The 138,952-nt window shown below is 52.9% G+C and overlaps 13 non-coding genes and 3 pseudogenes across 13 annotated transcripts; 9 read left to right on the top strand and 7 right to left on the bottom strand.

Moving 5' to 3' along the window:
* The first annotated feature begins 4,309 nt into the window (after positions 1-4,309).
* Positions 4,310-4,381, top strand: TRNAQ-CUG (transfer RNA glutamine (anticodon CUG)). The gene has a single exon. It is a non-coding gene; the product is annotated as a tRNA-Gln (tRNA).
* A 9,282-nt stretch (positions 4,382-13,663) lies between these two features.
* Positions 13,664-13,735, top strand: TRNAG-CCC (transfer RNA glycine (anticodon CCC)). The gene has a single exon. It is a non-coding gene; the product is annotated as a tRNA-Gly (tRNA).
* Positions 13,736-19,370: 5,635 nt separating this feature from the next.
* Positions 19,371-19,444, top strand: TRNAT-AGU (transfer RNA threonine (anticodon AGU)). The gene has a single exon. It is a non-coding gene; the product is annotated as a tRNA-Thr (tRNA).
* A 14,363-nt stretch (positions 19,445-33,807) lies between these two features.
* LOC142016259 (small nucleolar RNA U3) lies at positions 33,808-33,994 on the top strand (annotated as a pseudogene).
* A 4,110-nt stretch (positions 33,995-38,104) lies between these two features.
* Positions 38,105-38,186, top strand: TRNAS-AGA (transfer RNA serine (anticodon AGA)). The gene has a single exon. It is a non-coding gene; the product is annotated as a tRNA-Ser (tRNA).
* Positions 38,187-47,976: 9,790 nt separating this feature from the next.
* On the top strand, positions 47,977-48,058 carry TRNAS-UGA (transfer RNA serine (anticodon UGA)). Its single transcript has one exon. It is a non-coding gene; the product is annotated as a tRNA-Ser (tRNA).
* Positions 48,059-60,225: 12,167 nt separating this feature from the next.
* TRNAS-UGA (transfer RNA serine (anticodon UGA)) lies at positions 60,226-60,307 on the top strand. Its single transcript has one exon. It is a non-coding gene; the product is annotated as a tRNA-Ser (tRNA).
* Positions 60,308-61,690: 1,383 nt separating this feature from the next.
* Positions 61,691-61,762, bottom strand: TRNAH-GUG (transfer RNA histidin (anticodon GUG)). The gene has a single exon. It is a non-coding gene; the product is annotated as a tRNA-His (tRNA).
* A 2,296-nt stretch (positions 61,763-64,058) lies between these two features.
* Positions 64,059-64,140, bottom strand: TRNAS-AGA (transfer RNA serine (anticodon AGA)). The gene has a single exon. It is a non-coding gene; the product is annotated as a tRNA-Ser (tRNA).
* A 4,114-nt stretch (positions 64,141-68,254) lies between these two features.
* LOC142016224 (small nucleolar RNA U3) lies at positions 68,255-68,454 on the bottom strand (annotated as a pseudogene).
* Positions 68,455-88,544: 20,090 nt separating this feature from the next.
* On the top strand, positions 88,545-88,744 carry LOC142016253 (small nucleolar RNA U3; annotated as a pseudogene).
* A 675-nt stretch (positions 88,745-89,419) lies between these two features.
* On the top strand, positions 89,420-89,491 carry TRNAY-GUA (transfer RNA tyrosine (anticodon GUA)). Its single transcript has one exon. It is a non-coding gene; the product is annotated as a tRNA-Tyr (tRNA).
* A 5,018-nt stretch (positions 89,492-94,509) lies between these two features.
* TRNAL-UAA (transfer RNA leucine (anticodon UAA)) lies at positions 94,510-94,591 on the bottom strand. Its single transcript has one exon. It is a non-coding gene; the product is annotated as a tRNA-Leu (tRNA).
* An 8,788-nt stretch (positions 94,592-103,379) lies between these two features.
* TRNAF-GAA (transfer RNA phenylalanine (anticodon GAA)) lies at positions 103,380-103,452 on the bottom strand. The gene has a single exon. It is a non-coding gene; the product is annotated as a tRNA-Phe (tRNA).
* Positions 103,453-112,508: 9,056 nt separating this feature from the next.
* TRNAK-CUU (transfer RNA lysine (anticodon CUU)) lies at positions 112,509-112,581 on the bottom strand. Its single transcript has one exon. It is a non-coding gene; the product is annotated as a tRNA-Lys (tRNA).
* A 16,759-nt stretch (positions 112,582-129,340) lies between these two features.
* TRNAI-UAU (transfer RNA isoleucine (anticodon UAU)) lies at positions 129,341-129,433 on the bottom strand. The gene is given in 2 exon segments: positions 129,341-129,376; positions 129,396-129,433. It is a non-coding gene; the product is annotated as a tRNA-Ile (tRNA).
* Positions 129,434-138,952: the final 9,519 nt, after the last annotated feature.

Raw genomic sequence — 138,952 nt, 5'->3', positions numbered from 1 at the left:
TCTCAGTGTCAGAGAGGGGACTGTGACATTCAACCCCACAGGCAAGTGTCTGCCCCTTTCCCAGATGTGCACAACCCAGCTCATCCCAGCTGCTGGGAGAGACCAGAGCCCCTGAGGCAGCCTTGGGGACAGGCCCTTCCCTCACAGGCAGCTGCCCATGTCAGTGGCTGCAGCAGAGCCAGGGCCGCCCCCACCTTATCCCTCTGTCTGGCTGGGGCACTGCACCCCAGCAGTGTTTAGGGCCCTGCTCAGCCCAGGAAGCAGCACTGCAGGGGACAGGAGTGAGCGTAGCCCTGTTGGGCCAAACCTGCCCCTCCTGTGTCCCTGGCCGACCAGCGAGGTGCAGAAAGGTTCCTGGCAGGGTTCACTTTGGGACTTATGAAAAGCTTTTGGTGAAAGCAGATGAGGTGGCCAAGTGGTGAAGACGATGGACTGCTAATCCCCTGTGCTCTGCGTGCATGGGTTCAAATCCCACCCTCATTGCATCTTTCTTGGTTGATTTCGAGCCCTATTGTGGGATGCTACTTCCACCACACCTCAGCCTGCTGCCTCTCAGCTCCTGTGTTGGGCAGACTAAAAGCACAGGACACCTCTGTGAGGCTGAGCTGAGCTCTGGCTGCCAGAGGGGGGATGGGATGATTTAATTTGCCCTCAAAGTGCCAAGACTGACTCCAGAGTCAGCTGCACTCACCTCTGCTGCCTGGGGCTGAGCAGGGCCCCAAACACAGCCAGGGGTGTAGTTCCCTGGCAAGGAAGTGGCAGCCCTGGCTCAGCTGAGGTCAGGCACAGGTGCAGCTGCCTCTGAGTGAAGGGCTGGTTCCCCAAGGCTTGATGCAGTGCTCTGGTCTCTCCTAGCTCCTTGGCTGGGCAGTGCACAGCTGGGGAAAAAAGCAGATCCTTGCCAAGGGGGAATGAATGTTTCTCTGCCCCTGACAGCAATAGATGCAGCCACAGGGCCTGGGGCAGGTCTCCATTCAACTGTGCCACCCTTAGCAAGTCCTGAGTTCTTCTGTGCTTCTCAGCAGCTGGAGAAAAGCCTCTTTGGGACTCATCTCCTGCCCCACAGCTGAAAGGAGGACACAGGAGCTGCTGGGTTCAGCTCCCAGGGGTGCCGGGCTGCTACCTTCTGCGGCACCTGGTGTTGGCCGTGACAGGACATGGGGCTGGAGGGACCTTTGTTCTGAGCCACTATGGATGTTCTGAAGGTTCACATGCTGGTGACAGGCCAGTGCTCCAGCCCTCCTGGACACTCCTGTCCTTGTGGGAAAGGGGCAGCTCTGGGCTCTCAGCTCAAACCGCACGTGGCGCCTGCCACACTGTGGGGTGGCTCTTGCAGTGCTGCGGAGCCCGGCTTTGTGTGCTGTGTCTGAGACTGGAACCCCCCAGCCCCTCTGGGACAACGACTGCAGCAGGACAGGTCAGTGTCCCGGCCCCAAAGCAGCCAGACCCACTGAAATGCCGGAGAGTCCAGGGAAACCCTGCACTGCCCTGGGCTGTTCTCCCCGGCTAAACCCCCTTCCAGCATTGACCTGAGTGAGACACTGACACGGCCACTTCCCAGCCCCAGCCCTGGGCACTCAGCCACGAGCACTAGCAAATGTTCTACCCCTGGAGCCAATGACCCTCGGAATAAGCCAACGTCCTGACCCACGAGTCTCATTCCAGAGACCACAAACTCCCTGCAGCTGCCCATGGCTCCTTTCCAGGGGGGCTGGTGAGCTGAACCGGTTATTGTGAGCCTCCTCATGCTCTGATGGTGGGTTCAAGTCCTGGGATGCCTTTTAGCTCATCTTTGCTACGTGTCCTGATTGCAATGGACAAATAGGCTCTACTATGCCCAGGGGGCTGTGCAGGGGTCAGCCTGGGAGGTGGGGTTTATGGGTGTCACTGGTGGCATCACCGTAAGAATTCCAAATGCCTCTGTCCAGGGGTGCTGGTGACTGGCAGGAACCTGCTGTTACCGTTCTTGGCGTCCTCTGTGTTTCTATGTCTGTCACCTGCCTGGTCACACAGATTTGCTGAGCGACGTGGGCTGGTGAGATACATGCAACAGGGCTGGTGGTGCCAACGGCACAAGTCTGCCACTTGGGAGCATTTTGATGGATGCTCCATTTTCGGAGAGCAGCCGCAGTGGAGACGTCGTTGTCTCTGGCAGTGGGAGTTTAAACTGTGGCTCTGGGGTAGATTTTTACACTTACTAAACTGTGCTCTGCAGGGGCTGTGCCCCAAGGGGTCTGATCTCTCTGGGTGCCCAGAGCTCACTTCATAAATGAGCCTTTGGGAGAAGGAGTCACTCCTGGGACCTCTCGCCCCTTCAGTCCCTGGGCGAATTACTGACCCGTGGCTGTGGGGCTGGCATCAGCCCGGCTCACTCATGTCTTGCTTAGGTAGCTCTGAGCCAATGTGTGAGACTCAGCAGTTATGTCTCTTTGGGTGCTTTTCTCTGCTGCATTGGTCCCTTCTGCAGCTCTCTCTCTGGTAGGGCTCTGCCTGGCCCTCTGCCCAGCTCTGCCCCCTGCCTGGTGACTATTTACTGCTCAGAGCACAGGCTTGTTCCTGGGCCTGGGTCAGGCCCTGCTGCTGCTGCTGCTGGCTGAGTGTGGCACGGCCTAGGTGTGTCAGCCTGCACCAAGGGAATTTCTGCATCAGACTCCTGACCCCCCCCGGCTGTGGGTCTGGTTCTCCTGCCCAATGCAGCCCATGGCAAGCAGAGCCCTGTGCATGTGCATCACACTGCACCTTTGTGTGATCGATGGGAACAGACACCTGAGCCTCGGAGGCTGGGAACTGAGGCAGCTGAGGGACGGGTTTGCTCCGTGTTCGGACATTTGCAGAGGAAAGTGTGAAGTGTTTAAATCCACTTCAAGCAGCCAGTGCAACCTCTCAACATACTGGAGCCAGAGATGAAAATGGATTTCCGTTCAGAAAACCATCCAAACAGGAGCACCTGGGATAGCTTCATCTGCAGTCACGTGTTCCACCACTGAGCCAGGCTCTCTATGGCTGGACAACAGGGAGAGTTTTGTTACTATGTAGAGGCCGCTCCACCTTTCCAAGCAGGAACATGCCTATGACAATATGACTGGAAAAGGGGTTGTTGGAAATTGTGCAGCCAGATAAGTTTAAAAGGTGTGTGACATTGTGAAAGTATTTAACCCCAAACTCTACATGGGTTAAATTTCACTGGTACGGGCACGTTCAATGCAGGCCAGCACCTTCCTGCTGAAAACAACACATCATATTGTCACGAGGGCTGACATTTTAGCAGTGTAGAAGCTCTGCTGTCCAGCACCTCAGGGAGCCAGGCCGCTGGATCACCACGTGTGCCAGAGAGAGGAGTTACTGCCACTGACGGCAAACCCAGCAATATCTGATCGATTGGTGGGTGTTCTTCCGTAGGTTGTTTCCTGCTTCTTTGTAACCACTGATGTTGCTCCAAGTGGCTGGGAGAGAACTGCCCCACATATGCCGGAAATCTGCCTCCCTGAGGGGCTGTAGCTCTGTGAGTGGGAGAAGCCAGGTCAGCGGGGCACAAGCTGTTGTATGCACAGGGAGAAATCAAGTTTAATCAAACCCTGTTTGTAAAGCCGCTGTGGGTTCAGGAAGGGAAAGGAGCTGGGGAAACGGCTTGTCCTGTCGGCAGCTCAAGTTCAGTGAATCAAAACTAAATTTGTGCAAGAGATGGTAGCTCAACGATTTAGCATTTGATGGTGGCTCCAGAGGCCCTTAATTCAAATCCAAACCCTTCTCTTGAAAGGTAGTTACTGATCTCCCTTCCTCAAACACACTCTAGATTTCTATTCTTTAAATGGAGCTGAGCCGTCAACATTTGCCTAGTGCCAATGCACATAAACCTCATAAACCCATCCCTAAACAGGCAGTAGATAGTGACATGAGCAATGCTGGGTCTCTTCTCTATTAAGAGGGGCTCTTCCCAAATCTATCAAATGTGTCACATTCAGCCCCATGTATCTGTTTGCTTGTAAAGGTGGGTGTAGAGAGCATGTCAGTTACTCTGTGAATTCCCAGCCAGGGCTATTGTGTCCTCCCTCAGCCACATACTCCTCTACAATCCTCTCCAGTCTCTGCTTCGCCCTTAGTTCTCTCCTGGCTGGTTATTTTCAAAGAAAAATGACCCTGTCTAATCACTCTGGAGCTGCAGCAGGAAGGGTGGAGGTGGACGTCTGGTGAGGAGAGCAGAAGTGGAGCAGGAAGCAGTGTCCTGAGAGGTGACAGAGCTGGAGGGTGGGGAGGAGTGCAGGGTCGCAGCCTGCCAAGTTACATGTGCTCAGAAAAGCCTGAAAGTGCAGGTCCCCTGGTGTAATGGTCAGCACTCAGGGCTCTGAATCCTGCGATCTGAGTTCAAATCTCAGTGGGACCTTTGTGTGGTTCATTGTGGATCTTTACCAGTCCTGTGCTTTGTTCTCAAGAGCTTCTTCTCCCCTGCAGCTTGATCTCTGCTTGGGTGCCCCACCAACATGGGTGTAATGTAGGGGGGGCCTTAGAATTGTCCTGTCTGGTTTGAAATGCAGGAGGACCTGTGGCTGGCGCTGCAGAGTTGACCTTCTGCTGGCAGGGGTGGGGAGTGGGATGTTTAGTCCTTCAGGGCAATTATCTGCCCCTTCCCCAGCCCTCCTCAGCAGCTGGGAGAGACCAGAGCCCCTGAGTCAGCCTTAGGGCCAGGCCCTTCCCTTACAAGCAATTGGCTGTGTCCCTGTCTGCAGCTGAGTCACAGCTGCCCTTTTCCCTGGGCCTGGATGAGGCACCACATCCCCCAGCCGTGTTTGAGTCCCTGCTCTGCTGAGGTGAGTGTGGCCCTGGGGGGCTGACGCAGGGGACAGGCTGGGCCCTGTCAGGGATAATAAAACCAGCCCACCCACTGTCACAGTTAGGACTGGCTCTGGGCTCTGGCCTGTACAGCTCTGCTGTCATTGTACAACCATTTACCGTCATATCATTAACTCCACTCGTACTTAAATCCTACTTCTGGGTGCACGCACACACCATGCGGCAGGCGCTGTGCCGGGGAAGCTTGCTACGCCTTGCCCTCATGCATTGGCCCAGAACCTCCTAAAGCAAGACATGAGTGAGCCAGGCTAACACCGGCGCCACCGCTATGGGTGAGAAGGGGGCCCTGAGAATGAAGGGACCAGACACCCATGGAGTGACACCTGCCCCAAATGGCTTGGGGCTCCCAGGGCTGGGATAGATGCCTGCCAGGCCCCCTGCTGCTCTGCTTGGCCACAAAAAAGAACCTAGATCAAGAACCAAACCCTGAGAGCAAGAAAACACACGCAGAGACTGGAACAAATCAGAGGCCTCAGAATGACCCAAACAAAGCGATAAACGTGTGAGGGCATCTGCCCAGCCCAGGCTTGCCTGAGGGCCAGGCCAAGTCACTGCCCAGGCTGCACCTGGAGGAAGAGGCAGGGAGCAGCTTTTGATTGCCAGCAGGAGCAGAAGGGGCTATAAGGCAGGGATGGAAGTTGGTAACACAGAGGCTCTGAGAAAGACAGGCACTTGTGTGGCTGAGGGTTCAAAGCCAGTAGAGCCAAATGAAGGGGCAGTTGTAGGTGGCAGTCCAGGGAAGGAGCAGTGGGAGCTGGGAGGGAAAAGCCCAGAAGTGCTGAGTGTCGGGTCCCTGCTGGGCTGGAACCTGAGAGAGATGAGCCTGGGTGCCCCCAGCAGCCACTGCTGGAGTAGCACAGATGGGGCCTGTGGCAGGGAACAAGACTGCCAGAGTCGCTGTGGGAGTGACAGAGAATTGAAGGGCCATTAGCCCAACAGAGGGGAAATATGAAGTTATCCAAAACACAGCTGAGTTGCAAGCTGGGCACTGTTGGCTTCTGGCAGGAAGAGGTGCAACCACAGTTAACAGGAGGGGTGTAGACACTGACAGGGACTGCTCATCCTGGCAGAGCTAATGCCTAGGGTGAGCCATCCAGTGGAAAGCAATTGCTCCGTCACACTGAGCAAATGAACAGAAGAAAAACACGCTCCAGAAGGCTCTCTGAGAAAGGCAGAAGAAGGGGTTGCCTGGGACTTAAACCCAGGACACCTTCCAACCTAAGCAAGTGTTATATCCCTAAACCAAGAAGCCCCTTTGAGAAGAAATGTCCTGGATATGCTCCAGGACCAGGTGTGAACAAAGAGCCAGTGCTCTGATCAGTATCACACCTAACTTCACCTTTCCAAGGTCATTTCCAAGATCTCTTCACAGATCTGAAGCAAGAAACCAACTTCACACTCTGAACAGGTCACAAACCACACTGTGTGGGAGAAAAACATCGAGAAACACGAAGTCAAGGACAGCAGCAAACACACTCTTCGGGAGTAGTATAAGGAAGTTCAACTCAAGACTTGTTGTGCCCCAAGTAACACTCGGCCTTGCAAAACAAACCCGGCTGTGGAGGAAAAACAAACATCTCTTCTCACAATACCTGCACCTGACCTCACCTCCCAAACCCTTCCCCACACTCCCTCCTTCCTAGAGTGAGATTCACACACCCTGAGCTGGGTGGACTGGTGGTGCTGGGCTTAGTCCTTCCCAGCCCCTTTACCTGCCTGGTCTGTGTGACTCTACCGAGCACAAACTGAGCTCGCCCTGGTACCCTACAGGATCCAAACACCAGCAAAGCTGGGCAGGCCCAGGTGTTGGGGCTGACAGGGAGTCAGGTGTGGGTTCTGTGTGTCCTCCATGCTGCTGGGCCTGTCACCTACCTGCTCTCACAGATTTACTGAGCTACATGGGCAGGTGCTGAACATGCAGCAGGGACGGTTCTCTGAACTGCAGAAGTCTGCAGCTTGCTCTTGTTTTCATGGATGATCATTCAGAGTCTATCAAATGTCTCACATTCAGCCGCATGGTATCTGCACACGTTGTACATGTGTGTGCAGAGAGGATGTCAGTTACTCTGTGAATTCACAGCCAGGGCCATTATCTCCTCCCTCGGCCGGATATTCCTCGACAATCACCACCGACCTTTCCAGTCTCTGCATCTCCGTTACTTGTCTCCAGCTGGTTATTGTAAAAGAAGAATGGCCCTTTCTCGTCACTCTGGGGCGTCAGAGAAATGTGGCCCTGCAGCCAGTTGGAGTCAGCAGCGAGAAGGGCTGGGGTTGATGTCTGGAAGAGGAGAATGGAAGAGAAGGAGCAGGAAGTGAAGCAGCTGGAGGGAGGCAAGGAGCACAGGGCACCAGCCTGCCAAGAGTCACAGATTTCCAAGAAAAGTCCAACTGCAGGTCCCCTGGTGTAATGAGCAGGGCTCTGAATTCTGCAATCTGAGGTCAAATCTCAGTGGGATCTCTGAGGGCTGTGATGGTTCACTGCAAATCTCTGGCTCTCCCAGGCCTGTGCTACTCCATCCAGATGCACATTTAGGAGCGGGGCTTAGGCCTTATGTTGGATGAACGAGACAGACGGCAGTTCAGCCTCTGAGAGGTTTGGGTCACTGACATAAATGCAGTGTGTGGGAATGCAGGGGGGACCTTGACTGCCGGAGGGCCTCCATAAAGAGCCTGTGTGGGGCAGACCCCGCTCACCTAGGCCATCTCCAAACCAGCATGTGGCCACCACACCCATCTAACACTGTTCCCCTTCAAACTCTGGAGCCTTCACTTTCCATGGCTGGTGCCTCAAACTGCTTGCATATGTGGGGGGTTAGCTGGTGAGCTGGAGTCGGTTCCATGTCCATACTCTCCCACTGTCGGTTTTCCTCTCTCCCAAGAGCCCACTATTGTCAGCCTGCAAATGTCTCTCTTTTCTCCAACGTTGGTCTCCCTCTTCCTTCAGCCAGCACCACAAAATTGACCTGAACTTATTCAACCTAATTTTGTAGCACAGACATACCCAGAGGCACTTCACCTGGGCTGAATGGGATCTCGAGGTGCCACAAGAGTCTCTGCTAAAGTGCGGCCGTGCACGTTTGGCTGAGGTCCCGGATTCCTGTTTCTATGACTTCCCCGCTTCCTACAGAGGGAGCCCTTGAGGCCAGAAGGCCGGGCAAGGAAATGAGGAGCAGAGAAAGCCAATGGAGCTGCTGTTGAGGGCCCTTGGGAGAGTTCTCCTGCTGCTCCTTCCTGTGTGAGGAGTGCCGCGCAGTGTGGGCTGAGGGTGACTGTCTCTCAGCTTTGGGAGGCTGGCTCCAGGGATCTCCGAGCCTCACCTGGCCCGGGTCCACTAAGAAGCCTCTACCTCAGGCTGAGGTCGTGACTATGAAGCCTTCATCCGCCATGTGTGCTGGAGAGCCTGTCTGTCATGGGGTGCACTTGGGCATCAGGAATTTGGGTGATGGGGTCAATGCAATGGGGTGCAGAGGAGAACCCTCTGATCAACACCCTCTCTGGCCATTGGGGAAGGACTGGCTAGGCTGCGTGGAGGGCCTGGTCCTTCTCAGTCCCAGGGTGAAGGAAGTAGCTGAGTGACGGGAAGGAAGGAGGTGGTCAAAGGCCGTTCCCAACGGCTGCCATCCACGCCCCTGTGCATGCTGGAGTCTCCTCCCATCAGGGCTCTAGTTTGCTCCCTGCCAGGCACTTGGCCTGTTTCCTTTCCCTCCTTGCCCCTCTGCCCATAGCAGCCAGGGAGGAGAGGACAGGCTACCTGCCCAAGGCTGCTGCCTGGTGTTTTTGTTTCCTTAACTCCAAACGTGTTCCCTTCCTCCTGGAAAGGCTCTCCAGGCTGTCTGCTGGTCAGCACTCAGAGGGGCAGGGAATGCTGGGGCACCGGCCAGCCAGAGAAGCAGCAACACCTGCCAGCATAGAAGGAGATATTGTGTTTCTTCCTGTTTTTAGCTGGGGAACATTTGCAGGCGAGACAGCTGGATAACCAGTGCACCCCAGAATGTCAGCTGGGTCCTTCTGTCCCTCCCCTGAAATGCAAAGCACCCGGGTGGCGCTCACCCTGGCACACATGGATGGGCCACCCAGCCCCCAGCACCCCCAGCTCACAGCCTGGCTCTGACCCCCAGACCAGCCCCTGCCCCACTGCTAGTCCCAGCCCCTCCTTGCCAGGTCTCGCCACTCTGCACCACGGGCTGCCAGGCTGCAGGCGCCCCCCACACCAGGCTGCTGGCCATGGCTCGGGGGCTCACGGGGCAGGAAGAGGCTGCTCTATGTGGGGTGTGCAGTGACATGCAGGGATCTGGTCCAGGCCAGGCATGGGCAGTACCAGGGCTGGATCTGGGCCGCACATACCTGCCTGGATTAGGGTAGGGATTGGGCCTGGGACTCCCCCCCAAGCTTCTGCCCCTCATGTCCCCCCACCTGGTCCCAGCCCAGGGGTGCTGACATCCCTTGGCTTTGGGGGCCATGGTGGAGAGATGGGCCTGGCCACCCCCACCGCCCCATAGACCCTCCCACCTGTCCCCTGTCACCCAGCCCCCCAGAACCCATCACCTGCCCCCCACCGCCCCACAGATCTCACACCTGTCCCTTGCTCCCCAGCACCCCATAAACTCCCCTACCTCTCCCCTGCCCCTCAACAGTCCCATATACAACCACCTGCTCCCTGACCCCATTCTTAGCCACTTCGGGCTAGATGTGCTTCCCTTGTCTCTCAGTTATAGGGGCAGTGCTCACCACGCACTCCAGGGCTGGAAGCGTTTCCCTCCGTGGCATTCCCAGGGACCAGCTCTGGTGCCCTCTGACATGACATGCCATGTGCCATGGGAGAAGGGGGCTGTACACTCCCCAGCTGCAGCACCAGGGAGGCAGAGCAGGGCAAGCCCCTCACCCAGCCTGGCTTCCTGGATGCAGCATTGGGCTGAGTAGAGGACCCCAACCCTGGTCCCCAGCTGCAGCTCTAGGTGGGCCGAGAATACCCACCCTGCTCTGGGCAGCAGCGCCCAGCAGATGTGCTGCTGCCAGTGCCCAGAAACTGTGTCCCTGCCCTTACGTGCAGGTTTTTCCCTCACTGATACCGCTGGGCAGGAATTGCAGCAGAGCAGAGCATGGCCATGGGTGGGCTGTGCAGCTCCCAGGGCCGGGCACCACAGCCGGGGAACAGGGAGCTTTGGTGCAGACCTTGCCCAGGTCCTTGTCTCAGGGTTTTCCATTCCACCGCACAGAGGCAACTGGTGAAGGGGGATCGGGGCAGCACTGGCCACATGCACCACAGCCCTGGGAAGGGCTGGAACAGCTGCTCCTCTGCCTCCAGCCCCGTCCCCTCCTGCCTTGCTCTGCCCCTTCCCTGCCCTGTCTCTGCCCCTCCTCCTCCTCCCGCGTTTGACGGTGGGTGCAGTGGGAGTGGGTGCTGGGGGGTACAAGTGACCAGTGACAGGTCCCCCAGAGCTAAAGGGGGGTGAGGCCCTGGGACCGGCCATGGGCAGGAGGTCAGAGCAGGGCACAGCAGGGGCTGCCTGGCCTGACAGTGTGTGGGTCTGACAGGCTGAGGGGAGTCCAGGGGACAATCACTAACCCCTGGGCTGCAGGCAGTGAGGGAGCTGGGAGGGACACCCCACACTGCAGACGAGTTGTTCCCCCCCGGGGAGGAAGGGCTCCGGTGTGCACAGACCCACCGCCAGGGGAAGGGGGATTGCTGGGCGTTCAGGCCATTACACCCCCAAAAGCTGCAGCTGCCGCTCTGGCCGAGTCCCTGGGAGCAGGAGGAGCGAGTGGGGCCGAGCTTTGGGCTCCAGGCCCTGTGTGTGTCTCTGCGCCCCAGGCACTTTCTCCCACCCCCGGGGTTTGTCTCCTCTCTCTGTGCCCAGCCCCAGGTGCTCCCCACTGGCGCTTTCTCAGGAGCTCCCCACACGGCATTTAAGGCGCCCATGGGCCATGTTCTGCCTGTGCTCTTGTGCCAGGGGGAAGCGCCCAGCTCCGAACCAGGCAGCAGGAGAAAAAGGAACGTTCAATGGCCATTCTCTGGGCACCACTGAGCAGGGGGCCCACAGGCTCCAGGGCGGGAGGGCCACAGGGAGATCTGCGGTGGGCCCTGTGGCTGGTGCTGCAGACTGATCTATTGCTGTGAGCGGCAGAGAGAGGGGAGTGTGACATTCCTACCCCCTGGGCAAGCGTCTGCTCCCTTCCTAGCTGTGCACAGCCCGGCCCAGCTGCTGGGAGAGACCAGGGCCCCTGAGCCAGCCTTGGGGACAGGCCCTGCTCACCCCAGGAAGCAGCACTGCAGGGGCAGGAGTGAGCACAGCCCTGTTGGGCCAAACCTGCCCATCCTGTGTCCCCAGCCAGCCAGCCAGCGAGTGGCAGAAAAGTTCCTGGCAGGGTTGACTGTGGGACATAGGAAAAGCTGGTAACCAGAGAAGATGAGGTGGTCGAGTGGTGAAGGTGATGGATTGTTAATCCCTTGTGCTCTACATACCTGGGTTCAAATCCCCTCCTCATCGACTCTTTATATTCTGCTTAGCTTTGTTGAGTTTCACCCCATTGTGCAATGTCACTTCCTGCACACCCCTCCCTGAGCCTGTTGCCTCCCAGCTCCTGTCCTGGGCAGGCTTCAAGCACAGGCCAACCCTGTGAGGCTGAGCTGAGCTCTGGCTGCCAGAGGTGGCAGTGGGATGATTTCATTTACCCTCACAGGGCCCAAGCAATCGTCCATGTCAGCCCAACAGTGCGACACTCACCTGTCTCCCCTGCAGTGCTGCTCCCTGGTGCTGAGCAGGGCCCCAAACACAGCCAGGGGTGTCGTACAATGGCAAGGAGGGGGCAGCCCTGGCTCAGCTGCCTCTGAGGGAAGGGCCTGGCACCAAGGCTGGCTCAGGGACACGGGTCTCTCCCAGATCCTTGGCTGGGCACTGCACATCTGGGAGAGGAGCAGATCCCTTGTGATGCTGGTGGCAGAACACACACTGGTTTTGGGGTGGCCTAAGTGATGGCTTTGTTGGTGAGAGCAGCCAGGCTGGGGGGTCTTCATAGAAGTCCACATGTGGTCATGGTCCTCCCCTCCTCATTCATTGTTCTCCGGTGCTCTGTGGCATTCGCACCATCCCACAGAAGTGTCAGTACCAGCAGCCCCACCTCCAGGTGCCCAGAGGAGGACAGGTGAGCTGGGCTCCAGCCTGGGACTCTTCCTCTCACCTGCTGGCCCCGGACTTTTTTAGCCTGTTCTTGATGCTCCTTCCTTTAAGTGCCATGTGTGCAGTAGGAACAGCCTGGAGCTCCAGGAACAGGCACTAATCGTGTGGGCATCAGGAGAAGCTGTGAGACACACAACCTCAGAACTCATGTGTCTCTACACAGATTGGTAACCCTGACCTATTGCAGCTGTGTTGATGAGCCAGCCCAACCAGAGACCTAGCTAGCTCCAGTGGGCCTCACTCATCAAGCAGGAGGAGAAAACACTTACTCAGGTGCACCTGTGGATAAAGAAGCCCAAGCACTGGAGAGACAGAGATTTACAGCAAACCACCACAACACCAGGAGGTCCCACTAAAATTTTCACTCCAATTACAGAATTCAGAGTCCTGAGTGCAGCCATTTACACTACGGGACCTGCAAGTTTTAGCTCTTCTGGGCACCTGTGACTCTTGGCTGGCTGGCACCCTACACTCCACGCCACCTCCAGCTGTTTCACCTCTCAGGACACTCCCTCCTGCCCCATCTCTACCACTCTTCTCCCTTAGACATTGAGCCCAGCCCTTCTTGCTGCTGACTCCACCTGGCTGAAAGGTGACATTTCTCTGAACCCTCCAGAGTAAAGATAAGAGCTCAATTTTCTTTTACTTTAACCAGCCTGCAGAGAATTAACAGAAAGAAGCTTGGCTGTGATTGTGAATGAATATCTAGCCAAGGGAGGACATAATGGCCCTGCCTGTGAATTCCCAGAGTAATTGACATCCTGTGTGTGCACACATTACAAAGTGTGTGGAGACCTTGCTGCTGAATGTGATGTATCTGATAGACTCTGAATGAGCACATTTTTTATAGAAATGAGGCCTAAAATTACTCATATCAGTATGAACTGTCAGTTTTTCTGTGTAGCCAGATTTCGACTGAGGGAAGGGTTTACGAGGTTTATCTGCATTGGCAGATGTTGAGGGTTCATCTCCATTTTAAGGATCCCCAGAGAACAGAAATTCAGAGTGTGTTGGGAAAGGGTTTTCCCAACCATTTTCATACAAGTGTCTGTCTTTTAAAGTGGGGGGCATGGATTTGAAAGAATATCACTAGGTCTAAAGTTTAATAATCTACCACTGACCTCCACCCACATTTCACTCTTGCTCGATTCACCGATCTTCAGGCCCCTGTGTAGGACAAACCCTCCTTCCTCAAGCTCCTTTTTCTGTCCCAACCCAGAGTGGTTTTACAAATGGGTGGAGATTTAACTTTCTCTCTGATTGCACACACAGCTTCCCTCACTGACCTGGCTTGTCCCACTCACAGAGCTCCTGTCACTCAGAGAGGCAGATTTCCTCTGTGTGGGGGACATTGCCCTGCCTTCAGCTGGGAGAATCATCAGTAATTGTAAAGAAGTAGGGGAAAATCTACTGAAGGACATCAGCCCATGAATCAGGTGTGGCTGGGTTTGCATTCAGGGAAGCTAAGCCCTCTCTCTGGCACATATGAATATTGACCACCCCAGTGCCCTGTAAGTGAAGGATAACAGAGCTTCCATGATATTAATATGTCATAGATAATGAAAAAAGAACCATGAGTGGCAGAACAAATGCTCGGAAATTCATATTTCTGGGTGTTGCCCATTTTGACCAGGAAGGTGCTGGTGGTGTAGTGGTTAGCATGGCTGCTTCCCATGCAGTTGGCCTGGGTTCAATTCCCAGCTAGCACAGCTTTGCTTCTTACTTCCTCTTCCCCCAGCAAGTCCTCTGTTGGAACTAGAGAGGGGATGATTTGCTCCTTGGTGAGATGGGGGCTGGTGGTTGTGGTAGGCATCCTTCAGTCTGCATAGACTATGGATCATGCCCTTTAAAGTTTCAATTGAGGACTTCATTTACAGTGTCTACTGTGACTATGAAGACCCACATGAGAGTGACAGTCCTTGCTGCATCTCTTACAGAGGTGGTGGGTGTCTGGTAAGTCATTATTGTGCTTTTTGTGCACTCGCTTCTCCTCTGCTAGCTCTCTGATCCTCATCTCGCCCTTCTGAAGGCCCTTGTGTAACCCCTGCCTCCATCTGCTGCGGTCATCTGCTAGTTCTTCCCAGTTGTCCAGCTCGATGTCTACCTCTCTGAGGTCTCTCTTGCAGACATCTTTGTAGTGCAACTGGGGGCATCCGGGAGGTCTTTTGCCAGAGGCTAGCTCACCATACAGGATGTCTTTTGGAATCCTTCCATCATTCATCCTGTGGACGTGGCCAAGCCAGCGGAGCCGACGCTGCCTGAGGAGGGTGTGCATGGCTGGGATTCCAGCTTGCTCGAGGATGGCGGTGTTGGTCACTCTGTCCTTCCATGATATTCCAAGGATGCGCCTGAGGCAGCGCAAGTGGAAGACGTTCAGCCTCTTTTCCTGGCGGGCGTACAGGGTCCAAGTCTCGCTGCCATAAAGGAGGGTGCTGAGGATGCAGGCTCTGTAGACTTGCATTTTGGTGTGAGTGTACAGCTTGTTGTTATTCCACACTCTCTTGCTGAGTCTGGACAGAGTTGTGGCCGCTTTTCCGATCCTCCTATTTAGCTCAGTGTCCAACGACAGGGTGTCAGTGATGGTAGACCCGAGGTAAACGAACTCGTGGATGACCTCTAACGTATAGTTGTCAATGCTGATTGATGGGGATTCAGCAACATCCTGACCGAGTACGTTTGTCTTCTTGAGGCTGATGGTGAGCCCAAAGTCCTTCAAAAACTGCTGGATCAGTTCTTCCCAAGCTAAAGGGCTTATATTATCCACATACCATTGGGCATCTGACAACTCCCTTCTTTTTTGTCTAAAATTACAGAGGCGATTTTGCGGGAGGGATTGAAGCACATGGAATTGCGGGAAAAGCTGAGCAGGATAACAGATACCCTACCAGAAAGCTGGTAACGTGCAAAAAGCTTTTGTCCCACACACCCAATGATGCCCTGTTAAAGCCGGGAATGGCTGGCTGCACCTATCTGACATGTAGGCATCTATAAAAGAGGAGTAATGTCCGTCAAAGGGCACAGGATAATCTTCCTTGTGGGGAGCAGCAACATTTGCATGGCATTGAAGGATTGTCCTGTTTTTCTCAGGGAGGCTGTAAGGGGAGCAAGAAATTGATTTTCCTGTTTGATCCCAGGTTGAGAAAAAAATCATATCCCCCTACCCGGTTCGCCATTCTCCAATCTTATTTGAATAGTGCCACACACCATGGGTCACAATCTATTGGAGACAGCTGCTTCCCCCTAAATTCAGCCCTGTCCCATTACAAACCCAGCCCCAGTGGCCCTTTCCCTCCACCACACTTAGCCATTTCGAAGCATTTGTTCTCACCATTCCCCAAGTGTCATTTCTTTTCCACGTCCTTTCAAGTGGATGAGGTCCTCTGGTTAGGTCTGAGGAACTAAGAGGAATTGCCATGAGGGGGACGCTAGCTCGTGAGTGAGCTGGGATGTGGCTGCAGACCCAACAATTAGAGACCTTGAGAGTCTGAGCTATCCACACTTGCTGCTGAATAAAAGAATTGTCATTGTCACTTCAGATTCCCCAGACCTTAAGACACCTGTAGCCGAGGATTAGGCTCCACCAGGGACACATTTTGGAGGCAAGACACTTTCTGGTTGTGACAACCTCTCTCGAGGGAACCGCAGTCATGATTTTATGTCCACCAGGCAGCTGGCGCTAGGCTCGCTACTGCTTCTTCTCAGGTCCTGCTAGCTGCTTACTGTCTGCTTCTGGCAACCCTTATGGGGGCGTAGGTTGTAAGGTATTGCAGGCTGTTCCTCTGCGTCTTCTTCTGGAGCCAAAATTGGCTCTGCGGGGTCCCGAGGTGGTGCTTGGTCCGCTGGTGACGGTGCTTTCTGACACTGTGAAGCGTGAATCCATGCTGCCATGCCGGATAGCTTTACAGCTGTCTGGGTAATGAGCAGTTCCTGGCCTGGACCCTTCCAGCGGGGTTCCAAGGTGTGCTTTCAAAAGTGGTGTCGCACGTACACCCAATCACCTGGCTCAAGGGTGTGACAGGTGTCAGAGGTGGGTTTCCTTGGCCAGGCTGCTCGTACCTGTGAATGGAGGTGACTCAGCTTGCATCAGCCCCTTGCAATACTGTAGGAGCGTGCTGTGAGTCAAGTTTAGGTCTGAGACTGGGGTAATGGTAGCCATTGTTCACATAGGGCGTCCCGTAACGATTTCAAAGGGACTTAATTTGTGCCTTTGAGATGGGGATGATCGAATTTCCAGAAGGGCCAGAGGTAAGGCTATCTCGACGATGTGGCTGTATTTTCTGATTCATGGGCAGAGCACCTAGAACATCTCCAAGCTGTTTTCCAATGCATAAAGGAGGCAGGGATAACAGTTAAGGCAAAAAAATGTCAAATTGGCTTGAACAGGGTGACCTACCTTGGGCACCAGGTGGGTCAAGGCACTATCAACCCTCTGCAGGCCAAGATAGAGGCTATAATAAACTGGCCTGTCCCAAAGTCAAAAAAGCAGGTTCAGTCCTTCTTAGGGTTGGCCGGGTATTACAGGCAATTGGTACCACATCACAGTGAGGTCGCCGCACCTCTAACAGATCTAACCAAGAAAAACCCACCCAACGGGGTCAAGTGGACTGACCAGTGCCAGGAAGCTTTTAACCAGCTCAAGACGGCTCTTATGACTGAGCCTATGCTGAGGACCCCAGACTACGACAAGCCTTTCCTCGTCACCACAGATGCTTCTGAGTGGGGCGTAGGAGCAGTTCCGATGCCGGAAGGACCAAATCAACAACTTCACCCTGTTGTATTTCTTGGCAAAAAAAATGTCTGAAAGAGAGAGCCACTGGTCTGTCTCAGAGAGAGAGTGCTATGTGATTGTATGTGCTCCGGAGAAGCTAAGACCATATGTGTGGGGGCGACGCTTCCACCTTCACCCTGACCACTCTGCTCTTCGATGGCTTCATTCAGTCAAAAGAACCAACAAGAAACGGCTTTGGTGGAGTTTGGCACTCCCAGACTTTGACTTTGATGTGCAGCACATTTCAGGAGCCTCTAACAAGGCAGCTGACGCCCCCTCCAAAAAGGAATTTCTGGACTCAAGTACATAGGACATTCCCTATATCTGTGTTGGTACTCGGAGCATTTTGTTATTTCTCATGGAGTTGCTAAGAATGTAATGTGTGCATGTATTTATTTTCTATGTCTTATCTCAGACCTCCAGGTAGAAATCACAGCCAGTGTGGCCAGAGGCTGTCCAGCAATGTCTGTGATTTGGGGGGCGCGTCATGATCATGAGGGTTCGCCAGCAGCCTGGGAGTAAAAGGGTTAACCTCCTCAGCCAGGTGGGGTTGGCCTGTAGGAATGGGGGGTAAGAATTGAATTTTGGCTCCTCCCTCTTCTGTTCTCTGGCTTTTCTTGTTTCTTCTTCCCAGCCATGAGGGAGAGACACAGAAAGGTCCCTCCAAGAACAGCCCCTCCCATCTTCTGTGAGTGGGGAAAGTTCAGACAGATCCGTTCAGCTTTATTGTTTGCTGGTGTGGGAAGTGGGATCTGATGTCTGGGCACTTGTTAGAAATGTTCTTTTCCTCTCCTTGTAACTCAGTTCCAGGCCCATGGTGGAGACTTCCCATGTGTTTTACTTTGTGACTCTTCCATCTAGTCATGAGGCTCGCAGCACGAATATTGTTGGAACAAAATAAAAGTTCTCTCTTTTTCTTCTTGTTACCCTGCTATTGGTTATGCTGCTGCTGCCTTTAGGTAGCTTGGACCAAAGCTCCAGGCAAGTGGGCCTGCCCAGGGCTGGCAGGGAGTCAGGTGTGGGTTCTTGGTATCCTCCGCTCTGCAGAGGCAATGGGCAGCATCTCAGCGTGGGGATTTCTCCAGCGGGATAAAGGCACAACAGAAAGTTCCTCACCAGATGGGAACTCTGATCTAAAGCCCAAGTGAATTGCAGGCAGACAAAATCTGCCGGCCCTGCCCAACACAGCGCTGGAGGCTGGAGTGGCGGCAGTCGGATGGGGAACAAGGGGAATAAACCGAGGGACAGGGATTTTGTGCAAGTAGCAAACCCAGGCAGCAGTCAAGCCCTGCTGGGTGTGCCCTGTACCTTGCTGCAGCGATAGGAGATGATTTGGACCATGTAACAGCCACAGACATTCTGGATGGAGCCAGCCATGCTGGACATGTTGACGATGGCCACCTTGCTGCAGCGCAGCCCTCTCTGGGGGCTTCCCTGGGCAGCCTGCTTCAGCAAGGGCAGGAAGGCCTGGGCAGAGGGGAGAGCAGAGCAGCCGTGGGGTCAGAAAAGGAACCAGAGTTCTGCTTGTGAGGCCGGCACCAGAATGGGGGGGGGTCTCTGCTCTTCCCACTGATGCCCAGCCCCCGGCCAGGACAGAAGCAGGAGCCTCACCCAGGAAGGTGTTTGGAGCCATGGATCCTACTCATACCCTGGAGAGGCCAACAATGATCCCCAGTTCAGCTCCCTGCATTCACAGTCTTCATCCAAGGCAGATGGGGGGGGGTCTGTAGCTCCCCACTGATGCCCACATGGGTCTTCCCATGGTCCACCTGCAGCTCTTCAGCAAGGAGGATTTGCCCAGGCAAGGGTACCCCCGACCGCGGCACTGGATGGTCAGGTACACACCCCACACGGCACAAACATCCGTGACATGGGGAGGGGCACCAGACACGAGCAGGAGCCCCATGACCCCAGCGGACCCTGACCTGCAACTGGCCAGTCACAGCCCCCGGCCCTGCTCAAAGGTTTCACACAGGGAAAGCTGTAAAGTCAGCCCCACCCCCAGGGCACAGGGATTTGCACTGGGCTGGTAACAGAGCAAAGGGGTTGTGTGGAGGGTCACAAGTGGGACTGAAGGGCAGAAGGAGACAGAAAGGCAAAATGTTCTTCTCGTTACGCTGCATCAAACACTCCCCCTGACGAGCTCCAGCTGGGGCAGCGCAGCCCATCCCCCCTCCGTGAGAGACAGGAGATAACTGTGCCCCACAGCTGGGCCCTCCTCGCCCCACCCCTGGGGTGTGAAGAGGGAGAAAGGAGGGAGTGGGGAGCACAGAGTGAAAGTGAGGGGGGGACTCAGGCTGGGGGAGCAGAGGACGGGCAGGACTCCAGGCTCTGCTGGTGGGATCCTGGCACTGGGGCAGGTGGGGAGAGAGGAGGCTTCCCTCAGGCACAATGTCTGTGCTGGGGAGTGGGAAGGGCTGGTTGTGGGCATTCATCACAGTGGTTCAGCCCCACAAAAGCTCAGCACTTGATAAATTGGGTTAATAACCTTTAAAGTGCTCCAGGGCTGCTTTCTGGTTGAAGACACAGACTAACACAGACACCTCTTTGTCAGGACCCACAGCTCAAACAAGGGGGGCACCAGGGCTCAGCTGGCTAAAGCACCTGTCTAGTAAACAGGAGATCCTGGGTTCAACTCCCAGTGGTGCCTTGGGGGAAGTCTTCAACAACATTTTCCTACCTGTGTGTGGGGAACAGAAGAGCCCTCCCTTGGCAATCCCAGTCATTGCTGGGGAAGGTAAAGGCTGATGGGAGAGGGGCATTGGAAACTATCCAGTCGCAGAGCAGAGCTCAGGCAAAGGGAGCTGGGACTGGTGTTGGGAAGGTGACTCCTCTGGCTGCAAGAGCAGAGTCTGATCCTCCCAGCCCTGGGCCTCTCTGGGGCTGTCTGTGCACACAGAAGGTGGCAGTGGGGCAGGGCAGGAGAGGGAGAGTTACTCTCCTCTCACATCCCTTTGTTTGTCACTGACAAAACCCAAACGAGTGAGGAGAAAAGTCCCAGAGAGGCTCTGTGGCTCCCCTGGCCATGAACCTCCCAGGTACATGGGGATGAGGAAAGCAGCACCCAGTGGTGCCTGACCAAATATTTCTGGCTCCCTCTCACCTGCTTTGCAGCACCCCTGGACTGTGCTGGGGAGTTCAGAGCTGCAGGAGGCGGCTGCCGTCCTTCTGGAGGAAGAAGTAACAGACACTGACAGGTGGACGGCTGAGGTGGTTGCAGAGGGGGCCTGGGGAGCATGGGAGGAACCCCAAAGCCCTTTGTCTGTTACTAAGGCAGGGAGGTGATGCCCTTGATTCTTGTTATTCACCACCAGGTCTGTGCAGCCCAGTGCTCAGCACTAAGTCCTGGGCCACTGAGCATGAGGGAATCCCGGTCACAGTGTGTGCTGCCTCCTGGCCCTCTCCAGACAGGTCAGTGCTAACCAGCTCCTGCAGCACATTTGTAACACACACACAGTTGCCTGAGCCGGCAGGAGCCACGTTCTGCCCTGTCTGCGGGAGCAGCTCCTGCCCCAGCCCTGCCACTGCAGAGACACCCCACGCTAGTGAGCGACATGGAGAGTCTCACTCCCAGGTGCACACACCCAGCTCTGCCCCCCCAGTGGTAATTCCCCCTCCCCCAGCTGCCCCCAGTGCTGAACTGATGCACCCGCACTGCCGGGGAGCAGCCTGGGACCCCTCCTGTGGCTTCCCTTTGCTTCCCCCTCAAAATGTCCTTGTCCTGCTGGGAGCAAAACCCCTGCAGGGACATGAATGGTGCAGGTGGGAGTGGGGCAGGATCCCCCCAGGCAGTGGCTGCACCCACAGGCTGTCTCTGTTCTCACCCAGCCCCTGGGCAGGCCCCAAGGTTTCAGTGTGTGACGGTGCAGGGCAGAGGGAGGGGGAGGGCGGCTGCCAGTGGGGAGGGGTGGCAGGTGTGGGGGGAACCCGGCTGGGCTTGTGGCTGAGGGAGGAGGGGAAAAGGGCAGTGGGGGGTTGGCAGGGTCTGAGGGTACAAGGGGATCAGGGCAGTGGGGAGGGGTGGGAGCGACAGGATCTGAGGGACACACTGCAGGGGCCCAGGACAGCTGGCGAGGGGCAGCCGGGGCTGAGGGGACCCCCCTAGCTGGGCTCAGAGCAGTGGGGGATGGGTGACAGAGGGAGAAAGGGGAGGCCAGGCTGGTGGGGGAGGGGAGAAAATCTCATTCAGGGGCCAGGGGCCCTGCAGCTGCCTGTTGCTCATTCCCAAAAAGGCACCTTGGGACACCCTTCTCTGCAGGCTGGAGAGCTCAGCTGGCCAGAGCCTGGTACTCAGAGCACCAAACTCATGAGTCCCAGCCCCATGCCGGCCACTGAAGGGTGTTTCCTGTTGTCCTTCCCCTGACCCCTCTGGGCAGGAGAGCAACAGAGATGAGGGAAACAGGCTGAGTGGCTGGCAGGGAGCAGGCCAGAGTCACCACCCCCGGCTAAGGGAGGGGCTGCAGCTGGGGTGTGGGACAGGAGAGGATTCCCCAGTTCTTCAACACGGCAACACCCACCTCACACAGGAAGAGACACCAGGAACCCAAGGCCAAGCGCACCAGCCGTCCCCACAGTGGCACAGGCTTTCTCTGCTCTGCATCACCTCCCCAGGCCTTCCAGCCTCACATCAGACTGTCAGGCAAAGCCTGAGAAAGGAAAGTGCTCCCTGCAGGACTCCTGTCGCTGCCTGCGATCGTACAGCGGTTAGTGCTCTGCATTGTGGCTATTGCGATCTTGGTTCCAATCGAATCCAAAGCAGTAATAGCCCAGTGTTTGGGTCGTGCTGCTTTTACTTCACCAGGAGGATGGTGAAATACTGCAGTGCTTTACCTAGATGGGTGGTGCCATCTTCATCCCTAGAGGTTTTCAAGTCCTGGCTTGAGCAAGCCCTGGCTGGGATGATTTAGTTGGGGTTGGTCCTGCTTTAGGCAGGGGTCTGGAGTGGATGACCTCCTGAGGTCCCTCCCAGCTCTAGGATTCAATGATTCAAATCTCGTCTCCACAGGATGGGCCTGGACAGCTCAGTGTCTGACTGGAGGAAGTGCCATGGGCCACATGCTAAGGAAGCCCAGGGCGGACAGAGGGGTCCTGGGAGAAAGAGCAGCTCCAGGGAAGCAATGAGGGCAGAGTGCTGCTGCCAGCTGAGGGTGAGAGGTGCCCAGTGTGCAATACCAGCCTGTTCAGAAGTGGAAGGGTCATCTCAAGAGGGGTGAAGACCACCACTCAGGGCTCTGCTTCCTGCAGTCAGAGGCACCTGCTAAGGCTGCCTTGGGAAGCTCTCCAAGCTGCTTCCCTATTTCCTGCCATGTGAGGGCAGGGGGTGACTCATGCATACCATATGCAGGACTTTGGTTGAGCTGTGCAGGTGGGTTGGGGCAATCCATTTTGGCTGTGGAATTTGGCAGTGTGTCCACAGGTGCCCATGTAAGTTATGAGAGGAAGGCAGAAGAAGGGATTGTTTGGGACTTGAACCAAGGACTTCTCTCAGCCAAAGGAAGAATGATACCCCTAGGTCTACAAGCCACCCTGAAAAGGGCCTCCTCCAGAAACAGGTTTGAACAAACAGCCAGTGCTCAGCTAAGTGCTGCTTCCAAATTCACCTTTCCAAGGTCTCTTCACAGTCCTGAAGCAAGAAACCAACTTCACACTCTGGACAGTTCACAAACAAGACCGTGTGGGAGAAACACATGGGGACCTATCCAGGAATTATACAGGAAGATACCCCCAAGAGACCCTGCTCCAGAAGGTTACACAACGGAAGTTACAGCTGTTTGGGTGGATCTGCAGAATGAACGATGAACCAGCAATCACGCCCCTGGTATTTGCAGTATCAGACTGTTTCTTTAGGAGAGGCAGAGTCCACAGAGATTGGGTAGATGACACAGTAGATGGGTGCAGAGGTCGTTACGCAAACTGAGCCACTCCGCACTGGACAGGGAAAGATGGAAGGAAATCGTGAGGGAGGCGTTGGGCAGCAACGGGCGCTGAGCTCATGGCTGTTGTTGATGATGACGGGCTCTATGAATTAGCTGGTTAAAGCAGGTGCCTTGTAAAGAGGAGACCCTACGTTCCACTCCCACGATTGCCTGGGTGTTGGGCTTTGCTGCACTTGGCTTTGGCCACTATAAGGCCACTTGCCTTTCTGATCCTTTTCTGTGACCCCTAAGGGCTGTTCTGATGGTTTACATCAGGCAGGAGCAAACTTTCGACATCAGGACCCACTTTTTCTCCCTACAATCAGCTGAGACCCTCACCCTGGAAGGGATGAGCTGCGCTCCCTTGTTGAGCACAGGGGGGCTGGCGGGGGAGGCGGAGGACACCGGCTGTGTGTGATTGCCTGGGTCAGTGTTTCCCAATTTTACTTGGCCACAGAAACCTTTTAAACTTGAAAGATTTTCACAGAATCCCAAATAACCCTTTAACCCCTCTCAGCCCCAAATCTGCCCCCCCATCCCCAGGCTTAGTCCCTCTCAGACCAAATCTGCCCCCCCAATCCCCAGGCTTAATCCCTCTCAGCCCCAAATCTGCCCCCCACATCCCCAGGCTTAACTCCTCTCAGACCAAATCTGCCCCCCCACCCCCAGGCTTAACCCCTCTCAGCCCCAAATCTGCCGCCCCATCCCCAGGCTTAACCTCTCTCAGCCCAAATCTGCCCCCTCATCCCCAGGTTTAACCCCTCTCAGCACAAATCTACCCCCCTCATCCCCAGGCTAAATCCCTCTCAGCCCAAATCTGACACCCTCACCCCCAGGCTTAACCTCTCTAAGCCCCAAACCCTCCCAAATACCTCACCCAATCTGAGGCTTGAATGTACCTCTGCTCCTCCAACTCTAGTCCGGAGGGCCCGACGTAGGACAACGCAGAACCTGCCTGACTCCCCTTCCAGCAGTGGCAGAGGAGTCAGCAGTGGCAGCACCCAGACCTGCAAATGATGCGTTAAGCCCCGAGCAGCTCTGGAGCCACAGGTTGCTGAACCCGACCGGGGAACCCTGACTGTCACTTTGGGGAACACCGATTGGGGAACACTGGCCGTGTGAGAGGTGACAAATAAAGACACGTCAGTGACAAGACTGGAGCTGAACTGAGATCTTTGGGAAGTGGGTGGAAGACGTCTCTGGTGAGCCCCAAAGTAGCCGTGCTGGGACTTGAAGCCTTTCATCGGAGCAGGTGTTTACTCCCTGGTGGGTGGGGGTTGCAAACTGGCACTTAGGGAACTGGCCTTGGGAGGGATAAAAGGGCTCAGTGTGCGGAAGTTGGTGTCACGCTGGAGAAGTGGTTCCATCTAAGGTTGGGCAGTTTGGACTCCCCAGAGACGGAGGAGAGGGAAACTGGGACAATGTCGAAAGGGAACTCCAGAGAGTGACCACATGGCCCTCTGGCAAACACCAGACACCAGTCTCTGGGGATAGGGGAGCTGCTCTCCTGTGTCAGGGCTTTTCCATGATAGGGGGCTGCTGCCTCATGATGAGGCCCCAGAAATGGATGTACCACAGCGAGATGAAGGGGAGCAGAGAATGGGGGATCCACAGCCCCCTAGTGGGCGTGTGTGCTGAGAATAGGGGCTGTGAAACATCCCAGGAGGGGGGCCAGAGAATGCAGCAGCCACCCCATGGCAGCGGTCCCTGGAAGTGGAGCTGTCATGTTGGGTAAAGGTGCAGCTGTCCCATGGAGGAGACTCCCCATAGCAGGAGCTGCCCCCTGAGTTGTGACATGCTGGTGAATGAGGCAGCTGCCCCATGGGGGGAGTTTCCTGGCAGCAGAATGACTGGCGGAAATAACAGCCTAAACAGGTGACAACTGTGGCAGCACCAGTGAGGGAGTGGACAGAGCTGAGGTCTCTGGAGAGTAGATCCCTGCTGTGTGGAGGACCTGCCCTTCCATCTTCCCCAGCCCTCCCAACAGGCCATGCGCATTACAGTGACTCTGGTGGCATTTCAACCCACAGCCTTTGAGTGACTGACCTTAACTCCACACAACCATGGCAACTTAGAAGTCCAACTTGTTTTCCATTGCACCACAGAGCCCTGTGTGCTATACAGCACATCATGTCCTCTGGCACTCAGATGCCAGGGGCACCCAGCATATGGGGTCTCCTCCCTGACAGTCCTGGCTAAAGAGCCATCAACGCACCTCTCCTCCAGGGACTTAGCTCATTCTTTCATGCACCCAGCTGGGGTTGTGCCCTTCACAGCACAGTGACACACCTCTGAGACCCCAGCATTTAGGAAAACTATTCAAAAATGAGATTGATCCATGCAGGGCATAAGATTTTCAAGAGACAGACAGACAGACAGATTACTTTTTATGTTCCTTTATTGTTCCAGAGTCTTAGGGTGGATGACTTCTTTGTTTTGGTCTTCACTGACAAGTCTGAGGAAGGATTGCCTAACACAGTGAGTGCTAGAGGGAAAGGAGTAGGGTTAGAAGTTGAAATATAAAAAGAACAAATTAAAAATCGATTCAAAAAGGAGATGTCTGCAAGTCACCAGGGCCTGATGAAATGCATCCCAGAATACTCAAGGAGCTGATAGAGGAGGTATCTGACCTTTAGCTGTCATCTTTGGAAAATCATGGGAGACAGGAGAGATTCCAGAAGACTGGGAAAGGGAAAATATAGTGCCCATCTATAAAAAGGGGAATAAGAATAACCCAGGAAACTACAGGCCAGTCAGCTTACCTTCGGTACCAGTAAAGATAATGGAGCAGGAAATTAAAGAAATCATCTGCAAGCACTTGGAAGGTGGTAATGTGGTAGGAAACAGTCAGCGTGGATTTGTAGAGAACAAATCACGTCAAACCAATCTGATAGCTTTCTTTGATAGGATAATGAGCTTTGTGGGTAGGGGAGAAGGGGTAGATGTGGTATACCTAGACTTTAGTAAAGCATTTGATACGGTCTCACATGATATTCTTTTAAAAAAACTGGGCAAATACAACTTCGATGAGGCTTCTATAAGGTGGGTGCATAACTGGCTGGATAATCGTACTCAGAGAGTAGTTCTTAATGGTTCTCAATCCTGCTGGAAAAGTATAAAAAGTGGGGTTCCGCAGGGGTCTGTCCTAGGACCGGTTCTGTTCAATATCTTCATCAATGATTTAGATATTGGCATAGAAAGTACGCTTATTATGTTTGCAGATGATACCAAGCTGGGAGGGGTTGCAGCTGCTTTGGAGGATAGGGTCATAATTCAAAATGATCTGGATAAACTGGAGAAATGGTCTGAGGTAAACAGGATGAAGTTTAATAAGGACAAATGCAAAGTGCTCCACTTGTGAAGGAACAATCAGTGTCACACACACAGAATGGGGAGAGACTGTCTGGGAACGACTACAGCAGAAAGGGATCTAGGGGTTCTAGTGGGCCACAAGCTAAATATGAGTCAACAGTGTGATGCTGTTGCAAAAAAAAAACAAACCACACATGATTCTGGGATGTGTGAACAGGTGTGTTGTGAACAAAACACGAGAAGTCATTCTCCCGCTCTTCTCTGTGCTGGTTAGGCCTCAGCTGGAGTATTGTGTCCAGTTCTGGGCACCACAGCTCAAGAAAGGTGTGGAGAAATAGGAAAGGGTCAAGAAAAGAGCAACAAGAATGACCAAAGGTCTTGAGAACATGACCTATGAAGAAAGGCTGAAAGAATTGGGCTTGTTTGGTTTGGAAAAAAGAAGATTAAGGGGAGACATGATAGTGGTTTTCAGGTATCTAAAAGGTTGTTATAAGGAGGAGGGACAAAACTTGTACTTGTTAACCTCTGAGGATAGAACAAGAGGCAAAGGGCTAAAACTGCAGCGAGGGAGGTCTTGGCTGGACATTAGGAAAAAGTTCCTAACTGTCAGGGTGGTCAAACACTGAAATAAATTGCCAAGGGAGGTTGCATAATCCCCATCTCTGGAGATATTTAAGAACAGGTTGGATAGATATATATCAGGGATGGTCTAGACAGTACTTGGTCCTGCCACGAGGGCAGGGGGCTGGACTCAATGACCTCTCAAGGTCCCTTCCTGTCCTAGCACTCTATGATTCTGTGATCAGTAGATGCCAGTAAATATCCATTTCACTCCAGAAACTGAAATTCCAGTTTGGAATTACTGAAGGGCACAGACAGGGCCCAGAGGAATGAGGCGACGGGAGCCCTTGGCAGAGTTGGATGTCAGGCTGTGGAGTTCTGAGGGTTCCAGATGTGCTCTTGACAGTTTTGGTTTTAACGGTTACAAAGTTTGGAGTTTGGAATGGGTGTCTGCTGCCGTTCAGTAATTACTGTCTGAGCACCGCATTGTTTCAACTCCTACCATGCAGAGCTTCCCACGGCTCTGCCCATTGAAATGGATAAAATCTTCGCAGCTGGGAGTGTGTCAGGAGATAAATGTAAAATACTATAAATATTAATTCTGTCAGAACTATGGATTAAATTCACTGAATTCTGCCTAGGGCTGAATATCACCCCTTAGACACACCCAGTTCTGGCAGCTTATCAGGAGTGGGGGATTCTGGTGTCCACATGCAGCCCCAGTGACCTGCCACAGCAGCACAAGTGGCAGATTGCAGGCTGGGCGCCCAAGTATGGTCGGCTTTTCCCCAAAGCCCCCAGGGCTGCAATGACACCAGCTGGCTCTGCCCACTTCAGCGAAGAGCCGAGTCAGTTCCGGGAAGGGGAATGCCCAGTATTTGCTGCAGGCCGGGCCTAGTCTGAACTGAGGAAGTTGAAACTAGCCCTTTTCCCCAGCCCAGAGGGAGCCAGGGATGCAGTGAGCCCTGTGAAAAGTCTCCAGGAGGAAGCGACGTGTCCCGTCTGTCTGGAGCATTTCAAGGACCCCGTGATTACAGAGTGTGGGTACAACTTCTGCCCAGCCTGCCTCAGCCAGTGCTGGGGGGGGGGGCCCGATCCAGCCCCCTCCTGCCCTCAGTGCAGAGAAACTGTGTGGCAGAGACACCTCCAGCCCAACAGGCACCCGCAAACGTAGTGGAACTGCTCAGAGGGCTGAGTTTGCTGGCAGTGAAGGGAGCCGGAGGGGACGGGGTGTGTGGGGAGCATCAGTAGGCTCTGAAACTGTTCTGTGTAAAGGATCAAAGCCCCATCTGTGTGGTCTGTGACGGACCCTGGGCTCACCGCGCTCACACGGTGCTGCCCACAGAGGAGGCTGCCCAGGAGCACAAGGGCGGGAAATTCAGTCTTACATTTAAATTGAATCACTGGCTAATTTGATTGGCACTTTCCTGACACACTCGTCATTCAGCCCGTGAAGCCTTCCTAGTGCAGGAGAGGCTGTAAGGAAATAACGGATCTCTCAGTGCGGGAACAGAGGCAAACTCTCCAGTGTCAAAGGAGAGCTGGTGTGGGGCACTTCCTGTGAGGTACTAAACCCTTCTGCAGGGCAGCCCCCGCTGGGGAACTGGGGTCACTTGGCACCGAGGGGAAGGGGTTAAGGGACAGTGAGGCTAAATCCTAAGGGCGGTTTACGCCAGAGAGCTGCCTTTGGGCTGGAGGAGAGGGAATTGGGAACTGGAGTTGCTATCAGTGACTTATATCATAGAATTTCCTGATATTACCTGTGTTTCCATCTCAGTAGTTGTGAGAGACCCTGAGGAGACCTGGACTTTGTGCAACACACTTATACACACCTACACTTATACACCCTTGACTCCATCTGCTGGGCAGCAGACTGTGAGGTAAATTGGGGTAGTGACTGCAACCTCTGGTACATGGTGAGAAGGCTTCCACCCTCCCCCAATGTCATGGTTCACATCACATCCCCTTCTAGGCAGTTTCTTTCTTGCATTGATATTGATTTTCTCAGCCAATACAGCAGGTCTCTCCCAGCTTGCACTGATGTCTTGGCCTTTGGTAGCACACGGCTGTTCTTGTTCTCCGATTTGGTGGAAGCAAAGACAGTACAAATGGATAATTTCATCCTCTTTGGCGTGTGGCAGAGGATTTTCTTCTCTTCATTTCTATCCTCACCTGCCCAAGGAGGAGAGAAGAAAACTTTTCCCCAGCTGACTGTCCCCCTTCAGTGCTCTGCAGCTTCAGGGCTTTCTGCATTCGCTCCAGCTGTGCACTGGGCATGTACATGAGCTATGACTGTCCAGGGGACGGTGAGAAATGTGGAGCTCGGTGCTCATCCGACTCACTTACACAAGGACAAGAGATGGAGAGTTCAAAAGTGTGATGGGAAAAGTGTCATTGAGAAGGGGAAGGTGATGGTTTGTGTTAAATAAACCTGGGCCTGCCGGAGGGGAGGTGGCAGCCTGGCTGGGGTGTCTGTGGCTGTCTGCAGGGCAGGCATGACGGTGACCCCCTGAACAGTATGGAACATACATGCTATTGGGAGAAAGCTTTTGCACATGCTGGGGACAGGAGCGGAGCAGTCACTGAAGCAGGCAGCTTGTGCGCCATTACCTGTGCACGGGCTTAGAGCTGGGTAGAGCAGTAAAGGTGGAACAAGCCTGCACTGCTGTGAGGAAGGGACACTGAGGAAGTCCTACTGAGGAGTTTAACTCAGATTGCAAGAGGCAGAGTCCTGAGCTCTGTGCGTTACACCAGAGGACCGGCTGCTTGTGTATAACTGACTCTTCTCTCCCCCAGCTTACACGCTGCACTCTGCCTTTAGGGCTTGTTTGCATCTGCTCCCTCTCCTGGGCCTGGCAGGGCTGTGAATGTGCTGCTGGACTTCCTGTGCACTGGGGCTGGAGCCTGGGAACACCATGTCTGCCTCTCCTAAGTGCTGTGGGTGCAACCAATGGCAAGAAGAGAATCCATTGAGGGTCTTGCATTTTGCTTTCCTGGTTTGTTGAAGGGGTCCCTGGGCGGTGGCAGGAAACATTGAGCAGATCTGAACATTGTTGGTTGGAAGGTTTGTCTCTGTTTCTCCTCCTTGTGAGAAAGGCGAATTGGAGAAGCTGTTGCACCACTGCTACTGATGAAGTTTTTAGAAGTTCTTCGTGCCCTTTGCTTGCCCGTTCTTCGAAGGGAAACTTGCTGATGCACTGGCTCCCGAGAACACTTCATAAAAGCACCAAAACACCAGTGTGTATTTTCTGCAGTGTCGTGGTTAGCACATTGGTTGAACTTGTAAATAATTGCTTGTTCTAAGCCAGGTAGAAACAGTCCTGCTACCTCTTCTGTGGGGCCAGCTCATTTCTGGAAGAATCCTTAAGAGCTCTGCGTTCTTCCTCATTGGTTATTTTTTTCCTTTCATGAAACTTTAATATCTAAGGATGGGGGAGAATATGAGCCAATAAGAGCTCCCATCACTTGGGTGCTTGGTTGCCACCTCCTAGCAAAGATGATGATAGAAGAATTCCAACCCTCAGGGTGGCAAACTGGCAGTTTCTCCTTCATCCATTTCTTTTCAGCTAAAGTCAAAGCACGTCCCAGAATTAGGTCAGGGTGACTGTGTATAAAAACCTGCTGTGCTGAAGAATGGCTGTTTGGTGTTGAAAGAGTTGTGCTACAGTTGTGTATGGAAACTGTCTGCCTGACTCATAAAATATTAAAGAAAATTAGTGGCTCAGGAGCATTCTTTCCAGCAGTGTCGAGATGGCTGCGTGGTCTAAGGTGCCAGATGTAAAATACTGTCTTTCCTTTCCCTGGATGTTCTGGCCTCCAGAAGGAAAGGTGGGTTCAAATCCATTTCCTGAGGCGAGTGGCTTTCTCCACATGCTGAACTGGCCTTGATTCAATGCCTCACCGAACAGCGCACCAGTGGTTGCTTTGGATTTCTGTTAGATCAGGGGCAAGAGTGAGGCAGAATTCAGATATGAACCTCTCGGGAGAGTGAAGGTGAACCTGCCACTCTGGCAGTGTGACCACACAGTCAAGGGGCCAACACCCACCATCTGCACCAGGCTTCTCTTCTCTGCTCTGAGAACTGCATGAATACCAGCTCTGTAATGCAGCACAGGAGCTGTGTCACCTGCCCCACCTGGTAGCTGAGCCTTGGGTTAGTTGGCTGGTCTCAGCCTGTGGCCAGAATGATGCCACGGGAAGGGGAGGGAGACACACACCTGTCTGTGGTGCCTGCAACGCCCTGGGGGTGTGGAAGGGAAGGGAGAAAAGAAAACAGGCTGAGTCCCTCTCTGCTCACACAGGGGATGGGAACTGCTGTGGAGATTTCAATAGCATCAAGGGGCTCAGAAAGAGCCAAAGGCATTAACTTGATCCCATCAAACTCCCTTTTACACTTCCCTGTTTCCATCCCTCCCCTATTGCTCTGCCTCTGGCTTTTAAAGCTGCTCACCCAGCTCAGGCCTTCCCCCTCCTTAGCCACACAGGGGCAGGCTGAGCCTCAGGCTGATCAAAGGCAACCAAGGGAACATGGGATCAAACCCTCCCAGACACACAATCCCACCTGACACCATCACAGAAATCAGGTGCAATCAGCATCAAACGGCAAACACCCAGCAAACTCACTTCACTCCCACCAAACCACAGTGCACCCACTGGCACCTCTCCAGCAGCGCCTTCTGCTGCTCCCCCTCTTACGCTCCCCTGTCTCAGGCCCCTGGCCAAGACTCCATGTTAAGTCACCAAAATTGTTCTGTCCCAAATCAGGCCTAGTTGGCAGACAAACGACTGGGGGGTCCCAGCCACCGTTCCCTTTTTGCTGCCTTACAAAAAGAGACATGGGGAGAAAAATCACCTACTTGAGCAAGTTCCATCTTTGTGCTGCAGCCGCCGTCGGTGTTCCCTGTGAGCTGTGGGCTCGTGTGAGTGCTCAGCAGAGTTTCCAATGCTCCCCAGCCCGTTAGCAGAGCATCCCCAGCTCGGTTTCTTGTTTCTACTGATGGTGCACATTTGCTCAGTCACGAGTGTGCATAAAATGCCTTCCACACCTGCATGGAAAAGGTCAGAGGGAACATTGACCCCCAACTCCTGGGACCCGACACCATTTTCATCCCAGCCCTGAAAAATGTCCTCATCAGATTGGGTTGGGCCAGAAAGAGACGGATCATCGCTTAATAAATAATATTTCCAGCCCAAGGCAAAGGGCACAGACCAGGCTTTCACCATTTGGGGCCGGAAGACCATGAGCATCAGGATGCCTGAGCTGGGTCCACAAGAGCCTAAAAGATGAGTTGCCTTGATTTTAGCCAAATACGACCACCACCACCAGCTTCGGCTGAATTGGAAACACCACCTGGGAAGTGAGACAAAGACCTTGTCTATATTACACCATTAGGTTAACATCAGCTGCCCTGCACTGACCTAGCTGTGGAAGTGACAACGATTCCTCAGCTCTCATCCCCTATTAGCCCTCCTCTACTTAAGATACATTGATGACATTATTATGATTTGGATTCATGGTATAGAGATTCTAGAAGAATTCCACAGAGACTTTTACAATCTCCACCCCACCATCAACTTATGCCTCGATTACTCCACGCAAGAGATACATTTCCTGGACACTGCAGTACTAATTAAGGATGGTCTGATCAGTACCACACTGTACCGGAAACCCACTGATCGCTATACTTACCTACACGCTTCTAGCTTCCATCCTGCACACATAACGAGATCCATTGTTTCCAGTCAAGCCCTTAGATATAATCGCATTTGCTCTGATCCAACTGACAGAGACCAAAAACTACAAGATCTCTACAAAATATTCATAAACTTGAATTTCCCACCAGGAGAAATAAAAAAAACAACTTGACAGGACCAGACGAATACCCAGAGACCAGCAACTCCAAGACAGGCCCAAAAAAGCCAAGAACAGAACACCACTGGTCATCACCTACAGCCCCCAACTCAAACCACTGCAATGCATTGTCAAAGACTTACAACCTCTCCTTAATCGGGATGCCACACTCCAGAAGGCCCTTGGTCACAGGCCTGTTCTCTTCTCCAGACAACTTCCCAACCTTATGAGGATTCTGACCAATATCTACAGTCTATCCCGCAGGAACACCAGTTCTGGGACTTTTCCTTGCAACAAAGCCCACTACCAGCTTTACCCACATATCTATTCTGGAGATACCATCACTGGACCTAACCAGAGTATTCACAGAATCACAGGCACATTCTCATGTTCCTCTGCTAACATCATTTATGCCATCATGTGCCAACAATGCCCGGGTGCTTTGTATATTGGACAGACTTCAAACTCTCTGCGACAAAGAGTTAATGGGAACAAAACAGACATCAAAACACTCCTGATCCACAAAACAGTTAGTCTACATTTTAATGGAGTGGGCCATTCTGTTAATGAGTGAAGAGTTTGCGTCTTATTGAAGAAGAATTTTCAGTCTGCTTTGGAAAGAGAAACTGCTGAACTCTCTTTCATATTCTAATTCCACACAGTAACACTTGGTTTCAACCAGGATGCGAATTTTCTGGGACATTATAGGGGCTCTTTGGCATACTTGGTTTAATCTAATTCTTGACCCTCACCCCGCCCTGCCACTCTGCTCTCTTATTTGCTCACATTGATAGTTTTTTTCTGATTTGTCAACCTTGATTTCTGTTTTTGGTTCTCTGTGTCTAAAATATTGAGTCTGTTCTGGGCTGGCTCTGGTCTGAAGAAGTGGGTCTGTCCCACCAAAGCTCACCTCATAAATTCTTTTGTTAGTCTTTAAAATGCTACTTGACTGCTTTTTTGTTTTCATTTCAATTGGTGCCTGTTGATTTCAGTGCCTCTCTACTTTCCTTTTACATCACCTGCACAGCTGGCAAGAAGGAACTAACCTGTCAGAGTCCTCTGTGCCTGATACCTGTCACATGAGAGCCTGTAAGAAAAGTGGCAGATTGGGGAAGTAAAAGTGAGAGGGTTTGATTGACTCCAAAGGGCGCTGTATGCTAATCAGGAGGGATGTGTCTGCAAACAGCCACATGCAACCACCTCTGATACACTGCGTCCCAAAGCGGGTGAATTGGGCTTCAGCAAAAGGGGTGGTTGATTTTAGACTTTTGTCCCTTAGTTGGAGGAGGGTGGAAGCAGCTGTTTGAAAACGTTCCCCCTGGGCAGGAAGCTTGTGCCTGTTCTGCTGGGTGTGCAGCTGAGGAGTATGTGTTTAAGACTGTACTTTTAGGGATCATTTCTGTAGTGTGTAGCTAGAGAAGTGCATGTGGGTGTTCTTGGTCTTACCAACCATGGTGATGAATTGAAGTGTTCTCTTTTGAGCCTGAGATAAACAGGTAGTGTTGCTGTTTGTTCTTGTTTTCTTTTAGAAGCAAGAAGAAGAGAACCTAGTCTGAGTGGTTGGTTTTTATTGTAAAGTTTAAAAGAAGTTTTTAGAGTGGGGAGAATTGCGTTAGCTGCTTTTGCATGAAATGTTCAGGAGCAGAGAGAGTGAAAATGGTGTTTAAAAGTTTCTGTTTCTTAGTTGTTAAAAGAATTTTATCCTTTTTTGATATACACACACATTTCCTTTGTTACACTATGCTGCAATTTTCATGTGGGGACCTGGTTCTGCTTTTCTACCCTTTTCTCCGTGGCTGGCTGAGTCTGAACCACAGAGTGATGTCAAAAGGCAAACTTTCCAAAGCCACCTTCTGACAGATCAGCTTTTGAAAGCGAGCGTCCGCACGCCCCAAGCGAAAGGAGATTGTGAGCCGCTCTTTGAAAAGACCAGGCCCTTGGTTTGCAAGGAAGCAGCCACATGTCACCGGGTGCTCTTTTGGGAGAAAAGGGGCAGAAAATGCCGTGGCTGCGCTAGCAAGGCAGATAAGCCCTTCTGGGGTCTGCAGCCTGGTGCTCCTTTAAAGGGCTCCTCCAAAACACACTCATTCTGCATATGCCAAGGGCTGGCTTGTACCCAGAGCACCAAGAACTCAACCACATGGAGAAGCCACTTGGTGGCACACAATGGCCCCCAGAGACTCCCTGATGCCCGACCCATCCAGGCCATGGTCAGCCTGTAGGCACTGCTCCGAGCTGCCACCCTCCAGCAGCGACTGATGGGACAGGCTGGTTCTGGGGGACTGGAATGACACCCGCTGGCCCCACAACTTCAGTATGACAAAGAGGCTATTTCTGGAGTTAAGTCATTGGCCGTCCCCTGCCCCCCAGCACCATGACACACAGGTGCAGCCCACACTCCCCTTGCACAAGGGGGTAGCCATTGCCATGTGGAGGCTCACTACCCTGGACAGCCACCAGTCATTTGGCCATCAATTGGGGGTGGGCAGGGCCACCATTGCGGCTGTTCTGCTGGAGGTAGGGCATGCTTGGGGCACCTCCCCACCATGGGGAGGAGGGCTACAAGGCAAGGGGGACCCTCAGAGACAGGGGAGAGGGACAGCGTGGGGTGGCTGGGGCCAGGTGGGGGGAGGGGAAGGGGATGCATGGAGCACCCCACCACGCACACATGGACATGTTCTCCCCACACACCATTCAGGTCTTCTGGGCAATCAAAAACAACCTACTTTACTGGGTTGTCCGTGTCTGCGATCTGCAAGTCACCCTAATGGGGGCTCAGAAGCTGGACTTCCCCAAGTGCTTCAGAGCTCTGGATGGGACCCACATTGCTATCCAGGCCCCAGAATGCAGCACAGGCATTTTCATCAATTGCAAGGGGTACCATTTTGGGGTGCTCCAGACCTGCGTGGACACCAAGGGACGATTTGTGGCATTCTGGGTGGGTTTGTCTGGGTGAGCCCACAATGCCCGTATCTTCCAACTCATGGCTCTGCTGCAGCATGCAGGAGAAGACATCCATCCCAACCTGGGAGCTACCAAATGGGGACACCACTAGCCCCCCGATATAATGCCCAATGCCATTTACCCCTTGGATGAGTGGCTGAGTTGGCCCTACAGGGGACACACTGAGCCCAGCCAGGACATTTTTATTTAGTTCCTATACTGGGCTTGCAATATTAGGTGGCTGAAGGGCACTTTCAGGGCCCCCTCAGGATACTGGAGGTCATCCCGTGCAATGTACCAGATGTGGTCGGTACATGCTGCTCCCTCCACAACACCGTGGAGGTAAAGCAACAGCCGTTCATGCAGGGGTGGGTTTTGGGTCTGGCCACGGCTCCAAGCAGCTGGCTGCTTTCCCATGCTGTCAGGCACAGAGGGTCAGGGTGTAGGTCAGGAAGTTCCTCTGGGAGGCCTTTGTGCGGGGGCCCATGTGACCCCCCAACATCCAGCCACCACCACAACTCCCTTCCCACGCACCCAACTCTCGCTATCAACCCCACCCCCCAACACTCCCATACCCTCCCGGCCTCCCAATAGACACCAGGGACAGGGAGTGTTGCTAAGGAAAGTATTTCATGAAACTCTGGCAATGGATTCCAAACTGCATAAACAGAAGTGTAAACGATTGACAAGAGGGATGGGGGACTATAGACAATTGGGGTCCTGGGGTGGGCAGTGGGCGCAATGGAACTTAGAGGAGGTCTTGGAGAGGGGGTGGGGGAACAGAACTCAGAAAGGGCTCTGGGGAGCGGGTGGGAGGCCACAGTCCATATTCTCACAAGGGCTGGGATGGAGCTTGGACCATCAGGAGGTAGGGACAAGGAAGGGGTCCAGTGGGCTCAGGCTTGGGCTCACTGTGGGCTACAGGAAGGGAGGGAGGGGATGGGGGAAGGTTGGGTGGGAGCAGGGCACCCATGTCAGGGACTGTGGGTGGATGGGTGGGGGGAACTGTGGGACACTGTGAGGGACATGTGCAGGGAGGAGCTACAGGGGCTGTGGGAGGGACTGGTGATGGGGTGGGAGGCTGAGCCATGCACGTGGTCACAGCCTGTGTGAGGGTGTCCAGGCTGCCTGCCACCCAATCCCAGGCCTCCTGCTCCATCACCAGCCTCTCCTGCATGACAGCAGTCACGTCCTGCAGGGGGGTGCTGTGAGCAGTGACAGCAGCAGCTTCCTCCTCCCCACAGTGGCACCAGCACATGCCCCAGCACTGGCCCCATGTGGGCGCTCTTAGGGGTGCAGTTCCAGGCCCCTCGCCCTCTGGTGTGGGCCTTTCTGGCTTGTGTACAGGCCTTGTCTGGCCCCTGGGTGGTGCAGCTCTGGAGACAGAAGGGGACCCAGGGAAAGGCCATCAGTACCATGACCTGGCCCTGGGGGCTGTGTGCCCCCCTCCACCTTGTCCCCCCATCTGGCCCGGGGTCCCTGAGGGATCTGTGTGGCTGGGGGGTCCCTGCGAGGGTGGGACATATGCAGTGTAGCTCAGCCTCCCTCCCTGGGCATGCAGCCTGTGGTGCTGTCCTCAGGGGCAGGTGCTGAGTGTTGCATGAGGCCCCCATTGAGGCTCAGGGAGCACAGCCATGTGGGGTGCATCCAGACTGGAGCTGGTGGCTGTGTGAGTGGGCCACTGCTGGCCTCCCCTCCCCTTGTGCCAGGCATCCAACATGCACGAAACCTACCTTGGTGTCCCTAGAGGAACTGAAGGGAGGCCCAGGTGGAGGGGGCCCAGATGGAGACCTCTCAGGACACAGAGATGATGAGGACCCCATTGCTGGAACCCCTGTCATGGCTCTGGGCTTCTGTTTCTGTGCCTGTTGGGTGGGAGCTGCTGCCTGATACTGGTCCTGACACCTCCTGCAGCCCCCTGGCAAGCGCCATCTGACCTGGTGGTTTGTAGGACGTGGGTGGTCAGTGCTGCCTCCTTGGGTCCCAGGCGGCCGTTGAGCTCCTGGAAGTGGGGCAGGTAGCGGCCACTGCCCCTCGAGTGGCTGGCCTCATCCTGGGCCTGGTAGTTGGCCTGCCACAGTTCCTTCACTTTTCTCCCCAGTAGTTCAGCTGTTCAGGTGGGGTGACCCTCGGAGCTCAGGCCAGAGAACAGGTGGCTGAAGGCTGCAGCATCCTGGCACCAGCCAGTCATGTGGAGCAGCAGCTCCTCATTCCCCAGTGTCAGAAGTCCTTAAACTCAGTCTCACTCCAGGAGGGGCCCTCGTCTGCGTCCCGTGGCTGGGCTCCTGACACACCTCAGATGGGTTGAAGGGGGCTCTGGGGGATACAGGGCTGTGGTCAATGGCCATGGATTGCCCCATGGAACTTTCACTGGGGCAGAATGATCCCCCTCCCCCACCATCTGCTGCCCGAGGGCCACAGTTCCCTCGAATGTTCCCTGGGGACGTAGAATACATTTTGCTCTGTGCACCAAGGCCTGGGCAGATGTGCACCTCCAAGAGAAACACCGGCTGCTGCCTGTGGGGCTCTGCTAATTAGCCAGGCAGCTCCTAAATCTCTCCTGAGCAGCGTCCCAAGCACACAGCTTCCAGGGACACTGCCGGGGCCGGGGCTGAGGAAAGGGGAGGGCAGCAAACCCCACCAGCTGTCTGGCAGTGTTCCTGACCAGCCTCGGCCCACCGAGCATTCACCAGGGCCTCTGGCCCGGTGGGGCAGAGACAGTTTCACAGCTGTGATGGCCGAGTGGTTAAGGCGTTGGACTAGAAATCCAATAGGGTTTCCCTGCGCAGGTTCAATTCCTGCTCACAGCGGGGGCTGTGTTTTAGCCACATCCTGGAACCAGGACAATACAGCAGCACAGGCCCTGAGACACTGCCCAGGGGCTGTCTGTGACCAGTGTGTGCAAGAGGTGAGGGGAGTCTGTGCCTGGGGGAAATGCTGACCCTGGGGCATGGTCACTGCTCTGGTTGCTGCTGGGCCCAGCCTGTCTCCTACGTCAGCCTGACAGTGTGACACTCACCTGTTTAATGCCCTGGCAAGGACTGGGCAGCCCTGGTTCATCTGCAGGCAGAGATAGGGCAGCTGCCTCTGAGGGAAGGGCCTGTTCCCAAGGATGGCTCAGGGGCTCTGGTCTCTCCCAGCTCCTGAGCTGTGCAGTACACAGCTGGGAAAGGGACAGACACTTGCCCAAGGGGAATGAAAGTCACAATCTCCTCTCTGCCCCAACAGCAATAGACTGATCTACACAACCAGACACAGGCCAGCATCCCTTCCTATGGTTCTCCCACAGGTTGTGGGGACCAGCTTAGTGCAGGGCCAAAAAGGGGGCACAGCATAAAAACTGTCATCACCCCTTTTCTGGGGCAGCCGCCACAGCTGGGAGACCCCGGCTCCTCTGCTCTCTGGGGCAGAGTCAGTGATGCTCCTTTGCATACCCACAATGCATTGTGCGGTGTGTCCAGAGTCCCTCATCCACGCGCTGCCTTTGCTCCTGGAGCCCCTGGTTCTGGTGCTGAAATTTGGCTGGACGCACCTCTGGGTAATGGACTGCACAAAGGGGAGGCTTTGCGAGTTGTCTGTGGGGGCACTGTGAAGTGAGAAGAACTTGCTTTCCCCCAGCTCCAGCTCCTTCAGTGGGTTTGGTGTATAATTTCTTCCTTGTTTTTTTTTTTTTTTTTCTTCTCTCTTTCTCGTCTGTTTGAAAAAATGTCTCTGCAAAGAGACGTGTGAGAATTTTTACCGGGTTTGTGTTTCATGTGTATTAACAATTTGAGTTTTATGTGTATGCTCTTGAAGGTTTCATGCCGTTTTTTCCAAATGTATTTGATGTGCTGTGTGGATGAATCTGTGATTTTATTGAATTTTTTGTGTGCTGCATAATTTTTGCCCTTTTAAGGTGTGGGTCGCTGTCTTCTGGAGGAGCAGGGTGGATAGGTTGTAGGCTGAGGGCTCTATAGCCGTGTCTACACATGCATGCTACTTCGAAGTAGCGGCACCAACTTCGAAGTAGCACCCGTCACAGCTACACGAGTCGGGCGCTATTTCGAAGTTATCTTGGATGTTAGGCGGCGAGACGTTGAAGTCGCTAACCTCATGAGGGGATCGGAATAGCGCCCTACTTCGACGTTCAACGTTGAAGTAGGGACCGTGTAGTCATTGCGCGTCCCGCAACTTCAAAATAGCGGGGTCTGCCGTGGCGGCCATCAGCTGAGGGGTTGAGAGACGCTCTCTCCAGCCCCTGCGGGGCTCTATGGTCACCGTGTGCAGCAGCCCTTAGACCAGGGCTTCTGGCTGCTGCTGCTGCAGCTGGGGATCCATGCTGCAGGCACAGGGTCTGCAACCAGTTGTCGGCTCTGTGGATCTTGTGTTGTTTAGTGCAACTGTGTATGGGAGGGGCCCTTTAAGGGAGCAGCTTGCTGTTGAGTCAGCCCTGTGACCCTGTCTGCAGCTGTGCCTGGCACCCTTATTTCAATGTGTGCTACTTTGGCGTGTAGATGTTCCCTCGCAACGCGTATTTCAATGTGGTGCTGCGCAACGTCGAAGTTGAACATGGACCTTGCCAGCCCTGGAGGACGTGTAGACGTTATTCATCGAAATAGCCTATTTCGATGTTGCTACATCGAAATAAGCTACTTCGATGTAGGCTTCACGTGTAGACGTAGCCTATCTGTGTCAAAAGAGACACATTGTAAAAGAAGCCAGAGGGTTCTCTCTTTTCAGGAGAATGAGGCACTTTCTTGCACAGAGAACAGCTGTTATGTAAAAGTACAACAAAAGACAGAACCATCTGCTTCCCACCTGAGGCAACTCCCCCAGCCTTTTCCAATGTGGTCTTCTTGAACATTTTACATTCCTCTAATGCTGCCCTGACTGCACTTGTATCGAGGGCCAAAAGGAAAAGCCCCTTTTACCAGCACAAGTGGGATGACCATCAGGCTCTTAATCTGGCAGTGCCGGGCTCAAGCCCTTCTCTGGGCAACTGGCTGTTAATTTGCTTTGTGCCCTGGAGCCCAAAGAGTCCTGCCTACAGCTGGAGCAGTGGTCCAGGCTCCAGACTGGGGGTGATGCCCTAGAAAGGAAAACTCACTGGAAATCTTCCATGGTCGTACCGTGCTTAGTACTCTGCACCGTAGCTGCAGAAACCTTGGTTCAAATCCAAGTCATGACAGTAATAGCACAGGGCTGGTACCGCTTTTATTTTCCCCTAAAGGGCAGTGAAGCACTGCAACGCGTTACCTGAAGAGGTGGTGAAATCTCCATCCCTGGAGGTTTTTAAGCCCTGGCTTGACAAAGCCCTGGCTGGGATGATTTAGTTGGGTTTGCTCCTGCTTTGGGGAGGAGGCTGAACTCAATGATCTCCTCAGGTCCCTTCCAGCCCCGGGTTTCTGTGGTTCTAAGCCCATAGCCACAGGAATGGGCCTGGAAAACACAGGGTCTGTCTAGTGGAAGCTTTGTGGGGCCAGGTGCTGAGAAAGCCCCGGGCAGAGAGAGGGAGTCCTGGAAGACACAGGATCTGCAGAGTAGCAATAAGGACACAGTCCATGCTGCCAGCTGAGGGTGAGAGGTGCCCAGAGGGCAATGCCAGCCAGCCCCAAAGGGTAAGGGGCCAGTGGGGAGGTCTGGAGCCATTGTTCAGGGCTCTGCTTCCTGCAGTCTGAGTTCAATGTCAGAAGCACCTCCTGGGGCTGCCTTACTGAGGCACAGCCCTAAAGCTCTCTGAGCTGCTTCCCTCTCCTGTCCTGCACGAGAGTGAGTGGGGTGACTGGCGCCTGGTGGAGCCAGGTCTTTCGCCCAGCCAGATGGAAGGGTTCAGGCGATCGGTTGGTGCGCTGGAACTTGGCAGTGTGCCCAGAGCTCCCTGGAGTCCTGATGGTGGTGTGATCTTGTGAGCCTGGGGCGGCCCTCCCTGGAAATGCCGTGTCTCTCCTGCTGAAGGCTCTGGTGCAGTGAGAAGTGATTTAAACTCCCCACTCGCATGTCCACAGCGCTCTTCTGACCCCAATAGGCTCCCTGCCGCCCATCCCTGCAGTGTGGGAAACAAAAGTTTGTGACCAAGAGAAAACAAAGGAACAGGACGGGAGGTGTTACAAGGCAGGTCACAGGCATACAAAGCTTTCAGAAGCCTTCTTCCATGCCGTGCTGGGGAGTTAGCAGGCCTGAAATTCCCTCTGCAACACACCCCCATCTGGGGTGGGTCATTCAGTGCTTTTCTCAGAGCTCTGATTGTACAAAGGTGACCCCAGAGGGAAGAAGCAGAAACCTGGGATAGATGCAGCCTCCCTCTGACCTTCCTGGTGCCACGTGGCTTGTGTTTCCTCTGTCCCAGCCACAAGCTGCCCAGCGTGTAGCCTGGAAGCCTCAGGGTTATGTGCATGGACATGGCCAAACCGACCTGCTGAGCCTTCAGCTGTACCCTTGTTTTCCCAATGGGCCAACAAGATAGCAGGCGGTACAGGATGAGCCATCAAGCAGGGTAGGCAACCTTCCAGGCCACGCCACCCGAACCATTGGCTGCCCAAGCCCCACCCTGCTGGGGCCAGCCACCCACCCTCTAGCCTGAGCTGCCCGAGCCCCACACTGCCAGTAAGTTTCCCACCCTGTCAGAATGGTCCTTCCTTTGCTCCTATATGTGTGACCTTCAATTGGGCTGTACAGAAACACATATTTCATTGCACTTTGTTCATCAAGGTGTCCAGATTGGTTTGGGTTAGTGACCTGTCTGTCCCCTTCATTGTTTACTGCTCCCGCAGTCTTTGCCTGTGTCTACACTACAAAAATAACCATGAAGTTAAGTATGGACACACACCAGACAGCGAAGCTGGGCACTTCTCCAACCCCAGGAATAGAGTAAAGACTTCGACGTTAGCTCCCAAAGGGCAAATGTGTGTAGACTCTCTGCTGCCTACTTCGAAGTCGCGCCTAACTTGGAAGTTAACTCTGAAGTTAGTTCCTAGTGCAGATTCACCCTTTGTGTCCTCTCTCAACTTGGTCCATAATAACTTGATGTTGCCTTCCAGGTCACTCCTAAAAATGTTACATAGCGGTGAGTCAAGAGTCCCTGTAACGCCTCATGAGAAACACCCTCAGCTGGAGTAGGACTCCCTGTTTACACTTACATTTTGAAACCAATTGGTGAGACAGTTCTTTTAATCCATGTCGTGTGTGTTATGTTTATATTGGATCATTCTCGGTTCTTAATCAAAATGTTGTGTGGTACCAAGGCAAGTGCTTTACACCAGAATAAGTCAATTGTATCAACTCTATGCTGTTATTCGACCAGCTTTGTAATCTGGTGAAAATCTCAGGTTAGCTTCACAGGAGCTGTTCTCCATAAACCCATGTGATTAGCATTATCTTCCTTTCATTTTTTTATCAAGTCCCATACCAGAAGCTCCATTATTTTTCCTGAAATCAGGTTTTGGCAAACAGGCCTATAACTACCCAGTTCAGTCTGTTTTCCCTGTTTAAACATTGGCACATTCACTTTCTTCCAGTTCCTCACAATCAACATTCATAGTTCAGCAGACTCCTTGGCTAGCTCTTTTAAAACTCTTGGATCCTTTCAGATTTGCTGCATTTAAAATGTCTAAACTTAGTAGCAACAAGGTGGGCAAAGTAAGAGCTTTTATTGAATGAATGGATGCTCCTGTCATGAGTGCAGGGGACTGGACTAGATGTCCTCTCGAGGTTCCCTTCAGTTCTGTGATTCTGTGTAGGTGAAAGAGACAAGCTTACGCACAAAACTTCATGTTTTTCTCCATTTCAATCTAGTAATAGACCAATACTGATTCTTTTTTATCCTAAAATGCTTAAATAACTCCCTCTTATTGTCCTTAAATTTGCTGCCCATAGAGTTTTCTCCTGTGTCCTTTTGCTTCTATTATCAATTTTCTATCATTCTGCCATCTGATTTCTATTTATTGCTATCAGTTCTTCTCCAGGCGGTTGCTCGTGTCCATTCAGTGGAGATGTGTGTGTGCTTGCTGCATGCGCAGGTGCAGCTGGTGTACTGAAGGTAGCTGGCCCGTGCAGGAGGTGCCCCTCCACAGAAATGTCAAAGCGTTACAGGTGGTTCACAGAGCGTGCGAGATCTTCCGCCCTCACCTTGCAGGTAAAGTGGTTTGGGTCTTCATGGACAATACAGCCATGATGTTTTATGTCAAGCACCAAGGGGGAGCTCAGTCCAGAGGGCTCCGTCAGGAGGCCGTCCGTCTCTGAGCCTGCTGCTCCCAGCACGGCGGTCACTGGGAAGCCGGCCATCTCCGGGTGCGAGGAGTTCCTTGGCTGACCCGCTGGCAGACAGTTCTCCTCTCCTGGGCTCTGAGATGGCCCTATTGTTCTGGACTGTCTGAGGTCACCGCCTCCCCACCGCCTTTAACCAATCAATTAAGGTTCTTCAACAGGCCCTTGTGATGTCACTGCCACACCCACCCCTGCCCTGCAGGGCTCATGTCCTGCCCCTGGCAGACCCTTGTGTAAACACCCCCTAAGGATCTGGAGCAAAAAAGGCACATAAGAAACCCAACAGCTGCTCCAATCCTCAGTGCCCTCTGGGCTGCAACTCCCACTGCCCTTATGTCTGTGCTGGGGAGCTGGAAGGTGTTGCTCTGGGCAGTCCATGTTGGTCAGCCCCACCAAAGCTCATCACTTCATCAATTATTTCACTCGTCTTTACAGTGCCATAGGGCTGTTTTTTGGTTTAAGATACAGACTAACACAGCGACTTCCAGTCACCAAAGAGCACTCCTGAGAGAGGGGCGCCCTGGCTTAGCTGATTACCATATCTACCGCATAAGGAGGAGATCTGGGGTTTAATCCCTAGTGGTGTCTTGTTCTATGTGTAACCCTTCTATTAATGCCAGATGCCTGCCAGAAGGGCCCCGTTCAGCTCTTGTGGGGTTTTCCTGTCAAGGATACAACCAACTGGCTCGAGACCCCACCCAGTGGCCTGGGACAATTTCACCGCCCCCCGGCCCACCGCTGGGTGCCTGTAAGGCTGTGTCTTCCCACCCACCCCGCCCCGTCGCAAGCACAGAGTCTGAGATAGAAATGGCTTGTTTAATGACCATAACCTACCCCAAGGTTACAGTGACAGACGCAGTGTATCTAAGCAAAGAAGAGACAAACCCCCTTCACCCAGATCCCATCCCCATATGCAGTAGAACCCAGTCTCTTGCTGGGGCTCTTGGCCCTTTACCCCACACACAGTTACAGGGTGAACCTTCTGCGGTGCAGTCCCAAACCCAGAGCCCGCAGATACATCACCAGGGCAGTACTAGCTGTCCACTTGTCTGCAGCCTCCCCTTCCTGCCACCAGCCACAGCCCACACTCGTCCAATGCCGCTTCTCCTACCAGCTGCCCACCAGTTGCCCTTGTCCCCTGCTGCTCCTACCAGCTGCCCACCCGCTGCTCTCATTCCTGCCTGCCAATCACCATCATCACTCTCAACCCCACTGCTTGGGATCACCCTAAGACAGAACCCTGTGATTTCAGCTCTGCAGGGCCTCAGCTGCCAGTCTGTGATTCCAGCTCTTCATAGTTCTCATATGAGGTTTCATAAACACCCTAGTATCCAACTCTATCTTGGAACAGATAGAAAAAATTAGTCAAAACAAGCTTATAACTATATGGCCAAAACATAAGCAAGACCATGGCCTTGAACAAGCTAACTCTATCATTACCCTTCCTCTTCTTTTTTACAATGCTTTAAACCAGGGAGCCCTGTGTAATCAATGTCTGACACAGCTATGGCGACTGCCCTGTCCCCCACAACAACCCAGAGCATTGGCGAGAGCTCACAGCTCCCACACTGAGTGTCAGCTTCAATTGTGATTTTACAACTACATGTTTACAATAGACCAAATCTCATGGCTGACTTGCTACCCATTAGGCTTTGCCTGAAAAGGTATCACACATGCACACCTTTGCATTCTCATGCAAATGATCTCTGGGAGACACATTCCTCCCAGCCTTCAGCAGCCTTGTGTTCCTGCTGCCACATTCCTGACATATGTATTCCCTAAAGTTCTCCTATGCTTGGCAGGGGAGCAGAGGAGACCCCCCTTGCAAGCCCAGCCCATGATGGGGCAGGAAAAGGCTGATGAGAGAGGAGGGGTGGAGAGAATCCAGTTGCAGCCTGGAGCTTGGGAAAAGGCGTCTGTGACAGCTGCTTGGAAGATGGCAACCTCTGCAGGTGGGGCAGGGCAGGACAAGAAGGGTCACTCTCCTCCCGTGTCCCTTTGTCACTGACAAAACCCAAATGAGTTGGGAGAAAAGTCCCAGCAAGGCACTGTGGCTCCCCTGGCCGTGCACCTGCCAGGCAAATGGAGGGGAGGGAACCAGCACTCACTGGTGCCTGGCCAAATATTTCTGGCAGCCTCTCAGCTGTTTTGCAGAACCACTGGGCTGTGCTGGAGAGTTCAGAGAGGGGGGAGCTGTTCCAGTGGTTCCCAGGGGTGGGGCACCCAGGGCCAGGGCTGTCCCTGAAACCCCTTCACCTGTTGCCTCTGCAGAGCGGAAAGGGAAACCCTGAGACACGGCCCTGGGGCAAGGCCTGGAGCAAAGCTCCCTCCTCCCCTCCCTCTGCTTCGATCGTAACCCTGGAAGAGAGAGATACGAGCGGCACATCTCGCCCAGCACTGCTCAGAATGAAGGGAACTGCCTCTTCTCTCACCCACCCCAGGCAAAACCCTCCCTGCCAGCCTCTTGCTCCTGGCCACAGCCTTCTATCTGGTCCGGCCAAGTGCCACCTCCCCCACCCCCACCCATTCAGGAGGTGACTGTGCTGGGCCTTCTCCTGGGCTGCTGCTCACACAGCAGGGAGCCATGGAAGGAAACAGTGAGGGAGGCATCGGACACCAACGGGCGCTGAGCCCATGGTTGATTATGATGGTGATGATGATGCCAAGAGCCTCCCTCGTGTGTTCCCTCAGCAGCCGCACACCCACCTTTCTGGGCAGGAAAAGAGCACCAGGAATTGGTGATACCCCAACAATGAACATCTACCCCACATAATTGGCTACCCCTGGCCTCTTCCAGGCTGGTATTTACCTGGATGGAGCTGGAGTTCCCCATGGCTGTCTGCACCCAGCCAGGAGGGACAACACCACTCAGGATCCCGTCTCCACTTTACCCCCAGGCCTGGCACTTGGTGAGCATGTTCAGAGCAGCCTGCAGGCGAGAGGCCATGAGCAGAGACAGCAGAGTGTGGGGGCGGGAATGAGCCCTGTCGAAACGACCTGCCCTTCCCAGGGGAGGGATGGGACAGACAGACACCGAGGCATGTGCGGATCAGCACCGCCAATGAACACACACACTGCCAGCTGGGCGCGCTCTGCTAATCAGCTGGGCGGCATTTGAATTGCTCCTGGGTGGTGACCCAAGCGCTCAGCCTGTAGGAAACACTCGTGTGAAGAAAACGCTCGTGTGAGCTGCATTCTCTGATGCGCTGTGCGAGGACAGCAAGCCACAGAGATGCGGGTGTAGCCGCACTTTGATGAGCCGCTGACGTTGAGGCCTCGAGTGATCAGAGACCGGTAAGCGCACCTGAGAGCATTGCTGGCGCTGCTCTCAGTTCTGCAGGAGCTGGGTGTGGAGGGGAAAGTGGAAATGTGACATCGATGCTCCTTTGGGGTCCTCCAGAGCTACACCAGGTGCAGCAAGGATCTGGCCCCTTGCATTGAGTGGGGGATGGTCTCTAAATGGGGAAAGTCCACCTGTCGGAGGAGGCAGAGTTCATAGTTCTGCAGTGGTGTTTCCCTGAGCTGAGACTGGCTACAGACAGAATTTCAGTCTCTTGCTTATTTAATTCTATGACTTTTCTCCGAGGCATTTTCAGAGCTGGAGCTCAGGAGGGTGTTTGTGCCCTGCCTTGCATAGAGAACCAGCCCTGACGGGAGAGCGGCTGCACATGAGGTCGCTGTGGTGTCTCTGGCACATGTACATTGTCGCTGCACAGCCCAGGCTGACCATTTAATCCTTGTTTTGTTTGGCTCCATGTGTGGGATCTCTAGAAATGCTGCCGTTCAAATTCAAAGGAGGCCATTGGGAGAAGTTCCACCTGGGGAGAGATGTGAGGGAAGGATAACAAAGGAAGTGATTCCACTGTGAGAAGTGTGCCTAGGTGCCGGCTTTTGGAAACCTGCTGAGCGTAAATGAAAATGTTCTTCTATTTGCACCTTGTGGCAACAATATTTTCTGAATTAGAAAGCTGTGATTTTTCCGATTTTACATTGAACTTTAGCCGGGGCAGCATGATCCCCCTCCCCCACCATCTGCTGCCCCAGGGCCACAGTTCCCTCGAATGCTCCCTGGGGATGTAGAATACATTTTCCTCTGTGCACCAAGGCCTGGGCAGATGTGCACCTCCAAGAGAAACACCGGCTGCTGCCTGTGGGGCTCTGCTAATTAGCCAGGCAGCACCTGCATCTCTCCTGAGCAGCCGCCCAAGCACACAGCTTCCAGGGACACTGCCGGGGCCGGGGCTGAGGAAAGGGGAGGGCAGCAAACCCCCCCAGCTGTCTGGCAGTGTTCCTGACCAGCCTCGGCCCACCGAGCATTCACCAGGGTCTCTGGCCTGGGGGGCAGAGAAAAGTTGCACAGCTGTGATGGCTGAGTGGTTAAGGCGTTGGACTTGAAATCCAATGGGGTTTCCCTGTGCCGGTTCAAATCCTGTTCACAGCGAGGGCTGTGTTTTAGCCACATCCTGTAACCAGGACAACACAGCAGCACAGGCCCTGAGACACTGCCCAGGAGCTGTCTGTGACCAGTGTGTGGAAGAGGGCAGGGGAGTCTGTGGTGGGGTCACTGCTCTGGCTGCTGCTGGGCCCAGCTGAAGGCTCAGCAGGTCTCTTTGGCCATGCCCATGCACATAACCCTGAGGCTTCCAGGCTACATGCTGGGCAGCTTGTGGCTGGGACAGAGGAAACACAAGCTACGTGGCACCAGGAAGGTCAGAGGGAGGCTGCACCTTTCCCAGGTTCCTGCTCCTCCCCTCTGGGGTAAACTTTCTACAATCAGAGCTCTGAGAAAAGCACTGAATGACCTGCCCCAGCTGGGGGTGTGTTGTAGAGGGAATATCAGGCCTGCAAACTCCCCAGCACGGCATGGAAGAAGGCTTCTGAAGGCTTTGTATGCCTGTGAGCTGCCTTGTAACACCTCCCGTCCTGTTCCTTTGTTTTCTCTTGGTCACAAACTTTTGTTTCCCACACTGCAGGGGTGGGCGGCAGGTGGCCTATTGGGGTCAGAAGAGCACTGTGGACATGCGAGTGGGGAGTTTAAATCACTTCTCACTGCACCAGAGCCTTCAGCAGGAGAGACACGGCATTTCCAGGGAGGGCCGCCCCAGGCTCACAAGATCACACCAGCATCAGGACTCCAGGGAGCTCTGGGCACACTGCTGAGTTTCAGCGCACCAACCGATCGCCTGAACCCTTCCATCTGGCTGGGCCAAAGACCTGGCTCCAACAGGCACCAGTCACCCCACTCACTCTCATGCAGGACAGGAGAGGGAAGCAGCTCAGAGAGCTTTAGGGCTGTGCCTCAGTAAGGCAGCCCCAGGAGGTGCCGCTGACATTGAACTCAGACTGCAGGAAGCAAAGCCCTGAACAATGGCTCCAGCCCTCTCCACCTGCCCCTCACCCTTTGGGGCTGGCTGGCATTGCCCCCTGGACACCTCTCACCCTCAGCTGGCAGCATGGACTGTGTCCTTATTGCTTCTCTGGAGATCCTGTGTCTCCCAGGACTCCCTCTCTCTGCCCGGGGCTTTCTCAGCACCTGGCCCCACAAAGCTTCCACCAGACAGACCCTGTGTTTTCCAGGCCCATTCCTGTGGCTATGGGCTTAGAACCACAGAAACCCGGGGCTGGAAGGGACCTGAGGAGATCATTGAGTTCAGCCTCCTCCCCAAAGCAGGAGCAACCCCAACTAAATCATCCCAGCCAGGGCTTTGTCAAGCCAGGGCTTAAAAACCTCCAGGGATGGAGATTTCACCACCTCTTCAGGTGACGCATTGCAGTGCTTCACTGCCCTTTTGGGGAAAATAAGAGCAGTACCAGCCCTGAGCTGGGCTATCACTGCCATGGCATGGATTCGAACCAAGGTTTCTGCAGCCACAGTGCAGAGTACTAACCACTGTACGATCATGGCCAGCTGGGGAAGCTTTTTAGTGAGCTTTCTTTTCTACGGCATGTAGCTTTTGTCTGGCCCTGTCGACTTGTTTTTTTACTTCTCCTGGTAGGTAATTCAGGTTTATGAACATTTGGTAAAGTTCTTGTAGGTTTTGGTCTCTGTCAGTTGGACCAGAGCAAATGCTACTTGACTGCTTTTGGTTTTGATAGTGTATAGCGTAGCATGGCTTCCTCTTTGTTACTATTTGAGTGTACAAAAATCTTCAAAACAAATTATACAAACTGAAGAAAAACCAAAGAATACCCCCTTTTCTCACCCACCCCCCATCCCCATGAGGGAGCTGGCAGGGAAAAAGCAAGTTCTTCTCACATTACAGGGCCCCCACAGACAACCTGCAAAGCCTCCCCTTTGTGCAGCCCATTGCCCAGAGGTGCTTCCAGCCGAATTTCAGCCCCAGAACCAGAGGCTCCAGGAGCAAAGGCAGCTGGTGGATGAGGGACTCTGGACACACCACGCAATGCATTGTGGGTATGCAAAGGAGCATCACTGACTCTGCCCCAGAGAGCAGAGGAGCCGGGGTCTCCCAGCTGTGGCGGCTGCCCCAGAACAGGGGTGATGACAGTTTTTATGCTGTGCCCCCCTTTTGGCCCTGCACTGAGCTGCTCCCCACAACCTGTGGGAGAACCATAGGAAGGGATGCTGGGGGGGCGCGTGCTGGGCCAGCAGTGGCTCCTCTCTGGGGGAGGGGGAAGTGCTATGAAGCCAGGCCAGCTGCAGTGCCCCTGGGGGATCCTGTGCACCACACTGGGGCACCTGCCAGCCAGGAACCAGCCGCTTCAGCCCAGCAGCAGGGAAGTTGTCACAGGTGCACCTGCCACCTCCCCCTGCTTGGCCCATCACAAACAGCTCCCATCCCCCAGCTTCTGCTCTGTCCCCTGCGCTCTGGTGCAGAGGCTGAGATTTGGCGACACAGCAGTAGCTGCGGGGGGAGGGGGCAGGGGATGGTGCTGAGCCCTGGGCTGGTCGGGGTCACAGTTATGCCAATACACATCAACCCAGCAAACCTGTCCCTCGGCTGAGATCTGGGTACAGAGGGGAAGTGACAATTGCTGCTCATATTGAATAGGAACAGAGAGAAAGCCGGGCTAGTCTGTGTGCTATCAAAGCCATAAAGCAGTCCAGGAGCACTTCAAAGACTGGCACAATAATTTATTAGGTGCTGAGCTTTCATGGGACACAAAAGGTCATAACCTAATCAGTTATTTTGTTAGTCTTTAAAGTGCTACTGGACTGCTTTTTTCACAGAATCACAGAATGATAGAATACTAGGACTGGAAGGCACCTCAAGAGGTCATTGAGTCCAGCCCCCTGCCCTCATGGCAGGACCAAGTACTGTCTAGACCATCCCTGACAGATATTTATCTAACCTGATCTTAAATGTCTCCAGCAATGGAGATTCCACAACATGGAGTTTGGGGCACAGCTGGTATTCTCCTCAGTCCTGTCTGTCAGTGGTAGGGGCTCAGGCAGAGACAGGTCCATCCTAGAGGTGAATGCCTGGCTTCAAAGATGGTGTCGCCGGGAAGGCTTTGGCTTCCTTGACCATGGGATGCTATTCCAGGAAGGACTGCGAGGCACAGATGGTGTTCACCTTTTGAGGAGGGGAAAGACCATATTTGGACACAGACTGGCTAACCTAGTGAGGAGAGGCTTCAAACTAAGTTCGATGGGGGCAGGGGAGCAAAGCCCACAGATAAGTTGAGAACATGGAAATCTGGGAGGTGGGTCAGAAATGGGAGGCAGCATGGGCAACAATGTCAGAGTAAAAAGAGGGTGAGGGCAAAACAGGGAGGCAAGATCAAATCAATATCTTAGATGCCTATATACGAATGCAAGAAGTATGGGAAATAAGGAGGAAGAACTGGAAGTGCTAATAAATACATACAACTATGACATCATTGGCGTCACGGAAACGTGGTGGGATAATACACCTGATGGGAATGTTGGTATGGAAGGGCACAGCCTGCTTCGGCAGGATAGACAGGTAAGAAAGGGCGCAGGTGTTGCCTTCTATATTAAAAATGGACACACTTGTACTGAGGTGGAGATGGATGTAGGACATGGACATGTTGAGAGTCTCTGGGTTAAACTAAGAGGGGTAAAAAACAGGGGTGATGTCCTGCTAGGAGTCTACTACAGGAGCCTAATGGGGTTACCCTGTCCAAGTGCAGCACAGGCGTCCAGCAACACAACCCTCTCCAACGATGGGTGGGGGGGGGAGTCCAGAGAAACTGTCAGCTTCACTCACACTTCTTACGCGCCGGGGAGAAACCGCCCCTGCTTTGGGCAGTGGTTCAGTAGCACTGACAGCGCCAGTGCGGCTGTGGTTCTGTTCCAGACTTCGCTCACTCAAAATCATGCGCTTGGACTCGCCACCAGTCAGCCAGCAACAACCCATTTGGCTACACCCAACATTTTAAATCCCTCTCAAGCCTCCTGGAGAAAATTTAGGAACAAAAGTTGACTCGAACCGCCAGGCAGTTCAGCCGGCGATGGGAACAGGGAGGCAGACCGGGGGAGTTTAGATGGATCCCTTACTGTTCACATGCGCGCTGTGGCCCCATCCTGTTCTCCGTCGTCACCCTTTCCAGCTGGAGCTCCAAGCCATCCTGTTTGTGATGCCAGTTGTTGAGGAACCCCATTCCCCTGGGGTACAGTGTCCCCCAAAGCCCGAGGCTAGAGGTCAAAGCATGAGGCAAGAGTGAGATCTAAAAGGAAACTTTATTCTGCATGTATGCAGGCTGCCAGCTTGCAAAGAAGTGGGAGCCCTGAGAACCAGTTGTAAGGACTCTATATACAGTTTGTTTAGACAGTTTAGTCAGTAATTTTCTTCTTTGCCCTGATACATGTCTGTAAGCAACAGATGTGCCTGAGGCCAGTTTACACGACAAAGGAACCCGATAAAACAGACAGAGGAGCCGACAGGATGAATCATCGCTAGGCAACAAGGTAGGGACTTCAAAGAAGTGCAGATGACCATCTAGTTTCCCTTGCAGAGTGAGGCCAGGTTAGAATGAAAAACCATTTTAACACTGAAAACAGTTTCCCCCCGAGTTTTGGGCATAACGGTGGGTTCGAATACGAGAGGCAGAGCCCAGAGAGAACAGGGAGACGATCTGGTAGCTCGGCGCAGAGCTCGTCTACAGAAAGGAAGGCGCTCTGCACTAGAGAGGGAAAGATGGAAGGAAATAGTGAGACGGGCATTGGACACCAATGGACGCTGAGCCCATGGTCGATGAGGATGGTGCCAAGAGCCTCCCTGGTGTGTTCCCTCAGCAGCCACATGCCCACCTTTCTGGGCAGGAAAAGAGGCCCGGCAATCAGTGATGCTTCTGGCCGGCAAAGGAGACTGGAGGCTCTGACGTCTCGCACATCAGCCCTTGACTTTCCAGCAGGCCATCACGGGTGCGTGTCAGGACCAATGGCAAGCAAATGAATGGCATTTGAGAGGCGGGGCGAAAGAGCCCACCAATCGAGCCGCTTGTGGCGTGTCCTTGGCATGCAAAAGGAGCCCTGATGGAAAATGGGCAGGAAGACAGCCTGTGCTTCCCCTTTCTGGCCTTCCTGCCAGCTGCTCCTTCTTGGCCCACTGGCTCAAGCGGGGAAGTGAGGTAGGAAAGGGGCAAAAAATGGGTCGGGCTGAGGGAAGCAGGTAGCTCTCACCTTGCCTGGTGGGGCCACAGGCAAGAGCTTCTTTCTTGTGCACTACTGCCGAGCTCGAGAAGCGGCAGGGGCAAGGGCTGCAGAGCCGTTGTCGAAGGAGCTCACTTGGGAGAGGGCTGTGCTGAAGCTTGAAAGGTGTGGGGCCCATTGCCGGGCTTGGGGAGGACCCTTTCCTCCTGGGCGGAAGCAGGGCTTTGGCTGCTTTTGGGAGAGTACAGCTGCCTCTTCCTGGATTGGCGTTCTCTGCTCTGTCAGGGGGTGTTTCCTTTCTTCTCTTGTTTGGCAAAGGGGAGGACAAAAAGAGCCTCTCCTTCGAGTTGGAATTCAACCAGCCACCTCAGGAGAAGATGCTTCACCTTCCCCACAGTCCTGCGCTCTACCAGCTGAGCTATCGAAAGTGGGGGAGAGGGGAGCCGCCGCTCTGCCCAGCTAGGCACGTCTGCATGCGTCGGGGCGAGCGCCTCCCGAGCGGATGGCATTTCAGGGAACAGGCAAAAGAAGAAAGTGGAGGTTCTGTAGCCCACTGGGCTCTCGTGTTAGCCAGGCCTGCAAAATGGCTCCCGCTTGAAAGCAGACAGAAACACGGCATCTCATCCTTGCTCATCCCCTTTCTCTTCTGGCAGGCGATTCTGTTTCTCCCTCTGGCCTGTGCTCTACCATCACCTCCCGGCCCAAGAGAACGCCCCTTGGTGCCATCGTGGGCCAACTAGAGGCAAAAGGCCAATCAGCTCTTCCTAACAGCTTTCAGCCTTGGCCTCCTCTGCCCTTGGAGGTCAGCTTTTCCCCCGGCCTGTTTTCCTATACTTGCCAAAGAGGAACTAGAGGAAAGAAGCAAGTGCCACTAAGAAAGATGGCGTGGCTTTCGGCTCCAGACCCAGCGCCAAAGCTGCAGCTGAGCCCCTGTTGCTCTCCTGTCGCCTCCGCTCAAGCTCCAGGGGCGAATCCAGCCCTCGATGGAAAAGGCTGGATGGGACATTGTCTGTGGGTGTCCAGCAAGGTGAAGGGAGGGCTGGTCATAGTGTGATGGACCTCAGTGGGAATTTTGGGAAAGCCAGCTGGGGCTTCCGAGCTGGGTGTGCGGCTGGGTTTGTTGGGTTACATCACAGTGGTTTTCTCTTCTGAGGTGTGGTGCTTTTTGTGGGGGGAACTTTTATCCCCATGACACACCTCATGCAGGAGCCGTTGCTCTTTGTGCCAAGGCATGTGGCTGGGATCCAGGACTCAGGACCCTTTCCCAAATGTACATATTCCCCTTCCACCACACACATCTGACACTGTTCCACTTCAGACTCTGGAGCGTTCACTTTCCCTGGCTGGTGCCTCAAACGGCTTGCATATGTGGGGGGTTAGCTCAAGTGGTACCTCCTCCCCTTTCAGGTGCGGCGAGAGTCGGTTCCATGTCCATATCCTCCCACTGCTGGTTTTCCTTTCCCAGGAGCCCAGAATTGTCAGCCTGCAAATGTCTCTCTCTTCTGCAACATTGGCCTCCCTCTTACTAAAACCAGCCACAACAAACTTCTTCAACCTAATTTTGTCGTACAGACATAGCCAGAGGCATTTGAACCAGGCTGAATGGGATTTCTCGGGTGCCACGCAAGTCTCTGCTAAAGTGTGTCTGTGTTTGTTTGGCTTTGGTAGTGGATTCCTGTTTCTATAACTTTCTCGCTTCCTAGAGAGGGAGTTCTTGAGGTCAGAAGACCTGGCAAGGAAATGAGAAGCAGAGAAAGCCAATGGAGCTGCTGTGGAGTGCTGGTGCCCTTGGGAGAGTGATCCTGCTGCTCCTACCTGAGTAAGGAGTGCTGTGCAGTGAGGGCTGGTAGCTCTGGGAGGCTGGGTCCAGGGATGTCCAATCCTCACCTGCTCTGCTTTCTTCTTCATAGGTTTTTTTTTTTTCCCTTTCATGAAACTTTAACACTTGAGGGACAGTGGGGAATAACAGCCGAAAAGGATCTGGGAGTTGGAGTGGGCGAGATGCTGGACAAGAGTCAACAGTGTGCCCTTGTAGCCAAGAAAGCTAATGGCATATTAGGTTGCGTCAAGAGGAGCGTTGCCAGTAGATCCAGAGAACTGATTATTCCTCTTTATTCGGCTTTGTTGAGGCCGCATCTGGAATACTGTGTCCTGTTCTGGGCCCCCTTTTACAGGAAGGATGTGGATACACTGGAGAGGGTCCAGTGGAGGGTGACCAAAATAATTCGGGGGCTGGAGCAAATGACTTTTGAAGAAAGGTTGAAGGAACTGGGACTGTTTAGTCTGCAGAAGAAAAGACTGAGGGGGGACTTGATAAGAGCCTTCAACTTACTGATGGGAGGTTGCAAAGAGGCTGGAGAGAGGCCGTTCACAGTGGTCACGGATGGCAGAACACAGAACAATGGACTGAAGTTGCGGTTGGAAAGGTCCAGGTGGAACATTAGGAAAAACTTTTTCCACTCGGAGGGTGGTGAAGCATTGGAATGGTCTCCCCAGGGAAGTCGTTGAGTCTCCATCCCTGCAGGTGTTTAAGTCTCACCTTGACAAAGCCCTGGCGGGGCTGATCTGATGGGTTTGGTCCTGCCTCGGGCAGGGGGCTGGACTCGATGATATTTTTAGGTCTCTTCCAGCTCTTTTGTTCTACGATTCTGTGATTCTACGACCACACACGCTCAGAGCCTCCTACACTCACATGTTTACCCAGATGAACCCCCACTGCTCTTAGTGACAGCTCTGTGGGAAGCTTTACGATATATTTCAACAACAGAGAACAATTTTTCTCTTCTGAGCTGTGAAAACTTCGTCTTTCTAAGGCTACGTCTGCACAAGCCAAACACTTCGAAATGGCCATGCAAATGGTCATTAACAAAATGGCCCACTCCATTAAAGTGCCGGCTGACAGCTCAGCAGCTCCAGCTCGAGCAAGAGTTTATCAGATTCACACTGGTGTGCCAGTTCGAGGGGACTGTAACTGCGCCTACTGAGTCGCATGGGAGGGAAACAGGCATCCATTGCGTCTGTGAGCTCCAGCTCAGACAGAGAACTTCTGCCTGGTTCTTCTCTCTGCTGCAGGTTGTTCAGGGACAGAGCTCATCAGCGCTCTTGCTAAGAAGCTGTAACATTTGCAAGTTCACCCTGGTTGTTAACACAACTTTTTGTTTCTGCCGCTGCCTAAAGCAGGGTCAGCCAGTCAATCAACTGCTCTGGGACGCTGCCAATAGGGCTGCAGAAAGGAGTCTCAGCTCGGGGCTGGACTTCATGGTGAAGCGGACAGGGAGCTGCAGACAGGGGAGTTTCGGAGGCAGAGCAAGTGATCCTGCCGCGGCAGAAGCTACCAGGTGAGAGCGCTGGCTTTTGGGGCGGGTGAGTGAGTGAGTGCGTGAGTGAGTGCGTGTGCTTAACTGTTTGAATGTGAACTGCCATTTTGATTTCAGGTGGGTGAGTTTCAGTTTCAGTTTCTGAGGCGGGTGGGATGCCTGTCTCACCTTTGTTCCCTTGATTGCCTTCATCAGCCTTTCCCTGTGTGACCCCCGGGGGGAGAGCCTGACGCAGGCCAGTCGGCTTTGAAAGTCAGAGGCAAGGGCGACCAGGGGAGAGACACGGACAGGGAGCTGCAGACGGGGACTTGAAGAGGGAGTGTGACAGAGGGAGGCCTACGATGGTTAGGAAGACCCCCAACACCTGTGCGAACACGACTCCTGTCTCCTCCACCTGCGCCTGTAGCCAGACAGACTGCCTGGCCATGGATGCCTCTGCCCCGATGCTGGTGCGGCTTTGCAGGGACTGTGACTTGCAATTCCCACTTACTGATACCCAGGCTGGGGGCACCATCCAGTGTGAAAGGTGCCTGCTGGTGGAATCTCACAGGGGGCAAGTGGGAGAGCTACAGGAGGAGGTGGCCAGGTTGAGGAGTACCCGACTCCACGAGCAGCTCCTGGACAGTATTCATGTGGAGACAGCTGAGGTGACTGTCCCAGGACACAGGACGGCTGTTAAACCACTGGTGGAGGAGGAGATAGATCGGAGGGACACTGGCAGCTGGTTACTGCTGGCAGCAGGCAGTGTTCCACCCCTGCTCCGAACCCTCCTGCCGTGGTACTCGGAAACCGTTACGCGCTGTACTTGATACAGGAGACAAAGAATCGCCCCACACAGCAGAGGAGAAGCCTCGTGCCCCCACGGCTGGGAAGTCTGCTGCCACCCCTGCGAGGAGGAAGTGCAGATTAGTGGTGCTCGGGACTCTCTTCTAAGGGGGAAGGAGGTGCCCATCTGTCGCCCTGACAGTTCATCTCGGGAGGTGAGCTGCCTGCCGGGGGCCCGTATCCAAGACATTACAGAGGTGTTGTCGAGGATTATCCATCCCTCTGACTACTATCCTATGCTTCTTATCCATGTGGGCACTAATGATACGGCAAAGTGTGATGCTCAGCAGGTCAAGAGCGACTTCAGAGCTCTGGGGACACGGGTGAGGGAGTTTGGGGCACAGGTGGGTTTCCTTCCAGAAGATCCCCGCAGGCCGGACGTCTGCACGTGTACTTCGGAGTCAGGAAGAGCTTCTTCTGGACTCCGAACCATGTGCTGATATGCTAATGAGGTGTGGAAAATTTGCATCCATGCCTCATTAGCATCTTAGAGATAACTCATTTGCCTGAGGCTTCCAGAAGATGCGGCACGTGTCGACACAGCCAAAGGCTATGTCTGCACAGCAGCATTATTCCTGAGTGAGGTATTCCAGAATAGCCGATTCCAACATAGCACAGCTACACACAATATGGATTTCAAAATATGGCTCAGCTATTTTGACATACAGCAGCTGCAGACACCGAAGCCTATTCTGAATACAGTCATTGGAAGGACTATGGTTTATTTTGAACAAGGCGCTATTCCCTCCCTACACAGTCCCTATGTCAAAAGAGCTTTTTGAAATATTCAAAATAGCTGAAGTCATGACCCCAAGACACACTCAGCCAGGGCTCTGCTCTCTCTCTCTCTCTCTCTCTCTCTCTCTCTCTCTCTCTCTCTCTCTCGTTCTGTTTCCTTTGACATCCTGGCCTAAGGCAGGAAAAGTCTTTTCTTGTCCTCAGCTCTCGTAGAAGTGAAGAGAGGAGAAATTGGTATTTCCATCATCCTCAGAGAGTGGAAGTGGATTTTCTTCTCTTCAGTTCTATCCCCACCTCCCCATAGAGGAGAGAAAATAACCCTTCCCCAGCTGACTGTCCCCCTCAGCACCTCTGGGGCACCTGGCATTGGCTACTGTCAGCAGACAGGACACTGGGCTCGATGGGCCTTTAGTCTGACCCAGTATGGCCGTTCTTATGTCTTATGTCTTTCCACATCAGCTCCATCTGTGCACTGGGCCTAGACATGAATTACGTATATCCAGGGGACGGTAAGAAAATGGGGAGCTCAGCGTTCGTGTTCCTCACTTACACAAGGACAAAAGATGGAGGGTCAAAAGTGTGATGGGAAAAGTGTTACTGAGAAGGGGAGGGGATGGTGTGTGTTGAAGGGCTGGATGGAGATTTCTGCTTCGAGAGTTCTGATTCTTCACACCTGACACTTGTCTAGCCAGGGCAGTCGGGGCAGGTGAGCATCAGTCATGAGATTGGTCTCACATGAAAGGGCACCAGAGGCTTTCTGTAGCTATTTGGAAAGAATAGAAAGAGGGGAACTCCTGGCTGGGTATTAAATATTCAGGAGTTTTCTGCTGCCAGTTTTCTTGAGAAGTCGGCAAACTCCCATAACCTGGTGGTGACGGCATTTCTACCACTACTCCACAGGAGCAGAGCAGCCCCAGGAGGCCTTGAGTTGCCTCAGCCCCCAGGAGGCAGCTTGACTTCACTCTTCTCCTCCCACTTCTCATTTCCATGTGGGTAGGTCTGTTTGGAGACACCTGAAGCTCCTGGTGACCAGCTGCTTTGCTCTCCCCTTGTTCTGGGCCCCTTTGACCACAGTAAAGGGATTGACATAAGCTGTCTGAAAGCTTTGACCAACAGATCTTAGCTCACACCAAGCACCACAGGTTAAAACTCCAACACCCCCCATCTCACCAAGGAGCAAATCATCCCTGCTCTCCAATTCCAACAGAGCACTTGCTGGGGGAAGAGGAAGTAAGAAGCAAAGCTGGGAATTGAACCCAGGCCAACTGCATGGGAAGCAGCCATGCTAACTCCTACAGCACCCACACCTCTTTAGAAGTGGGGGGTGGGGGGTGGGAGGGGGGCTAAAAGGGCAACATGCAGAAATATGAATTACTGACCATGTGGTTTCCACCCCACCCCGGCTCTTTTTTCATTAGTTGTAGGCATCCTTCGATCCCAAGGGATCCTGGGTTTGCGCCCCAGCTGGACTGATTCGCGCAGTGTCTCCTGTGGCTGTGCAGTCCAAGGCGGGAGTGGCAGTCCTTTCCGCACTGTGAGCAGCAGGAGGCAGACGTCGCTCTGGTGTCACGGGCACGGACCTCTCTGAGGGCTCTCCTGCCTTCTGCTTCCTTCACCAAGGTAGTTTCATACATAACAAGCGCTTCCTTCACTCCCTGTTTCCAGACATGCCTGTCTGAGGCGAGCGAATGCCAGGTGTTCGCACTGATAGAGAGAGCACTGAGGTCACACTTGCACGTGTCCTTGTAGCGCAATTTAGGTCGCACTTTCGGCCTCTTCCCAGACGCCAGTTGGCCGAAGAGGAGGTGCTTCGGTATTCGGCCATCCGTCATGCGTGAGACGTGGCCCAGCCAGCGCATACGCCTCTGTTTGAGAACGGTGAATGTGGAGGCGGTGCCCTCTCAAGCACTGCGCTACTGGGGACCTTGTCCTGCCATGAGATACCGAGTATGCGCCTAAGGCAGCGCATGTGGAATGTGTTGAGCCGCTGCTCTTGTTTTGAGTGCAAAGTCCATGTTTCACTGGCGTACAGCAGTGTGCTCAAAACACAGCTATCAAGTGACAAGTTGCCCCAGGGCCAGTGAACCTCCTTCTCCCCCACCGAGCATTCACCAGGGTCTCTGGCCTTCAGGAAAAAACAGCCTTGGAGCTGTGATGGCTGAGTGGTTAAGGTGTTGGACTTGAAATCCAATAGGGTTTCCCTGCGCAGGTTCAAATCCTGCTCACAGCGAGGGCTGTGTTTTAGCCACATCCTGGAACCAGGACAATACAGCAGCACACACCCTGAGACACTGCCCAGGGGCTGTCTGTGAGCAGTGTGTATAATAGGGCTGGGGAGACTGTGGTTGGGTCGCTGCTGCTGGCCCAGCTGAAGGCTCAGCAGGTGGGTTTGGCCATGTCCATGCACATAACCCTGAGGCTTCCAGGTTACATGTTGGGCAGCTTGTGGCTGGGACAGAGAAAACACAAGCCACATATCACCAGGAAGGTCAGAGGGAGGCTGCACCTCTCCCAGGTTCCTGCTCCTCCCCTCTGGGGTAAACTTTGGAGAAGCAGAGCTCTGAGAAAAGCACTGAATGACCTGCCCCAGCTGGGGGTGTGCTGCAGAGGGAATATCAGGCCTGCAAACTCCCCAGCACGGCGTGGATGAAGGCTTCTGAAGGCTTTGTATGTCTGTGACCATCCTTGTAACTCCTCCCGTCCTCTTCATTTGTTTTCTCTTGATCACAAACTTTTTTTTCCCCACACTGCAGGGATGGGCGGCAGGGGGCCTATTGGGGTCAGAAGAGTGCTGTGGACATGCGAGTGGGGAGTTTAAATCACTTCTCACTGCACCAGAGCCTTCAGCAGGAGAGACACGGCATTGCCAGGAAGGGCCACCCCAGGCTCACAAGATCACACCAAAATCAGGACTCCAGGGATCTCTGGGCACACTGCCAAGTTCCAGCGCACCAACCGATCGCCTGAACCCTTCCATCTGGCTGGGCCAAAGACCTGGCTCCACCAGGCGCCAGTCACCCCACTCACTCTCGTGCAGGACAGGAGAGGGAAGCAGCTCAGAGAGCTTTAGGGCTGTGCATCAGAAAGGCAGCCCCAGGAGGTGCCTCTGACATTGAACTCAGACTGCAGGAAGCAGAGCCCTGAACAATGGCTCCAGCCCTCCCCACCTGCCCCTCACCCTTTGGGGCTGGCTGGCATTGCCCTCTGGACACCTCTCACCCTCAGCTGGCAGCATGGACTGTGTCCTCATTGCTTCTCTGCAGATCCTGTGTCTCCCAGGACTCCCTCTCTCTGCCCGGGGCTTTCTCAGCACCTGGCCCCACAAAGCTTCCACCAGACAGACAATCTGCTTTCCAGGCCCATTCCTGTGGCTATGGGCTTAGAACAACAGAATCCTGGGGCTGGAAGGGACCTCAGGAGATCATTGAGTCCAGCCTCCTCCTCAAAGCAGGAGCAACCCCAACTAAATCATCCCAGCCAGGGCTTTGTCAAGCCAGGGCTTAAAAACCTCCAGGGATGGAGATTTCACCACCTCTTCAGGTAACGCATTGCAGTTCTTCACCGCCCTTTTGAGGAAAATAAAAGCAGAACCAGCCCTGTGGTGGGCTATTACTGCCATGACTTGGATTTGAACCAAGGTTTCTGCAGCCACAGTGCAGAGTACTAACCACTGCACGATCATGGCCAGCTGGGGAAGATTTCCCGTGAGTTTTCCTTTCTTGGGCATCACCCCACAGTCTGGAGCCTGGACCACTGCTCCAGCTGTAGGCAGGACTCTTTGGGCTCCAGGGCACAAAGCAAATTAACAGCCAGTTGCCCAGAGAAGGACTTGAGCCCAGCACTGCCAGATTAAGAGCCTGATGGTCATCCAACTTCTGCTGGTAAAATGGGCTTTTCCTTTTGGCCCTCGATACAAGTGCAGTCAGGGCAGCATTAGAGGAATGTAAAATGTTCAAGAAGACCACATTGGAAAAGGCTGGGGGAGTTGCCTCAGGTGGGAAGCAGATGGTTCTGTCTTTTGTTGTACTTTTACATAACAGCTGTTCTCTGTGCAAGAAAGTGCCTCATTCTCCTGAAAAGAAAGAACCCTCTGGCTTCTTTTACAATGTGTCTCTTTTGACACAGATAGGCTACGTCTACACGTGAAGCCTACATCGAAGTAGCTTATTTCGATGTAGCAACATCGAAATAGGCTATTTCGATGAATAACGTCTACACGTCCTCCAGGGCTGGCAAGGTCCATGTTCAACTTCGACGTTGCGCAGCACCACATTGAAATACGCGTTGCGAGGGAACATCTACACGCCAAAGTACCACACATTGAAATAAGGGTGCCAGGCACAGCTGCAGACAGGGTCACAGGGCTGACTCAACAGCAAGCTGCTCCCTTAAAGGGCCCCTCCCAGACACCGTTGCACTAAACAACACAAGATCCACAGAGCCGACAACTGGTTGCAGACCCTGTGCCTGCAGCATGGATCCCCAGCTGCAGCAGCAGCAGCCAGAAGCCCTGGACTAAGGGCTGCTGCACACGGTGACCATAGAGCCCCGCAGGGGCTGGAGAGAGCGTCTCTCAACCCCTCAGCTGATGGCCGCCACGGCGGACCCCGCTATTTTGAAGTTGCGGGACGCGCAATGACTACACGGTCCCTACTTCAACGTTGAACGTCGAAGTAGGGCGCTATTCCGATCCCCTCATGAGGTTAGCGACTTCAACGTCTCGCCGCCTAACATCCAAGATAACTTCGAAATAGCGCCCGACTCGTGTAGCTGTGACGGGCGCTACTTCGAAGTTGGTGCCGCTACTTCGAAGTAGCATGCATGTGTAGACACGGCTATAGAGCCCTCAGCCTACAACCTATCCACCCTGCTCCTCCAGAAGACAGCGACCCACACCTTAAAAGGGCAAAAATTATGCAGCACACAAAAAATTCAATAAAATCACAGATTCATCCACACAGCACCTCAAATACATTTGGAAAAAACGGCATGAAACCTTCAAGAGCATACACATAAAACTCAAATTGTTAATACACATGAAACACAAACCCGGTAAAAATTCTCACACGTCTCTTTGCAGAGACATTTTTTCAAACAGACGAGAAAGAGAGAAGAAAAAAAAAAAAAAAAACAAGGAAGAAATTATACACCAAACCCACTGAAGGAGCTGGAGCTGGGGGAAAGCAAGTTCTTCTCACTTCACAGTGCCCCCACAGACAACTCGCAAAGCCTCCCCTTTGTGCAGTCCATTACCCAGAGGTGCGTCCAGCCAAATTTCAGCACCAGAACCAGGGGCTCCAGGAGCAAAGGCAGCGCGTGGATGAGGGACTCTGGACACACCGCACAATGCATTGTGGGTATGCAAAGGAGCATCACTGACTCTGCCCCAGAGAGCAGAGGAGCCGGGGTCTCCCAGCTGTGGCGGCTGCCCCAGAAAAGGGGTGATGACAGTTTTTATGCTGTGCCCCCTTTTTGGCCCTGCACTAAGCTGGTCCCCACAACCTGTGGGAGAACCATAGGAAGGGATGCTGGCCTGTGTCTGGTTGTGTAGATCAGTCTATTGCTGTTGGGGCAGAGAGGAGATTGTGACTTTCATTCCCCTTGGGCAAGTGTCTGTCCCTTTCCCAGCTGTGTACTGCACAGCTCAGGAGCTGGGAGAGACCAGAGCCCCTGAGCCATCCTTGGGAACAGGCCCTTCCCTCAGAGGCAGCTGCCCTATCTCTGCCTGCAGATGAACCAGGGCTGCCCAGTCCTTGCCAGGGCATTAAACAGGTGAGTGTCACACTGTCAGGCTGACGTAGGAGACAGGCTGGGCCCAGCAGCAACCAGAGCAGTGACCATGCCCCAGGGTCAGCATTTCCCCCAGGCACAGACTCCCCTCACCTCTTGCACACACTGGTCACAGACAGCCCCTGGGCAGTGTCTCAGGGCCTGTGCTGCATTATTATCCTGGTTCCAGGATGTGGCTAAAACACAGCCCCCGCTGTGAGCAGGAATTGAACCTGCGCAGGGAAACCCTATTGGATTTCTAGTCCAACGCCTTAACCACTCGGCCATCACAGCTGTGAAACTGTCTCTGCCCCCCCCCCCACCCCAGGCCAGAGGCCCTGGTGAATGCTCGGTGGGCCGAGGCTGGTCAGGAACACTGCCAGACAGCTGGTGGGGTTTGCTGCCCTCCCCTTTCCTCAGCCCCGGCCCCGGCAGTGTCCCTGGAAGCTGTGTGCTTGGGCGGCTGCTCAGGAGAGATGCAGGTGCTGCCCGGCTAATTAGCAGAGCCCCACAGGCAGCAGCCGGTGTTTCTCTTGGAGGTGCACATCTGCCCAGGCCTTGGTGCACAGAGCAAAATGTATTCTACGTCCCCAGGGAGCATTCGAGGGACCTGTGGCCCTCGGGCAGCAGATGGTGGGGGAGGGGGATCATTCTGCCCCAGTGAAAGTTCCATGGGGCAATCCATGGCCATTGACCACAGCCCTGTATCCCCCAGACCCCCCTTCAACCCATCTGAGCTGTGTCAGGAGCCCAGCCAGGGGACGCAGACGAGGGCCCCTCCTGGAGTGAGACTGACTTTAAGGACTTCTGACACTGGGGAATGAGGAGCTGCTGCTCCACATGACTGGCTGGTGCCAGGATGCTGCAGCCTTCAGCCACCTGTTCTCTGGCCTGAGCTCCGAGGGTCACCCCACCTGAACAGCTGAACTACTGGGGAGAAAAGTGAAGGAACTGTGGCAGGCCAACTACCAGGCCCAGGATGAGGCCAGCCACTCGAGGGGCAGTGGCCGCTACCTGCCCCACTTCCAGGAGCTCAACAGCCGCCTGGGACCCAAGGAGGCCGCACTGACCACATACGTCGTACACACGACCAGGTCAGATGGCGCTTGCCAGGGGGCTGCAGGAGGTGTCAGGACCAGTAGCAGGCAGCAGCTCCCACCCAACAGGCACAGGAACAGAAGCCCAGAGCCATGACAGGGGTTCCAGCAATGGGGTCCTCATCATCTCTGTGTCCTGAGAGGTCTCCATCTGGGCCCCCTCCATCTGGGCCTCCCTTCAGTTCCTCTAGGGACACCAAGGTAGGTTTCGTGCATGTTGGATGCCTGGCACAAGGGGAGGGGAGGCCAGCAGTGGCCCACTCACACAGCCACCAGCTCCAGTCTGGATGCACCCCACATGGCTGTACTCAGTGAGCCTCAGTGGGGGCCTCATGCAACACTCAGCACCTGCCCCTGAGGACAGCACCACAGGCTGCATGCCCAGGGAGGGAGGCTGAGCTACACTGCATATGTCCCACCCTCGCAGGGACCCCCCAGCCACACAGATCCCTCAGGGACCCCGGGCCAGATGGGGGGACAAGGTGGAGGGGGGCACACAGCCCCCAGGGCCAGGTCATGGTACTGATGGCCTTTCCCTGGGTCCCCTTCTGTCTCCAGAGCTGCACCATCCAGGGGCCAGACAAGGCCTGTACACAAGCCAGAAAGGCCCACACCAGAGGGCGAGGGGGCTGGAACTGCACCCCGAAGAGCGCCCACATGGGGCCAGTGCTGGGGCATGTGCTGGTGCCACTGTGGGGAGGAGGAAGCTGCTGCTGTCACTGCTCACACCACCCTGCAGGACGTGACTGCTGTCATGCAGGAGAGGCTGGTGATGGAGCAGGAGGCCTGGGATTGGGTGGCAGGCAGCCTGGACACCCTCACACAGGCTGTGCCCACGTGCATGGCTCAGCCTCCCACCCCATCACCAGTCCCTCCCACAGACCCTGCAGCTCCTCCCTGCACATGTCACTCACAGTGTCCCACAGTTCCCCCCACCCATCCACCCACAGACCCTGACATTGGTGCCCTGCTCCCACCCAACCTTCCCCCATCCCCTCCCTCCCTTCCTGTAGCCCACAGTGAGCCCAAGCCTGAGCCCACTGGACCCCTTCCTTGTCCCTACCTCCTGATGGTCCAAGCTCCATCCCAGCCCGTGTGAGAATATGGACTGTGGCCTCCCACCCGCTCCCCAGAGCCCTTTCTGAGTTCTGTTCCCCGACCCCCTCTCCAAGACCTCCTCTAAGTTCCATTGCCCCCACTGCCCACCCCAGGACCCCAATTGTCTATAGTCCCCCATCCCTCTTGTCAATCGTTTACACTTCTGTTTATGCAGTTTGGAATCCATTGCCAGAGTTTCATGAAATACTTTCCTTAGCAACACTCCCTGTCCCTGGTGTCTATTGGGAGGCCGGGAGGGTATGGGAGTGTTGCGGGGTGGGGTTGATAGCGAGAGTTGGGTGCGTGGGAAGGGAGTTGTGGTGGTGGCTGGATGTTGGGGGGTCACATGGGCCCCCGCACAAAGGCCTCCCAGAGGAACTTCCTGACCTGCACCCTGACCCTCTGTGCCTGACAGCATGGGAAAGCAGCCAGCTGCTTGCAGCCGTGGCCAGACCCAAAACCCACCCCTGCATGAACGGCTCTTGCTTTACCTCCACGGTGTTGTGGAGGGAGCAGCATGTACCCACCACATCCGTTACGTTGCGTGGGATGACCTCCAGTATCCTGAGGGTGCCCTGAAAGTGCCCTTCAGCCACCTAATATTGCAAGCCCAGTTTAGGAACTAAATAAAAATGTTCTGGCTGGGCTCAGTGTGTCCCCTGTAGGGCCAACTCAGCCACTGATGCAAGGGGTAAATGGCATTGGGCATTATATCGGGGGGCTAGTGGTGTCCCCATTTGGTAGCTCCCAGGTTGGGATGGATGTCTTCTCCTGCATGCTGCAGCAGAGCCATGAGTTGGAAGATACGGGCCTTGTGGGCTCACCCAGACAAACCCACCCAGAATGCCATAAATTGCCCCTTGCTGTCCACGCAGGTCTGGAGCACCCCAAAATGGTACCCCTTGCAATTGATGAAGATGCCTGTGCTGCATTCTGGGGCCTGGATAGTAATGTGGGTCCCATCCAGAGCTCTGAAGCACTTGGGGAAGTCCAGCTTCTGAGCCCCCATTAGGGTGACTTGCAGATCCCAGACACGGACAACCCAGTAAAGTAGGTTGTTTTTGATTGCCCAGAAGACCTGAATGGTGTGTGGGGAGAACATGTCCATGTGTGCGTGGTGGAGTGCTCCATGCATCCCCTTCCCCTCCCCCCACCAGGTCCCAGCCACCCCACCCTGTCCCTCTCCCCTGTCTCTGAGGGTCCCCCTTGCCTGGTAGCCCTCCTCCCCATGGTGGGGAGGTGCCCCAAGCATGCCCTACCTCCAGCAGAACAGCCGCAATGGTGGCCCTGCCCACCCCCAATTGATGGCCAAATGACTGGTGGCTGTCCAGGGTAGTGAGCCTCCACATAGCAATGGCTACCCCCTTGTGCAAGGGGAGTGTGGGCTGCACCTGTGTGTCATGGTGCTGGGGGGCAGGGGACGGCCAATGACTTAACTCCAGAAATAGCCTCTTTGTCTTACTGAAGTTGTGGGGCCAGCGGGTGTCATTCCAATCCCCCAGAACCAGCCTGTCCCATCACTCGCTGCTGGAGGGTGGCAGCTCGGAGCAGTGCCTACAGGCTGACCATGGTCTGGATGGGTCGGGCATCAGGGAGTCTCTGGGGGCCATTGTGTGCCACCAAGTGGCTTCTCCATGTGGTTGAGTTCTTGGTGCTCTGTGTACAAGCCAGCCCTTGGCATATGCAGAATGAGTGTGTTTTGGAGGAGCCCTTTAAAGGAGCACCAGGCTGCAGCCCCCAGAAGGGCTTATCTGCCTTGCTAGCGCAGCCACGGCATTTTCTGCCCCTTTTCTCCCAAAAGAGCACCCGGTGACATGTGGCTGCTTCCTTGCAAACCAAGGGCCTGGTCTTTTCAAAGAGCGGCTCACAATCTCCTTTCGCTTGGGGCGTGCGGACGCTCGCTTTCAAAAGCTGATCTGTCAGAAGGTGGCTTTGGAAAGTTTGCCTTTTGACATCACTCTGTGGTTCAGATTCAGCCAGCCACAGAGAAAAGGGTAGAAAAGCAGAACCAGGTCCTCACGTGAAAATTGCAGCATAGTGTAACAAAGGAAATGTGTGTGTATATCAAAAAAGGATAAAATTCTTTCAACAACTAAGAAACAAACTTTTAAACACCATTTTCACTCTTTCTGCTCCTGAACATTTCATGCAAAAGCAGCTAACGCAATTCTCCCCACACTAAAAATTTCTTTTAAACTTTACAATAAAAACCAACCACTCAGACTAGGTTCTCTTCTTCTTGCTTCCAAAAGAAAACAAGAACAATCATCAAGAACAAACAGCAGCACTGCTTGTTTACCTCATGCTCCAAAGAGAACACGTCAATTCATCATCATGGTTGGTAAGACCAAGAACACCCACATGCACTTCTCTAGCTACACACTACAGAAATGATCCCTAAAAGTACAGTCTTAAACACATACTCCTCAGCTGCACACCCAGCAGAACAGGCACAAGATTCCTGCCCATGGGGAACGTTTTCAAACAGCTGCTTCCACCCTCCTCCAACTAAGGGACAAAAGTCTAAAATCAACCACCCCTTTCGCTGAAGCCCAATTCACCCGCTTTGGGACGCAGTGTATCAGAGGTGGTCGCATGTGGCTGTTTGCAGACACACCCCTCCTGATTAGCATACAGCGCCCTTTGGAGTCAATCAAACCCTCTCCCTTTTACTTCCCCAATCTGCCACTTTTCTTACAGGCTCTCATGTGACAGGTATCAGGCACAGAGGACTCTGACAGGTTAGTTCCTTCTTGCCAGCTGTGCAGGTGATGTAAAAGGAAAGTAGAGAGGCACTGAAATCAACAGGCACCAATTGAAATGAAAACAAAAAAGCAGTCAAGTAGCATTTTAAAGACTAACAAAAGAATTTATGAGGTGAGCTTTGGTGGGACAGACCCACTTCTTCAGACCAGAGCCAGCCCAGAACAGACTCAATATTTTAGACACAGAGAACCAAAAACAGTAATCAAGGTTGACAAATCAGAAAAAAACTATCAATGTGAGCAAATAAGAGAGCAGAGTGGCAGGGCGGGGTGAGGGTCAAGAATTAGATTAAACCAAGTATGCAAAAGAGCCCCTATAATGTCCCAGAAAATTAGCATCCTGGTTGAAACCAAGTGTTACTGTGTGGAATTAGAATATGAAAGAGAGTTCAGCAGTTTCTCTTTCCAAAGCAGACTGAAAATTCTTTTTCAATAAGACGCAAACTCTTCCGTCATTAACAGAATGGCCCACTCCATTAAAATGTAGACTAACTGTTTTGTGGATCAGGAGTGTTTTGATGTCTGTTTTGTTCCCATTAACTCTTTGTCGCAGAGAGTTTGAAGTCTGTCCAATATACAAAGCACCCGGGCATTGTTGGCACATGATGGCATAAATGATGTTAGCAGAGGAACATGAGAATGTGCCTGTGATTCTGTGAATATTCTGGTTAGGTCCAGTGATGGTATCTCCAGAATAGATATGTGGGTAAAGCTGGTAGTGGGCTTTGTTGCAAGGAAAAGTCCCAGAACTGGTGTTCCTGCGGGATAGACTGTAGATATTGGTCAGAATCCTCGTAAGGTTGGGAAGTTGTCTGGAGAAGAGAACAGGCCTGTCACCAAGGGCCTTCTGGAGTGTGGCATCCCGATTAAGGAGAGGTTGTAAGTCTTTGACAATGCATTGCAGTGGTTTGAGTTGGGGGCTGTAGGTGATGACCAGTGGTGTTCTGTTCTTGGATTTTTTGGGCCTGTCTTGGAGTTGCTGGTCTCTGGGTATTCGTCTGGTCCTGTCAAGTTGTTTTTTTTTATTTCTCCTGGTGGGAAATTCAAGTTTATGAATATTTTGTAGAGATCTTGTAGTTTTTGGTCTCTGTCAGTTGGATCAGAGCAAATGCGATTATATCTAAGGGCTTGACTGGAAACAATGGATCTCGTTATGTGTGCAGGATGGAAACTAGAAGCGTGTAGGTAAGTATAGCAATCAGTGGGTTTCCGGTACAGTGTGGTACTGATCAGACCATCCTTGATTAGTACTGCAGTGTCCAGGAAATGTTTCTCTTGCGTGGAGTAATCGAGGCATAAGTTGATGGTGGGGTGGAGATTGTAAAAGTCTCTGTGGAATTCTTCTAGAATCTCTATACCATGAATCCAAATCATAATAATGTCATCAAGGTATCTTAAGTAGAGGAGGGCTAATAGGGGATGAGAGCTGAGGAATCGTTGTCACTTCCACAGCTAGGTCAGTGCAGGGCAGCTGATGTTAACCTAATGGTGTAATATAGACAAGGTCTTTGTCTCACTTCCCAGGTGGTGTTTCCAATTCAGCCGAAGCTGGTGGTGGTGGTCGTATTTGGCTAAAATCAAGGCAACTCATCTTTTAGGCTCTTGTGGACCCAGCTCAGGCATCCTGATGCTCATGGTCTTCCGGCCCCAAATGGTGAAAGCCTGGTCTGTGCCCTTTGCCTTGGGCTGCAAATATTATTTACTAAGCGATGATCCGTCTCTTTCTGGCCCAACCCAATCTGATGAGGCCATTTTTCAAGGTTGGGTTGAAAATGGTGTCGGGTCCCAGGAGTTGGGGGGTCAATGTTCCCTCTGACCTTTTCCATCCAGGTGTGGAATGCATTTTATACACACTCGTGACTGAGCAAATGTGCACCATCAGTAGAAACAAGAAACCGAGCTGGGGATGCTCTGCTAACGAGCTGGGGAGCATTGGAAACTCTGCTGAGCACTCGCACGAGCCCACCGGTTACAGGGAACACCGACGGCGGCTGCAGCACAAAGATGGAACTTGCTCAAGTAGGTGATTTTTCTCCCCATGTCTCTTTTTGTAAGGCAGCAAAAAGGGAAAGGTGGCTGGGACCCCCCAGTCGTTTGTCTGCCAACTAGGCCTGATTTGGGACAGAACAATTGTGGTGACTTAACATGGAGTCTTGGCCAGGGGCCTGAGACAGGGGAGCGTAAGAGGGGGAGCAGCAGAAGGCGCTGCTGGAGAGGTGCCAGTGAGTGCACTGTTGTTTGGTGGGAGTGAAGTGAGTTTGCTGGGTGTTTGCCGTTTGATGCTGATTGCAGGTGATTTCTGTGATGGTGTCAGGTGGGATTGTGTGTCTGGGAGGGTTTGATCCCTTGTTCCCTTGGTTGCCTTTGAGCAGCCTGAGGCTCAGCCTGCCCCTGTGTGGCTAAGGAGGGGGAAGGCCTGAGCTGGGTGAGCAGCTTTAAAAGCCACAGGCAGAGCAATAGGGGAGGGATGGAAACAGGGAAGTGTAAAAGGGAGTTTGATGGGATCAAGTTAATGCCTTTGGCTCTTTCTGAGCCCCTTGATGCTATTGAAATCTCCACAGCAGTTCCCATCCCCTGTGTGAGCAGAGAGGGACTCAGCCTGTTTTCTTTTCTCCCTTCCCTTCCACACCCCCAGGGCGTTGCAGGCACCACAGACAGGTGTGTGTCTCCCTCCGCTTCCCGTGGCATCATTCTGGCCACAGGCTGAGACCAGCCAACTAACCCAAGGCTCAGCTACCCGGTGGGGCTGGTGACACAGCTCCTGTTCTGCATTACAGAGCTGGCATTCATGCAGTTCTCAGAGCAGAGAAGAGAAGCCTGGTGCAGATGGTGGGTGTTGGCCCCTTGACTGTGTGGTCACACTGCCAGAGTGGGAGGTTCACCTTCACTCTCCCGAGAGGTTCATATCTGAATTCTGCCTCACTCTTGCCCCTGATCTAACAGAAATCCAAAGCAACCACTGGTGCGCTGTTCGGTGAGGCATTGAATCAAGGCCAGTTCAGCATGTGGAGAAAGCCACTCGCCTCAGGAAATGGATTTGAACCCACCTTTCCTTCTGGAGGCCAGAACATCCAGGGAAAGAAAAGACAGTATTTTACATCTGGCACCTTAGACCACGCAGCCATCCCGACACTGCTGGAAAGAATGCTCTTGAGCCACTAATTTTCTTTAATATTTTATGAGTCAGGCAGACAGTTTCCGTACACAACTGTAGCACAACTCTTTCAACACCAAACAGCCATTCTTCAGCACAGCAGGTTTTTATACACAGTCACCCTGACCTAATGCTGGGACGTGCTTTGACTTTAGCTGAAAAGAAATGGATGAAGGAGAAACTGCCAGTTTGCCACCCTGAGGGTTGGAATTCTTCTATCATCATCTTTGCTAGGAGGTGGCAACCAAGCACCCAAGTGATGGGAGCTCTTATTGGCTCATATTCTCCCCCATCCTTAGATATTAAAGTTTCATGAAAGGAAAAAAAAAACCAATGAGGAAGAAGGCAGAGCTCTTAAGGATTCTTCCAGAAATGAGCTGGCCCCACAGAAGAGGAAGCAGGACTGTTTCTACCTGGCTTAGAACAAGCAATTATTTACAAGTTCAACCAATGTGCTAACCACAACACTGCAGAAAATACACACTGGTGTTTTGGTGCTTTTCTGAAGTGTTCTCGGGAGCCAGTGCATCAGCAAGTTTCCCTTCGAAGAACGGGCAAGCAAAGGGCACGAAGAACTTCTAAAAACTTCATCAAGAGCAGTGGTGCAACAGCTTCTCCAATTTACCTTTTTCACAAGGAGGAGAAACAGAAACAAACCTTCCAACCAACAATGTTCAGATCTGCTCAATGTTTCCTGCCACCGCCCAGGGACCCCTTCAATAAACCAGGAAAGCAAAATGCAAGACCCTCAATGGATTCTCTTCTTGCCATTGGTTGCACCCACAGCACTTAGGAGAGGCAGACATGGTGTTCCCAGGCTCCAGCCCCAGTGCGCAGGAGGTCCAGCAGCACAGTCACAGCCCTGCCAGGCCCAGGAGAGGGAGCAGATGCAAACAAGCCCTAAAGGCAGAGTGCAGCGTGTAAGCTGGGGGAGAGAAGAGTCAGTGATACACAAGCAGCCGGTCCTCTGGTGTAAAGCACAGAGCTCAGGACTCTGCCTCTTGCAATCTGAGTTAAACTCCTCAGTAGGACTGCCTCAGTGTCCCTTCCTCACAGCAGTGCAGGCTTGTTCCACCTTTACTGCTCTACCCAGCTCTGAGCCCCTGCACAGGTAATGGCGCACAAGCTGCCTGCTTCAGTGACTGCTCCGCTCCTGTCCCCAGCATGTGCAAAAGCTTTCTCCCAATAGCACGTATGTTCCATACTGTTCAGGGGGTCACCGTCATGCCTGCCCTGCAGACAGCCACAGACACCCCAGCCAGGCTGCCACCTCCCCTCCGGCAGCCCCAGGTTTATTTAACACAAACCATCACCTTCCCCTTCTCAATGACACTTTTCCCATCACACTTTTGAACTCTCCATCTCTTGTCCTTGTGTAAGTGAGTCGGATGAGCACCGAGCTCCACATTTCTCACCGTCCCCTGGATAATCATAGCTCATGTACATGCCCAGTGCACAGCTGGAGCGAATGCAGAAAGCCCTGAAGCTGCAGAGCACTGAAGGGGGACAGTCAGCTGGGGAAAAGTTTTCTTCTCTCCTCCTTGGGCAGGTGAGGATAGAAATGAAGAGAAGAAAATCCTCTGCCACACTCCAAAGAGGATGAAATTATCCATTTGCACTGTCTTTGCTTCCACCAAATCGGAGAACAAGAACAGCCGTGTGCTACCAAAGGCCAAGACATCAGTGCAAGCTGGGAGAGACCTGCTGTATTGGCTGAGAAAATCAATATCCAGGCGGGAAAGAAACTGCCTGGGATGTGATGTGAACCCCTGACACTGGGGGTTAGAAGCCTTTCCACCATCTACCACAGGTCACAATCACTTCACCGATTCACCTCACATTCTGCTACCCAGCAGATGGAGTCAAGGGTGTATAAATGTAGGTGTGTATAAGTGTGTTGCAGAAAGTCCAGGTCTCCTCAGGGTCTCTCACAAGTACTGAGATGGAAACACAGGTAATATCAGGAAATTCTATGATATAAATCACTGATAGCAACTCCAGTTCCCAATTTCCTCTCCTCCAGCCCAAAGGCAGCTCTCTGGCGTAAACCACCCCCCAGCCCTTAGGATTTAGCCTCACTGTCCCTTAACCCCTTCCCCTTGGTCCCAAGCGGCCCCAGTTCCCCAGCGGGGGCTGCCCTGCAGAAGGGTTTAGTACCTCACAGGAAGTGCCCCACACCAGCTCTCCTTTGACACTGGAGAGTTTGCCTCTGTTCCCGCACTGAGAGATCCGTTATTTCCTTACAGCCTCTCCTGCGCCAGGAAGGCTTCACGGGCTGAATGACGAGTGTGTCAGGAAAGTGCCAATCAAACCAGCCAGTGATTCGATTTAAATGTAAGACTGAATTTCCCGACCTTGTGCTCCTGGGCAGCCTCCTCTGTGGGCAGCACCGTGTGAGCGCGGTGAGCCCAGGGTCCGTCACAGACCACACAGATGGGGCTTTGATCCTCTTCACAGAACAGTTTCAGAGCCTCCTGATGCTCCCCACACACCCCGTCCCCTCCGGCTCCCTTCACTGCCAGCAAACTCAGCCCTCTGAGCAGTTCCACTACGTTTGCAGGTGCCTGTTGGGCTGGAGGTGTCTCTGCCACACAGTTTCTTTGCACTGAGGGCAGGAGGGGGCTGGATCGGGACCCCCCCCCCAGCACTGGCTGAGGCAGGCTGGGCAGAAGTTGTACCCACACTCTGTAATCACGGGGTCCTTGAAATGCTCCAGACAGATGGGACACGTCGCTTCCTCCTGGAGACTTTTCGCAGGACTCACTGCAGCCCTGGCTCCCTCTGGGCTGGGGAACAGGGCTAGTTTCAGCTTCCTCAGTTCAGACTAGGCCCGGCCTGCAGCAAATACTGGGCATTCCCCTTCCTGGAACTGACTTGGCTCTTGGCTGGAGTGGGCAGAGCCAGCTGGTGTCATTGCAGCCCTGGGGGCTTTGGGGAAAAGCCAACCACACTTGGGTACCCAGCCTGCAATCTGCCACTTGTGCTGCTGTGGCAGGTCACTGGGGCTGCACGTGGAAACCAGAATCCCCCACTCTTGATAAGCTGCCATACCTGGGGGTGTCTAAGGGGTGATATTTAGCCCTAGGCAGAATTCAGTGAATTTAATCCATAGTTCTGACAGAATTAATATTTATAATATTTTACATTTATCTCCTGACACGCTCCCAGCTGCAAAGGTTTTATCCATTTCAATGGGCAGAGCCGTGGGAAGCTCTGCATGGTAGGAGGTGAGACAATACGGTGCTCAGACAGTATTTACTGAACGGCAGCAGACACCCACTCCAAACTCCAAACCTTGTAACCGTTAAAACCAAAACTGTCAAGAGCACATCTGGAACCCTCAGAACTCCACAGCCTGACATCCAACTCAGCCAAGGGCTCCCGTCGCCTCATCCCTCTGGGCCCTGTCTGTGCCCTTCAGTAATTCCAAACTGGAATTTCAGTTTCTGGAGTGAAATGGATATTTAGTGGCATCTACTGATCACAGAATCATAGAGTGCTAGGACAGGAAGGGACCTTGAGAGGTCATTGAGTCGAGCCCCCTGCCCTCATGGGGACCAAGTACTGTCTAGACCATCCCTGATACACATCTACCTAACCTGTTCTTAAATATCTCCAGAGATGGGGATTACAGAACCTCCCTTGGCAATTTATTTAAGTGTCTGACCACCCTGACAGTTAGGAACTTTTTCCGAATGTCCAACCTACACCTCCCTCGCTGCTCTGTTCATCAACAGTTAAACAGGCCGACTATGTAAGATCGCATGGAAGGAAGGAAAGTCCTGTAAGGAATGGGCAACATCCGCGCTGGTGACAATACACAAGAAGGGAAGTGCACAGAAGGATTGCCCTCACAAGTCATCGACGCACGCTGCTGCTGCTGGTACTGATGGACAGATTGAGATCAAAGATAAAGGAACATCTAACAGACAAGTAAGTGGGATTTGGAAAAGATAAAAGTATCATACAGCATATACAGACACTAAGATTAATAGCAGAGAACGCTCGCTGAAAGCACAAGGACATCTACAACTGCTTCATTGGTTGGGAAGGAGGCTCTTGAAGAGTTCCTCCAGGATTTCAACAGTTTCCACCCCACCATCAGCCTCAGTCTGGACCAGTTCACACAAGAGATCCACTTCCTGCACACTACTATGCAGATAAGTGATGGTCACATAAATACTACCCGATACCGAAAACCCACAGACCTCTATGCTTATCTACACGCCTCCAGATTCCATCCAGAGCAGACTACACGATGCATTGCGCACACCCAGGCACTAATGTACAGCCGGATTTGCTCGGATCCATCAGAGACAAACATCTACAAGACTTTTACCAAGCTTTCCTCAAACTACAATACCCACCTAAGGAAGTGAGGAAGCAGATTGACACAGCCAGATGGGTACCCAGACGCCGCCTGCCTCAAGACAGGCCTTGCAAAGAAAACAAGAGAACACCACTGGCTGTCACATAGAGACACGACCTAAGGCCTCTCCAATGTATCAATTGTGGTCTGCAAACCATCCTGGACAATGATCCTTCACTCTCACAGCCCTTGAGAGGCCTGTCCTTGCCTGCAGACAGCCTGCCAACCTGAAACAAAATCTCACCAGCAACTAACAAAAGGTCACAACACAGTAACTCTAAACTGGGCACCAAGCCCTGCAACAAACCTTGCTGCCAATTGTGCTCGCATATCTACACCATAAATATCATCACAGGACCGAACAGCAAGCACACTTTCAGGGGTTCCTTTAGCTCACATCTACTAATATAATATATGCCATCATGCACCAGCAACGCCTCACTGCGGTTTACATTGACCAAACTGGAGCGTCTCTATGGCCATGTCTACACTAGCCAAAAACTTCGAAATAGCCATGCAAATGGCCATTTCAAAGTTTACTAATGAAGCGATGAAATACATATTCAACGCCTCATTAGCATACGGGCGGCCGCGGCACTTCGAAATTGACGCGTCTCACCGCCACACGTCTCGTCCCGACGGGGCTCCTTTTCGACAGGACCCCGCCTATTTCGAAGGCCCCTTGTTCCCATCTGCTCATAGGAATGAGCAACTGAGCGAGCCGGCCTGCCCAGTGACAGCTCACAAGGGCCCTTTCAGAAAGGAGCAACAGTGAGCTGCAGGGTCACGGGGGCTCTGGAATTAGCTTGCTACCCCTCCCCCACTGCTCAGAATCCCAACTGGGCATCCCCTCTGCCCCTCCCCCACCACCCTGAACCCCAACCTGGCATCCCCCCCTCACACTCTGTCTTCCATTCCCCACTACCCTGAGCCCTGGCTGGGAATTCCCTCTGACCCTGCTGCCCCTCACCCGCTGTCCTACGCCCCTGCCGGATGTCCCCACAGACCCTGCCTATCCCCTCCCTCCGCTGCCTTGATCACGAGATTAACATGCCCCATGTTCCCTGGCAGAGGGTAACACCATCACCCCCTGCTGCAACGTCCTTCCCATGGAGGGACCCCAGCCTGCTGCCTGCTCCTGAGTTCAGCTGCTCCAGCTCACCCAGAGCACATGGCCTTGCACCAGCAGCTGCCCTGTCTGCTCTCCTACCCACAGGCACAGAGCCCAGAGGAGCAGACCCCACAGCTGTCACCCCAACTCCAGAACCTCCTGCCTGTGTAGTGCTGAACCTGCCCACCACAATGACTGACCTACAACTCACTGCTACCCGCTCTGGGGCATCACCATATTAGGTACATGGCTCACATGTGCATCACCACTTTCTCTCACCTGAGGCAGCCCATGGCCATGGCTTCCTCTTTGAAATTCAGCCTCCAGGTCAGAGCTGTTCTTCTCAGCAGGTGGGAGAGGAGATGTTCAAATGCTCTTTTGTGCCATTGCACACAGCCAAGCAGAGACAGCTCCAAATGCCCCCTCTACATTGAGAGCTTCCTGGGGAGCAGCCAAGCAGAAGGAAGGGGGGCCTGGTCTCACATTGCCTTGGAAGAAAAGGCTGCAGAAAATGGCTTGCACTGGAGAATGTGGGCATCTATCCCACTACCTCTTACATGCTAAGCAAGCGCTCTACCATTTGAGCTAATTCCCCTCTGGACAAGTAGAAGTTCTGCCCCAGTCACCTCATTGTTGAGTGCATCTGTCCCTGCCGCTCCCCTGGCTCCTTTCCTAAGATGACACTTGTAAAACCAGTTCCTATCAGCTGGCTGAGCTGTTTAGACACAGATGCTGATAAGGCCACGGTGCCGGTTTCAAGCTCTAGGTGAGCCCTTGGGGCATCTTGACTAAGTGGCCTGGCTGCTATGGATGGGGAGGTTCCAGCAGGCACAGGGAGCTGTGCAGGTCCAGTCTTGTGGGAGGGCTCTAAGGGAGTCCCTGCCTGCATCACAATGCCACTGCCTGGGGGTGCTGGTGCCTGGCAGCCTGGCTTTACAGTACCTGGTGTCCTCTGACCAGGTTCTGCTGGCTGTATCACCTCCCTGGGCTCAGACTTTCATTGAGCTGCCTCGGCAGGTGAGATACATGGAACAGGGGTGGCTCTGTGAACTGCAGAGGTCTGTAGCACGCGCTGCTTTGGCAGACGCTTCATTTCTGAGAGCAGCTGCAGAGGAGATGATGGTCAGTCAGTGTCTGTGGGAGGAGGGGTTCACATTGGGGCTCTGGGGCATATTTTTACGCTTTTAATTACTGACCATGTCTGTGATTTATTTGTGGAGCTGTTCGGGGAGTGCCCCATCTGGGTGTGTTCACGAGCCAGAGCTGTTTGAAGCACCCACCCGGGCTGAGGGGTACGACCAATGAACGAGCAGCACCCACCCGGGCTGAAGGGTACGACCTGTGAACGAGCGGCACCCACCGCTCTCCAAAGGGAGAGGCTAAACAGGGGTCCTTCCCCTTGTAATGTTGGGGCTTCCCTGGGCATTGGGCAGCCCCTGGCGTAGGGCAGGGAGAGCCATGAGCAGCAGGTGGGGAGGCCTGGGGGAATTGGGGAGAGAGCAGCAGATGGGTGGGCCGGTGGGAGGAGAGGTGAGAGCAGCAGGCAGACTTCAGTGGAAGAGGCAGAGCAGGGATGGGAGGAGGTGAACCGGGAGTGAGGGGAGAGCACAGGTGGGGCCTCGGAGGGAGGAGGCCTAGCGAGGAGTGTGGAGGGGACGGGGCCCAGTGAGCAAACCAGTGACCCCCCCCCCCGCACTTCTACAGAGCTCCAAGTGCTCAAATGAAGGTTCCACTTCTCGGGAGGTTCCAGCGCTGGCAGCAGCTGTTTGTGAAGAAAGGCTTTGGGAGCCTGGGGGGCCCCAATCTGCGTGTGCAGCCTGCACGTCCAAAGCGGCACTATCACAAACTCCACATCCACCATTATGCTAATGAGTCTCTGCATATTCATGTCAGCACCTCATTAGCATCTGCCAAAATCCCTCATTGTCCTGCCCCTTCCCAAGGGAGGGAGTAGTGGAGATGTGCCCTGTTTGTGTCTCTGCTCAGGGTTGTGAAAGTGACCTCTGGCATGAAGGGTGTAGTCACTGGCAGAGCCTCATCTTCACAGAGCTGAGCCATCCAGTGGCTTTTGGAGCCTGGGTATTGGGTTTTGTTGCACTTGGCTTTGGCCACTATAAGGCCACTTGCCTTTCTGATCCTTTTCTGTGACCCATAAGGGCTGTTCTCATGGTTTACATCAGGCAGGAGCAAAGGTTCGACATCAGGACCCACTTTTTCTCACTGCAGTCAGCTGGGACCCCCACCCTGGAAGGGATGAGCTGCGCTCCCTTGTTGAGCACAGGGGGGCTGGCGGGGGAAGCGGAGGACGCCGGCTGTGTGTGATTGCCTGGGTCAGTGCTTCCCAATTTTACTTGGCCACAGAACCCTTTTAAACTTGAAAGAATTTCACAGAATCCCTCATAACCCCTTAACCCCTCTCAGCCCCAAATCTGCCCCCCCCATCCCCAGGCTTAGCCCCTCTCAGCCCCAAATCTGCCCCCCCATCCCCAGGCTTAACCCCTCTCAGCCCAAATCTGCCCCCCCATCCCCAGGCTTAACCCCTCTCAGGCCAAATCTGCCCTCCCCCCCATCCCCAGGCTTAACCCCTCTCAGACCAAATCTGCCACCCTCATCCCCAGGCTTCATCCCTCTCAGCCTTTAGCTATCATTTTGGAAAATCATAGGAGAAGGGAGAGATTCCAGAAGACTGGGAAAGGGAAGATATAGTGCCCATCTATCAAAAGGGGAATAAGAATAAACTAGGAAACAACAGGCCAGTCAGCTTACCTTCGGTACCAGTAAAGATAATGGAGCAGGTAATTAAAGAAATCATCTGCAAGCACTTGGAAGGTGGTAAGGTGATACGAAACAGCCAACATGGATTTGTAAAGAACAAATCATGTCAAACCAATCTGATCGCTTTCTTTGATAAGATAACGAGCCCTGTGGATAGGGGAGAAGGGGTAGATGTGGTATACCTAGACTATAGTAAAGCATTGATACGGTCTCACATGATATTCTAGTAAAAAAACTCTGCAAATACAATTTAGATGAGGCTTCTATAAGGTGGGTGCATAACTGGCTGGATAATCGTACTCAGAGAGTAGTTCTTAATGGTTCTCAATCCTGCTGGAAAAGTATAACAAGTGGGGTTCTGTAGGGGTCTGTTTTAGGACCGGTTCTGTTCAATATCTTCATCAACGATTTACATATTGGCATAGAAAGTACACATTATGTTTGCAGATGATACCAAGCTGGGAGGGGTTGCAGCTGCTTTGGAGGATAGGGTCATAATTCAAAATGATCTGGATAAATTGGAGAAATGGTCTGAGGTAAACAGGATGAAGTTTAGTAAGGACAAATGCAAAGTGCTCCACTTGGGAAGGAACAATCAGTTTCACACATACAAAATGGGGAGAGACTGTCTGGGAACGACTACAGCAGACAGGGATCTAGGGGTTCTAGTGGGCCACAAGCTTAATATGAGTCAACAGTGTGATGCTGTTGCAAAAAAAGCAAACATGATTCTGGGATGCATAAACAGGCGTGTTGTGAACAAGACACGAGAAGTCATTCATCCGCTCTCCTATGCGCTGCACAGGCCTCAGCTGGAGTATTGTGTCCAGTTCTCGGCACCGCAGTTCAAGAAAGATGTGGAGAAATTGGAAAGGCTCAAGAAAAGAGCAACAAGAATGACCAAAGGTCTCGAGAACATGAGCTATGAAGAAAGGCTGAAAGAGTTGGGCTTGTTCAGTTTGGAAAAAAGAAGATTAAGGGGAGACATGAGAGCAGTTTTCAGGTATCTAAAAGGATGTTTTAAGGAGGAGGGAGAAAACTTGTACTTGTTAAACTCTGAGGCGAGAACAAGAGGCAATGGGCTTAAACTGCAGCGAGGGAGGTCTAGGTTGGACATTCGGAAAAAGTTCCTAACTGTCAGGGTGGTCAGACACTGGAATAAATTGCCAAGGGAGGTTGTGTAATCCCCATCTCTGGAGATATTTAAGAACAGGTTAGGTAGATGTGTATCAGGGAAGGTCTAGGACAGTGCTTGGTCCTGCAATGAGGGCAGGGGGCTGGACTCAATGACCTCTCAAGGTCCCTTCCTGTCCTAGCACTCTATGATTCTGTGATCAATAGATGCCAGTAAATATCCATTTCACTCCAGAAACTGAAATTCCAGTTTCGAATTACTGAAGGGCACAGACAGGGCCCAGAGGAATGAGGCGACGGGAGCCCTTGGCAGAGTTGGATGTCAGGCTGTGGAGTTCTGAGGGTTCCAGATGTGCTCTTGACAGTTTTGGTTTTAACGGTTACAAAGTTTGGAGTTTGGAGTGGGTGTCTGCTGCCGTTCAGAAAATACTGACTGAGCACCGTATTGTTTCACCTCCTACCATGCAGAGCTTCCCACGGCTCTGCCCATTGAAATGGATAAGACCTTTGCAGCTGGGAGCGTGTCAGGAGATAAATGTAAAATACTATAAATATTAATTCTGTCAGAACTATGGATTAAATTCACTGAATTCTGCCTAGGGCTGAATATCACCCCTTAGACACACCCAGTTCTGGCAGCTTATCAGGAGTGGGGGATTCTGGCGTCCACATGCAGCCCCAGTGACCTGCCACAGCAGCACAAGTGGCAGATTGCAGGCTGGGTGCCCAAGTGTGGTCGGCTTTTCCCCAAAGCCTCCAGGGCTGCAATGACACCAGCTGGCTCTGCCCACTCCAGCCAAGAGCCGAGTCAGTTCCGGGAAGGGGAATGCCCAGTATTTGCTGCAGGCCGGGCCTAGTCTGAACTGAGGAAGTTGAAACTAGCCCTGTTCCCCAGCCCAGATGGAGCCAGGGCTGCAGTGAGCCCTGCGAAAAGTCTCCAGGAGGAAGCGACGTGTCCCGTCTGTCTGGAGCATTTCAAGGACCCCGTGATTACAGAGTGTGGGTACAACTTCTGCCCAGCCTGCCTCAGCCAGTGCTGGGGGGGGGCCCGATCCAGCCCCCTCCTGCCCTCAGTGCAGAGAGACTGTGTGGCAGAGACACCTCCGGCCCAACAGGAAGCTGCAAACGTAGTGGAACTGCTCAGAGGGCTGCGTTTACTGGCAGTGAAGGGAGCCGGAGGGGACGGGGTGTGTGGGGAGCACCAGGAGGCTCTGAAACTGTTCTGTGAAGAGGATCAAAGCCCCATCTGTGTTGTCTGTGACGGACCCTGGGCTCACCGCGCTCACACGGTGCTGCCCACAGAGGAGGCTGCCCAGGAGCACAAGGGCGGGAAATTCAGTCTTACATTTAAATCGAATCACTGGCTGGTTTGATTGGCACTTTCCTGACACACTCGTCATTCAGCCCGTGAAGCCTTCCTGGCGCAGGAGTGGCTGTAAGGAAATAACGGATCTCTCAGTGCGGGAACAGAGGCAAACTCTGCAGTGTCAAAGGAGAGCTGGTGTGGGGCACTTCCTGTGAGATACTAAACCCTTCTGCAGGGCAGCCCCCGCTGGGGAACTGGGGCCGCTTGGTACCGAGGGGAAGGGGTTAACGGACAGTGAGGCTAAATCCTAAGGGCTGGGGGGTGGTTTACGCCAGAGAGCTGCCTTTGGGCTGGAGGAGAGGAAATTGGGAACTGGAGTTGCTATCAGTGATTTATATCATAGAATTTCCTGATATTACCTGGGTTTCCATCTCAGTACTTGTGAGAGACCCTGAGGAGACCTGGACTTTGTGCAACACACTTATACATACCTATATTTATACACCCTTGACTCCATCTGCTGGGTAGCAGAATGTGAGGTGAATTGGTGTAGCGATTGTGACCTGTGGTAGATGGTGGAAAGGTTTCTACCCCCCCCACAATGTCAGGGGTTCACATCACATCCCATCCTAGCCAGTTTCTTTCTTTCCTTGATATTGATTGTCTCAGCCAATACAGCAGCTCTCTCCCAGCTTGCACTGATGTCTTGGCCTTTGGTAGCACACGGCTGCTCTTGTTCTCCGATTTGGTGGAAGCAAAGACAGTGCAAATGGATAATTCCATCCTCTTTGGAGTGTGGCAGAGGATTTTCTTCTCTTCGTTTCTATCCTCACTTGCCCAAGGAGGAGAGAAGAAAACTTTTCCCCAGCTGACTGTCCCCCTTCAGTGCTCTGCAGCTTCAGGGCTTTCTGCATTCACTCCAGCTGTGCACTGGGCATGTACATGAGCTATGATTATCCAGGGGACGGTGAGAAATGTGGAGCTCGGTGCTCATCCGACTCACTTACACAAGGACAAGAGATGGAGAGTTCAATAGCGTGATGGGAAAAGTGTCATTGAGAAGGGGAAGGTGATGGTTTGTGTTAAATAAACCTGGGGCCTGCCGGAGGGGAGGTGGCAGCCTGGCTGGGGTGTCTGTGGCTGTCTGCAGGGCAGGCATGACGGTGACCCCCTGAACAGTATGGAACATACGTGCTATTGGGAGAAAGCTTTTGCACATGCTGGGGACAGGAGCGGAGCAGTCACTGAAGCAGGCAGCTTGTGCGCCATTACCTGTGCAGGGGCTCAGAGCTGGGTAGAGCAGTAAAGGTGGAACAAGCCTGCACTGCTGTGAGGAAGGGACACTGAGGCAGTCCTACTGAGGAGTTTAACTCAGATTGCAAGAGGCAGAGTCCTGAGCTCTGTGCTTTACACCAGAGGACCGGCTGCTTGTGTATCACTGACTCTTCTCTCCCCCAGCTTACACGCTGCACTCTGCCTTTAGGGCTTGTTTGCATCTGCTCCCTCTCCTGGGCCTGGCAGGGCTGTGACTGTGCTGCTGGACCTCCTGTGCACTGGGGCTGGAGCCTGGGAACACCATGTCTGCCTCTCCTAAGTGCTGTGGGTGCAACCAATGGCAAGAAGAGAATCCATTGAGGGTCTTGCATTTTGCTTTCCTGGTTTGTTGAAGGGGTTCCTGGGCGGTGGCAGGAAACATTGAGCAGATATGAACATTGTTGGTTGGAAGGTTTGTCTCTGTTTCTCCTCCTTGTGAGAAAGGCGAATTGGAGAAGCTGTTGCACCACTGCTACTGATGAAGTTTTTAGAAGTTCTTCGTGCCCTTTGCTTGCCCGTTCTTCGAAGGGAAACTTGCTGATGCACTGGCTCCCGAGAACACTTCAGAAAAGCACCAAAATGTCAGTGTGTATTTTCTGCAGTGTCGTGGTTAGCACATGGGTCTAACTTGTAACTAGTCGCTTGTTCTCAGCCAGGTAGAAACAGTCCTGCTTCCTCTTCTGTGGGGCCAGCTCATTTCTGGAAGAATCCTTAAGAGCTCTGCCTTCTTCCTCATTGGTTTTTTTTTCCTTTCATGAAACTTTCATATCTAAGGATGGAGGAGAATAGGAGCCAATAAGATCTCCCATCACTTGGGTGCTTGGTTGCCACCTATTTTGCAGAGATGATGATAGAAGAATTCCAGCCCTCAGGGTGGGAAACTGGCAGTTTCTCCTTCATCCATTCATTTTCAGCTAATGTCAAAGCACGTCCCAGCATTAGGTCAGGGTGACTGTGTATAAAAACCTGTTGTGCTGAAGAACGGCTGTTTGGTTTTGAGAGAGTTGTGCTACAGTTGGGTACGGAAACTGTCTGCCTGACTCATAAAATGTAAAAGAAAATCAGTGGCTCAAGAGCATTCTTTCCAGCAGTGTCGAGATGGCTGCGTGGTCTAAGGTGCCTGCTGTAAGATACTGTATTTCCTTTCCCTGGATGTTCTGGCCTCCAGAAGGAAAGGTGGGTTCAAATCCCCTTCCTGAGGCGAGTGGCTTTCTCCACATGCTGAACTGGCCATGATTCAATGCCTCTCCGAACAGCTCACCAGCGGTTGCTTTGGGTTTCTGTTAGATCAGGGGCAAGACTGAGGCAGAATTCAGATATGAACCTCTCAGGAGAGTGAAGGTGAACCTCCCACTCTGGCAGTGTGACCACACAGTCAAGGGGCCAACACCCACCATCTCTACCAGGCCTTCTCTTCTCTGCTCTGAGAACTGCATGAATGCCAGCTCTGTAATGCAGCACAGGAGCTGTGTCACCAGCTCCACCTGGTAGCTGAGCCTTGGGTTAGTTGGCTGGTCTCAGCCTGTGGCCAGAAGGATGCCATGGGAAGGGGAGGGAGTCACACACCTGTCTGTGGTGCCTGCAACGCCCTGGGGGTTTGGAAGGGAAGGGAGAAAAGAAAACAGGCTGAGTCCCTCTCTGCTCACACAGGGGATGGGAACTGCTGTGGAGATTTCAATAGCATCAAGGGGCTCAGAAAGAGCCAAAGGCATTAACTGGATCCCATCAAACTCCCTTTTACACTTCCCTGTTTCCTTCCCTCCCCTATTGCTCTGCCTCTGCCTTTTAAAGCTGCTCACCCAGCTCAGGCCTTCCCCCTCCTTAGCCACACAGGGGCAGGCTGAGCCTCAGGCTGATCAAAGGCAACCAAGGGAACAAGGGATCAAACCCTCCCAGACGCACAATCCCACCTGACACCATCACAGAAATCAGCTGCAATCAGCATCAAACGGCAAACACCCAGCGAACTCACTTCACTCCCACCAAACCACAGTGCACTCACTGGCACCTCTCCAGCAGCGCCTTCTGCTGCTCCCCCTCTTACGCTCCCCTGTCTCAGGCCCCTGGCCAAGACTTCATGTTAAGTCACCTAATTTGTTCTGTTCCAAATCAGGCCTAGTTGGCAGACAAACGACTGGGGGGTCCCAGCCACGGTTCCCTTTTCGTTGCCTTACAAAAAGAGACTTGGGGAGAAAAATCACCTACTTGAGCAAGTTCCATCTTTGTGCTGCAGCTGCCGTCGGTGTTCCCTGTAAGCTGTGGGCTCGTGCGAGTGCTCAGCAGAGTTTCCAATGCTCCCCAGCCCGTTAGCAGAGCATCCCCAGCTCGGTTTCTTGTTTCTACTGGTGGTGCACATTTGCTCAGACACGAGTGTGCATAAAATGCATTCCACACCTGGATGGAAAAGGTCAGAGGGAACATTGACCCCGCAACTCCTGGGACCCGACACCATTTTCTACCCAACCTTGAAAAATGGCCTCATCAGATTGGGTTGGGCCAGAAAGAGCCGGATCATCGCTTAGTAAATAATATTTGCAGCCCAAGGCAAAGGGCACAGACCAGGCTTTCACCATGTGGGGCCGGAAGACCATGAGCATCATAATGCCTGAGCTGGGTCCACAAGAGCCTAAAAGATGAGGTGCCTTGATTTTAGCCAAATACGACCACCACCACCAGCTTCGGCTGAATTGAAAACACCACCTGGGAAGTGAGACTAAGGCCTTGTCTATATTACACCATTACGTTAACGTCAGCTGCCCTGCACTGACCTAGCTGTGGAAGTGACAACGATTCCTCAGCTCTCATCCCCTATTACCCCTCCTCTGTTTGTGATACCTTGATGACATCTTTATGATTTGGACTCATGGTATAGAGACTCTAGAAGAATTCCACAGAGACTTTGACAATCTGCACCCCACCTTCAACTTATGCCTTGATTACTCCACGCAAGAGACACATTTCCTGGACACTACAGTACTAATCAAGCCTGGTCTGATCAGTACCACACTGTACCGGAAACCCACTGATCGCTATACTTACCTACACGCTTCTAGCTTCCATCCTGCACACATAACGAGAGCCATTGTTTACAGTCAAGCCCTTAGGTTAATCGCATTTGCTCTGATCCAACTGACAGAGACCAAAAACTACAAGATCTCTACAAAATATTCATAAACTTGAATTACCCACTAGGAGAAATAAAAAAAACAAATTGACAGGACCAGACGAATACCCAGAGACCAGCAACTTCAAGACAGGCCCAAAAAAGCCAAGAACAGAACACCACTGGTCATCACCTACAGCCCCCAACTCAAACCACTGCAATGCATCGTCAAAGACTTACAACCTCTCCTTAATCGGGATGCCACACTCCAGAAGGCCCTTGGTGACAGGCCTGTTCTCTTCTCCAGACAACTTCCCAACCTTACGAGGATTCTGACCAATATCTACAGTCTAGCCCGCAGGAACACCAGTTCTGGGACTTTTCCTTGCAACAAAGCCCGCTACCAGCTTTATCCACATATCTATTGTGGAGATACCATCACTGGACCTAACCAGATTATTCACAGAATCACAGGCAGATTCTCATGTTCCTTTGCTAACATCATTTATGCCATTTTTGCCAACAATGCCCGGGTGCTTTGTATATTGGACAGACTTCAAACTCTCTTTGACAAAACAGTTAATGGGCACAAAACAGACATCAAAACACTCCTGATCCACAAAACAGTTAGTCTACATTTTAATGGAGTGGGCCATTCTGTTAATGAGTGAAGAGTTTGCGTCTTATTGAAGAAGAATTTTCAGTCTGCTTTGGAAAGAGAAACTGCTGAACTCTCTTTCATATTCAAATTCCACACAGTAACACTTGGTTTCAACCAGGATGCGAATTTTCTGGGATATTATAAGTGCTTTTTTGCATACTTGGTTTAATCTAATTCTTGACCCTCATCCCGCCCTGCCACTCTGCTCTCTTATTTGCTCACATTGATAGTTTTTTTTCCGGTTTGTCAACCTTGATTACTGATTTTGGTTCTCTGTGTCTAAAATATTGAGTCTTTTCTGGGCTGGCTCTGGTCTGAAGAAGTGCGTCTGTCCCACCAAAGCTCACCTCATAAATTCTTTTGTTAGTCTTTAAAGTGCTATTGGACTGCTTTTTTCTTTTCATTTCAATTGGTGCCTGTTGATTTCAGTGCCTCTTTACTTTCCTTTTACATCACCTGCACAGCTGGCAAGAAGGAACTTACCTGTCAGAGTCCTCTGTGCCTGATACCTGTCACATGAGAGCCTGTAAGAAAAGTGACAGATTGGGGAAGTAAAAGTGAGAGGGTTTGATTGACTCCAAAGGGCGCTGTATACTAATCAGGAGAGGTGTGTCTGCAAACAGCTACATGCAACCACCTCTGATACACTGCGTCCCAAAGCGGGTGAATTGGGCTTCAGCGAAAGGGTTGGTTGGTTTTAGACTTTTGTCCCTTAGTTCGAGGAGGGTGGAAGGAGCTGTTTGAAAATGTTCCCCATGGGCAGGAAGCTTGTGCCTGTTCTGCTGGGTGTGCAGCTGAGGAGTATGTGGTTAAGACTGTACTTTTATGGATCTTTTCTGTAGTGTATAGCTAGAGAAGTGTATGTGGGTGTTCTTGGTCTTACCAACCATGATGATGAATTTAAGTGTTCTCTTCTAAGCACGAAATAAGCAGGCAGTATTGTTGTTTGCTCTTGATAACTGTTCTTGTTTTCTGTTGGAAGCAAGAAGAAGAGAACCTAGTCTGAGTGGTTGGTTCTTATTGTAAAGTTTAAAAAAAGTTTTTAGAGTGGGGAGAATTGTGTTAGCTGCTTTTACATAAAGGCTGTGTCTATACGTGCCCCAAACTTCGAAATGGCCATGCAAATGGTCATTTCGAAGTTTACTAATAAAGCGCTGAAATGCATATTCAGCACTTCATTAGCATGCGGGCGGCAGCGGGGCGCTTCGAAATTGATGAGCCTTGCAGCCCCGCGGCGCGTCCCAACGGGGCTCCTTTTCGAAAGGACGCCACCTTCTTCGAAGTCCCCTTATTCCCATGAGCTCATGGGAATAAGGGCACTTCGAAGTAGGCGGGGCCCTTTAGGAAAGGAGCCCCGTCTGGACGCGCAGCGCGGCTGCAAGGCTCGTCAATTTCGAAGCGCTGCTACCGCCCGCATGCTAATGAAGCGCTGAATATGCATTTCAGCGCTTCATTAGTAAACTTCGAAATGGCCATTTGCATGGCCATTTCGAAGTTTGGGGCACGTATAGACATAGCCTCTCTGGCAGTGCCGGGGTCAAGTCCTTCTCTGGGCAGCTGGCTGTTAATTTGCTTTGTGCCCCTGGAGCCCAAAGAGTCCTGCCTACAGCTGGAGCAGTGGTCCAGGTCTCAGATTGTGGGGTGATGCCCTAGAAAGAAAAGCTCACTAGAAAGCTTCCCCAGCTGGCCATGATCGTACAGTGGTTAGTACTCTGCACTGTAGCTGCAGAAACCTTAGTTCAAATCCAAGTCGTGGCAGTGGTAATAGATGGCTGGTACTGCTTTTGCTTTCCCCAAAAGGGCGGTGATGCACTGCAATGCGTTACCTGAAGAGGTGGTGAAATCTCTATCCCTGCAGGTTTTTAAGCCCTTTCTTGACAAAGCCCTCGCTGGGATGATTTAGTTGGGGTTGCTCCTGCTTTGAGGAGGAGGCTGCACTCAGTGGTCTCCTGAGGTCCCTTCCAGCCCCAGGATTCTGTGGTTCTAAGCCCATAGCCACAGGAATGGGCCTGGAAAACACAGTGTCTGTCTGGTGGAAGCTTTGTGGGGCCAGGTGCTGAGAAAGCCCCGGGCAGAGAGAGGGAGTCCTGGGAGACACAGGATCTCCAGAGAAGCAATAAGGACACAGTCCATGCTGCCAGCTGAGGGTGAGAGGTGTCCAGAGGGCAATTTGTCTCCTCTAAGGCTGATAGAGCCATCAGCCAACTGCCAAACCACCATGTTCTTCCAGAACACACAGCTCACAGATTAGCAAGGCAAAAATTGTACAACAGATAAAATGTTTAAAAAAATCACTGAACCATCTACACAACATAACAAGCATATTTTGCAAAAACTAGAGTCAATGCAAAAACCCGAAAAAATATGTACATGAAACACAAACTGCTAACGTGCATGAACTATACAGAGAATTTTTTCTGTTACTCACAAGCAGCTGGAAAAGCTCACAAAAAAAAGACACCAAAAACCAGGAAAAAATCTTATGTGTTTCACTGCACCAAAATATTTAACAAAAGAGAAAAGATGTACACAAATTGAAAAGAAACCAAACCACACAGCACCCCCTGTAAAAGAGCTGACAGGGAAAAGAAAGTCACAAGGAACCCCCAAGAAATGGGCACTGAAGAATTGGGTAAAAATTTTACAAGTTGCCCAGCACAAAAACTTTTACAAAAAAGCAAAAGAGATACGTGAACTGAAAAGAAAGCAGATTATTCAGCACCCCCTGTGAAGGAGCTGACGGGGAAAAAGCAAGTTCTTCTCACATCACAGTGTCCACAGGGACAACCCGCAAAGCCTCCCATTTGTGCAGCCCATTGCCCAGAGGTGCTTCCAGCCGAATTTCAGCACCACAACCAGAACCAGAGGCTCCAGGAGCAAAGGCAGCTGGTGGATGAGGGACTCTGGACACACAACGCAATGCATTGTGGGTATGCAAAGGAGCATCACTGACTCTGCCCCAGAGAGCAGAGGAGCCGGGGTCTCCCAGCTGTGGCGGCTGCCCCAGAACAGGGGTGATGACAGTTTTTATGCTGTGCCCCCTTTTTGGCCCTGCACTGAGCTGCTCCCCACAACCTGTGGGAGAACCATAGGAAGGGATGCTGGGGGGGCGCGTACTGGTGGGGGCTCAGGTGCTGGGCCAGCAGTGGCTCCTCTCTGGGGGAGGGGGAAGCGCTATGAAGCCAGGCCACCTGCAGTGCCCCTGGGGGATCCTGTGCACCACACTGGGGCACCTGCCAGCCAGGAACCAGCCGCCTCAGCCCAGCAGCAGGGAAGTTGTGACAGGTGCACCTGCCTCCTCCCCCTGCTTGGCCCATCACAAACAGCTCCCATCCCCCAGCTTCTGCTCTGTCCCCTGCGCTCTGGTGCAGAGGCTGAGATTTGGCGACACAGCAGTAGCTGCGGGGGGAGGGGACAGGGGATCGTGCTGAGCCCTGGGCTGGTCGGGTCACAGTTATGCCAATGCACATCAGCCCAGCAAACCTGTCCCTCGGCTGAGATCTGGGTACAGAGGGGAAGTGACAGTTGCTACTCGTATTGAACAGGAACAGAGAGAAAGCCGGGCTAGTCTGTGTGCTATCAAAGCCAAAAAGCAGTCCAGGAGCACTTTAAAGACTGACACAATAATTGATTAGGTGCTGAGCTTTCATGGGACACAAAAGCTCATCACCTCGTAAATTATCTTGTGAATCTTTAAAGTGCGACTGAACTGCTTTTTTCTCAGAATCACAGAATCATACAACACTAGGACTGGAAGGGACCTCGAGAGGCCATCGAGCCCAGTCCCCTGCCCTCATGGCAGGACCAAGTACTGTCTAGACCATCCCTGATAGAGATTTATCCAACCTGTTCTTAAATATCTCCAGAGATGGAGATTCCACAACCTCCCCAGGCAATTTATTCCAGTGTCTGACCACCCTGACCCTTCGGAATTTTTTCATAATGTTCAACCTAAACCTCCCTTGCTGCAGTTTAAGCCCATTGCCTCTTGTTCTATCCTCAGAGGGCAAAAAGAACAAGTTTTCTCCCTGCTCCTCATGACACCCTTTTACATAACTTAAAACCACTCTCACATCCCCCTCAATCTTCTCTTTTCTAAACTAAACAAGCCCAATTCTTTCAGCCGTCCTTCATTGCTCATGTTCTCTAGATCCTTGATCATTCTGGTTGCTCTTTTCTGGTCCTCCTCCAATTTCTCCACATATTTCTTGAACTGCGGTGTCCAGCTCTGGACACAACACTCCAGCTGAGGCCTAACCAGCGCAGAGGACAGCGGAAGAATGACTTCTTGTGTCTTGTTCACAATACACCTGTTAACGCATCCCAGATTCATACTTGCTTGTTTTGCAAGAGCATCACACTGTTGACTCATACTTAACTTGTGGTCCACTTGAGCCCCTAGACCCCTTTCTGCTGTAGTCATTCCTAGACAGTCTCTGCCCATTCTGTATGTGTGAAGCGGATTGTTCCTTCCCAAGTGGAGCACTTTGCATTTGTCCTGATTAAACTTCATCCTGTTTGCCTCAGACCATTTCTCCAATTTCTCCAGATCATTTTGAACTTTGACCCTGTCCTCCACAGCAGTTGCAACCCCTCCCCCAGCTTGGTATCATCTGCAAACTTAATAAGCGTACTTTCTTTGCCAATATCTAAACCGTTCATGAATATATTGAACAGAAAAGGTTTTAGTTTTGGTTCTCATAAGAGCAGTTTGAGTATTATTTTTTACATCTAAGGCATATGCCAGCAGGAGCTCAGTATTGCTGAAGGGTTTGGGGAATGTGTCCGTTAGAGAGTGTCTGCATGAAAATGCAAAGTTGTGCTTATGTATTGCCTTGGAAACAAAGCCTGATGGGAACAGGCAAAGCAATGAGCATTTGTCTACTGTAAACAACATGTTGTTGTAAAGTCACAATTTAGGCTATCACCCAGTGTAAGAACTGAGGAGTCTCATCAATGCTTGAAGTTGTTGTGAGGGTACAGGGCAGTCATCACTGCTGTGTAAGATATGGATTGCGCAGGGCTCCCTCCATGGAAGGATTGTGAGGTAAAAACCAGGGAGGGAAAGGGGAACTTGGGAAAGGCAGTAGGGCAGGTTCTTGAAGCAGTCGGCATGCACACTTGAGGGGCCTCATTTCTGCCCACTCTGTCAGTGTTGCTTCTGCAGTTGTTTCTTCTCTTGTGTTTGGGCTGTTATTTCTGTCAGTCACTCTGCTGCCAGGGAGATCTTCTGTGGGGCAGCTGCCTCAGGCCCTGGTATGCTGCTACTCAGGGAGGCAGCTCCTGCTATGGGGAGTCTTCTGCATGGGGCAGCTGCCTGTTGGCCAGGACCCCTGCTGTGAGGTGGCTGCTGGGTGGCTTCACAACCCTTATTTTCAGCACATTCTGTACCTAGAGGGTACACCCACCCTGCACTCCCCTTTGTCTCTGCTGTGTCACCTCCATCTGTGGTGCATCACTGTGAGTCACCAACACACCATCGAGGAGGAGCCCTGAGACAGGAGAGCAGCTCCCCCGCCCAAGAGGTTCGTGTCTGGTACTTGCCATAGTTCAAATCTCAGTGGGACCTGGTGGTGCTCTACTGTAAATCTCGTCTTCTCCAAGGGCTGGGCTATTTTGTCCCCAGGGGTACCTGAGTGAGGTCTTTTTCCTCCTGCTGCGTAAATGAGGCCCACTGGAGCCAGGTCTTGGGTTGGGCTGGCTCGTCAACCTGGGTGCAAAAGGTTGGGGCCTCAGAACTCAGCAGTGTGTGTAGAGATAAATGTGGTCTGAGGTTGTATTTCTCATGGCTTCTCCTGATGCCCTCACAACTGGTCCTGGGGGTGCCAGGTTATTCCTATTGCACACATGGCACTCAAAGGAAGGAACATCAAAACCGGGCTAAAAATTCAGGGGACAGAAGGGGAGAGGAGGAGTCCCAGGCTGGAGCCCAGCTCACCTGTCCTCCTCTGGGCACCTGGAGGTGGGGCAGCTGGTACTGACACCTCAAGGGGAAGGCTCAAAAGCTGCAGAGGGCAGTGCAAGAGGACGGGAGGACCATGACTGCATGTGGCCTGAGAATCTTCATAACATCTCTGAGCCAGGCTGCTCCCCACCACCAACCCCTCACTGAGGACACCCCAAAGCAGCGCGTGGTCTGCAGCCAGCATCACAAGGTGGGAGAAAATCAGCCAGTCCCTCAGTGGGGTCTCATAACTGTGGGGCTCATTTTAGCTGTGGGGCAGGAGATGTGTCCTGAAGAGGCTTTTCCCCAGCTGGAGACAAGCGCAAAACAAGCCAGAACTTGCGCAGGGTTAGGCACAGGCACATGGAGACCTGCCCAAGGCCCTGTGTCTGGTTCTGCAGATCAGTCTATTGCTGTTGGGGCAGAGAGGAGATTGTGACATTCATTCCCCCTTGGGCAAGTGTCTGTCCCTTTCCCAGCTGTGTACTGCACAGCTCAGGAGCTGGGAGAGACCAGAGCCCCTGAGCCAGCCTTGGGAAGAGGCCCTTCCCTTAGAGGCAGCTGCCCTATCACTGGCTGCAGCTGAACCAGGGCTGCCCACTCCTTGCCAGGGCATTACACAGGTGAGTGGAGCACTGTTGGGTTGACATAGGAGACAGGCTGGGCCCAGCAGCAGCCAGAGCAGTGACCACCCCCCAGGGTCAGCATTTCCCCCAGGCACAGACTCCCCTGCCCTCTTACACACACTGGTCACAGACAGCCCCTGGGCAGTGTCTCAGGGTGTGTGCTGCTGTGTTGTCCTGGTTCCAGGATGTGGCTAAAACACAGCTGTTGCTGTGAGCAGGATTTGAACCTGCACAGGGAAACCCTATTGGATTTTAAGTCCAACACCTTAACCACTCGGCCATCACAGATACACAACTAATTTTTCTTCAAGGCCAAAGACACTGGTGAATGCTCAGGGGTCCGAGGCTGGTAAGGAACACTGCCAGACAGCTGGTGCGTTTGCTGCCCTCCTTGTCCTCAGCCCCGGCCCCAGCAGTGTCCCTGGAAGCTGTGTGCTTGGGCGGCTGCTCAGGAGAGATGTAGGTGCTGCCTGGCTAATTAGCAGAGCCCCACAGGCAGCAGCCGGTGTTTCTCTTGGAGGTGCACATCTGCCCAGGCCTTGGTGCACAGAGCAAAATGTATTCTACGTCCCCAGGGAACATTCGAGGGAACTGTGGCCCTGAGGCAGCAGATGGTGTGGGAGGGGGATCATTCTGCCCAGTGAAAGTTCAGTGTAAAATCGGAATAATCACAGCTTTCTAATTCAGAAAATATTGTTGCAACAAGGTGCAAATAGAAGAACATTTTCATTTCATTTCATTTCGCTCCCTGACCAGACACAGCAGTGGCTGTCACTGACCACACCCTGGGCAGTGCCGTGGACAGAGGCAGGCGGTGGTTGGTTCCTGGCATGGGTGTCACTCCGACTGGCTCCCCAGCAGTGCCTGCAGCCTCCGGCTGGCAGTGTGTGGGGTGAGGGGAGCCCCACATGGATAAGAACCTAAGAACGGCCGTACTGGGTCAGACCAAAGGTCCAGCCAGCCCAGTATCCTGTCTGCCAACAGTGGTCAATACCCGGTGCCCCAGAGGGAGTGAAGTGGACAGGTCACGATCTCTCTCCTGCCATCCATGCCCAGCCCCTGACAGACAGAGCCGAGGGACAACATTCCTTCCCAGCCTGGACCTAACCTCCATGAACTGATCGAGCTTTTTTATCCCTGCTATAGCCCTGGCCATCCCAGTCTCCCCCAGCAGGGAGAGCCGCGGGGCGGCTGTGTGCCGGGTGCAGAGCTTCCTGTTAGTTGTTTTACGCCTCCTGCTCATTCATGTCACTTGGTGGCCCCTGGTTCTGATATGATGGGAACAAGTTAATCATTTTCCTTGTTGACTTTCTCTCTCCTCTCTCAGACCTGCTCTGACCTGGCTTGGGGGGAGCCGAATCCAGTCTGGCCATCGGAGCAGGGTCCTGGGCAGCCCCCCGACTCAGGGACAGAGCGGCCCAACGGGGGTGTCTCAGAAAAACACACTAGGGGCACGGGGGGTGGGTATTTTCCTCCCCTGGGACCATTGTTCCTCCCCCTCCCCCAGCTGGGTCCATTGGACCTCCCCTTTCCCTTCCTGGAGCTATTGAACCTTCCCCTTCACCCACAGGGGCCAGTGAACCTCCCCCCAACTGGGACCATTGTAGCTCACCATGGTGGGGACACTGTTCCACCCCTGCCCTGCTGGATCCATTGTACCTCCCTCCGCCACTGGGACCATAGTACCTCTCCCTCCCCCTGCCTCTGGGGCCATTGTACCTCCGTCCCTGCTGGGGCCTTTGTGCCTCCCCCCACTGGGGCCATTGTTCCTCCCCACCACTGGGGCCATTGTACCTCCCTCCAACTAAAACCCTTGTACCTCGCCCCACTAGGAGAGCTGTTATGTAGGAAGGGGTTAATGGAGGCCAGCACTGCATTGGTTCATCTATGAGCGACTGCAGAGGGCCATGTCCATGCTAATCAGAGCCACAAAAAAGGGGCTCAAAATAATTGGTCCGGTCTTCCTCTGGAGAGTGGCCACACAATCCCCACTCTGAGGAAGGAAAGGGCCAGGGACTGAAAAATCCAGCACCATGAGGACAACGTTTTCAGAAAAAGGGCCCCTGAGGCATCTACCCACATTCTGGCTGTGGCCACACTTGGCCAAAACTTCAATATTGTCATGCAAATGGCCAAATCAAAGAATACTAATGAGGCACTGAATTGAATGGTTATCACCTCTTTAGCATTCGCACGCTTCTGGCCGTAGCACATGTAAAGTGTGGCTTTCAAACGTGTGTGGCTCTACACAGCTCTATGGGGGGGTACTCACTAGTATTCTTGGATCTGGCCATTAGCGTGGCCATTTCGAAGTTTTGGCCAGCCCCCAGTTAACCCAAGCGTATTGGACCCCTCCCTTGCCCTCACCTCCTCATGATCCCAGCCCCATCCCAACCCTGGTGGGAATGTGGAGTATGGCCCCCTGTCCCTTCCCTAGAGACCTCTCACAGTTCTGTTGCCCCCCCCCACCCCCCCGGATCTTATGTCTGAGGAAATGCACACCATGAATAGACACAAAAATACCGAGGTGGACATGCTCTGCTAACCAGCTGGGGAGCATTGGAATCTCTGCTGAGCACTCACACAAGCCCACACCTTACACAGAACACTGACGGCGGTTGCAGCACAAAGATGGAACTTACTCAAGGAGGTGATTTTTCTCCCCAAGTCTCTTTTTGTAAGGTGCCAAAAAGGAGATGATTTCTGGTACCCCTCAGGGTTTTCTCGACCAATTAGGCCTGATATTGGATTTAGGTTACTTATGTCATTTATGTGCCAGCGGGAACTCAATGCTGCTGAAGGCTGGGAGGATTGTGTTGCCCAGATATCATTTGCATGAGAATGCAAAGGTGTGCATGTGTGATACCTTGCAAACAAAGCCTGATGGGTAGCAAGGAAGCAATGAACTTTTTTCGATTGTAAAGTCATTATTGTAAAATCACAATTTATGCTAACACTCAGCAGAATTGTGAAATCTCTCCAATGTCACAGGTCATTGTGGGGGACAGGGCAGTCGATGTAACTGCATAAGACATGGATTGCACAGGATTCCCTGTTTTAAAGTCTTGTTTGACCAGTCCCTCTTGCCTGTTATAAGGTAGAGCTGCGTATTAATGACTTTCTATGAGGCTGTCCTTTTATAGATATCAAAATTTTAAATCACAGGGTTTTGCCTCAGCCTAGACCCACAGTGGCAAACAGGTGGCATAACCAGTGGGCAGCTGGTAGGAGGAGTAGAAGGTGGACGACTGGCAGATGGCTGGGATGAGCAAGCAGAACACTGGACTGGCGCAAAGGTGACATGAGGGAATGCATCAGTGTGAGGTGTCAGTGCCCACATGGACTGGACCGAGTCATAAGAGGGGCATTTGAATTCAGAGGTGCAGAGAAAGTTGGGTGTGTGGATTGATTTATTGGACTGGTGAGCCTGAGAGGCCAAGGACATTGCTCAATGCAGTTGACCTGGGCCAGTTACTTGAGGATTGGTTATGAATTCTGGGTGTGATAATTTTCCCAAGCTGTTGCTAATTGACTTTTCTGCCTCTTTTCTTAAAAGTCCTTTTCTACACTCAGACTCTGTGCTTGCGCGTGGGGAAGCATTGCCTGTGCGAGGTGCTCAGGGGGTGTGAGAATTTCCCAGCCTACTGGGTGGGGGCTCAAGTGTGAGGGATGAAAAGGAAGCCCTCGATGATGAACCCAGCCCTGGTTGCTCCCAGTTCCTTCCATCAGAAGGGTTAGACTCTGTATGAGGTCTTGGACGGGGGCTGCAGCCAGGGGAGCGTAAGAGGGCGAGCAGGAGATAGCACTGCTGAAGAGGTGCCCTTTAGTGTACTACGGTTTGGTGGGAATGAAGTGAGTTTTCTGAACTGTGTGAAGTTTGATTCTGATTGGGGGTCATGTCAGTGATGGTGTCGGGTGGGATTGTGTGTCTGGGCGGGTTTGATCCCTTGTTGCCTTGATTGCCTTTGATCAGCCTGAGGCTCAGCCTGCCCCTGTGTGGCTGAGGAGGGGGAAGGCCTGAGCTGGGTGAGCAGCTTTAAAAGCCAGCAGCAGAGCAATAAGGGATGGAAGGAAACAGGGAAGTTTAAGGGGCAGTTTGATGGAAGGAGTGACGGAATCAAGTTAATCCTTTGGCTCTTTCTCAGCTCCTTGATGTTATGAAAATCCCCACAGCAGTTCCATCCCCTGTGTGAGCAGAGAGGGGGACTGAGCCTGTTTTCCTTTCTCCCCCTCAGGGGGCTGCAGGCACCACAGACAGGCATGTGGCTCCATCCCCTTTCCATAGCCTTGTTCTGCACACAGCCTGAGCCCAAACTAACCCAAGGCTCAGCTGAGCTCATGGGAATAAGGGGACTTCGAAGTAGGCAGCATCCTTTCGAAAAGGAGCCACGTCTGGACGCGTCGCGCGGCGGCAAGGAGCGTCAATGTCGAAGCGCGGCTGCCGCCCGCATGCTAATGAAGCGCTGAATATGCATTTCAGCTCTTCATTAGTAAACTTCGAAATGGCCATTTGCATGGCCATTTCGAAGTTTGGGGCACGTGTAGACACAGCCAAGGGGATACAACCCCTTTGGTGCATTACAAGCCTGACATTTGTGCAGTTCTCAGAGCAGAAAGCAGAAGCTTGGTACAGATGGTGGATGTTGGCCACTTGACTGTGTGGCCACACTGCCAGAATAGGAGGTTCACCATCACTTTGCCAAGAAGTTCATGTCTGAATTATGCCTCAGTCTTGCCACTGCTCTCACAGAAACCTGGAGCAGGGGTGGGGCAATGTCAGGAGAGACATTGAAAAGAGGCCAGTTGGGGATGTTGAAAAAAATCAAATTGATGTTGTTAGTGGGATTTGAACCTACACCTCCCTTTAGAGAGCAGAGCACCCATGGGAGGTAAACACAATATTTTGAATCAGGTTCTTTCACTCACTCAGCCATCCTGACAAAGCTGAAAGCAGCACTTACTGGGCCCTAATTTTCTTTAATATTTTATGAGTCAGGTTGACAACTTTCTGCACCCAACTGCAGCACGTCTCTTTCAACACCCAGCAGCCCTTCTCCAGCACAGCTGGTTTTTACACACAATCACCCTGACCTAATACTGGGACGTGCTTTGGCATTAGCTGAAAAGAAACAAATGAAGAAGAAACCGCCAGGTTGCCACACTGAGGGGTGGAATTCTTCTATGCTCATATTTGCAAAGTAGGTGGCAACCAAGCACCCAATAGACGGGAGCTCTTATTGGCTCTTATTCTGCCCCATCTTTAGATATTAAAGTTTCATGAAAGGAAAAAACCACACTGCGAAGGAGGAAGGCAGAGCTCTTAAGGATTCTTCCAGAAATGAGTTGGCCCCACAGAAGAAATAACAACACACAGGAGCACTGTTCCTCAACAAGTGACTACTTACAGGTTAGGCCAAAGTGCTAACCACGACACTGCAGCACACACTGACAGTTTGGTGCTTTTCTGAAGTGTTCTCAGGAGCCAGTGCATCAGCCAGATTCTCTTTGAAGAATGGGCAACCAAAGGGCACAAAGAACTTTTCAAAACTTCGTCAATAGCAATGGTGCAATAGCTTCTCCAATTCCTTCTTTCACAAGGAGTCGAAACACAGCCAGACCTCCCAACCACCAATTTTCATACCCCCTCAATGTTTCCTGCCACCACCCAGGGACTCCTTCAACAAAACAGGAAACCAAAATGCAACACCATCAATGGATTCTCTTCTTGCCATTGGTTGCACCCACAGCACTTAGGAGAGGCAGCCACGGTGTTCCCAGGCTCCATCCCCAGTGCACAGGACACCCAGCAGCACAGTCACAGCCCTACCAGGCCCAGGAGAGGGAGCAGATGGAAACAAGCCATAAATGCAGAGCACAGCCTGTAAGCTGGGGGAGAAAAGTGTCAATTAAGCACAAGCAGCTGCTCCTCTTGTGTAATGGACAGCACTCAGGACTCTGACTCTTGCAGTCTGAGGTAAACTCCTCAGTAGGACTGCCTCAGGTTCCCCTTCCACACAACAGTGCAGGCTTGTTATGCCTTTACTGCTCTACTCAGCTCTACGCCTGTGCACAGGTAATGGCTTATGAGCTGCAGGTCCTGTAACTTCTCTGCTCCTGTTCCCAGAATGTGCAAAAGTTCCCCTGAAAATCATCAATGTTACACACTGTGAAGAGGTTTACCATCATGCCTGCCCCACAGACAGCCACAGGCCCTCATGCGGGACCAATGTTTGTTTAAGAAAACTATCGTCTTCCCCTTCTCAATAAGACTTTTCCCATAACACTTTTGAACCCTGACTCTCTTGCCCTTCTGGAAGTAAGTAACATGAGCTGTGAGCTCCACATTTCCTAACTGTCACCTGGATAGGTGTGTCTTATTTATACCCCCTGTGCACAGCTGGAGCGAATGCACAAGGGCATGAAGCTACAGAGCACCTGAGGGGGAGAGTCAGCTGGTGAGACGTTTTCTTCTCTCCTTGGGCAGGTGGAAATAGAATTGAAGAGAAGAAAATCCTCTTCTACATTCCAAAGATGATGGAAATAGCAATTGGTAATGTAGTCGCTTCTGCTAGAGCTGAGGACAAGAACAGTCATTTGCTACCAAAGGCCAACATGTCAGTGAAAGGTGTGAGAAGATTCCTGTGTGGGATGAGACAATCAATTCAAGAAGACAACTGCCTAGTATGGGCTTTGAACCCATGACACTGCACTGTAACAGCTCATTGGTGACCAAGAGAGCTAGCCAGGCCCCAAGAAACAACTTTCCTTTCTTCTGTCACACAGTTGAAGGAGTTAAGTGTGTGAAAGTCAAATGCATGTGGCAAAGTGTTCACAAGTGCCTGACGAAAGTGTCTCCCTTGCCCTCAATTGGGTGTTCAGGTCTCTGTGGGGAGACACAGCTTCAAACTCCTCTCCTGACACACCCACTTTTTGGCCACAAGAAACAGCCTCAGTTCAACCTCTCCAGTCACATTAGAAAAGTCCGTGCTCAGGATTTCTCTCAGAGGCCCTTTCCCGCCCTCTCCCTCTTCAGCTCCTGTGATGTGAGATCAACCCTCCTCCCTTGGCCTCTGGGAGAGAACTGCAGCCAGCTGGGTGTGTGCTCCTGGAAAAGACTCCATGCGAAGAGCAGCAGCTGAGGTGGAGGGGGCAGAGCTGGGTTAAGTGAAAGCAAAGGAGTGATGGTCCTTTGGGGGTTTGTCTATTATCAGAGCTGTTCAATCCATAGGACAAAGGGGGGTGGCTGCACTAGAATCATAGAACAGGGATGGAAGAGACCTAAAAAAGCCATCAAGTCCAGCCCCCTTCCCGAGGCAGGACCAGACCCATCAGATCAGCCCCACCAGAGTTTTGTCAAAACGAAACTTAAACACCTCCAGAGGTGGAGACTCCACTGCTTCCCTGGGGAGACCGTTCCAATGCTTCACCACCCTCCGCATGAAAAAGTTTTCCTAAAGTCCAACCTGGACCTTCCCAACTGCAACTTGAGTCCATTGTTCCGTGTTCTGCCATCCGTGACCGCTGTGAACAGCCTCCCTCCAGCCTCTTTGCAGCCTCCCTTCAGTAAGTTGAAGGCTGTTATAAAGTCCCGCTTCAGTCTTCTCTTCTGCAGACTAAACAGTCCCAATTCCCTCAACCTTTCTTCATCGGTCACATGCTCCAGCCCCCTAATTATTTTGGTCGCCCACCTCTGGACCCTCTCCAGTGTATCCACATCCTTCCTATAACTGGGGGCCCAGAACTGGACACAGTACTCCAGATGCGGCCTCACCAAAGCCGAATAAAAAGGAATAATCACTTCTCTGGATCTACTGGCAACCCTCCTCTTGATGTGACCTAATATTCCGTTAGCTTTCTTGGCTAAAGTGGCACACTGTTAACTCATGTCCAGTTTCTCATCCACTTCAGCTCCCAGGTCTCTTCCTGCAGAACTACTACTGAACCAGTCAGACCCCAGCCTTTAACAATGCTTGGGATTCTTCCGGCCCAGGTGCAGGACTCTGCACTTGTCCTTTTTGAACCTCATCAGATTTTTTGCAGCCCAGTCTTCCAATTTGTTGAAGTCACTCTGGACCGTAGCCCTACCCTCCAGCGTATCTACCTCTGCCCCTAGCTCAGTGTCATCCACAAACTTGCTGAGGGTGGAATCCAACCCCTCATTCAGGTCATTGATAAATATGTTGAACAGACCAGGTTCCAGAACCGAACCGAAGTTGAACGCCACTAGAAACCGACCGCCATCCCAACATTGAGCCGTTGATCACTTCCTGCTGGGCCCATCCTTTGAGCCAGCTTTCTATCCACCTTAGCATCCGTTTATCCAATCCACATTCCTTTAACTTGCCATCCACACCACCTGTGAATGCTGAAGTCACCTCCCATCAGGTCTCTTGATTGCTCCCTGCCAGCCACTCAGCCTGTGTCCTTTTTTTAGGGCCTCTGCTCATAGCAGCCAGAGAGGAAGGACAGGCTCCCTGGCCAAGGCTGTTGGTGGATGGTTTTTGTTTCACTTAGAACAAAAGTGTTCCCTTGGCTCATTGAAAGGTACTGCAGGCTGTCTGATTGCTGGCACTCATAGGGGCAGGGAAGGAAAGGCTCCAGGCCAGCCATACAAGCAGGAACACATGCCAGGACACAAACGACATCCTGTGTTTGTTGCTGATTTCAGCTTGGAAACTTTTGGGATAACCAGTGCACCACAGAATCTCCGCTGGGTTCCGCTGAGCCTCCCCTGCAATGCCATCCACCTGTGCGGCATGTGCCGAGACACATGGATAGGCCAACCTGGAGAAAGTGGTGGTGAGAGGCCCTAAGAGCTGCCTTTCACTAGCTCAGTGGGTGGAGTAGTGGACTTTAGGGAACTCTCAGCAAGTTCTGTGTAGTTGACTGCATGAGAGTGGACACAATGGGGTCTTTTTAGACTCCCCTTGCTGAGGAAGAGCAAGAGAAGAAAGGAACAGCCTTCAAGCACCAAGGTGTCTGGAAAGGTCTGACAATGTCCTTTCCTGGAGCATTTGCCAGCAGCAAGGACCCAAGTAGTCACTAACTGCTCTAGGGCCTTTGTTCGGAAAAGGTCTACTAAAGCCTGAGATTGAACCAGGGACCTTTAGATCTTCAGTCTAACGCTCTCCCAACTAAGCTACTTCAGCAACTGTGCAAACACCACGACCTCACTATGGGAAATGTTTTTCTCAGCTATTGTTGCCTTTGCAAGTGTCCTTGAGAGGCAGGAGGAATATTGGCAGCTTCCTTCAGCTTGAGTTCCTCTTTTGCCCCATTTCTGCCTTACTTCCTGGTTCACCCAGTGGCCGCAGGGGACTGCAGGATACTGATGGTAAGGAAGAAGATGGGATCTGACCCTTTCACCACAAGAGTATCTTACCACATCCTAGCCACTTAGCCTCAGGATCATTGTGTGACCGGATGGTGCCCAAGCTTTTGGAGAGGGGCAAGAAGTAAGCAGGGCCACTCGTGTGTAAAGGCCAAGAGTTACAAAGCAAAGCAACCCCAGGAAGAGTCTTTGAAGAAGTGACCCATCGGGATGAAGCATCCAGGGGTCCTCAGGTGCTCTCGGCCATCCTCCCTGTTGAAGGAGAAGGTCCAGGATCATTGAACCATGGAGATAAATGTGTGGTTGTGCAGATCATGTCGGAGAGAGAGCGAAGGTTTCTTCAACCATGGGATTCCCTTCTGGGCATACACGTTGCAAGGAGGAGATGGGATGACTTAACAAAGAGAGGATTCAGGGGCAGAAAGAACCCCATTATGGGCTCAGGAACAAGGTGAGTGGGTTAAGAGAGTTGTTCCCAGCAGAGGAGTTAGCTCAAGTGGCAGAGCGCTCAAACACTTGTCCTGGTATAAGTGAATAACACGAATTCAGAGCTCCTCCTTTCCTGGCTATGTGTAGATCATTTATAGGTCCAGGGCACAAACGGAGCTGATGTGCAAAGACATGACACGACAGAGTGCTGAGGAGGACAGTGAGCTGGCAAAGGGTTTTTTTCTTCCCTCTTGGGGCATATGGGGATGGAACAGAAGAGAAGAAAATCCTCTTTTGCTCTCTGAGGGTGACAGAAACATCAATTGCTCCTCTCCAGACCTGAGGCCAAGAAGAGACTTTTCCTGCCTAAGGCCAGGAGCTCAAAGGAGACAGAGAGGGAGAGAGAGAGAGCAGAGCCCTGGCTGGGCATCTCCTGGGATCATGATTCCAGCTAGTTCAAATAGTTCTTTTACACCCCTGAGAGACACCACCCAATTGTCTAGCGCGGATCTATGCAAAGAGTCACCCCCCTTGGGAGTTAAACCTCCCCAGCTCCTCTGCCGGACGGGATCTAAACTCCAGCAGAGCGAAGCAGGCCCAGGTGTGGCTGGCAGGACTCAGGTGTGGGCAGACAGCAGAGCTCAGGCTGAGGCAGGCCTCATGGCTTAGCTGGCTAAAACACCTCCCTTCTCAACAGGACCCCTGGTTTCCTGTCCCAGGGGTGCCCAACTACTGCCCTTTCAGGAAACCTGCCAGGACATTGCACCACACGGATGTGAGATATAACCCCCAATGCCCATTCTGCTGGTTTCCAAGATGCTGACAGGGACTCGTAAGAGAGCTGCTGAGACTTCAGTGCTCCTCTGCTGAGGTCCAGGGATCATAGATTCAAGTCTATTGGTCAGTAATTATTGTTTGTGTTCCTTCATGCTGGTCCCTGCGTGTCAGCAGCCACCCCACATGCTACTGGCGCCTGGGGGGTGGGGAGGCTCTTTGTGGCTGTGTCCTGGCCAGGGCTCTCCCCACCTTTGGTTCTCTGTGTTTTTAAGCCTCCCCATGGAGTTGTGAGCATTAGTTGCCTCCTGCTCCAGCTTCCCAGAGGAGGGGAGTTGTGGTGGGCTGCAGCCTGCAACTCCTGCTCCCTCCTGCTTTCCCCTGACTTGTCAGCCTGGCCCTGGGCCTCTTTCCTTTCGCATCAGAGGGACGAGGGACAAAGCTGAGTTGAAGTGCAACGGCCAAACTTGCGGGCGTGAGGTGCAGCTGTGAGAAAAGCAATGCCTGAGAGTGTGTGAAAAAAGGGGAGGACTTTATCTTATTGTTAACCCCAATACTACCAGCTGGCAGGACTCTGAGCAGGGACGCCATGGGAGGGACCTGTGAAAAACATATCATTTGTCACAGAAGCGGCTCTTGTTTCTGTGCTGGAAATCACCTCGTCCTTAGGAGTTCTAAATCTGCCCTTCCCCAAGCAACGTGGACCACAAAAGCTCTCTGATTGCCAGGGTGATATGTGCACTGGGGGAGGTCTCCATTGTACTGGGCGGGGACAGTTTTTACACTCCTGAGTCATGGAGTGACATCACCGAATTTTTTAGCCCAGACCTGTCCAAAGAGTCACCCCCCTTGGGAGTTCAACTCCACAGGCTCCTCTGCGTGACAGGATCTGCACTCAAGCAGAGCTGAGCAGGCCCAGATAGGGCGGCAAGGAGTGAGGTGGGGCAGACGGGAGGGCTTGTTTGGGGACATGCACCATGGCTTAGCTGGCCAAAGCACCTGTTTTGTAAGCAGGGGATCCTGCGTTCAACTCCCAGTGGTGCCTTGTTACCATCTCTCTTTGGGGTTGGCTACTGTTAGCAGACAGGACTGGTGTACGTATTAGGTATGACCCAGAGTGCATGCTTTAAGGATTTCCATGATGCTGACAGGGACTCATAGCAGAGCTGCTGACAGCTCAGTGCTCCTGGCTCCTCTATTGGTGGGGGCAGGGTCCTGGGGGGTGGGGAGGCTCTCTCTGGGGGCCTGCAGTCCAGGGCTTTCCCCACCTTTGATACTCTGTGTTTTTCAAGCCCCCCCATGGAGCTGTCAGCATTAGCAGCCCCCTGCTGCAGGTTCCCAGAGGAGGGGAGTTGTGGTGGGCTGCAGCCTGGGATGACTCCTCCCTTCTGCTTTCCTCTGACTTCTGAATGCTGGACTAATCTTGACTTTCACAGCCTCCTCTGGTGAGGAGTTCCATTGGTTGGCTGTGAGCGGTGTGAAAAATGCTTCCTCTTTGGTTCTGGTAGATCTGGTGCTCATTAATTTCATTCAGTGATGCTCGTTCTCGTGTTATAAGGCGTAAATGGTATTTTCATATTTATGTTCCTGTCAGGGGTGGTGTATTCAGAACCCCCTTTATGTTTCACAGGGCAGCGTAAACTTGCAGCCACAGTCAATAGTCCAAGTGCTGTCTGCAGGGCAGCCTGGCCTTGCGGAGAGAATCAAGACAGCAGGGTCCTTAATGGATGGGCGCTTTGGAAGGGGTTATGGGGTCACAACCACAGACCCCACAGCAGGGAGCTGGTTTCTGGCTTAATCACATGGCTAAGCAAGTCCAGCAGTCTCTGCAGCTGTGGCAGGATTGTGGTCCCAGCACCCCCACATAACGTGAAGTTTGCGTCAGTTGGGAACCGGCTGTTTTCCTGGCAGAAGGCCCCTTCTGCAGCCTGGGAAGCAGCAGGAGCATCTGAGCTCCTGGAGCTACTTTTGAAAGGTAAGTCCTGGGGTTGGGGGGCAATTGAGGTGGATTAAGCCTGGCTGCTGGCTGGGGCCGTGGCAGGGGAGTAGCAGGATGAAGGCTGGGGTGGGTTAAAGCTGCAGATGGTGAAGTTGAGCCAGGGCCATGCAGTGGATTGAGCTGGAGCTGAACATGGTGGGGGTGAGTCAGAGCTGCATGGTGGGTGGTGAGCCAGAGCCATGCAAGGGCTTGAAATGAGACTGCAGAAGGCCAGGTGTGGTGAGCCAGGGCCAAGGGGGCGGGATTTTGAGTTGTGCTTAAGGTGCATTAACCAGTGAAACCTAAACCTCCCACACACCTGAGCCACTGAAACATAACCCCCACTCTGCCCCCTGAACTGCCAAAACTCAACACCCCCACCAGCCCTGCAGCTGCAAACCTAAACCTTCCACATACCTGAACCACCAAAACATAACCCCCCACTGCCCCCTGCTCCCTGATCTGCCAAAACTCAACCCCTCCGCCAGCCCTGCAGCCACAAACCTAAACCTTCCACATACCTGAACCATCGAAACATAACCCCCCCCCCACTGCCCCCTGCACCCTGAACTGCCAAAACTCAACCCCCTGCCAGCCCGGCAGCCACAAACCTAAACCTTCCACACATCTGAACCACCGAAACGTAACCCCCCCACTGCCCCGTGCACCCCGAACTGCCAAAACATTACCCCCCCACCAGCCCTGCAGCCCCAAACCTAAACCTCCCACACACCTTAACCACCGAAACGTAACCCCCCTCTGTCCTGTGCACCCCCAGCTGCCAAAACTCACCTCCCCACCAGCCATGCAGCCCTAAATCTAAACCTCCCACAAACCTGAACCACCAAAATGTAACCCCCCCACTGCCCCGTGCACCCTGAACTGCCAAAACTTAAGCCCCCGCCAGCCCTGCAGCCCCAAACCTTAACCTCCCACACACCTGAACCACCAAAACGTAACCCCCCCGCCCCGTGCACCCCGAACTGCCAAAACTTAACCCCCCCACCAGCCCTGCAGCCACAAACCTAAACCTCCCTCACACCTGCACCACTGAAACATAACCCCCCCGCTGTCCTGTGCACCCCAACTGCCAAAACTTAACCCCCCACCAGCCCTGCAGCCCCAAACCTAAAGCTCCCTCACACCTGAACCACCGAAACGTAACCCCCCTCTGCCCCTTGCACCCCGATCTGCCAAAACTCAACTCCCCGCATGTGACCACTATTATTCTAATCAGGTGCTGCATATGCAGGGCAGAGCTTCATTAGCATCTGTTGAAATGGCTCATTAGTATCCCCCTTTTGAAAGTGTAGCCACGGCCTAAGTGATCAGCTCTTCTGAGAAAGTTTTGATATCGATTTCATAGTGCTGAGAATTACTTTTTTTAAAGCACGTGTGAGGAGAGAGAATAAATCTGGTGTTGAAACATTTCTATGTTCTGAAGTTGTTGAAAGAATTCTCGTGTTCTGTTCTGCACACACACATTTCTTTGTGATAACCTGTTGCAAATGTTTAGGCCCGAGCCTGGTTCTGCTTTTCTACATTTTCCCCACAGCTACGTCTGCACTGGAGAGTTTATTTTCAAAAAAGCCGCAGCTCTTTCAAAAAGTCCTGTGGAGCATTGACACACGAAGCCTGTGGCTACACTGCCCAGCCCTTTTGGAAGTGGCATGGAAAAGTGGCCAATAGGAAATGCAAATGAGGTGCAGATTTAAATATTGCATGTCTTATTTGCATAACCACTCAGGACCTCAGTTCTGGAAGAGCTGAAATTGAAAGTCCCAGTTGTGAGTGCAGCTGCTTCCCTCTCCTCTAGCAGCTGAGCCGGTGAAGGACTCCCCCAGTTTTTATAAGGGCCCCCACCTGCCTGTGGCAGGGCAAGCAGTGGCTTCAGGATGCGAATGAGGGGAGGGCAAGGTACCACACAGCAGCAGGTCAAGCTCCTGTAGTGGAGTCGTTATTCCATTTACCTAACGCACAAAAGGTCCTTCCTTCAAAACCAGGCAGAAGCCTCAATGCCTCTGTTTTTCGAGCTCCCCCTTATGCCCACAAGGGCTCGTCTCTTTCTGCCATAACCTTTCCCTCTGATAAGCCCAGCGCCCCTGTGACAGGAGTTGAACCAGACCCTGCTCTGCAGCAGGAGAGCCCAGCAGGTGCATTGCAGCGAGTGCACAGAAACCGTGTCCCTGCACGTACCTGAAGGCTTTTCCCTCACTGATGTCCCTGGCGAGGAACCACAGAGCTGTCTTTGCCTCTCAGCCAACAGAAGCTGTGCCAGGCAAGTGCCCCTGCCCTCTCCCACACCTTCCCTCCCAGCCCCAGCCTGCTCCTGAACCTGCCTCCCACCCCAGCCTGCTCCCCATCCACCCCCTCCCTCACAGACTGGCCTGGCAGAGAAGGGGCCAAGCCAGCTGGAGTTGCTGTGCTAACGGAGCAGCTGGAAAGGAGCAGAGCATGTCAGGAGGAGACACAGAGGCTGCAAACCCTGCCGATGGCCGGCCATGGCCCTGCTCTCTATCCACCCAGCAGGGACACATGGAGAGAGCTGGTGCAGGGCCCAGCCCCAGAGCAGAGACTGACCATGGCCGGGCTGTGCTGCTCTCAGGACAGGGCACAACAAGGCCCTGCTCACCCCAGGAAGCAGCACTGTGTTCCTGGCAGGGTTGAAGTTGGGCCATACAAAAAGGTTCCAGGCATGTTGGGTGAGGTGGCTGGGCGGTGAAGGCAGCGGACGGCTAATCCATTGTTCTCTGAATGCACGTGTGCAAATCCAGCTCTTATCGAACCTTTCCAGTCACCAGCCGGCTGAGCTGTGTTGAGTTCCAGGCTAGTGTGTGATGCCACTTCCACTACAGCTGAGCCTGCCGCCTCCCAGCTCCTGTGCTGGGCAGACTCCAAGCACAGGCCATCTGTGTGAGGCTGAGCTGAGCTCTGGCTGCAAGAGGTGGGATGATTTCATTTGCCTCACAGACCCCAGGCTGTCTCCAGTGTGAGCCCAGCAGTGCTGTGTTCACCTCAGTCCCCTGCAGTGCTGCTGCCCGGGGAGAGCAGAGACCCAAACACTGCCAGGGTGCAGGGGTGCAGTACCCAGCCAGACATGGGGGCCAGGTGGGGGCAGCCCTGGTTCAGCTGCAGCCAGTGACATGGGCAGCTGCCTCTGAGGAAGGGCCTGTTCCCAAGGCTGAATCAGGGGCTCTGGTCTCTCCCAGCTCCTGGGCTGGGCTGGGCAGTGCACAGCTGGGAAAAGAGCAGATACTTGCCCAGGGGAAAGAATGTTTCTCTGCCCCAACTGCAATAGGTCCTTCCACAACACCAGCTACAGGCCCTGAGGCAGGTCTCCATTCAACTGTGCCACCCTGGGCAAGCCCTGAGTTCTTCTGTGCTTCTCAGCAGCTGGGGATGCCTCTTTGGGACATATCTCCTGCCCCACTGCTAAAAGGAGCCCTGCAGTAAAGAGGCCCCACTTGGAGATTGGCTGATTTTGTACCACCTTGTGATGCTGGCCTCAGCGTGCAGGCTGCTTTTGGGGTGGGTTTGGTGGAGGGGAGAAGCCAGGTGGGGGGGGCTCTTTATGGAAGTCCTCTGGCCACATGTAGTCATGGTCCCCCTTCTTATTAAGCTGTGCTGAGGTGCTCTGTGGCATTGGAGCCACCCCCTGGATGTGTCAGTACCAGCAGCTGCACCTCTGGGTACCCGAAGGAGGACAGGTGAGCTGGGCTGCTGCCCGCAGCCATCAGGCCCACCAAGAGTGGGTCCATGTCTGTGAGGCCCTATGGGAGTACTTTGACTGGGTTGGTCCCAGTAAGCACCACCCAGGCCACCCCAGTGCACCCCCTGCACACTCACACCACCGCCTGCACACCGCCCCCACCACCCACTGACCACCCACACCACCCGCTCACTGTCCCCATCACCCACACACCAGCCCCACCACATGCACACCGCCCGCACCACCCACTGACAACCCCACCACACCCTCACTGTCCCCATCACCCACACACCAGCCCCATCACATGCACACCGCCTCCACCACCCGCTCACCGCCCCCACACGTAACACAGGTGTGTGTGAAAATAAAACTGATTCCTTGTTAAACAGCCAAAAATCTCACCTCTGAGTGTGGAACATAACAAACACCATCATAACTCAGTATGGACATGGGGGAAACGAGACACACTAACTATTTACATGGGGGGACGGGGCACATGGGACTGCCCAAGGGTGTGGGTGCTGATGGGCGCTGGTGGCCGTGGCCTAATCCGTGGGCTCTCGTCTGCCAGGCCCAGGCATGCCAGGGTCATGCCCTGGGGGGTGTGTGCCCTGTGGGGTACGTGCCTGACAGTCCAGCGCCATGGTCAGGGAATGCCCGTTGGGCAGATGCCTGGCTGGAGCCGTAGGAGGGGATGTCCAGCACAAGCTCAGCCTCATTGTTGGACCACTTGGACGGTGGGTGACTGGCTCCTGCTCTGGCCCTGGGGGTGCGGGGCTGGGCTCCGGTCCAGACTCAGGCTCCACGTCCTGCTGGGTCTCCTCAGCCATGGCGCCAAGGAAGGCTGGGGAGAGGAGGTGTCGCTGGGGCTCAGGATGGCTAGGAGCTCGCAGTAATAGGGGCAAGTGGTGGGAACAGCCCCACAGCAGCTGGCCGAGTCCTGCGCCCAGGTGTAACCCTGCTGCAACTCCTTGACCTTACTCCTGATACGGTGAGGGGTGCGGGCAGGGTGACCGCGGGTGGTCAGGCTCTTGGCCAGCTGGGGAACACTTCTGCGTTCTGCTGCTTGCTCCCCATTACGTGGAGCACCTTCTCCTCACTCAGAGCCCCAGAGGTCACGGAGCTCAGAGTCAGTCCAGGAAGTGCTCCTAACAGCCGACTGCTGCCATTGCAGACCCCACTATTTCGAAGTAGAGGGACGTGGAATGTCTACACACGTCCTACTTCGATGTCAGATGTCGACGTAGGGCTCTGTTCCCATCTTCTGATAGGAGCTGCAGTTTTGACATCACACTGGCTAACATCGATTGCAGCTTTGAAGTAGCGTGTCTCACGTGGAGATGTGGCACGTGCTATTTCGAAGCTGTGCTTGCTACTTCCATCTCGCTTTCTCGTGTAGACGCACCTTTTGTGCTCTTTCCAAATAACTGCAAATTGCCCCATGTGCCCTTTCCATGTGAGAGCCATCTAGTGACTGACACTCACCTTTCCACTGCCCTGGCGAGACGGGCGGCAGGAGTGAAGAATCAGAACATTCCAAGCAGAAATCTCCATCCCTCCATTGAACACAAACCATCACTGCCCCTGTCCAATAACACTTTTCCCATCACACTTTTGAACCCGCAATCTCTTGTCCTTATGTAAGTGAATAACAAGAGCTCCTCATTTCCTCACCATCCCCTGGATAGTTGGAGCTGATTTGTTCACCCAGTGCCCACCTGGAGCCAATGCAGAAAGATGTGAAGCTACCGAGCACTGAAGAGGGACACTCAGCTGGGGAGAGGATTTCCTCTCTTCTCCTTGTGCAGGTGGGAATAGAGACGAAGAGAAGAAAATGCTCTTCCACTCTCTGAAGATGATGGAAATACCAGTTTGTAGAAGAGATGAGAACAAGAACACACATTTCCTGCCTTTGGCCAGGACGTCAGGAAGAGCTGTTTGAGAATTGCTCAATCAGCTGAAAACATGAGTGCGAGAAGGGAAGCGCCCAGCATCGGGCTTGAACCCATGACCCTGAGATTAAGAGTCTCATGCTCTACCAACTGAGCTAGCCAGACCACAATGGTAAAAGTGTCTCATGACCTATCACTGAGGAGAATGAGTCAAATCTGCATGTCAGGTGGGTCAAAGACAAATGTGTGTGGCAAAGTGCTCACAAGGGCCAGACTCCAGTCTTTGTTCTTGGGGCTGCCAGAGGTGAGATGCAAAGAAAACAGACTGTTGGAGTGAATCTCGGCCAAGCCTCTCACTGCTGCTGCGAGCTCTCCCGCACACCTCACACACCTACGGCCATTTCTGCACAACAAATTAACGCTGACACCGTTTCCCCCAGCGCAGAGCCGGTGCAGGCAGTCGAACACGTTTCTTTTTCATACAGAGAGAACACGCAGCTGAAGAGAGTTTTCCGTGGGAAATTGCCTGTTAGTGACTCTCCAGAGAAAGGGGCATTAGTGGCTCACAGGCGGTTGTGCTTTACAACGCTGGGTGAAGGGAGTAGAAAGGGGGACCTGATTCACTCACCCTTCAGTTCCACTGGGGAGGGCAGAACCCTAACCGAGTGTTTCCTGCCTTCAATGTGCCCAGCACCAGCTGGATCAGGCTCTGACCTGCCCCAGATGAACGTCGGTCGCCCAGCGCAGTTAGTTATGGGGCAGGAGAACGGGACAAAGAGGCTCCTCCTCATGCTCGTTTTCCTCACCCTGATTCCTCTCCAGCCTCGTGGGCAGAGCTGAGGAAGGAGAGTCCCTGCGGCAAAGCCCCGCGGGTGTCTGAGATGTCACCTGCCCTGCAGCCTGTCCCGCGTGGCTGTTGTCATGGCCTCTCTGTGAGGTCATCACCTTCCAACTTCTTTTAACCAATCAGCTGAGGTGCTGTAAGAGGCCCTTGTGATGTCACTCCCACACCTACCTGTACCCTGCAGGGCTTGTGTCCTGCCCCTGGCAGCCCCTTTGCATGGCTGAGCTTCCACCACTGTGTCACCCCCACTCACTCAGGGACATTCTGGGGCTCAACTCGGCTGCACATGGGAACACCAGAGGCTTCTCTGTGCCACAGGCTGTTTGCAGAGATCATCTCGTCTGACCTCCTTGCACATCACAGGCCTCCTGCATGGCGCAGTCGAGAGCAGGGCACCAAAGCGCACACCAGACAAGCACTTGGTCGGCACTGGAAGGTGCCCAGGGCTACAGAAAGCCTCATGCCCCTGGGGCATCTGGAGGACATTAATGCAGTGACCGGAAGGGAAAGGACCCAAAGTCCACTCTTGGGGGTCTGCATCATAATCCACATGCAGAACAACTCTGTGCTCAGGTCTGCACATTTCACAGTTTTATTTCTCTCTCAAGCTGAAATTGAATTCTTTGAGCAGTGAGTTCTACAATTCCTAATCGGGCCAGAGTAATGACCAATAGATAGATAGATAGATAGACACCAAAAATCCATCAATCTATCTATCTAATTGGGAATACAACTACATGTCATAAAATTCCTTCCCTTTAACCTTAATTAAATTGAATTCCCCTTTAATTGCACCAAAGGAGATTTCGGTTGGACATCAGGAAATATTTCCTGTCAGGGCAGTTAAGCACTGGAATAAAATGCCTTGGGTAAAGGCAAAATCTCCATCTTTGGAGATATTTTAGAAGTTGGATAAATATCCAACGGGGAATACCTAGATTAGGGGTAAGGAAACTTTTTACTTTGGTCCCCACTTTTCATCTCTGAAATTAGGAGCTACCCCACAACCTCTCGAATGTGATCAGAACCTACAGAAATTTCAGTGATGTTCACAGGTTTAAACGCCCCTTTGGGCGTGTGAAAGAAAAGAAGTCTGTAAAATAGAAGAACTTTATTCATCAGTGTATAAATGTGATGACACAGACATAGAAACAGTAACAGATTTCATCATTTTTCATTAGATGGATGAGCCTGAGACCCAGCAGGTAACTGGGCTGTGCCCCCCTTCTGAAATTTCATGCCCCCTGAGGTTTGCTCACCCCACGGTAGATGGTGCTTGGCCCTGCCATGAGGGAAGGGGTCTAGACTTGATGACCATTTCAGGTCTCTTCAATTCTAGAGCCCTATGAGTCTGTGACTCCCACTGGCCCTGGCCCTGCTTCACTTCTTAAGACTTTTGAATTTCTATGCCCTGTTCCTTAGCCTTGGAGTGTCAAGTATTCTCTTTAGTGGCCGGCACTTCCTCTGCAGCCCCTGGGGGAGGCACTGAAGGGGGAACTCATATCTGCCCTTGACTGCAGGAATTGCCCCTGCGTTTCCCATTGGCCAGGAAGGGGGAACCGCAGCCAATAGGAAGTGGTGTGTGGTGCCTACGAATGGCAGGGAGTGCACGGAGCCTCTTTCCCCTCACCCCCTGGAGCTGCTGCTAGTGGGAGGTGAACCTGCTTTAGCCCCACTGCGCCACCCCATGGCTGCACCAAAGTTTGATATGCCCCAATCTACGCTGCTGCACAAGGGATACTGCAGCTACCCAAAGCACTGCAGCCCCTGGAGGGTTTGCTGGAGGCAAAGGACTGTCTAAGCAGAGTCCCTGACCCTGTACATCAGGTCTGGCATCCCCAGGGCCTCTCTGTTCCCTGCCAGCATGGCCCACACAGCACAGAAGGAACACAGGGCTGAGACTGGGGACTCAGGTGCCCGGCTGCCGTTGCAATGAATGGAATGAAACGGGAAATGCTGAGGTGTCCTATGCAGCAGTGCAGTCAGCATATGGGTAAGGATGGCCCTGCCACCATATGCTTAGCTGGCAGAGAGCAATCTAGAGCTCTGATAGGAGGAGACACCAGCATGCACATGTGGTGAGGCTGGCCAGCCTGTTGGAAAGGGGCTTGGGCCATCTCCATCCCTCCCCTCGCTTGGCTACTTACTTCATAGGGTGTCATAAGGAAGAGGGAGAAAACTTGCTCTTCTTGGCCTCTGAGGATAGAACAAGAGGCAATGGACGTAAACTGCAGCAGGGGAGGTTTAGGCTGGACATTAGGAAAAAGTTCCTAAGTGTCAGGGTGGTCAAACACTGGAATAAATTTCCTGGGGAGGTTGTGGATTCTCCATCTCTGGAGATATTTAAGAACAGGTTACAGAGCTGTCTGTCAGGAATGGTTTAGATGGTACTTGGTCCTGCCATTGGGGCAGGGGGCTGGACTCGATGGCCTCTCAAAGTCCCTTCCAGTCCTAGTGTCCTATGATTCTATCACTGATTCACCTGACTGAGAAGCACTTGGGCCCTGGGCACAGCCTGGCCAGCCTTTCCCCATCCCAGGAGATGATGTTGATCACAAGGTTCTTGTCCAGTCCTCATGGTGTTGACCTGACGGACAAAATTCTTGCTGTCCAAATACACCCCACCGGGGCAGGGTCTCCAGCCCATGAGGCAGAGGAACGCTTAATAGTCACCACCTCTACAAAAGGGACAGGCTTCCAAGTGGGTCTGGACCAGGGGAGGCTGGGGCTTGCCTGGACACAGCTTCCCAAAACACAAAGCCAGCCCCCCAGAAGCTTGCACTGCACCTCACACTACCCCAGGAAGGGGCAGCAGGAGCACCCTGCCAAGTGGCACCTGCCCTCCACAGCAGCTCCAGTGGTTTTCTCTGCTCTCCATTTCCTCCCCAGTTCTGCCGGCCTCAAAGCTCTAGGAATCAGGGAAGTCATAAACACAGGAGACCACTGCCCCAGCCAGTCATGGCCCCCAGCACTTCTGCAGAGGTTGTTGTGGAACTCTGCAAATCCTCTTCAGAGACATTCAAGTGTCCAAGTGTCTGGCTGTACTACACAAATTAGTTCAGAGATGTTAAGGGTGGTGGGACCTCATTCCTCTGCTGGGTGGGATGCTCAGCAGGGTCAGGTACATACCCTACAGGGGACACACCTCCGTGCTACAGGGCGGGGGCACCAGACATGACCTGGAGCCCACACACCCCCAGGGGACCCCGACCCGCAACTGCCCAGCCACAGCACGGTCCCAGGATGGCGGCATGGCCAACAGCACCCTGCTCAAATTGCCACACATTCTGGGTGCACGTGGCCCAAGCTCAAAGACCCACCTGGCCCTGTGTGAGCCAGGGCTGCCCATTGCAACAGCCTGTCCCTGGAGCAAGAAGCTGGGACTTGGGGCATGTGCCTCAGTGCCGTGAGCTCCACCCCAGAAAGTCCCTTGCTGCATTGCAGAGCTTGTCTGCATGAGCCGGTGGCATCAACTCAGTTCCATTCTTATTACAGCAGCCCAGAGGCTTTCCAATTCAGGCGGCCTGGATTCCCCCTCTGCCAGCTGCCAACTCCTCCCGGGAGCCACAGATCTGATCCCAGGGCAAGAGGCAAATCCCCTGGGACCATATCCCAGCCCCAGCTCCCCCGTGTGGGGCAGACACAGCAGGGCTCACACTCAGCAGAAGAGCCACCCTCGGCCTCAGCACACACTGTCTGTGCTGACCAGGGAGTGAATTGCACTAAGGGAGCCTGTGAAGCGAAGGGGCCTCACCACAGAGTACTGCTTTGCTGATGTGGCGTTGTCTCTAGCTTACTAACTAATAGTGTAATGGGAAGTAAATGTGCAAACTGAAGATCACACTGTCACTCTGGAGATGTTCTAGATGGGAACCTGAGCCAGGAATGCTCTAGATGAAGCCTGTGCTCTTGTGGAGTGCACAGTTAATGGAGGAGCAGGAACCATGGCCACAACATAGCAAGTTCTGATGCAAGCCATAATCTAAGAGGAAGACCTTTGGGAGGAGACAGGAAGGCCTTTCACCTGTCAGTAATGGCAATGAACAGCTTGAAAAGTGGCACTAAAAACACGTGAGAGAACTCTCGTAGGAAAGGCAGAAATGGATAGTGACAAGTCAGCTGTTGTGAACTACACAGCATGTGCTATGTTTGTCTTTCTCCCAGAAGATAAAAGTGATTTTCTCTATACCAAGTGCAAGCTGGTTGCCATTTTGGAAGAAAAGATTAGAGGACCTGAGGCGCTATTATCAACCTTGTGGTCCATCAGAGAAAGTGAAGACTTCCTCGACAGAAGGCAGCATTTATTCCAGCAGAGGCACATCAGGCTGAGCAACCTGTGTGGGCACTATGAAACAAGGAAGAAAACTGGAAGTCTGTAACCTCCAGGACAAGAAAGCCAATTTAGGTATCTCCAACTCCAGTGGAGATAAGCAACCACTTTCAAGCTCTCTGCACCAGTACTATGGTGGAGAGTGCTGGGGCAGAGACCTCTCAGAGGAGGAATAAAACCATCCCACTGACTGGAATGCATTGGATGCATGGTCCTAGGGATGGGGGTTCTACAACCACCATACCTAAGAGAAGAAGATGGGAGGTGGGGGTCAGGGACTCCCTCCTTAGAGGGATGGAGTCATCCATCTGCCATCCAGACCTGGAATCTTTGGAAGTTTGCTGCTTACCAGTTGCTTGAATCCAGGATGTAACAAAGAGTCTTCCAAAAACCATCAAACCTGTGGATTATTACCTCTTCCTACTTTTCCACGTAGGAATCAATGACACAGCAAAGAACAACTCTGAGCAGATCACCACAGATTATGTAACTCTGGGAAGACAGATCAAGGAATATGGAGTACAAGTGGTGTTCTTGTCCATCCTCTCTGTCGAAGGAAGGGGCCTAGGTAGGGATTGTCAAATCATGGAAGCAAATGCATGGTTGTGCAGGTGGTGTCATAGAGAAGGCTTTGGTTTCTTCATCCATAGTATTCTGTTCTGGGAACAAGGATTTCTAGGACAAGATGGGATCCACGTAACAAAAAGAGGGAAGAACATTTTTGCGGGCAGGCTTGCAAACCTAGTCAGGAGGGCTTTAAACTAGGTTTGTCGGAGGGAATGGTGGTGCCACATGAGTCTCTGCTGAAGTGTGGCTGTGCGTGTTTGGCTTAGGTACTGCATTCCTGTTTCTATGACTTCCTCACTTCCTAGAGGGGGAGTTCTTGAGGCCAGAAGACCTGGCAAGGAAATGAGGCGCAGAGAAAGCCAATGGAGCTGCTGTGGAGGGCTGGTGCCCTTGGGAGAGTGATCCTGCTGCTCCTTCCTGTGTAAGGAGTGCTGTGCAGTGTGGGCTTAGGGCAGGTAGCTCTGAGCTTTGGGAGGCTGGGTCCAGGGATGTCCAAACCTCACCTGCTCTGCTTTCTTCCTCATTGGTTTTTTTATCTTTTATGAAACTTTAACACTTGAGGGATCGTGGGGAATAACAGCCAAAAAGAGATCCCGTCACTTGGGCGCTTGATTGCCACTTATTTAACAAATCTGAGCAGAGGAGAATTCCAACCCTCAGACTGCGTCTGCATTAGCAAGTTCTTTCGAAAGATGTTTGAAAGAAGGGGGCTCTTTTGAAACAGCCCATGGATCATCTGCACTCTGAAACTGTTCTTTTGGAAGTCAATGCAAAGAATGCAGGGCTCCTTTTGAAATCAGTCTTCCTTCCTGTTCCAGGAAGAGACCTCCGGGGACGCGCATCTACACGGCGTTTGGAGTCCGGAAGAACGGTCTTCCGCACTCCAAATCACGTGGCCGTATGCTGATGAGGCATGGGGAGTTTACATCCATGCTTCATTAGCATATTTCAGGCTGTGTATTACCAGGCCACTTTGGAAGAAAGTGGTCTGTGTAGAAATAGCCTTTGAAGGGCCTTTCTTTGGAAAGAACAGTTTTCATTTAGGATCCCTGGGGCGTTCTTTCAAAAGAGCGGGAGCTGGGTGGATGCTCTCTTTTGGAAGAGCAGATCACGCTTTTGATTCTCTTCTTTGTGTGTGGACACACTCTTTGAAAGAAGCTCTATCGGAAGAGATCTTCTGGAAGGGCTTCTTTCACAAGATCCCTGTAGGGTAGACAGAGCCTCAATGTGGCAAACTGGCAGCTCCTCCTTCATCCATTTCTTTTCAGCTAAGGATAAAGTACCTCCCAGCATTAGCTCATATCAGGGTGATTATGGGTGAAAGCCAGCTGTGCTGGAGAATGGCTCTCTGGTGTTGAATGGGTTGTGCTGCAGATGAGGACAGAGTTAAATCTGCCTGACTCATAAGAAGATTAAGCAAAGCTAGCATTGAAAGAGCTTTACTTTCAGGCCCATGAAGATGGCCAACTGGTGAAAAGCCTGAGCCTCAAGACATTTTCCGCCCCCCCACCCCTTGGGGGTTCCGGTCTCCCCAGGGAGGCATGGGTTCAAATCCCATTCATGGCATCAGTTTCATTTTCTGCATGCCAAACTGGCCTCCAGAGGCTCCTGGAAAGAACCGATCTATCAGCCCACTTCCACTTGCTGGACTCTTCTAAGCTTGCACCAAGCCTTGCTTTGGATTTCTGTTAGAGCTGTACCAAGACAGGCATAACTCAGTCATGAACTTCATGGGGAAGCGATGGTGAACCTGCAGTGTCAGTATGACACTTGGAAGTTGCTGAAGGGGAGAATTGGCCTAGTGAAGTGGTGCGTGTACACAGCAGCCCTTCCTTAGTAATCTCCCCTGGCCCTGATTACTCTGTCCCCTTTAGTTAGGGGCAAGTGTAGACAAACCGCTTGAGGCACCAGCCAGGCAAAGTGATGGCTCTAGAGTCTTGTCACATGGGTGTGTTGGGAGGAATGTGTCGATTTGGGAAAGGGGCCTGAGTCCTGATCCCAGCCACATGCCTTGGCACAAGGAGCAATGGCCCCTGCATGAGGTGTGCCAGAGAGATCAGTGTTACTGCCTCAAAAAGCACCACGTTGTTGAAGCAAAAGACTTCTCTGTGTGTAGGCGGCTAACGTTCAGCTTTATAGAATTCAACAAGGCAACAGATGAGCCAAACTGGACACCTGTAAAGCCAGGTCCAGCAAGGCTGCTTGATGCAGCTAACTCCAGTATTTTATACCCTCACACAGACAAGTCCAGAGCCAGAAGGAATTAGTGACAGAAACTAAATATTTTCAGAGAGAAAACTGTAATCAGCCAGGAGGAACAGGTCCTCGGGAGTAAGAGCCCCAAATCCAGAGTTCATTAACGTACTCCACTCAGCTCACCCTCCCTGCCGTTCCCAAATAGGCCAGGAAAAGCTCAAGCTCTTGTGTACGTGCAGAACTAAGAAACAAGAAACGGCGTCTATCTAAGATGGCTTCCACAACACCGCAGAAAAGAAAACCACCGTGATGTAACCCAGCAAACCCAGCCGCACACCCAGCTCAGCAGCCCCAGCTGGTCTTCCCCAAACTCCCAGTGAGGCCCAGCACACAATGAACAGCCCTGCCGTGCCCTGGCTGGGTACCCACAGGCAATGCTCCCTCCAACCTCTTCCACCCACGTGTGGAATAAATTTTATATGCTCTGAACTATGCACCAATGTGCACCACCTATGGAAACAAAAGCCTCAGTGGTGAGCGCTCTGCTAATCAGCTGGGCAACACTCGAGTCTCTCCGAGCAGTCACACAAGGGCACAGCTGATAGGGAACCCAGCCACAGACACAGCACCGCACCCAGCCCTGCCCTGCCCTGCCCTGCCCTGACTTGCCTCACTGCAGGGCACAAGGGCTCAGCTCCCTGGGGTGCACTGAGTGAAGGAGCCGACTGGTGGGAGGGGTCCGATGCCCTCTCAGCTGCAGGGCAGGTCACCCACCTGCCCCTGAGCTCAGCCCATGCTGGAGGCAGCCGGACAGCTGAAGCAGAACACAGTGTCCGATGGGGGGTAGATAAGAGTATTTGGGGAAGGGGTCCTGAGTGCTGCATCCCAGCCAGGTGCTTCAGCCATGGCCCTGACCTCCTCTTCCAGACCCAGCCTCCAGGGCAGAGCTGTTCCCGTTCCCTCCAGGGGGAGGGGAGATGTTCAAGGTGCTCTCCTGTGCCATTGCACATGGCTGAGCACAGAGCGCCCCAGATCCCCCGTGTGCTGGGAGCCAGGCTGCTGGGTGAATTCTGTGGTGCTGAGGACGTCAGGCCTGGGCCCTGTGATTAGTTTCCAGTGTCTCTGGCTTAACACCAGGTGCCACATTTCAGCTGTGATGGTTGCGCGATGAGGGTGTTGGACTAGACCCCCATTCGGGTTTCCCTGGGCAGGTTCCAATCCTGCTCACAGTGAGGCCTGTGTTCGCCACACTCCTACCCTGGCAGTGCAGGCAGGCGCTCTGAGCACGGCCTGAGCTCGCCACACAAAGGTGCCTGTGCCGGGAGCAAATGCTGAGGCTGTGGTGCGGTTGCTGCTCCAGACACGCACTGGCTGCTGCTGTTTGGGGGAGCTCGGAGCAAAGCTCCAGGCAAGTCGGTGCCCCCCTCATGTCCCACTGCGCTCTGCCCCTGAAATGGTGTCCTGCTCTGCTCTGTCTCTGCCCACCCTCCTCTACCTCATCCCCAGGCCCTGCCGCTCTCTGCCTCTTCCTGTCCCTGCCCCACCTCCTCCCCTCCGGCCACCTCCTGCTCCCCGCAGGCAGGAAATAGTGACAGGCCTGGCCCTGGTAGCTCCACAGACAGGACAGGGCTGGGGGGAGCCAGAAATGGGGCAGTGGAGCCTTAGGGGATGAGCCAGAGAGTCACTCAGAGTCCTGTCTCGATTCACACAGCGCCCTTATGGAGCATCCGATCCGCGCGTCCCTGGCACTGTGTGTGTCACTGCCGTGTGCAGGAGTCCAGCCTGGGGCTCCTTGTGCTCGGGGCTGTACAGACACAGACAGAAAAGCCGCCCCTGCAGCCGACAGCTTCCAGGCCCAGCTGAGTGACTGCAGCTGCAAACAGACAGGCAGACGGGGAGCAAGGGAAGAAGCAGACAGCCCTGCCCAGCAGTGCAGGCGGGGATCTCCCAGCACCCGCAGCCTCTCTGCCGTACCGCTTGCTGGAGGACCGTGGTGCAGACGGGTTTGAAGGAGGCGGCTGGGAGCTTTGTGGATCTCTCTGGAAAGCTGGTCCCAGGTGGGAGGGCCTGCGAGGGAGAGAGCAGGAAACGTGTGTGTGCGGCTGGTCCAAGAGGCGATGGAGGCTGGGGTGAGGCTGACAGGAGGTGGGACCTGAATGGGGGTAGCAGTTGTGCAGGGCGGTCGCTCATGAAGGGCCAGGTGAGTGCGGAGCTGCAGCCTGTGTTTGAGGAGGTGAGAAGTGGGAGTCAGCGGAGGCTGCGAGGACAGGGGAGCTGTGTGAGCAGCAGGCCAGGAGAAGGCCCATTTTGCAAATGCTGCGCTGACGGAGCAGCTGCAAAGGAGCAGAGAGTGTCGGGGGAGACACAAGAGCTGCAAACCCTGCCCAGGGCCGGCCACAGCCCCTGTCTGTACCCGTCCAGCAGGGACACATGGACAGAGCTGGTGCAGGACCCAGCCCCAGAGCAGAGCCTGCCCGTGTCCGGACTGTGCAGGTCCCAGGGCAGGGCACTACAGCTGGGTTTTGTTCTAAGCAGAAGCAGGGGAAGAGGGAGCTTCGGTCCGGGCTGTGCCCAAGGTCCATGCATCAGGGTTTTCCTTCCACTGCACAGAGGCTGTGGGTGAAGTGGGTTCAGTGGTGACTGGGGAAGTGTTGAAACAGCTCCCCTCTGCCCCACGCCCTGCCCTCGCCTCCGGCTCTGCCCCTCTCCTGCCCCTGCCCCACCTCCTCCTCCAGCAGCGTTGATGGTGACTGCGGTGGGAGTGGAAGCTGGAGGGTGCGAGTGACCCCTAGTGCACCCCCACGTCACTCTGCACTGCACGTTGGTGAGGCCCTGGGACTGGCCATGGGCAGGAGGTCAGAGCAGGGCACAGCAGGGGCTGCCTGGCCTGACAGTGTGTGGGTCTGACAGGCTGAGGGGAGTCCAGGGGACAATCACTAACCCCTGGGCTGCAGGCAGTGAGGGAGCTGGGAGGGACACCCCACACTGCAGACGAGTTGTTCCCCCCCGGGGAGGAAGGGCTCGGGTGTGCACAGACCCACCGCCAGGGGAAGGGGGATTGCTGGGCGTTCAGGCCATTACAGCCCCAAAAGCTGCAGCTGCCGCTCTGGCCGAGTCCCTGGGAGCAGGAGGAGCGAGTGGGGCCGAGCTTTGGGCTCCAGGCCCTGTGTGTGTCTCTGCGCCCCAGGCACTTTCTCCCACCCCCGGGGTTCGTCTCCTCTCTCTGTGCCCAGCCCCAGGTGCTCCCCACTGGCGCTTTCTCAGGAGCTCCCCACACGGCATTTAGTGCAGGCAGGGGCCATGTTCTGCCTGTGCTGTTGTGCCGGTGGGGAAGTGCCCAGCTCCCAGGGCAGCAGGAGAAAACGGCACTTTCAACAGCCTCTCTCTGGGCACCGCTGAGCAGGGACCCCGGGGGCTCCAGGGCGGGATGGACACAGGGACGCCTGCCTCAGGCCCTGTGGCTGGTGCTCCAGACTGATCTATTGCTCTCAGTGTCAGAGAGGGGAGTGTGACATTCATCCCCACAGGCCAGTGTCTGCCCCTTTCCCAGCTGTGCACTGCCCAGCCCGGCCCAGCAGCTGGGACAGAGCAGAGCCCCTGAGCCAGCCTCGGAGACAGGCCCTTCCCTCAGAGACAGCTGCCCATGTCAGTGGCTGCAGCTGAGCCAGGGCTGCCCCCACCTTGCCCCTGTCTCTGGCTGGGGCACTGCACCCGGCTGTGTTTGGGGCCCTGCTCCCCCGAGGAAGCCGCAGTGCAGGAGACAGGAGTGAGTGTAGCCCTGTTGGGCCAAACCTGCCACCCTGTGTCCCCGGCTGAGCAGCCAGTGGCAGAAAGGTTCCTGGCAGGACTGACGTTGGTGGATGTGAAAAGCCCATAGAGGTAGCAGGGGAGGTGGCTGAGTGGGGAAGGTGATGCACTAATAATCCGTTGTGCTCCGCATGCCTGGGTTCAGATCCCCTCCTCCCTGCACCTTCCTAGTCACAGGTTTGCTGAGCCCCAGCCTCAGGGTGTAATGTTGCTTCTGACACACCCCCTCCCCTGAGCATGCTGCCTCCCAGCTCCTCTGCTGGGCTCATGCAAAGCACAGACCAGCTCTGTGAGGCTGAGCTGAGCTCTGGCTGCCAAGGGTGGGGGTGGGATGATCTCATTTGCCTGACAGGGCCCAGCCTGTCTCCAGTGTCAGCCCAGCAGTGCTCTGCTCACCTCAGTCCCCTGCAGTGCTGCTGCCAGGGCCTCAGCAGGGCCCCACGTGCACCCAGGGGTGCAGTGCTCTGGCAAGGAGGGGGCAGCCCTGGCTCAGGTGCAGCCAGTGAGGGGGAAGGGCACCTCTCCAAGGCTTGAGATGGGGCTCTGGTCTCTCCAGGCTCCTGGGCTGGGCAGTGCACAGCTGGGAGAGGAGCAGGTACTTGCCCAGGGGAATGAATGGTGCTCTGCCCCTGACAGCAATAGATCCAGCCACAGGCGGAGGGGCAGGTCTCCACTCAACTGTGCCACCCTGTGCAGCCCTGAGTTCTCCTGTGCTTCTCAGCAGCTGGGGAAAAGCCTCTGTGGGACTCATCTCCTGCCCCACAGTTAAGAGGCCCCTCTGGGGGAGTGGCTGATTTTCTGTCCCATTTTGAGGCTGGCTGCAGAGCACATGCTGCTTTGCAGGGGGGAGCAGCCAGGCCCTGTGATCTTTAGGGAAGTCCTCTGGCCACATGGAGTCCTGGCCCTCCCCTCCTCTTGTGCTGGCCTTGAGTGCTCGGTAGCATTAGGGCATCCCATGAAGGTGTCAGAACTAGCAGCCCCTGCTCCAAGGGCCCAGAGGGGGACAGGTGAGTTGTGCTCCAGCCTGGAACTCTCCCTCTCACCTGCTGTCCCCTGACTTTCTCAGCCTGCTCTGGATGGTCCTTCCTTTAAATGCCGTGTGTGCAATAAGACTAGCCTGGCAGCTCCAGGTACAGGCACCACTTGTGTGGCAATCAGGAGAAGCTGTGAAAAACACAACCTCAGTGCTCATGTATCTCTACACAGACTGGTAAGTTCCAGGGTCCCAACCTATTGCAGCCATGTTGGTGAATCAGCCCAGCCAGAGACCTATCTAGCTCCAGTGGGCCTCACTCATCCAGGAGGAGGAAAAAACACTTCCTCAGCTGCACCTGTGGATAAAGAAGCCCAAGCTTTGGGGAGACAGAGATTTACAGCAACAACACAACCAACAAGGAGACCACTGAGATTTGAACTCAGATTGCAGAGATCAGACTCCTGCTGTTTACACCCCAGGACCTACCAAATGGAACTTCTTGGGGCACCTGTGACTCTTGACATGCTGGCACCCGGCACTCCATGCCACTCTCCAGCTGTTTCACCTCTCAGGAAACTCCTTCCTGCCCCATTTCTACCACTCTTCTCCCCGAGACATTGAGCCCAGCCCGTCTTGCTGCCGGCTCCACCTGGCTGTAAGGTGACATTTCTCTGAAGCCCCCAGAAGGATGAAAAGGGTCAATTTTTCTTTTACAATAACCAGCCTGCAGAGAATTAACAGAAGTGCAGAGACTGGGGAGCTTGGTAGTGCTTGTGTGTAAATATCTAGCTGAGGGAGAACACAATGGCCTTGGCTGTGAATTCCCAGAGTAATTAACGTCCTCTCTCCACACATATCTACAAATTGTGCAGAGACCTTTCCTGCTGGAAGTGAAATATTTGATAGACTCTGAATGAGAACTTCTTTACAGAAATGAGACCCAAAATTCCTCATTTCAGTATCAACTGTAAGTTTCCCTTTGTAGCCAGATTTCAACAGAGGGAGGGGTTTGCTAGGTTTATCTGCATTGGCACTGGTAAATATTAAGGGTTCATCTCCATTTTCAGGATCCCCACACTATAGAAATCCAGAGTATGGTGGTTAAGGTGAGAAAACTCTTGTCATACAAGTGGCTGCCTTTTAAAAGGGGAGCATGGATTAGAAGGAAGATCACTTCATCTGAAATCAAACACTCTACCACTGGCCCACACCCACATTTCACTCTTGCTTGAATCACTAATCTTCAGGTCCCTGTTGGACAACCTCTTCTTCCCCAGGCTCCTTTTTCTGTCCCATCCTAGAGTAGTTTTTTCAAATGGGGGTTGATTAAACTTTCTCTGCCCAGCTGCACAACACAGCTTCTCCACTGACCTTGCTTCTCCCACTCACAGAGCTACCATCACTCAGGGAGGCAGATTTCCTTTGTGTGTGGGACAGTGTTTTTCTCTCTGCTTGGAGTCTCTTCAGTGATTATAAAGAAGTAGGAGAAAATCTACTGAAGGACATCAGCTCATCCGGCAGGTGTGGCTGGGTTTGCATTTAGGGTAGGTAAGTCTTCTATCTGGCGCATTTAATTATCTAGCTTGCCCTGTGAGTGATAGGTAATAGAGCTTCTACTATATTAATATGTCACAGCTTATGAAAAGATAAACATGGGGATAAAGACACATGTAGTTGAAATCCATTGTAAACTTTCCCACAGAGCTGTCAGTACCTGCAGTGGGAGTTCGTCTGGGTAAATGTGGAAAGCTGTGAGTATATGTGATGACCCTTAAAAGTGAGCTTGTGGGTCTAGGGGTGTGATTTTTCCTTCCCGGTGGCTGTGATCTTGGGTTCAAATCCCCGATAAGTCCTTTCAGTGGGGGAAGCTGTTCTAGATTTGATTTTCCCAAACAGGGAGGAATTGGTCGAAAACTTAAAAGTGGAAGGCAGCTTGGGTGAAAGTGATCATGAAATCATAGAGTTCACAACTCTAAAGAAAGAAAGAGGAGAAAACAGCACAATAGAGATAATGGATTTCAGGAGGGCAGATTCAGGAAAACTCAGAGAGCCGGTAGGTCAGGTCCCATGGGATTCAAAACTGAGGGGAAAAACAGCTGAGGAGAGTTGGCAGTTTTTCGAAGGGATATTTTTGAGGGCCCAAAAGCAAGCTATCCCGCTGCACAGGAAAGAGAGAAAATATGGCAAAAGACCAGCTTGGCTTAACCAGGAGATCTTGCATGATCTCAAAACAAAAAAAGAATCATATAAAAATGGAAACAAGGAGAAATTACCAAGGATGAATACAGACAAATGACACAAGAATGCAGAAGCAAGAAAGGCTAAGGCACAAAATGAGCTAAAATGAGCTACAGGAATAAAGGGAAACAAGAAGGCTTTTTATAAATATTTTAGAAACAAGAGGAAGACCAGGGACAGGGTAGGGCCATTGCTCAGCGAGGAGGAAGAAACAGTAACAGGGAACTTGGAAATGGCAGAGATGCTTAATGACTTCTTTGGTTTGGTCTTCACTGAGAAATCAGCTGAACGAATGCCCAACATAGTGAACGCAAGTGGGAAAGGGGTCGGGTTAGAAGTTGAAATGAAAAAAGAAAAATTTAAAAATCACTTAGAAAATTAGATGTCTGCAAGTCACAAGGGCCTGATGAAATGCATCCCAGAACACTCAAGGAGCTGATAGAGAAGGTATCTGACCTTTCGCTATCATCTTTGGAAAATCATGGGAGACAGGAGAGATTCCAGAAGACTGGGAAAGGGCAAATATAGTGCCGATCTATAAAAAGGGGAATAAGAATAACCCAGAAAACTACAGGCCAGTCAGCTCACCTTCTGTGCCAGGAAAAATAATGGAGCAGATAATTAAATAAATCATCTGCAAACACTTGGAAGGTGGTAAGGTGATAGGGAACAGCCAGCATGGATTTGTCAAGAACAAATCATGTCAAACCAATCTGATTGCTTTCTTTGATAAGATAACAAGCCTTGTGGATCGGGAGAAGCAGTAGATGTGGTATACTTAGACTTTAGTAAAGCTTTTGATATGGTCTCGCATGATATTCTTATTAAAAAAAACAGGCAAATACAATTTAGATGAGACTACTATAAGGTGGGTGCATAACTGGCTAGATAACCGTACTCAGAGAGTAGTTCTTAATGGTTCTCAAGCCTTCTGGAAAAGTATAACAAGTGGGGTTCTGCAGGGGTCTGTTTTCGGACTGGTTTTGTTCAACATCTTCATCAACAATTTAGATATTGGCATAGAAAGTACACTTATTAAGTTTGCAGATGATACCAAGCTGGGAGGGGTTGCAACTGCTTTGGGGGACAGGGTCATAATTCAAAATGATCTGGATAAATTGGTGAAATGGTCTGAGGTAAACAGGAGGAAGTTTAATAAGGACAAATGCAAAGTGCTCCACTTGGAAAGGAAGAATCAGTTTCACACATTTAGAATGGGGAGAGACTGTCTCAGAATGACTACAGCAGAAAGGGATCTAGGGATTATCGTGGACCACAAGCTAAATATGAGTCAAGAGTGTGATGCTGTTCCAAAAAAAGCAAACATGATTCTGGGATACATTAACAGGTATGTTGTGAAATAGACACGAGAAGTTATTCTTCCGCTCTATTCTGTGCTGGTTAGGCCTCAGCTGGAGTATTGTGTCCAGTTCTGGGCACCGCACTTCAAGAAAGATGTGGAGAAATTAGAGAGGGTCCAGAAAAGAGTGAGAAGAATAAGTAAAGGTCGAGAGAATGTGACCAATGAAGAAAGGTTGAAAGAATTGGGCTTGTTTAGTTTGGAAAAGAGAAGACTGAGGGGGAATTTGATAGCCGTTTTCAGGTATCTAAATGGGTGTCATAAGGAGGAGGGAGAAACCTTGTTCTTTTTGGCATCTGAGGCTAGAACAGGAGGCAATGGACTTAAACTGCAGCAGGGGAGGTTCAGGTTGGACATTAGGAAAAAGTTCCTAACTGTCAGGGTGGTCAAACAGTGGAATAAATTGCCTGGGGAGTTGTGGAATCTCCATCGCTGGAGATATTTAAGAATAGGTTAGATAGATTTCTATCTGGGATGGTCTAGACAGTATTTGGTCCTGCCACAAGGGCAGCTGCCTGGACCTGATGGCCTCTTTAGGTCCCTTCCAGTCCTCATGTTTTCTGATTCAGAGTCTTCCAGGTGAGTCTCTTTTTTTTGGAAAAGCCATGCTCCAGGTGAGGCTCAAACTCACAACCTCAGCATGTCTATTGCAGTACTGCTCTATAAGTACTGTGCGCTAACCCATTGCGCCACTGGAGCCATGTTTTTGGTGGTGGCCCGTATGACTTAGGGGTCGGGTCATATTTCAGCCCCAGGACCTGTTTGGACAGGTTACAGCCCCTCACCTCCACCACATCCATGTTGCCGAACGCCACTATGGCCTTGGGACCCAGCAGGGGAGTCACACAGCAGAGCCTGTCTGCGGGGCCAGTCTGGGGCAGATCACAAACCCTCTCCAAGGCTGTGACATGGCATCAGTATCCTCCCCCTCTTAACACCAGGGCAGCAGTTTGAGTCCAGTTTCCCCACAACACTGGCAGCTTGGGACCCATCCCCACTTACCCCTGCTCAGCCCCCTTGGCTGCCTCTCCTCCAACTCCAGCTCATGCTTCTGCTGTTTGTAGCCAGACAGAATTCCCCTGCTCTCCTCTATCCTGCCCCTCCGAGGTGCTCCAGAGCACAAAGGACCAAAGGAAACAGCCCAGTCTTGGCATGCCTGAGAGCCCAGATGCACTAATCTCAAGCACAGTCTTTGATGCCTCAGAGCACAGATGTCCTGCCTCATCATGACCCTGAATGGGCTAAAACCAGACAACAAAAGACAAACGGGCTAGCAGACGACCAGGGCCTCAGGCTGCCCTTGGCTTGTACCGGTGACTGATACGCCTGCACATCGTCCCAGGAGAGGAATCTCACGTCCATAGGAAAAGAATGTCTAAATTATCTCCACCTCACAGGTGTGAATTAAGCCCTTGAAACTCCTTGTGAGAACTGGCATCACGAGACAATCTAACACAATTGGCATCTTTAAGATAAGGAAGAGTGAACTTGACCCAAGTGGTACAAAGAAGGGGCCAGCAGCCCCCTCTAATTGAGCTCTAATCACCTATACCTGCCAGTCAGGAAGGTCTTTGCCTCCCGAGGTCCCAGGGGACTCCATCCTTGTTCTCTTCTTGCCGAGGGATTGAGTGACAGACGCTGGCCACGCCAAGACAGGTAACACAGCGGTGAGAATAAGACCTGCTCTGTGTTTTGCTTTTGTGTTCATTTAATAACAGATCTATGAATTAAAGTACTTTTGTTATATGCTCGCTACTTGTAACTAAGAAGTGAAAATCTAAGCCTTATAACCGTAAGAGTTAAGCTTTTTATCAAATAAATAGTAACTGGTTAAGTTTTAACCTGACTCCTCCTGTTACTGTGCAAACGGAACACAAATAAAAGAACCCAGCTGGTTTTCGGCTGTATTAGCATGGTCACTGGTGAGGCACACTGACAGGTGAGCACTGGGTCATGCCGCCTCCTTGGGGCAGACTCTTGGAGCACCTGTCAGCCTCCCTGGCTGCCCTCTGCGAAGGGACTGTCTGTCCTAGCAGTCAAAGACTCGGGAGAAGGAGGCTCTCAGTACAACCTTTGGGGCACCCGTCAGCCTCCCTGGCTGCCCGCTGCGAAGGGACTTTCCATCCTAGCAGTGAAAGACTTGGGTGATAAATCCTTGGGGCATCCGTCAGCCATTCCTGGCTGCCCGCTGCAAAGGGACGGCCTGTCCTAGTAGTTAAAGACTCGGATGAAGTGAAGGGACATGTGGTATCCCACCAGACCATCGGCTAACACTGTTCCACGCAGTTGCTGTGGGTAAGGCACTAAAAAGATGGAGGTTTAATTCCCAGCCCTGCTCCAGACTCCCTGTGGCACTTGGAGAAAATCACTGACAATTACTGTTGCTCAGCATCTCTCGGTGTAAAATGAGGTGTAGGAGAAAGGGGCTCCTTGTTAAACATCCATCCTCAACAGCACAAGGCTCAGAAAGATTGTGCTTGGTTGGCTGGTGTGAGGCAAAGGGATTGTTTTCCCTGCCCAGGTGCTCCTGTGCAGCTGCTCAGCATGGACAGGGGAACCAGCCCTTTTCTTCCTTTCATCTTCCTGGGGCATTAACATTCCCCCCTTTGCGCACAAAGCTGGCCTGGCACCCAGCACAGCAGGTTCTGGTCACTGGGCTTCTGAAGGTTCTGATCAGCTTGGATCCCTGGTGCCTAGAATTTCCCATCAGTATTGTGCTTCTAACCGCTGCCTGCCCCCAAAGCCAGACTCCAAACCCGCTCTGCTGCGGGAGCTGCGAGGGACCCATTTCCACACCCCAGGGAAACAGGAATTCAGCCCGAGTGTTCTGGAACGACAAAGTGACGCAGATGAACCTTTGTTTTGAACAGAAATCTGTAAGGCCCAGGAGGGCCGGGTCCCAGCAGCTTTCTGCCCCAAATGGGCTTCTTTTGCTGGGGGGCAAGCAAGCAGGAAGAGGGAGGGGGCACTGGAGAAACTTCGCTCCTGGCCTGACACTGCTTTGGAAAAGAAGGAATAAGGACACCAGTTCCACTGCAGAACGTGGGCATTAATCACACTGCTCTTGCATGCAGAGGAAGTGCTCTACCCATTCAGCTAATTCCCCTCTGCCTGTTTGAGCATCCTGACCCACCAATCCCATTCCGGAGGCCACAGTATCCTCGCAGCTGCCCATAGCTCTGGCTCAGGCACACAAAGGCTGTGTCTGCACAGCAACGTTAGTCCTGAATAAGCAATGCCACAACTGCTGAATCTGATGCAGCGCAGCTCCACACAACATGGATTTCAAACTACTGCTCAGCTGTTTTGACATACAGCATCTGCAAACAATAGAGACTGTTGTGAATTCGAGCTCTTGGATGGACTTTGGCTTATTTTGAGCAAGGCTCTATTCCCTGGCTGCAGAGCCCCCATTTCAAGAGAGCTATTTGAAATATTTGACACAGGTGGAATCATGATCCCAAGAGACGCCCAGCCAGTTCTCTGCTCTCTCTCTGTTTCCTTTGGGATCCTGGTCTCAGGCAGGAAAAGTCTCTTCTTCCCTGCCCTAGAGAGGAGAAATTGATATTTCCATCACCCTCAGCGAGGAGAAGAGGATTTTCTTCTCTTCACTTCCGTCCCCACCTGCCCAGAGAGGAGAGGAAATAACCCTTCACCAGCTGAGTGGCCCCTCAGCACTCTGTAGCTTCATGTCTGTCCACATCAGCTCCCTGGGCCTATCAATGAGCTCCGTATATCCAGGGGAGAGGAAGGAAATGAGGAGCTCGTCTTACTCACGCATACTTCTTTATAATTACTGATGAGGCCCCAAGCGGACGGCAGAGCTGTTCCCCCTGAGTCCTCGGCATCTTCTGCACCCGGAGCTCCCTTCTGGCAGCCCAAATCCCAATTTTCCAGCACCTTCCTAAAGCCCGAACTCCCAGGCAGAGCCCTCACACTGCTGCACCCCAAGCCTCTGCCACAGCCCACAGCCCCTCCCCCTCAGACCCTTGGCCGCACTCCCACCACAGGAGTTGTGTTCTGTGCACCAGGGTGAAGCTGAGGTGTTCACACATCAGCTGTGTATTGCACTGCCCTCTGCCTCGCAACACACAAGCAAATTCACACCACTCAGGGGAGGAGAAATTTGAAGAGACTCCAGCTGGGCCAAGGGCTTAACTAGGCTCTGCCTCTGGGCCCCTGGTGTCCTGGGTCACTCCCAGAGCAGGCTCCCCCCTCACTCTACTTCCCCGCACCAGGCCCAACCGCCAGTGGATGAGAGCGTCCGAGGGATGCTGTATGCGCTCTCTGCGCTCTCCGAGGACAATGGAGCCTTTATGAACTGGAAGGGAAGGTTCTTCCCTGGTGAGATGCTCCCAGCCCTGCGCCAAAAGCCCGGGGCCAGGCCGTTCCAGTGACCGCGCTGTCAGCTCTGCCTGTGTTCTCAATCCAACCACAGAGCTAACGCAGCAGCCGTGCCTGAGCCTGGCCAGGTCTGTCCTGCCCTGGAAGCCACCTCACCCTTCTGAGTGGGAAAAGGGGATGAGGAAGCACTCGTGCTTCATAACAGCTGAGGAGACAGGAGGCCTTCATCTCTCACACTTGTGCTTGACTTCTGGGCAGGCAGCCACACCCCTTCACGGCCTGGGCCAATGCTTAACAATCTGTGTCCCGTCGCTCACGTGCCAGTCCTTGGGGTTCCACATGTGCATCCCATCAGACCTTCTGTTTATCATCGCCCACGCGCAGGGTGGCCACATTCCACTGGTTTCGCTCCACCCACTGTTTCTTCCCACCATTCTTACCAAAGCAACATACACACAAAGCAAGGACAGGAAAAACGAGATACGTGTTCCTTGCACATCCCACTGACGCTAAGAGCCGTGTGCTCCCTCTGCATCTATTCCAGGGGCTGCTCTGGTTCAATGGGCACACCCCAGAAGGCCTCAGGAGGCAAGCGCATTTAGCCTGAGTACCTATGTCAGAAGACCATGTGCGTTAAAAGCCTTTTGCAGCCCACTAAGATGAAGGAGGGGCAATCATGCATCCAGTTCCCTAGCTTAGGTTACACGGCTCTGGGTCTTGGGCCCCATCAGAAGGGCATCTTGTATCCAGTTAGCAGAGAATGGTTTTGACTCATCAATCTCTGGGTTATGAGTACAGAACACGTCTGCTCTACCACTCTGCTCAGCTGAGCTGGTGCTACCCAGCATGCAGTCTGGTGAGTATCCTGCACTGATGCTGACAGAAGGCGAGTATTCTGCTGGCAAGTGGCTTTGCAGCTCATGGGGTTTCCCTGTGCCTGTTAACTAGAAAGGTGGTGATTGAAGCCCACCCAGGGATGGTGCTGTTAAGTCTGCTTCTGAATACCTTTGTGTGAGCTCCCACATTACTGGAAGCAGCCTTCCCTCTCAGCTTCTCACCCAAAAGAGCACACAGTGCCAATTCTTTACAATCCAAAAGTGAAAGGTTTCTTCAGAAATAAGAAAAGGACAAAACGTTGACAGTCAAGTGATTAGAGCCATCAAACTAGAGACCCTAATTGCAAAGATTTTGATGCAGGCTAGTAGCACAGACAGAGTAAACTGCCAGCTAGAGAAAACAAGTCTCTGACCTCCTCCTCTCTTAGCGTGGCTCAGAAGGCCTGTGGAGCTCAGTTCAGAGCAGAGAGGTTCTACAAGAGAGGAGCTGAAATAAAGACCAAAGTGGAGGCACCCACAAGGCTTTCTCCTCAGCTCTCTAGCTCGTGTGGAGGGAATTGCATTGTTTTCATCTGTGAAACTAGATTCCAAGAAGTCTGTCACATAAACAAGTTACCTGTCCACGCGTGACACAGTCCTTTGTCGGCAGCAGCCATTGCTTACATGCTCCGCTCAACGTTCACAGTAAAAACCTCAGAAGTGGACTGGCACCTATTAAAGCGCATTGTCAGACACTCGACCAGCAAGCTTTGCAAAGAGCTTGGCCAAGCCGTTGGAAGTCTCCCAGAAGCAAACATTTAACGTTCTTGTTCGCAGCCAAAACTCAGAACTTCAAATCCAAAAATGAGACGTGCCTGTGAGAAGTGGAAAAAAACGCAGCAAATCATCAGTTTTTTATACATACATTCCCTGACCCACTTGCACAAGATTTGGTGCAAACAGGGAGTTGCGGCAATGATTTGTCTCTTCATCTGACAATGTAATAATTTCACCCCCGTCTCAGGCCTTGCCAGGAGAGCGCGGCCATGCTCCCCAAGCCAGAGTCACCTCTGGTCGGAGTGAGCGCAGAGCTAGGTGTGCCAATGGCAGAGTGAAGTGGGAGCCTCGTCTCTCTACCCTCAGGGCCAATCACAGCTGTCTAGCACCCCAAGAGCCTGCCTCGTGCACCCCCTCAGCAGCCACCCGCACAGCCTTCTGGGTGGGAAAAGGGGCCAGGAATCACTGATTCCTCTGGCTGGCAAAGGAGGCAAGAAGCTCTCACCTCTCACGCACCAGCTGTGGGAGTCTTGGCAGGAGGGGATGCGGGAGAGAGCTGGAGGTGTGTAGTCTGGGTGATTGAGGGGATGTATGTGTGCAGCTCCCCAGGGATTTTTTTTTGGTGGCTCTGACCTTGAACTCTGACTGCAGGAAGCAGAGCCCTGAATGGTGACCTTCACACCTCCCCAGCTGCTCCTTACACATTTCAACAGGCTGGTATTGCACACTGGGCACCTCTCACCCTCAGCTGGCAGCATGCACTCTGCCCTCATTGCTTCCCTGGAGCTGCTCTTTCTCCCGGGACCCCTCTCTCCGCCCTGGGCTTCCTTAGCATGTGGCCCCACGGCACTTCCTTCAGTCAGAGACTGAGCTGTCCAGGCCCATTCCTGTGGAGATGAGATTCGAATCATCGAATCCTAGAGCTGGGAGGGACCTCAAAAGGTCATCCAGTCCAGATGCCTGCCAAAACCAGGACCAACCCCAACTAAATCGTCCCAGCCAGGGCTTGCTCAAGCCAGGACTTGAAAACCTCTAGGGATGAAGATTGCACCACCTGTCAAGGTAAAGCACTGCAGTATTTCACCATCCTCCTGGAGAAGTAAAAGCAGCACGACCCAAACACTGGGCTATCACTGCTACGGCCTGGCTTTGGATTTGACCCAAGGTTGATGCAGCCACAATGCAGAATACTAACCCCTGCAGGATCACAGGAAGCTTTTAGATGCCTGCTGGGGGCATTTTCCTTTCTCAGGCTTCACCTGACAGTCTGACGTGAGGCTAGAAAGCCTGGGAAGGTGATGGAGAGCAGAGAAAGCCAGAGCAGCTGTTGGGGAAAGCTGGTGCCCTTGGCAGAGTGTTCCTACTGTCCCTTGCCGTGCGAGGTCAGTGTTGAGAACCTGGGGAATCCTCTCCTCGCCCACACCCAACCTGCAGCCCCTCCCTTAGCCTGGGGTAGTAACTCTGGCTTGTTCCCTGCCAGCCATTCAGCCTGTTTCCCTCATCTCTTTTGATCTCCTGCCCAGAGGGGTCAGGGGAAGGACAACAGGAAACATCCTTCAATGGCCGGCATGGGGCTTGAACTCATGATTTTGGTGCTCTGAGTACCATGCTCTGGCCAGCTGAGCTCTCCAGCCTGCAGAGAAGGGCCTCCCAAGGGGTCTTTTGGAAATGAGCAACAGGCAGCTGCAGGGCCCCTGGCCCCTGAATGAGATTTTCTCCCCTCCCCCACCAGCCTGGCCTCCCCTTTCAGCCTCTGTCACCCATCCCCCACTGCTCTGAGCCCAGCTAGGGGTCCCCTCAGCCCCGGCTGCCCCTTGCCAGCTGTCCTGGGCCACTGAAGTGTGTCCCTCAGATCCTGTCTCTCCCCCCCCCCACAATGCCTTGATACCCTTGTCCCCTCAGACCCTGCCTACACTCCCACTGACCTTTTCTCCTCCCCCTTCAGGCATAAGCCCTGGCTGGGTTCCCCCTCACACTTGCTAAAACCCAGGCACTGCTGGGAATGGGACCTGGGCTCTTCTGTTTCTAAGACATGCGCTTTAACCTGCTATTCCACAGACCGTCAACAACCAGGGGCTCAGCGCTCACTGGTGGCCAACGCCTCCCTCACAATTTCCTTCATTCTTTCCCTGTCCAGTGTGGAACAGCTCAGTTTCCGTAGACTAACTCCGAGCCCACCTACGACATCATCTACCCATTCTCTGTGGGCTCTGCCTCTCCTAGTCGAACCCTCCATTGTGCTAAATACCAGGGTCTTGATTTTTCTTTCCTCCATTCTGCAGATATCCTCAGATACCTGTAACTTCCATTGCATAACCTTCTGCAGTAGGTTCTCTTTCAGTTGCTTCTTTCTGTAGAATTCCTCATTGGTGAGCTTCAGCGTCCATCTGATCATCAGCATCTTTCCATAACAGCTCCTCTCGAACACCAATATCCTTCTCTTCTCTTCTCCATGTCTCACATCCATACAACATGCTGTTGAATACACACGTTTTCAAGACACTCAGCTTTGTTCCTAAGATAATCACTTTGTTTTTTTCAGTTCTTATCCATTGTCTTCAAACTTGCAGTTGCTTTCACTATTCATGTCGCTATTTCATTCTTACAGTCTAGAGCATATATGATGTTGCTTCCCAGATATGTGATCTTCTCTACTTCGATCCCATCTACGCTGATCTCCCTTCCAATTTTCTTATCTACATGTGTCATTGTTTTTGTATAACGATGTTCATAATCAGTCTGTACCACTTCCCTTCCTTTTTGAGCACCTGCACCATCCTTGTTAGCTTCTCTTCATCATCTTCAAAGAGAACTATATCATCCACGAACCTCAGCTTGTAGATTATCATCCCGTGCAGCTATTCCTTCTACTTTGTCTATGATCTTGTCCATCGCTCTCTCTAGGTGCATGATGAAGATACTTGCTATAAACCAAATTCCCATCCCTCCGCACATTCTTACCACTGCCTTCTCATTGTTGTTGATACCTATCAACAACCCATCAGTCTGCTGTCCACTCCCTGTGACTCCAACAGTGCCCAAGTCACTTTCTGATCTATCCTGTCAAATGCCTTTTGAAAATCAACAAAGCGACTGTAGACGTTTTGTGCTTTCATTGAGCTTTCTCTGCTGTCAGTCTTAGTGTCAATATCCGCTCTATGGTACGTGTATCTTTCCTGAATCCCACTTGCGTGTCCATTAGATGTTCTTCTATCTGCGATCTCAGTCTCTCTGTCAGTAGAACCATCAGCACCTTGCCTAGATCACTGGTTAGGACAATCATTCTGTGGTTCTTGCACTCCAATGCATTTCCTTCCTTGCGTATTGTCACTAGCGTCAATGTTGTCCATTCCTTAGGTGCCCTCCTTTCTTTTCATGTTGTGTTACCTTGTGGGTGTATTTCCTGACATACTTTCTCTGCCATTTTTGAGCATCTCTCCCATGATCTTACCATTTTCAGGACTTTTGTTCTTCTTTAGTTGTCTCACTGCACTTTCTACTTCCTCCTTTGAAATATTGCAGGAAGCTCTGCTATCTGCCCACACCTGAGTCCCTGCCAGCCCCAACACCTGGGCCTGCCCAGCTTTGCTGGTGTTTGGATCTTGTGAAGCACAGCAGCAAGCTCAACGTATGCTGGGTGGAATCACACAGCTCAGGCAGCTCTGTGAAGGAGTGAGCTCAGCAGCATCAGCCCCGTTCCCAGGTTTTGAATCTCACTGCAGGCGGGAGGGAGTGTGGAGAAGTTCTTGGCAAGGTGAAGTCACATGTGGGGGGCTCTCTGGTTTTGCTTTTGTTTTAAATTGTGAGAAGCGACGACTGCTTCTCCTCCACAGCTGGGTTTGTTTTGCAAGCCTGAGTGCTGCTCAGGGCACAAGAAGTCTTGAGTTGAACTCTGTGATGCTCCCCTCAAACAGTGTGTTTGCTGCTCTCCCTGACTTCGTGGTCCCTTTCTTTTTCTCCCACACTGTGTGGTTTGCGAACTGTCCCGAGCATGAAGGTTCTTTCTTTCCTCAGGGCTGTGAAGAGAGCTTGGAAATGACCTTTGAAAGGTGAACGGAGGCACAGTACTTCTCAGAGCATGGGCTGTGAGTTCAAGCCTGGTTCTGGAGCATGGTCAATGCCTTCCCTTCTGCTGTGGCTGGTTGGTCTAGGGATATGATTCTCCCTTTGAGCGTGGGGAGAGGTCCTGGATTCAAGTCCCAGAGAAGCCCTTCTTCTGCCTCTGTCCTTGCCAGACTGTTGGGGGGCTTGTGTCCTTGTGCACATTTTTCCTCTGTTCCTT

This window comes from Carettochelys insculpta, chromosome 7 (genome assembly GCF_033958435.1).
Source record: "Carettochelys insculpta isolate YL-2023 chromosome 7, ASM3395843v1, whole genome shotgun sequence".
NCBI classification, from domain to species: domain Eukaryota; kingdom Metazoa; phylum Chordata; order Testudines; family Carettochelyidae; genus Carettochelys; species Carettochelys insculpta.
The sequence above is the reverse complement of the archived record's forward strand: the minus strand, read 5'-3'. Positions and strand labels throughout refer to the sequence as shown.